The sequence below is a fragment of the Ursus maritimus genome, unplaced genomic scaffold (genome assembly GCF_017311325.1).
Source record: "Ursus maritimus isolate PB19 unplaced genomic scaffold, ASM1731132v1 scaffold_15, whole genome shotgun sequence".
NCBI classification, from domain to species: Eukaryota; Metazoa; Chordata; class Mammalia; order Carnivora; family Ursidae; genus Ursus; species Ursus maritimus.
The window spans coordinates 22,241,982-22,370,237 of record NW_024423897.1 but is presented as its reverse complement, the minus strand read 5'-3'; the positions used below and the strand labels follow the sequence as shown (position 1 = coordinate 22,370,237).

The following is a 128,256-nucleotide window of genomic DNA, read 5'->3' as shown; positions in this document are numbered from 1 at the left end:
GGGGGGGGGGGGACCACCTACTGGAGGTGGGGAAGAGGAGATATATTCTAACCAGCTACTATGAATTATAATCTCTTAAGAATCTTATGGATCTAACTCCAAGTAAATATGTATCTTTCCACTGCCACAATTCTTAGGCTCACTTCTGGCTCCCAAGTTCTCTCCTAAGAATTAAAATTCCTAACAGTTTCCACAGTCCCCAAATCACGGAGGACATAGCTCTGGCCAGCCCATTTTACAAAGGTTAGTCAGGGGTAACTACTGTATACAGAGTATCTGCACAGTCAATCAAGATCTCTGAGATCGATCACAACACAGCCCTATTCTAATTAAATGTTAATTACTGATTATTTTACCCTCATTTATAAGGATGCGGTTACCTTACACTAAAGAGACTACAAGATGCAGTGGCCGAAAGGCATTTGATTAGGACAGCTACTATCTAATCCTGGTTCTCCTCCTACCTTTCTAAGGTTCCTGGAGTCAGCATATCTGAATTTAAATCCAAGCTCCACTCCTTACTTGCCATATTGAAAAGACATAACTGTCTCTGCCTCTGGTTAACAGACCTAACTGCGAGGTAAATAAATGCTCAAGAAATATTAGCTGTTATATTACGACTCCTACATCTCAGGACTGTCCCTGAGTTCCAAAGACAGAATAAGCATGACAGTCCTCTGCAAATCGTCCTATGCTTTGGGTTAGTAAAGGAGCATCAATACTTCGGCTTGGCTAAGAGAAGCATTTCACGGACAGCGTGCAAATACCACAACACTGACAGAACCCGAATAACTCCCGTTTCACACGCGATCACTCACCATTCGGATATATGGGTTTTCTCCAAGACACGTCTGGCACAGAATGGGGAAGTCCTGGTGAAAATGGGAAATCTGGTTGAGAGCCAGTGTCCGAAGACCCTGCCATCTCAGCCACACTCGTGGGGACGGGGGGAGGGGAGGCGAGGAGCGAGGGTGGGGGACAGGGTAGGGCAGGAACCCGAGGTCCAGCACGGGCCCGGTCGCGGGAGGGGGCGCTGTCTGCACTTCCGGCAAGTGGAGGGAGAAAAGACCAGCTCGAAGTGAGTGGAGAAGGCAGGGGTGGGAAGCGGGCTGGTCCGGGACCCTGGCTAAGCCCCCCTCCCTCCAAGCCCGGAGGAGGAGGGCCGCCCTCCAGTCTCCCGCTCTGGCCGAGCTAGGCCGCAGCGCTGGCTCCTGCCCGGAATTCCCTCGGCCGCTCCACAGCCACGGCCCTGCCTGTCCGAAGGAGGCCCGGCTCCGCCGCCTCTCTCTGTCCTCCTCCGGCAGGCGCACTCACCGCATCCTCCCAGTTCTGCCTGTTGTAGGTGTTGGAACCCAGAGAGGTCGCCATCTTGAGAGCGTCTGGAGGCAGCGGTGGCTTCCGAGTTGGGAAAGAAGACCGCCACTATCCCGTCAGGCCCCGAGGCTGGCTCCCGGCCCGTTGACGTCTTATTTATGCGTCTTGGGCGCCCTTGGGGGCGGCCCTTGTGCGTCATGACGTCACCTGGAATTTCTTCGCTTAACAATTGGGAGTGCTAGTGGGTTGTAACCTGGTGCTCTCCGAGAGTTAGTCCCTGCTTGGGAAGAAGAGCCACAAGTACAGTTGATGTATTTTAAAAAGAAGCGAAAAAATAAAGAAACAAGTAAGGAATGAGGGACTGGGATTAAAACGGCGTAAACTCCCATGGAGCGCTTATTATGCCTAACGCTGGGCGAACGTCTTGTACCAGTATCTTAATTCTCCCAATTTCTCTGTAAAGTTGCCAGCTTTAGCAAGCAGAAACACAGAACGTCTAGTTAAAGTTGAAGTTCAGATAAACAACCATATTTTAGTATAAAAATGTCCAAACATATTTATACTAAAAAATGACTCGTTTATCTGAAAGTCAAATGTAGCTGGATGTCCTGTATTTTATCTGGCAGCCACTACCCTCTAGGCAAGTATGATTGTCTTTTTTTTTTTTTTTTAAATAGAAAAGGAAACAAATTTAGAGAAATTAAGTAACTTGCTTCTTCTGGTTGTGTAACTAATAAATGGTGAAGCCACAAATCCATGTTGTTAACATGTATCAGTAATTTGTTCCTTTCTATTGCTGAGAATTCTAATGTATGGATGTACCAGGGGGATTTCAAAAATCCATATGCCAGGTGATAGACATTTGAGTTGTTCCAGATTTCAGTGAATATAAATAAAGCCATTATAAACATTCACATACATGTTGTATGGACATACGTTTTCATTTGTAAATACAAAGGAGTGGGATTACTTGATCAAATGGTAAGTATATATTTTCCTGTATGAGAAAGTTCTTGGATTTATCTGAGCTTCTTGAATCTATGGTTTGTTATCTTGAAAAAAAGATTTTATTTATTTTATTTTTTCCTAGTGGGGGGAGGGGTGGAGGGAGAGAGAATCTTAAGCAAGCTTCGTGCCCAGCACAGAGCCGGAAGCAGGGCTTGATCTCACAACCCTGAGATCAAGACCTGAGCTGAAGTCAAGAGTCAGAAGCTTAACCAACTGAGCCACTCAGGCACCCCCCTTTTTTTATTTTTAAGTAAACTTTATGCCCAGACTGGGGCTCGAACCTGGGACCCCAGGATCAAGAGTCGCATACTCTACTGACTGAGCCAGCGCGGGGCCCCTATGTTTTTTTAATCTTTTGTTATGTTTTGCAAATCCTTTTTTTTTAAGTTTTTAAAATTGTTTAAGTAATCGTTACACCCTACATGGGGCTCAAAATCACAACCCTGAGATCTAGAGTCACATGCTCTTCCGACTGAGCCAGCCAGGCACCCCTGTTTTGCAAACTCTCAGACATCATTTCTTTAAATATTCTTCTGCCTAGTTTCTTCTCCATCTGGGACTCCAGTTATACATGTTGGATATTGTTCCATAGATCTTGAATACTGTGTGGTTTCACTCTTTTTGCCCTTTTTTTTTAAGTTTTTAAAATTGTTTAAGTAATCGTTACACCCTACATGGGGCTCAAAATCACAACCCTGAGATCTAGAGTCACATGCTCTTTCTGATGGGAAGTCAACCAACATTTTTACTTTTGTTCTCCTATATCATTGTCCCTTTCCCCCCAGTCTGGCTGCTTTTAGGATGTCTCTAAGTACAATTCTCTTTTTATTTATCTGGCTCAGTGTTTACTTAGATTCTTGGATATATGGGTTTGTTTCTTTCATGAACTTTGGAAATTCTTTGCCATTACCTCTTCAAATATTTCTTTTCTCCCCAGCCTCTCCTCAATTCCTAGATTCCAGCTATCTATATGCTAGATTACTTGATATTGTCCTACAGGTCTCTGGTCTCCTTTGTTCCATTTTTCTCTCTCACAATTTTATTTATTCTTCGGTTTGGATAATTTCTATTGACCTATCTCTAAGTTTCCTGATTATTTCCTCAGCTATGATGAGTCTACTGATGAGACCATAGAGGATATATATATTATGCATGTTTTCGACTAGATTTTTCAATATATTAATTAGAGTTTAAGTCCCCGGCTGATAGTTCCAACATCTGGGTCATATCTGTATATGGTCTTATTGTTTTGTCTATGAAAAATTAGTTGTTTTTTCTTCTTTGTGTAACTCAAATTTTTTATTGAATGCCAGTCATTGCTTATGTAACAGTAGACTGAGGTAGACAGTATTAATACTTGGAAATGGGCAGATCAGGTCTGTCAGGCTATTTGTGTGGGATTTGGTTCAATCCAGTCAGGAACTGAGCTGGGTTTGGGTTTTGTTGTTGCTATGGTTGCTTTCAGTGCATTACAGATTTCACATCCTCTAGCATTATTTTGTGCTTTAGGATGGGGCTGAAGAACTTTTCTCAAGCATTCATATTTCATCCTTAGCTTTCAGCTGTTCTGCACACCTGAACCATAGTGGTAAGTCTCTATGGCCTTGCCTATCCCCCAGCAGCTGTTATTTGTTATTAGCTCCTTGCTAGGCTGGTAGTTGGGGATGGGTTGGGGCTTCTTTGTTTGGGTTCAGCCTCAGTCTTTAGTAGGTCCTTTGTGGCCAGGCCTTGGAAATGGATTTTTCTCAACATTCTTGCCCCTCCTGTCTGTGGCAGCCAAACCATGACTTGTGTTTGTAGCTGGCCTTGTGGGGGAGAGTTTCCTGTCCTTCTCGCAGTGGTAGAATTCTAATGGTGTTGGTTGGTATGGAATCCTGGGGCTTAGGACTGAATCTTGTCCCCCAACTCCAAGAGTAGAGGTTTTTTCTTACCAGATCCCAGCAGCAATGGGTCTTTACCTGTGCCCTGGGGAGACACGATTTTCTGTTCCTCCCTGAGTGGCTTAGGCCTTTTTTGCTCCTTATGAGGGAAGAGCCTGGGCAGGAGGATGCAAGCTCTCCTGCCTTTCCCACAGTAGCAGCAGATCTCTCCTGCATGCCTCCAAACGAAGGAAGCTCTGTAGAGCCCCAGCATCCTCCCCTCCCGGCAGGTCTTTCTCATCAATACCTGGTGGGGATTTTGGAAAGAGCTTGTGAGTGCATGCAAGCTCCATTAGTGTCTTAGGCTCCCAGGGATCTTACACTGCCATGTTAGCCCAAGTTTGACCTTTTTAACAGTTCTTTAAGGTTTTCGTTCATTTCCTCTTACTGCTCACATCATGATCAACACTTCTTCCTCTCATGCTGTGCTACAGGTGAGCCAGTCTACAAGTCTGATCTCTCCTTGGAAGGGTCTGTCCCTCTGTGAAATTCAGGCTATTTGGCTGCTCTCCCACATCAGCTCTCTGATAGATCCAATAAAATCTATGATTTTATCATCTATCCACCTTTTCTCAGTGGGGAGTGACACTCTTTCCAGATACCTGTATCATAGGCAGAAGTGCACTTCTGAGTGACCTCATTTTAAATACAGTTTAAGAGGAACACTTTTATCACTTCTGTAAATGAAAATTAGTATCACATGTTTAGATGTAGCCTTAAAAACAAGTACAGTGAAAATGAAACAGTATTTTTTTAGTAAGCAGCTACTGTTGGCTGCCAAAGGCTCTGAACTAGATGCCTAGGTTTTAAAAAAAGAGGATGTGTTAGATGTTACAAACATGAGCATTGATACTTTTTCCCTAACAGAAAGGGCTAAAAAGGATGAGGAAACTATTTTCACTGGCTGATTCCATATTATTTACTTTCATTTAATACTTAAAGCATTATCTTGTGTAGATGCCTCACACTGTGAAATATATTTCACTATATATGTCCCTGATCGCCAGAAAATGAGGATAAACAAAGTTAAGTATTGCCACTGAGCAAGCTACTCAGCTCTGAGTTTTGTTTCTTTGTCCAGGCTGCTCTTTCAATGGAATAAAGGGGAGACAGATGATATAGGGGCCTGAATTTGAATCTGAAAGAGTCTGCAATCCAGTAACTGGGCTACACAAATACAAAACCCCATAAAGGAAGAGGTAAATGCCCCGGAGAGATACAGTGCTGTGGATCAAAGTCATGTCTAGATGGAAGTAAGGGAGAGATGGGAAGGGAGAGCAGGGAAGTAATTCTGGAGAAGGTACAGAAATAAGGAAGAATATTCTAGGTAGAGAAAACACCAGAACAAGAAAGCTCAAAGCAAATGAGGTATTTGGCTTATGATAAAAAAGAGGCTTATGTGGATTAAAAAAAAAAAAAAAGGCACCTGGGTGGCTCAGTGGGTTAAGCATCTGCCTAAGGCTCAGGTCATGATCCCAGAGTCCCAGGATCAAGCCCCACATCGGGCTCGAGAGTCTGCTTCTCCCTCTGCCCCTCACCTGGCTTGTGCTCGCTCTCTCAAATAAATAAAATCTTAAAAAAAATAATAAAGCTAAAAGATCAATAGCTACATACCTAAGGGAAAGGGTGACATTAATTTATTTAACAAATATTGGGTGCTTACTATTTGTCACGTATTCTAGCCTCTGCAGATACAGCAACTTAAAAAAAAAAAAAAGACAAAATCCCTGCACTGTAGAGCTTATGTTCTAGTGTGATGTGTCAGAAAATAAAGTATATATTATGCTGGTGTTTAGTGCTATGGAAAAAAAAAAAAGGAACGCAGCCAAGGAGGATAGGGAATATGCTTAGGGGAGGGCAGTTTTTAAACCACAAAATAGGGTGGTCAGGGAAAGCCTCCTAAGAAGGAAGTATTTGAGCAAAGGCCTGACTGTGATGAGGTTGTGAGTTACACAGGTATCTGGGAGGAGTATTCTAAGCAGATGGAAGAGCTGGTGCAAAGGCCCTGAGACAACGCCTGCCAGGGTAACTCAAGAATAGCAGAGACTTGTGTGGCTCGGGTGGGTGGAGCATGAAGTAATGGATGAATTCTGGGAGGCAGCAGTGGGGGGTGGGTTTCATATCATGTAGGACCTCATTAGCCATTGTAAGGAGTTTGTATTTGTCTTGCTCTCGAGCAAGCTAAAAAGCCTGAGTTCGAAGTGGAAAAATGCCTTATTCATTCTGGCTGCTGTGTTGAACATTGACTAAAGGGTGGGGTTAGGGCCAGGGTAATGGTGGAGAGGGTGTGAAGTGGTCACAGTTTGAAGATGGAGCTGATAGGATTTGCTGACTTATTGCACATGGCATGTAAAGAGTCAAGGTTGATGCCAAGGTTTTTGTTGTGAGCAACTGAAAGGATACAGTTGCCATTTAGCTAAGGGTGAATGCAGGAGAGGCAGATGTGGTGAGAGAAAGTCTATTGTGGTTTTGAGCTTTCAGACTAGTCTAGAGTTGGTATGTAAATTTATTTGAGAGAGACAAGAGAGTGCACTCAGGGGAAGGGGCAGAGGGAGAGAGAGAGAGAGAGACTTAAACAGGTTCTGCACTGGACGTGATCTCATGTGGGGCTTGATCTCATGCCCCTGAGATCGTGACCTGAGCCGAAATCAAGAGTCCATCCCGTAACTGACTGAGCTACCAAGTGCCCCGGTATGTAAATTGAATAGATGGTCTGAAAACGGTGAGATCACTAAGAGTGAGCAGAGAGAAAAGTGTAAGAAATGAGACTCTGCACACTCCTTATGGAAGAAAAGTTGCCACTGATGTAGAAGCAAAACCAGGAGCTTTGTGTTCTGGAAACCAAGAAAGGTTTTCAAGAAGGCAGAGATCAGCTGCCAGATGCTACTGAAAGATTAAGCAGACAAGGACTGAGAATCAGCCACGTATTTAACAGTGTGGATTGCTGAACTTGAGAGCAATTTCAGTGTGATGTGCTGAGTGGCCGCCTAAGCGGAACGGGTTCAGGTGAGAAGAGGAGAGCTACTCAAGGGTTTTGAAGGAGTTTTGCTGTAAAGGCAGTAGAGAAATGGGGTGGCAGCTGAAGAGGGGCGTAAGGTCATTTTCTAAGCTGAGACAAATCCTAGCAAGCTGATGGAAAGACGGAGAGCAGAGGGAGAACTGCTGAAATGATATCCTTGAACAGGTGAGAGGATGCGAACAGCTGTGCTAGGTGGTGGGGCCAGCGCCAGACAGGAGCGTCAACAGTTCATCTATAGTACCAGGGGGGAAGGAAGAGTTCCAGGAGAACAGGGGAAGGGGGAGAAGAGGCTACCTGTCAGGGGTGCGCCATTTCAGATATCTGAAAAGAGATCTTTGGGAGCAATGACCCGGGGTAAAAGCTGATAGAGACCTAACAACATAACATTTATATAATGGTTCTGTGAATATGTTTATATGGAGCCCAAGCCATCATCTACCTCTATGTTATAGTGAACTAACTTGACAGGAGGTTTCTGCTTAGTTCCATTTAAAGAAATGGAAGAGGGAGCATGCCCCACCGACTCTCTACTAACTCTCTTCACTCCAAGCCAGTCTTCTGACTCTGAGCCACGCTATTCCATTCAGCCCTCATGAAAGCAAATGAAAGACACACTCAAGCTTTGTCTGCTTTATTTCACTACGTTAAGCTATAAGGCAAAACAGGAACCTGTAATTCATAAAGATCAAGGAGTGCCTCTCATTCCCAAAAGGGACCAAAAAGGATGTTTCTTCACAAATATGCATGACATTTATTTAGCTCATGACACCTATAAGCCCTCTGAACAAAAGAAACCTCAGTGGGCTAATTAAATCACACATGGAAATTAACTGAGCTTTATGTTTCCGAAACTGTAGTTTCTAGTGCTAACGACGTCCCACTCGCCTGCAGTGGTGCACACGGCCTATGCACTAACAATCCTGCGCCGGATCTAATGTAAAAAAGCAACGAATAAAATTCTGAATTCACCAGCTGCAGGTGTTGACTCGTTTCTACTGATACACAGAATACTGGCTTGCACTGAAAACCATTTTGAGGAAACATTAAAACAATGTCTCTGTTATTCTTCAAGTTAATTTGGCTTCTGAAGAAAAAAAGATTCTATGATCAAAAGTATTTTTGTGTTTCTGTGTCACATGGGGCTGATGAGACCCATTACTTCAAAACTATTACTCTGGGGAACAAATACTAGCTACATGCCATAAACGCACAATATACAAGAGTGTGTAGTCTGCAAATGTGTAAACACAGGAAGCCATTTTCTCCTTCGGCATCCGGGTCCTCCACTGGCAATGTGGAGCAATGGCTTCGAGTAGGCTCTAGTAGGTAGTGAAATAAAAACCAACACTCTGTGGGATCACAAAAAATTAAACTATTTCTCTAGTCTGCAAATTTGTCATTACACAAGTCCCTGTCCCACCCTCCTAAGAGGCTAAAAACCTTACTTATTATTGTCATCATATTAGAGATATGTGTATTTTTTTCTTATACTGCAGCATATATATTACTCTGTGGAATATTGTTTCATAAAGTCAGCTTGACCTTTCCAGTACAATTTAGTGTCTTTCAAAGGCTTCCTAAATATTTTTATCTTCCAGAGGGAGTAATAAGTTACTATGTCCTGTCTGTATTCTAGATTACTATGTATCTTTTTTTTTTTTTTTAAACTAAAGGCTTGAACTTAAAAACAAAACCAGGATAAACAGGAAATTTCTCTTTTCCCCAAAAATGTTGGCCACTTGCTAACAATACATTTACAGAAAATGTGGTGCAGATGGTGGTCTACTTGGTCAAGTCTCATTTTAGAAAACGTCACAGAAATTAAGGTTAGCAAGCCAATTCCAGGATAACAAAAGAAAACAGCATGTGTGCTGTCAGCAAGTATTCTGGGCCACTAGCTGAACTATTTTATGGTTTACAGTCAAAACGCCCTTATTTGACACACCATATGATAAAAGTCTTCAACTCAGGAAGGGGAAAGGTTCTTTATCTCAATATCCAGTCTGCGATTCAAGAGATTGTAACTGCTATTTTTTTCCCCTTCAAATCAATGGAAAGAACATTAGTTGGGATCATGCTAAAAATCTGACCTTTAAAATGTTTTCTGCATTCCAGAAGTGAACTTGTCTACCAAGTTTTCTTTGGCCTCTTTCCAGGTGCCAAGTATTTAGAACAACTTATTGAGTTAAAAAGGCAGAGCAGAGGGGAGGGGGAGGGAGTAAGATATAGAAGGGCTACCTCCGGATGACAACGTTAACCTTACCAGGACATTGTGGCAACATTTAAAATGAATGGAATTCGCCACCCCCTTGACATGACATGTGATTGCTTGCTTCTCCAATTCTTAAAAGTTCCATATTCTAATGAAAAAAAATTTTAAGAGCACCCGATAAATATGCATCCTGTATTTACTTAGAAGAGGGCAAATGAGAGCGCCTTAAGAATCTCACGGGTTTTCCCAAACACCACACAACTAAAGACAATGTGACAATTCTTATTTTTCTGTCCAGTGGAAACCTCAGCAAGATGGGAGCCATGATGGCAAGTGAAGGGATATGTTTAGACTGCCAGATTATAGCTACATGGAATGCAGATAGCAGCTGAGACCAATGCTGGATCGTTAACAGCAGGTCTGCCTTGCGGTTATCATCTTATCTGTGAGATTGTGATCCTTTTTGAGATCAGACTGGGAGACAGTATGGTCAGTTTCTCAGGTGGTAAATCTAATGCCCCTCCAAAGAACAGCCATCCCCTTTCTTGGGAGGGAACTATGCTGTTGTTATTCGACGTGCAGGGTTCAGTGAGGAAGACAGATTTACTGGTATTAACAGAAGTGACAGCGAGAGGAACAGCAGTTAGCCTGTGTTCCTACTGCCCTGCCAGTGCCCCCACCCTCCCGGGAACAGGATTCAGTAGTGCATGGGTACATCATTACGAACAAAGCTTAATGAAGCAGCGGCTTCCACATTTTAACGTGGGCTCATGGTGTCCTTTGCCCCACCAGTGGCACCTTTAAGGAAGAAGCGGGCCCAAGCTGAGTTCCACATGCTGGGTAAGCCAGATGACTTCTGTGCCCTGGTCACTTTCTTCGATGGGACGGATGGGGGCTGCCAGGTTTTTAAAATCATGCTTCATCTTAAAGCACACGGTCACTTCGCCCTCCTCACGTTGTGGGGTCACTTTGATGAAAATACCCACTTTGTTGGCCTTTCTGAAGGCTATAATGCTATGGAAAAAATAAGTACAGTATTAGGCAGGTCACAAGTCAGCCAAGCCACTAAAACTTACATTTTCTCTGATGACAAGTTATGACCACCATCTCGTTTATTAGCAATAAGGAGTTCCTTCAGCAAAATGTCAATCTTTTTAATATTACAAAAGTAAAATACAGTCCTAAAAAATTCAAATGGGAAAAAGTAAGTCTTCCCTTATTTTCCCCTTCAACACACAGGGAAAAACTACAAACACTTGGTTCTTAACCTACCAGATATTTTTCTATGAGTTTACACTGCTTTTTTAACCGACACAAAAGGGACACACTATTTATTCTGTTAACTTGGTTTTTTTCCACGCAGTTTATCACAAACACCTTTCCATGCTGGTATGTATAGATCTTCTCCATTCTACTTAATGGCTACACAGTACTCTATTATAGATTTACTGTAATTGGTATATACTGAAGTTATTGCCAATTTTCCTGTCATAAACAACGGTGCTGTGACTATCCCTTTACATTTATCTTTGTGTGCATGTGATAATGTTTCTCTAGGATACAGACTGATAGTAACTCAGGGCTTTAAAGGAATTTCTGGAACACCATAAAATTAGTGTTTTTGTAAATAAGCTCTGTAAATTAGAAATTTTTAGAATAGAAAATTAATCTCTTTAAAGAGTTGAGATTTCCATTTTGATTTTCTCTGACATGCACCTGAAGTTTGTGCTTTAATAACTTAGCTTCAAACAAAAAGTCAAAGGGCAATGAAACAGAATTTGATCTACTATTCAAATAATACTCTAAGAAAAGTTACTGGATTTAAACATTTACATAGTATTATATAGTATTAATTTCCAAATATCTGAAAGTCCTAAAAGTGCAATGTGAAGTATAATTAATTCAATTTTTTATTAATTCTATCAGGTAATCTAATTAGAATTTGATATCTCAGATCTTTCCAGCAGGTGACCTTGGTTTAACAAATTTCTATACTGAATTAATGTCATTTAAGGATCCACATAAAGCAAGGATTACAGAGAATGCATTCTGTATTGTATTAACCCAATGCATTTTGTACTGTAGTAAATAACTAAACCCTTGATTTGTAGGATTCATTAAAAAAAAAAAAAAAAACTCAGTTAAAAATAGTAAAAAGGGGGGCGCCTGGGTGGCACAGCAGTTAAGCGTCTGCCTTCGGCTCAGGGTGTGATCCCGGCGTTATGGGATCGAGCCCCACATCAGGCTCCTCTGCTATGAGCCTGCTTCTTCCTCTCCCACTCCCCCTGCTTGTGTTCCCTCTCTCCCTGGCTGTCTCTATCTCTGTCGAATAAATAAATAAAAATCTTTAAAAAAAAATAGTAAAAAGGAAGAAGTCAGTGTCTTTCTAGCCTAATTTCCCAGGCAACCACCGATCTCTGGGAAGCTTTAAAAAAAAAGCAGATTTCTCCCCCTAGACCTGCCAAAGAGACTCTCTGGGGTGGGGCCTGGGACTCTATAGAGCAAAACAAAACGCAACACCTGCCCTGGTGCTTTCTGAAGTTGAGTCTGGCAATCACTGCACTAACTCATCTTTGCCCTTTATTTTTTCCACCATCCCACGTTATTTCTTCTTCCTAATGTCTTGCTGAGGGAGCTTTGGATCATTCTGTTGAGAAAACCTTACGTGCTCCTTGTGCCAGTAAACGAAGCTATTCTTTTCAGCTCCAAGCCCACCCTCTATATCTTGCTTTGTGACACAGGATTCTGCTGTCCATGTCTCTGCTTTGTAGGCTGGCTCCCTGTCAGGCTCATGTCAAATGAAGGAGCTCTAAAGGAGACTAGGAACCTGGAGGGGGAAGGGGCTTGCTCCTGCCCAAGAACTGCCTGTGTGTGTGGTTCCTGCGAGCCTCTCTCCAGCAGTGCTTCTTCACCCAGGAAGGGGCAGTACCCACTGCAGTTTTAGACTGGATCCTGACTGATGTATCCTCACCCAGGGAAAAGTTTGGTTTTTCACTTCTCAGTTATTAGGTAAGAGAAAGTCAAATCTATTACTCAAAGGGGAGGCGGGGAGACGTAAGTGGACAATAAAACTACAGGGAGAGAATACTGTATCCTGTTCACAACTATGAAAAATCATGCACTTGAAAATTTTTATTAACAGGGGAAAATATTTACTATTTAAATGGAAACAAAGATTAGAAACTGCTTACAAAATGACTCAATGATGGAAGAAATATATGGAAGGACAAACACCAAAATGTTAATGGTGCTTATCTCTGGCAGTGGGATTTTATTTTCTTCTCCATAGTTTAAAAAATATTCTGCAAGTTTCTGCAGTAATTATTTTTACAAACAGGAAGAAAAAATCATCTTAAAAAAATCAAGATAAGAAAATTGGGATCTGTAAGTGGGCCTCCTATATTAGCCAACTGTGGTATGTTGGGGGGGGGTGGTCACTAAGAGATCACTCACTCAGGATCGTCCTGAAAGTCCTGGGGTTCTGCCAACTCGTCATACTCCGCTGCAGCATCCTTGCCAGCTAAAATGAGCTCCTTGGGAGGCACCACCACCTGGAAAGTAAAACAGAGAGGGTCGCCTCGGAATGGGTCAATGTGCTACAGGACACTCACTCAACAGAATACAATGCAGTAGTACACCGACCCAAACATACAGAAATAGCTTCAAGTTTCAAGAAACAGTATTATTTCACTTATACAGAGTTTAGAAACATGCTGTTTAGGAACACAGACATTTCTAGGAAAAGCCTCAACTTTGTTATGTCAGAGGTCAGCAGATAACAATGTCAACCACGTTTGTAATTATGGATACAAATGAGGCTGCGGAGGTATAAAGAGAAAGAAAGGGAGCAAGTCTACAGGCTGGGTGTGTACATCAGGAACAGATTTCTGTCTCATGGGAACAGGCTATTAGTGTTACTAAAAAGAGCAAGGACAGATTAGTGTCCACTCTCTTTGAAAGTGACGCTAATAAAGTGAAATCATTAAAAAGCAGAAGGAAAAAAAGAAAAAGGGGGTAAAGAAATTCTCTGCTAATAAGTATTCTTTGAGTAACAACTAATTAAAGATATAGGCATCATTTTTATCAATTTTTGTTCTGAGTATCCTGCTGAATTACGAGTCAGTAATAGATTGCCCACTGAGTAAAGTTCTTGATCTAAGATTTCAAATACTAGATGAATCGCCAAGTAGCAAAATTAAGAAAAGGCCATATTTTCTTCATTCAACTAATATTTACTGCAAGTCAAAATCACCTGTTTTAATAGTTAGTGCTATGTGTACTGTATCTAAGTGGAGGGCATCTAGAGGAGGCAAGCCAGCGTTTAAAAGGACATCTTATTTCCTAGGAGTCTTGAAGCCTAAGTATGTCTTAGAGAGGTGTGGGTATGTACATCAGGGAATGGCACTCTAGGTAGAAAGAATGGCATCTGGAATTCTCCAGCACAGAAGTTCATAACCATTGCATCTGCTTGGATTATACGCATTAATATGTATGATTTGGAGAATGCTAGATTTGGGGATCTGAGGAAGGTCATCCTGGAAGAACAGACAGACAGGGGACCATTGAGAACCTTTTCTGCTATGCTGAGGAATTTGGATTTCCTCCCTAAGTCAGAGGGATGCCAAATGACCAGTAAGCCATAACCAAAGTTAGATTCAGAAAAGATCACTCTGGTGGCAAGACAGATGATAGGGCTGGAATGGAAGCAGGGGTGGATTCCAAACAGGTCAGCAAGGACGTCACTGACACAGTCCAGGTAAGAAAAGATGAGACCTTCAAACAGGGCAGTGGCAGTGTGATTGTTCATAAAGTAAAACAAAATAAAACAAAACTCAGGAGGTGAAATCAAAAGAACGTGATGACTGCCTGGATGTGGAAATGGAAGACAGCATGGAGTCCCTTAAGCCAGGTCAAAAGGCCCCTCCAGGAAAAGTCAGGGTCCCTCAGGATGAGGCAAAATGCTCCTACCTTAGCAGTGCTGTTGATATTATCCGGGTCCCCCTCGTCGCACTCCAGCAGCGTCACGTGGGTGAGGTTCTCCACTGGATTCGTAAGCGTCAGGAGGACCTGGCTCTCCTGGGGAACAGGACAAGCCTCTCTCAGACATGTTCACTACTGCCACCTAGGTCCACTTTCTTAGTGCACCGAGCATTTCACAAAACCATCACCTCCTGCCCTGCCCCCCATTACTCCTGAGCAGTAACACGCACCAACACCTCTACATCACCACATTCCCTAAGTGCTCGTGGACTCCTGTTCTATTTCTGATGTATTAGGCTACACATGCTCTGGAGTTACTTAATTTACATGAGGAAATGGGGCAGATACCAAAGAAAGGGCCAGGTACTAGATTCAGAAATTCTGAGGACAGTACATTATCTAAGTGATTAAAGTTTACAACTCTTGCTCCATCCAGTCCTCCATTTAAGGACTGCTGAGCAATAACTTAGTCTGCCTAGTCTGAAAGTCCTCATAAATAAAGTATGAGAGCCACAGGGTTGCCAGTCATAGAAAAAATCATTCATTAGGACCCTAAAAGACTTGTAAGATTTCTTCATAATTTGCCCTTGTTTGGTACTTTCTTGAGATTAGTGAAATCTTTCAGATAAGCATGGACTCCATACATGTCTTCATAAGCAGCGTGAAAGGAAAGAACTAAAGTAGCTGTTCCAGAATATTCTACAACTCATGGTGGGGGTGAGGGAGCACAGATAAGGAACTCAAAGAAGAGAGGGGCTGTGATAAAGAAGAAATCGGTTGGTTCCTGGTATCTGATACACGCACAGACATGGGATGTGGAGAGTCTCCTGGCTGGAGAAGAGCTAAAGATGTCTGTGGGGTAAAACATCTTCTTTCTTTCCCCACCCATGATTCCGTCTTTACATAATGTGCAGGCTGCTCCTTCTACATGTATGTCAAAGATGCTGTTGCCAAGAATCCCAGCTTAAGGAATAAAAAATCCCAATCCCTTTCTGATGTCAAACTTTCCTTTCTATCCCTTGCTCCCGAATCTCATGTTAAATACACACAGCCACCCACATACACATACACACACATCTCTGATCAATCCTCTGTCTTCCTGTTAAGCAAAGTACTAACCTTCATGTAGCGAAGGTTGGGAATTGACATGATTCTCACTTCTGGGATATAATTGCTATGTGTGAATAAAAAATATATTAATGTTCACTGAAGTCTTTTAAAATTATTGTTACTTTGTTTTTAAGCGATTTCAGCAAAAATTTCTTCAATTAAAACATGTCACAGAAAAAGAATTTTTATGAATCATACCATCACAGTAAGAACTTAAGACATGAAACCAACTAGTAATGAGTTCTTTCTGAAATCGTATGTACACTTCTTTTTAGAGCCTATATATCTGTGTGCATTATGATATCTTCCTTATACATTTGCTAGATACATTTTTTGAGATTTTATTAATCCATTTTTGTAAATCTAAAAGGCAACTGCTTACAGGACCCATGACTGACTTAGTAACACACTGCAGAGGTAGAAACACACTACCACATACTTTTATAAAGCACTACGTGCCAGGCAATGTTTTGAAAACTTTAAATTTAACTTATGCAATATTCACCGTGACTGCATGAGACAGGTGTTATCATCATCACCCCTATTACAGAGATGAAGAAACTCGGCTTGGGAGAAGTAACTTGCTGGTGAGTGGCCAGGATTCAAATTCAGGCAGTGTACCTCCAGGGTTCTTCCCCTTAACCACTATGTTTTGCTGCCTCTTTAAGTAAGACAAGAGAATACTACACTCACATGTGCTTAGTTTGAACTCAGAATCATCCAGGGTCAAATCCCAGCTTAGTGTTTACATACCTATTCTTTCCTCCAAAGTGAATAGACCAGCATTTCTCAACATTTTTGACTGGTGGAAGGACTTATTTTTAATTGCTGCACAATATTCTACAACCCGAGTGTACCTCAATCAACTATTTGTTAATGGTTAATCAGCTTGACACTGAAACGGTTTCTAGCTTTTTGCCATTAAAATGTTACAATACACATCCTTACATATGTATCTTTAGATACGGTGGTTTTGTTTCAACAGAATAGATTCCTAAGACAGTACTCCTGGTTTGGTCTATATAATTTTGTCTTGATATTCCAGACCACTCTCCAAAAAGATTCTAGCAATCCACAAGCCTAGCAGCAATGTATGCAAATAGGTTTCCCTGCATTCTCATGAGCACTAAATGCTCTTTATTATTTTAAACTCTTCCTATCAAGTCTCAGCATCTTTCCATGTATTCACTGACCATTTGAAATTCCTCTTCTCTAAGCTGCCAGTTCAAATCCTTTGTCCCACTCCCATTTTTATCCTTCCAATCGGTGGGAATTCTGTCTTCCAGGGACATTAAATTTTTATCTGTCATGGAGTAGCAAATATTCTTTCCTGCTCTATTGTCCGTCTCAGGATTCTGTTGTCAATTTTTTTTTTTTTTTTTTTTTTTTACATCTCATGTTTGTTTGTTTGTTTTTTTTTTGCTAAGGGCCAGCTATCTATTTTCTTTAGTGGTTTCTGCGTTTCCTGCCTTACTTAGTTCCCTTTAAGCATTTCTTGCCCTGAAGTCAAGACAACATTTTAATTTTTCAAAATATTTTTGTTTGGTAAGTGGTTTTCATACACAAAATTCCCTTCTATTAACAAGTCCCAGGGCATTAACACTAATAATCACTTTTATCCCACTCATTGACTGTTATCAGAACATAAGATGAACATTGTTGTAGGGATACTCTTTGATTTGCTATACTTGGTTATTTTTTACTTTAATAATTTGGATCATTACCAAAATTAGGTATTTTATAATTTGTAATCAATGACCAGTGACTCTCTGTCCAAAAATCAACTAACAATCACCGCCCAGACCACACCATCACTGTGTCCCTGACGTAAACACCCTTGATTCTCGGTCTATAATTTGTCTTAAACTTCATGGTATGCAACTCGAAACCTAAACAGAAGAAACAGCAAGATTATTCTGATGCAGGATTTCTTTTCTTTTTTTTCTAAGCCCAGAGTAAATACATTTCGTGTTGAAAAAAGTCAAAGAACAGTAACTAAAACACCAATCCCAAAATACTCACACAGCAACCAGTTGGATTTTGAATTTGATAGATGTTGGATTAAATTCTGGCTTGCTCAAATTATGTTCACATTTCTAAAAAGAAAAAATTGTAACATGTATCAGAGGAAAACACGAACATACCCTGCTGGATCCACACAGTGCTAAATTCAAAAGGACAGCATTTACTCCAGTTTTGTTTTATTCTGCTGCAAGACCACTTTTTTTTTTTTTAAGATTATTTATTTGACAGAGATAGAGACAGCCAGCAAGAGAGGGAACACAAGCAGGGGGAGTGGAAGAGGAAGAAGCAGGCTCCTAGCGGAGGAGCCAGATGTGGGGCTCGATCCCATAACGCCGGGCTCACGCCCTGAGCCGAAGGCAGATGCTTAACGACTGCGCCACCCAGGCGCCCCAAGACCACACATGTTGTGAAATAGTATGTATGCTACTGATGGCCAAAATTTGCAAAAGATGATGTTTTGGACTTCTCTGGACATAAGCAAGCACACTATCAAATAGTATTGTACTTCTGCGGTGCTTAGTAACCACTGAAATAGTAACTAACACATACTGAGTACATACCAGGGGTGTCAAACGATGTGCTCCTTAGTTAAAGTGGATTTAAACATCACATCGACTTTATAAGGCAAGTGTAGGTACCAAAACTATTATTGTCCCCATTTTACACATGATGAAAATGGGGCACAAAAAGGGCAAGTAACCTGTACAACTCCACAGAGCCAATAAGAATTAAAGCTGGTCAGGGTGCCTGGGTGGCTCAGTCAGTTAAGTGTCCAACTCTTGGTTTTGGCACAGAGGTCATGATCTTGGGATTGTGAGACCGAGCTCTGAGTCAGGCTCCACACTCAGCTGGGCCTCTGTTTGAGAGTCTCTCCCTCTGCCTCCAACTCATGCTCTCGTGCCCTCTCTAAAATAAATAATTATTAAAAAAAAAAAAAAGAATTGAAGCTGGGATTTAAATCCAAGTAGTGTGGGGGCGCCTGGGTGGTGCAGTCATTAAGCGTCTGCCTTCGGCTCAGGGCGTGATCCCAGCATTCTGGGATCGAGCCCCACATCAGGCTCCTCTGCTAGGAGCCTGCTTCTTCCTCTCCCACTCCCCCTGCTTGTGTTCCCTCTCTTGCTGGCTGTCTCTGTCAAATAAATAAATAAAAATCTTAAAAAAAAAAAAAATAAATCCAAGCAGTGTGATTTCAGATCCCATGCTTTAAAAACAGTAACAATTTTTACTTTCTTGAACGGGTACTACATACACCTGGTTAAAAAAATTTCTTAACAGTACAACACAGGTACAGTGTAAAGGTACCCATTCCTTGTCCCCTTCTCCTCCTCCCCAGAGCCCAATCAGTATCTCATGTGTTTTCTCACAAACAGCTTGCACACATCCAAGTACATACACACATCGTCTTTTTTACAGTAACATAAAAGGGAGCATTTTATATACTCTTCTGCCCTTTGATTTTTTACTTACGATCTTGGAAGTCCATACCAGCACACACAGAGCCACCTCTGTGCCCTACCATCATCATTTCTGTAACTTATTCAACCATACCCAAATTGATGGATGTCTAGGATGTTTCCAAGATTTTGCTACGGTAAATAACACAGCAATGAGTATTCTTGTACATCAGTCATTTCCCACATGTGTTAACTTTTGCTAATCTGGTAACTATCAAATGGTATCTCACTGTGGTTTTAACAGACATTTCTCTGATTACTGTAGAGTATCTTTCATATTTACTGGCTATTGGGATCTCCTCTGACATGACTTGTAGGTTACTATTTACTGGGTATTCATATACTGGAATATCTTTACCTTACTGATCTGCTAAAGTTCGTTACGTGTTCTGGACACTAATCCTTTAATTATATATCTTACAAATTACTTTTCCCAGGCTATGGCCTATCTTTTCATTACTATGGGATTTCTTTGGAGTGCAGGTATAAGTTTTAATGTGTCAACAGTAAATTATTGTCCTTATAGTTTGTGCTGATTTGTCTTATTTATGGAATACTCCCCTACCCAGAAGTCAAAGATTTTCTTCTGTTTCCTTCTATAAGTTTTGCTCCTCATATTTGCTCATTGAAGTTTCTAATGTTCCAGGGCACCTGGGTGGTTCAGTTGGCTAAGTATGTACCTTCGGCTCAGGTCATGATCTCAGGGTTCTGGGACTGAACCTCGCACTCGCTGCTCAGTGGGGGGTCTGCTTCTCCCTCTCCCACTCCCTCTCCCCCTCCCTCCGCTTATGCACTCTTCTCTCTAATAAATAAAAATTATCTTAAAAAAAAAATAAAGTTTCTAATGTTCCTGAAATTGACTTTTGTGTATGGTGTGAAACACAGACCCAATTTTATTTTTATGTAATTATGTGACCTAGCAAAATTTAACAGGCTATTCTTTACCCAAAGATCTGCAATGCTGTATTTAGTAAACACCAAGTTCCCTCACACCCATGAGTCTGTTTCTGCTTTCTCTATTCTGTTCCAAGTCTATTAATCTACATATATGCATACTGAAAAAATGTTTTATGTTTATACACACACATTTTAATTTTCCTTCCCCCCTTCCCTTACACAAAAAGCTGTGTACTTGCCACACACCATGCTTTTTGCATTTAAAAATATACCCCGTATTAGTACATTCTATTTTAGTGACAGCACTCACTGCATGGATGTACCACAATATGCATATTTTGGTTTGTATTTGTGGAGGTTTATCCACCCTGAAGATAGATGGATCTATAGGCACCTGCTTATTTACTTTTGGTTTATATGGTGTATTACACAGTCAACATGAATTTTGTATAGAGTTTTATTAATTTACATATTAAAATTTATTATAATTAATCTCCTTAAAGGAACTGACTTTCGGTTTTATTGCTCTTTTCTATTTTACAGTGGTTCTTAATTCATTAGTATCCTCTTCCTTCAAGTTACTTTGTACTTCCTTTGCTGTTCTTTTTCTAACTTCTTGAAATGGCTGCTGAAATCACTGATCTTTTATTTCTTTTCTAATATATAGATTTACTTCTAAGCATGGCCTTAGTTGCGTCCTACAAATTTTGCTCTACAGGAATGACTAATTCCTAACTTAACTGCATTATGATCAAATAATATACCTAATAATGTCATCTTTTGAACAATGCTGAGACTGACTTTATGACCAGTATACAGTTAATTTTTATACATGCTCTGTGTGTACTTGGAAAGATGTATATTCTGCAGATATTGGGTACACGTTTGTTCTCTCAGTTACCAAGAGAAGCACGTTAAATTTCCCCAAATCATTTGTCTATTAATGTAATTTTCTCAAATGTTTATGTATTTTGAGTCTACATTATTTACAGCATACAATTTTAGAACTGTTACATTTTCTTTGTGAATTATTTCCTTTATGAATTATCCCTCCATTTAAAAATTTAGTATTTACACAATCCATCTTTCCCATCTATCTTCACTTCCAACCTTTCTGAATTCTGTTTATGTTTCTTGTGATTAGCATGTAATGAGTAGCTGCATTTTGTTGGGTTTTCTTATTTAGTCTTTTAACAGAAGCACTTAGTTCACTGGCGCAGTGAGATATCTGGCTATAAATCTATCTCATTACATGCTTTCTCTTTGAACCACTGGTTTTGTCCTTTTTCCTCTTTTCTTTTTGTACATAGCCGTTATCAAGTCGAGAAAGTTCTGTATTCCTGTTTTTGAGTCCTATTTTTTTTTTTTTATCATGAATAGGTATTGGATTTTGTCAAATGCCTTTTCTGCACCTATCAATAGGATCATGTGATTTTTTTTTTTTTTTAATTCTGTTGATGTGATGGATTACACTAATTTTCAAATGTTGAACCAGCCTTGCCTCCCAGGTATAAATCCCACTTGGTCATGGTGTATAATTCTTTTAATACTTTTTTGGATTTGATTTGTTAGTATTTTGTTGAGAATTTCTGCATCTATGTTCATGAGAGATACTGCTTTGTAGTTTTCTTGTAATGTTTGCCTGCTTGGTACCAGGGTAATGCTGGCCTCATAAAATGAATTAGGAAGTATTCCTTTGCTTCTATCTTCTAAAAGACATTATAAGAATTGGTATAATTATGTGGTAGAATTCACCCATGAACACAAGTGAGCATGGGACTTTCTGTTTTGGAAGATTATTAATTATTGATTCAATTTCTTATTTAATACATATAGGTCTACTCAGATCATACTTTTCTTCTTGTGTGAATTTTGGCAGATTGGGTCTTTCAAAAAATAGTCCACTTTATCTAGGTTATCAAATTTGTGGGCATACAGTTGTTCACAGTGTATCTTTATTATCCTTTAATTTTTATAGATCTCTTTTTCATTTCTGACTAGTAAAACATGCCCTCTTTTTTCCTAGGAGGCCTGAAGAGAAGCTTATCAATTTTATTGGTCTTTTCAACAAAACTTTTGGTTTTGTTGATTTTCTCAATTTGAGTTCCTATTTTCAATTTCATTGATCTCTGCTTGAAATTTCTTTTTTTTAAGATTTATTTATTTTAGAGCGAGTGAGCAAGCAGAAATGTGTTGTTTAATCTCCACATACTTGGAGACTTTCTGGTTTTCTAGAACACTTTCTAGGTTTCTCTTACTTTCTAGTTTAATCCTACAGCGGTCTGAGAGTAGAAATTGTATGATTTCTGTTCTTTTAAATTTAAGGGTCTTTTTTGTTTGTTTTTTATGGTCCAGAAATGTAGACTGCCTTGGTGAATGTTCCAGGTAAGCTTGAGAAAAATGTGTATTCTGCTGTTGGTAGATCAAGCAGTCTACAAATGCCAATTTTATCTAGAGATCAATGGTGTTGAGTTTAGCTATGTCCTTATTGATTTTCTACCTGCTGGATCTGTCCATTTCTAAGAAGGGGGTGATGAAGTCTCCAACTATGAGAGTGGATTCATCTATTTCTCCTCGCAGCTCTATCAGTTTTTGCCTCACGTAGGTTGGCATTATTGTTAGGCATACACACGTTAAGAATTGCTACGCCTTCCTGGAAAATTAACCCCTTCATCATTATCTGATGCCCTTCTTTATCCCTGTTAACTTTACTATGAAATCTGCTCTATCTGAAACTAACATAGCTACTCTTGCTCTCCAGTGCGTACTGTCAGCATGGTATATCTGTTTCCATCTGTTTACTTTTAACCTATATGTGTCTTTATACTTAAAGTGAGTTTTTCCTTCCTTTTTATTTATTTTTAAATTTTTGTTGAGTATAGTTGACACATAACGTTACATTAGTTTCAGGTGTACAACATAGTGATTCAACATTCCTATATGCTATGCTATGCTCACAAGTGTAGCTGCCATCTGTCACCGTACAACGCTATTACAATATCATTTAACTATATTCCTATGCTAAGCCTTTTATTCCTATCATTTATTCATTCCATAACTAGAAGCCTGTATCTTTATTTTAGAAAGCTTTTTCATTAGAGAAATTTTCTAACATATGCAAAATACAAAGTAGTATTAGAAATTCGTAGGTACATGTGACCTAGCTTTAATAATTAGCAGCTTGTTAGCAACAATGGCCAATCTTGTTTCATCTATACTCTCACCCATTCACCATGCCTATTTTGAAACAAACATCAGACATCATGTCATTTCATCCATAACTATTTTGGTATATATCTATAAAAGATAAAGATATTTTTAAAAATATTATTATTATCCCTAAAAACATGAAAAGTTCTTTTAATAGCATCAAAAATCCAGCTAGTGTTTAAATTTCTCCAATGGTTTCATAAATGTTTCTTCCTTTCCTCCCTCCCTCCCTGGGCCCTTTCTTCTTAGGTTTTGTTGGAATTGGGATTTAAATGAAGTCTACACACCGTGTTTGGTTGATATGCCTCTCAGGTCTCTTCTAACCTAGCGCTGTGTTGTTAACAGTAGCCACTAGTCACATGTGGTTATTTAATTAGCAAAAATGAAAAATTTAGAACCTCAGTGCAGTGTCACATTTCAAGTGCTGAACAGTAACATGTGGCTAATGGCTACCATGTTGGGCTGTGCATACACAGAACACTCCCCTCACCAGAGAAAGTTCTGAATAGCACTGATCTAAAAGGATTTTTTTTTGTTTTGTTTTGTTTTACAATTTATTTATTGAAGAAACTCAGTTGTTTGTTTTATAAATTCATAAAGGCTGCATTTTGCTCATGTTTCTTCTCTCTTGCTTTCTTTCAAATTATTTTTTTACTACTCCTCTTTGTTTCCTCTCTACCAGCCTAGAAGTTATATATTCTTTCACTATTCTTTTAGGGGTTAGTGCTATCAACTTATTAACCTTCAAGTACTTCAGTTTCCACATGAATAGAACAGGGGTAACAACAGTACCTACATCTCATAGTTGTGAGGATTTTTATCTTGAAAGCATTAAAATGGTGCCTGGACACCAAGTAGATTCTCTAAAAGCATTTTTCATATTTATTACATTCCAGAAGTTTCGATATTGGCCAGATACCAATGTTTAATTTATTTCTGCTTTTCTCTTGTACAAATGGTAACTCTACAGAAAGGAATGATTACCCGACAGCGCAGGGACCGTTTGATCAGAAGATGTTTGTGACGTGGATAGAGCTGTGAAGCACAGACTGGCTGGAAGTCGGGCTGCAAGAGGCGCTGCTGAAGGGTGGTCACTAGGATGAAAGGCAGAAACCAGGCTTAGTTTATAATGACTCGCTCAAAATCAGACTTATATGAGATAATCGCATGAAACCACACTTCCTTTGTGAATAGTTCTTCAAAAAACTACAACAGAGAAATCTGACATTTTAAAGTTCTTCAAATGATTATACGTATTTCATTTGTTACTTCATTTATTTCGCTACCGACAACATGATGCCATTAAAAATCTCAAAACTCAGGGCATATTAGTAATAAAAGCAGAATTAGATGTAAAATAGAAACGAAGCAAAATAATGTAAAATATTACCCTCTGTTAAATTTACTGGTCTTGTATAGTAATCTTCAGGCAGAGGCTCCACTTCGTCCACAGCCTGAGCTGGCTCAATCTTTATCTCTTTCTGGTCCTCCCCCTCTTTAAGGCTAAAAGAGAAAAAGCATGCATTTCTCAAAGGTCCACCTGGTCATCTTCAAAGTCCATGATATCGGTAACTGAAGTATTCTGCTATTGTAGCACATTCTTTCTCTGTTCAGATCTTTTCTAAGCATGACAATCTTCTTCCCCAGTAGCAACTGTTTTATGTCACATTCTTTCAATATTCATTTTGATACCTGCTTTTCTCCTCAAAGCCACTTAATGTCCAAACTTACGACAGTCCGGCAAGGGTACTGATGGTTGCACCAGCTCGTGGTCGCTGAAGCCTGGTTCCAAGACCATATTTGTCCTAAACGGAGTTCAGAAATTCCAATTACAAATCCCATGTTTATACATTTTATTTATCAAAAAAAAGCTTTTTGGGTAGGACAGCATGAGAAGCTCAGGGAAATAAGCAAAAAAAAAAAAAAAGCTAATTTGAAAGCTCCTTTTAAAGAAAGTAATTTGTAACCCCATATCATCTTATTTTTAAAATAATAATAAAAGCACCAAACATGGAGACTGAAACTACATTAGTAGAGTAAAACTGAACTAAATGTGATTTTTTTTAAAAACTATTAATCTAAAAATATCTAAGCGATGACTTAGACCAGAACTATGTGGAGTGTCTAAGACACATGATGAATGTCTTCTTGGAACACCAGTGATCATCTGCTAACTTCTTCAGGGTTAGCAAGAATCATAAAAGAGAACTTACCACTACATGAATAGTGTGTTGCTGTAGGCCCCCAAATAGCAGCAGGTTGCAACAGAGACAAAAAAATGCAGCATAAGACAGAAGCAAACTCATACAGCAGGCAGGTTATAAGGGAAGCTGGAAGAACAATGCCTTTAATTCGAATTCCTCTCCTACATACGCTAGTGCATATGCTGATCATACCACTGGGCTGTTCTGCAAATTTCATTTAGACTTCACTGAAGTCTCTAGCAAGTGTAGGTGCTTTGCATGTTTTAATGTTTTATTAACTTCTAAACTAAATATTTTTATATGGACCTCACCAATCCTTAGGGTTTCAGTGGCTTAACTAATTCTCATGCAGAAGCAGTATGACAAGTTACATTTCCTCAACGGTCAATCTAACCCACAGGACTGTTGTGAGGATTAAATATGTGAAAAGTCCTTATTAGAACAGTGCCTGACACATCACTGTCCTTCAATGACTGTTATTTATTCGATGTCAACCTGCTCGGCCCTAAGCAAGCATACAGAAAAGAAACTGTTCTATGAGAGCAAATAAAACTTGGGGAACAATAACAAAAGCTCCCAAATCCTAATCTTTTGCTTCTGGATTGGTAGCACACAAACTACTAGAGAATGACTTCCGTAAAGAATTCCTGTCAATGACACTGGCGTATATTACTATTTATCAGCCACGCAAAATGCACTGTGTAAGAGTCCATGTTCTTCACACTGGAGAACTATAGGAAGGTGCCAGAAATAATCATCTGAGCTGGGAACCCAATACTATAGGATGTCAAAGGTGGCCTATCTGGGTTATATGAATAAAATCTAACACTTGCCCATCTTCTTCTGACTTGCTGTTTAAGAGTTCTGTGGTACCTACAAAATGAAACACTAGCCCTAGGGAATAATCAGAAGAGAGAGGGCAGTGATGCAAAAAGGAACATGAATGCCCTTAAAACTCAAAGAACTCAAATAGAGTGAATGATATGGCAAAAGCCTAACTGCTGGACTTAAATACCTATGATTTGAGAAACCTTTCTCTGCTACCCATCATTCAGGAATCTAAGGTCAGTGGCCACTTTCTGAAATGGTCAGTTCTCAAGGCACACGGGTCTTGATCAATGAGCTACACACTCCTTTTTGTACCAAGTTCTCACCGAAAAAGCCAAAGGCATATAGTTTCTACGCCGTGCCAGTTTCTTGCGATCTCGCTCAACCTTCTCTTTCTGAGCAAGCTGCTGGTAATATTCAATCAGTTTGTTCATCTGTAAGAAATCAAAGACGCAATAATTGTTTTCATGAAAAAGCTAACAGGAAATATGCAAAATTAATTAACGACAAAACTGGACACATAATGAACAGAGTAAAGACAAATTACTACGGTGGGCAAATCTGCCCTTTTCTTCAAAGAGAATTTCTCTTCATTACTTTTCTCTGAATTATCTGCAGAATTAAAATGGAACCTTTAAGTTTAACAATAGGAAGAAATGGGCAATGAAAAGGCATGGAAATTTCATGCCCTCTTTTCACTCCCCTTTTACTTCATTACTTATTTCCCCTAACAACTGCTCCCATTTTTTCTGCATGCCTCACGCCTATCTATTTCTAGGAATGTGACATCTCATACTCTGTCTTTTCTCCCTCTCATAAATTTTCATTTTTAAAATATGTTTTAATCCTAAAAGCAATATATGTTAATTGTGAAAACTTCAAACAATATTAAACAGAAAGAATAAAAAGCAACACTTCTCTTTTATCTCTTGTGCCCAAGTCCACTCTTTTCCTCACTAAAGGTATCTGCAATTATCAGCTTAGATATCTTTCTTACACACAGACATGGGTATGAAATTATCTTTTGCACATATTAAAACAAAAACCCTGTGTATAGATATATAGCTTTTATATGTCTGAAAATAACTATTTTTCATATAGGGGAAAAATATATTATTTTGTAACTTTTATTTCACTAAAAACAAACACACTGTTCTCTTTTTCTGATTCACAGACAGCCTGACTACAGAATTAAAGTTACAGCTAGGTTTCTCTATTAACCTAAGCCAGATTAGAAAATACAGCCATTGTGATTTAATGTCTTAGAGAAGCACTTTCTGTAACAGACACCAAAATACACATCACAGATTCCTAAGCATGTCATATCCACTGATAAAATGGAAGATCTTCAGTCTTTTTCTCTTAGTTCATCCTCTGATGACGCTTTACTTACCCGTTGTGTGTGAGGATTTTCAGGTTCCTGCCAACCACCACTAGCTGCAAAACAAAGAAACATTAAACAAATTTTCATAATTTTTTTATTTTCATAAAACACATCATCTGCAGGCCACAAAATGAAATTTAAAAACATAAAATCACAGAACTTCTAAGAAATAGTCCTATGAGTTACGTAGACTAGAACACTCAGAAAGAAATTTTCATTAAAAATAATGATGTTGACAAAGATAACCACCCCCATCACAACTACCACACACATGGCTTCTGTGCCAGTCATTTGAAATGTATTACATTTCATTTTATACAATAACCCTCTGACATGGGGATTCTTATTATTAGTCTCATTTTACAAGTGAGGAACTTGAGGCTCAGGGAGGTTAAATAACTTGCCCGAAGTCACAGAGATAGTAAGTGGTGAAGCTGGAATTCAAGCTCAAGCAGTCCGACTCTTAAGACCCTGCTCTGATCTATAACACTGCAATTTCTATGTTCTATGACCTTGATTCAGAGAAGAATTTCTTACAGCACAAATCACAATGGAAAAGATTATTCCAGAAAGCTAAAAGTAAAACCATAATGAATACAGCTCACTCCCGAATAACATGGGTTTGAACTGTGTGGGTCTGCTTATATGTGGACTTTTTTTCAATAAATACAATACAGCACTGTAACCATATTTTTAAATTTCTTTTCTAGCTTACTATATTATGAAACTACATATATACAATACATATAATATACAAAATACATGTTCATCAACTGTTTATGTTATCAGTAAGGCTTCCAGTCAACAGTACATTGACTACTGATTAGTACTTAAGGTTTTGGGAGTCAAAAGTTACATGCAGATTCTCGACTGCACAAAAGGGGTTCAACACATCTAACCTCTGCATTGTTCAAGGGTCAACTGTATATCTCAATAAAGCTAACCAAAAAAAGGGGAAAGAGTAAACTATAATGAGATACCATTTTACAACCATCAGTTTGGAAAAATTTGAAAGAAGTCCCACAGTACTACAGCCGCCAAGGATCTGGAGCAAGGGGTAGTCTACTCTTAATTACTAGTGGGAGCAAAAACTGGGTAAGCCATTTTGGAGAGCTGAAGATGCAGACAACTTAAAACAAGCAATTTTACTTTCAATTATGCAGAGAAACCTTTACTCTTAGACTTAGGAAATACAAACAAGAATATTTCTAAAAGCACTGTTGTCAAAAGCAAAAAAATGAAGGGGTAAATAAATGTCCATTAAGAAGAGACAGTAAGTAAACTGTGCTAAGTCATGGATAAATCAACTATGTATCACGAACATAATGTCGATGAGGAAAGTTGTAGCAGGATACATATATGGTACGTCTCCATTTGTTTCATATTGAAAAAACATTTGTTAGTGGCCAAAGACATGTGGAGAAGTATAAAGACATGCATGGACACAGACAAACACTGAATTCAGGACTGGGATGATTACTTCTCTAAGAGGCTGAGAAAAGGGGATCTAGTGGGGATATGCTACACAAGGGACTTAAACTGTTCTGGTTATGTTTAATTTCTGACGCTGGGTGATAAATACATGAATGTGTATTATCTGTGTAAGTAAAAATAACCTTTTTTCAAAACGAAAAGGATGCTTGCTGAAGGTGACACCACACCTTCTTGCAAGAAATGGCAACAATATCCTTTAGTATGATATTCATATTTTAAAAGTTGCCTTACTTAAGACAATCATGAAAAATAATTATGTGAAAGAAATGTTTTAGTTGTACTATTTTGAAAAATCTAGATGTTTTACCTAATTGCTTTAGAACTGGTAATGTATTCTGAAGAGCAATTTGGGAGACATAATGATCTCATTTCTCTGCACATTACAGACACAATGGCTTACTTATAAATAAACAAATAGTTCTAAAGTGGTTTCAGAGCTTCTCAGACACCAATGACATCATGAAAGAAAAAATTATCTGTACTCTTTAAGAGCTCCTAGTATTCAATTATTATTGTCAAGATACCCTAGAGGAGATAGATTTCTAGAAGTAAATACAGGTCTTAAGCTCTGAAATATAAAATTCTCCAACCTTAATGGCTCATAATCTTAAAAAGCATAAAACACTCTCTTAAGAGTAACAGTGAGAAATCTATTTGGACTTCGGGGCTTTGTTTCTTTACCTTGACAACAAGAGACAAAAATACAAACACAGAAAAATACACTTCAAAAAAAAAATACACTTCAATTCACTGAGGCATACATACTCTGCCACTTTGAGGTTGTTTTTCATATTCAACTTACAACAATCATACGCAAACTCAAACAATTTACTTGCTACACTGATATTAAAACACAAATATTTACTGACAATCTAAAGATGCTATAGAATCTTTCTAATAAATATCACTTTTCAGGGAATATCTGTCCACCAATGAGCAACAAACAAGAGCTCAAGCATTGTAAACCAAAGAGCAAACGCAACAGAATCAAGGATTAAATTTTTAAGAACAGAGTTTAATCTAAAGAAATCTGACCCATATTTACTTCCAAATTGTATAAAAATCTATAAGAAGTTTTTACTTAAAGACTATCTTCATTTTAGTTATGTCAACTGACATAATGGGTTCATTACGGGCTTCATCATAGACTAGCAAGTAAGCTGAAATTTTAAAGATTTTATTTACTTATTTGAGAGAGAGAGCTAGCACGAGCAGGGGGGAAGTGCAGAGGGAGAGGGAAAAGAAGACTCCCCACTGAGCAGGAAGCCTGATGTGGGGCTTGATCCCAGAACCCTGGGATCAGGACCTCAGCCACAGGCAGATGCCCAACCAACTGAGCTACTCAGGCAGTCCCCAAATTGGGAATTCTTACCAAGTCTAAAAAGTTTCAGAAAATTGAATGAAATTTCAGAAAGAAATAAGACAATGGGGAGTTAGCAATGCCACTGTTTTTATAAAAAATAAATAGCAATGGAATATTTTGAACAGACCATACAGATTTTCTACTCTCTGATGTTAACCATGGAGTACAGGAAATGTAAAAATAAAGAAGTTTCCTTTAATAAAGGTAAGTGCAATCTCCACTCTGAAATACTCAAATGATGGAAAGGTAATTAGTGCTTTAGGTGGTCTTTAGGTCAAAACACACAGTTTTTCTATTTTACTGGTAAACGTTTTGTGAAAATACATGTATCTTTGAGCATGTGTTTAATGCTCCAGGATACTTGGATATGGAAATGCTGGGCAGAAGAATAAAAGCAATTTATTTTCAATAAACGATGAAGGGGTTTTTAAGAGTACACTATCATGATGAACCCTGAGTAATGCACAGAATTGTTGAATCACTATATTGCACACTTGAAACTAATGTTAACACTGTATGTTAACTCTACTGGAATTAAAATAAATAAATAAAATGCCATTTATTTTGTTAAAATAAAACCAAATATAAATAGGGACACTTTGGGGCACCTGGGTGGCTCAATCAAGTTAAACGTCCAACTCTTGATCTCAGCTTGAGTCCTGATCTTAGGGTCTTGAGTTCAAGCCCCATATCTGGGGGGGAAAAATGGCGGGGGGAGCACTTGGGTGGTACAGTCAGCTAAGTGTCTGACTCTTGGTTTCAGCTCAGGTCGTGATCTCAGTCGTGAGATCGAGCCCCAAGTTGGACTCCACACTCAGCAAGGAGTTGGCTTGAGATTCTCTTTCCCTTTGCCCCTCCCACTCATGTTCTCTCTCTGTCTCTCTCAAATAAATAAAATCTTTAAAAAAAAAAATAGGGGTGCCTGGCTGGCTCAGTGGGAGGAGCTTGTGACTCGATCTCGGGCTGTGAGTTCAAGCCCCATGTTGGCTGCAGAGCTCCCTTAAATAAATATACTTTAAAAATAAATAAATAAATATAAATAAAACAATAAATTTTATCAAATTGCTCTCCAAGGTAGCAGTATATGAAAGAACTCTTTTGCCATATTCTTGCCAACACTTGGTATTACCAGATCTAAAAAATTTGCCAAATCAATGAAGTTTTCATTTGCATTAATAGTACAAGGCAATTTATGGACACTCGAAGTGTTGAAATAAAAAGAAAGGGCTAAAAAAATATCAGGGGAGGGAAACAAAAGCTTGAGTTATAACTTTACTAAAGGTTAAGGTCTTTCCATGGAATCTGCAAGGTTTGGAGGAGTTTGGAGTCAAGACAAAGATCATTTTAACTCGACCGTGGGCCCTTCCGTGTACACATTTTGGTTATTCATCATTTTAATTTCCACTTCTGAGAGCTGCTCTTCTTATCCTTTGCCTTTGGGGCTTCTTTCTTGATTTATCAGGGTTCTTCATTTTTGATTATTTATCTGTAGTCTGTTATATATGATCCAAATATTTTTCTTAGTTTGTCAGTTTTATCTTTTAAATCTGTTCATGGTGTCTTTCATCATCAGGAGTGTTTATGTTTTATGAAAAGCATTAATATTTTGATTCTAAAAAAGTGTCGGGTTTAACAACGCTATTTTACCAACTCTAAGAAAACTAAATAGTTTACCCAGTCTTAGATGAAACATTATAGTCCATAAATGTGAGAATTTGGAAACACGGAAGATTTAGCTCTGAATTTAGCTCCTCCCTTCCAACAGGTAACAGAAATAATCATCTGTGGGCAATTATAACACGGCCAATTTCACAAAATCTCACACTGAAGTCCACCTGACTCACCCACAGATTTGTCTGCCATGCCTACATCTCTAGATGTCCAGCGACAAAATCCACAGGCTAGGTAATAGGCCTTCTTCATGGTAGTCTTGGCAGGGTCATCTGGAAGCTGTGTGGAGATGCTTGTTGCCCGAGTGGAGAGAGTGTGCATACAGCCAGGACAATCAAAGCAGTTGGCACACCTATAACACAACACAACTGTTCATTCGACAAATATTTATCAAGCTCCTGCTATATGCCGCACATTGTTCTAGGTGTCAGGAATTCGAGAGGGAACTATAAGGGAAGGCTGTCTCTCAACTAAAAAGACATAAAAAAGTATTAAAATCTTGTTTTAAAATTTAAAAGATATTATATGTCCACTTATTTTTTTAAAAAATGCAATCATTATCAAAGTTCCTGAAGAATTAGAGCCTGACCCAATCCTACTCCAGAGGAAATCACTGTTAAACAGTCTGGATTTAACTATTTCAGTCTCTTTTTAGGTTTGTACAGACCACAAAGATTTCGGAGGAAGAGAGAGGTCACCGCTTATGCCTTTAGAGCAGTGGCACAATGAAAACTCAAGAGGCGACAATACAATAGGCTGTGATACTGGGTTTGGAAAACAACTGCTTGTTTGCCGTGCCAGAGAGCTGACACAGAAACCAAACAATGCCATCAAACTGCATCGGTCTAGGAGCAGTGCCTTGCCAGGGCTTTCTGTTCTCTCCTTAGGCACTACTCTTCCTAGTGCTCAGCCAACATTTCCCCTTCAGGGGTCCCTGTGCCTTGTTGCTTGTAACTTTTTCACCATCTTAGGTTATCAAGATTCCACTTCTAGTCCTGGACTTACTCTGAAGCTCTGTTCTACAACTCTAATTATCTGCGATATTTTGCCATCTGGAAAACATCCTCATATAAGGATAATACGGTATCTACCTACTGTTCACTGTTCACTGATATTTTGAGGATTAAATGATAAAATTAATGTGTGGAGAGCATACAAAACAAAACCGTGTCTGGCTTATCAGGAGCTATTTCTTGGGTTCAGCAAAGAAAAGTCATAGTGGTTCACATCCATAGAGGTATAAGGGTATGACTGGTGGCAAAGGACTTTCACACTAAGCTAAAAACCAAATGGCACCCAGTGGCAATGAGCACACCTACTACCCAGATCGTGGTTTTTAATACCATTTTCCAATAAAAGGAACCAGGGCTCCTTGGAGAAATGGCTAATTCAAGGACTGAGGCAGAGTCCTGGGGTGAGCCTGGAATATCCTGTAGGACCAAAAACTTAAAAAATGCTCAAATGAATGAACAACCCACCCCCACCTCCCAGTTCATGCAATGACAGGGGTACATCAAAGGGATACAGGAGTCTACTGAAAGGGCTCCCAATTGTCAAAGCTGGAACAATCTGAGCAAAAAAAATAAAGTGGTACTGGATTATATCCTAAGGTATAAAATCAATATTTGTGCTTTAAATAAATGATTAAATAAACAAAAAGGGGAGGAGATAAATATCTGCCATTCAAAAGAATTCCAAATAATTTAAGCAGAGAACTCTCACAGAGGGGGAACATAACTCCCAGCTATTTAAGTGTCGGCTCTAAGAGTGTTTTCCTTGCAGAGAGTACAGTATAAAAAGGGAGAAAAAAAGAGTACTCTACATCGGAGAAACCTGACAAACACTACCTCAAGCCAGATCATCGAGGCTAACATCAACAGTGATAAGTTCTATTGACAGTATGTACCCTTGGTGGGATGTAATGAAAGACGCACTTTACCTCTGTGGTTTTCCTCCCCATAACGCATTTCCCCAGCTGACAAGAAAAGCATCAGATAAATTCCATTGGAGGGACATTCTACAAAATATCTTACCAGTACTCCTCAACACTTTTCAGGTCCTCAAAACCAAGGAAAGTTTAAGAAAATGTCACAGCAAGAGAAGCCTGAAGAGACATGACTATTAAATATAACATGGGTCTCCTAAATAGAATCCAAGAACAGAAAAAGGAGTTAGGGAAAAACTGAGGAAATCTGAATAAAATGAAGTACTTATTTAATAATAAAGTATCAATGTTGTTCATTAATTGAGGTAAATATACTACGCTCACGCAAGATGTTAACAATAGGGGAGACTGTATGAAGTACACAGAACTCTCTGTACCGTCTTCACAGTAATTCTTAAGTCTAAAACTGTTCTAAAATAGAAGATTTAAAAAAATCAAAGGACATTTCATCTTTGGCAAAGGTGATGCTAAAAAATGAAAACCAGCTAGTTAAAAATGAGTTAATTTCATTTGTTTTCTTACCAGCTATTAAAAAAATAGTTGAGGAAAACAGAAAAAAACAGATCCCAGTCTTACCTGTTCTTTTTTAGTTTGGCTTCAGCTGATGGCATATTTTCTAAGCAACTAGGACAATAATGGGAGTCCACCTAGAAAGAAACAAGAAATCAAAAATCAGAGGAAAAGGCACTCAGTCTAGCTTGTATATACATCTATGCCAAATAGTGAATTCTAAAATATATTGCAGCAAAAAGTGAGAAACCACTGATATACCAAAGGACCTAGACTGTTTTCAGCTTAGGTTTTATTCTTCAACCATGTTTTTTCTTATCTTCTGTATTTCCTAAAACCCTTCCGTTTTTTCCTTTCTGATCTTTCCTGTTCCCTTTCATCAGGATTTTATGTAATTGATGTGTTAAAAGTTGTCTGTGGAAAAGTAGAACTCTATGATAATCTAATGACAGACTAATAAATAAAATAACCCAATTTGTGAAGCTGTGATCAAATATCCTTCCACTCTTTTACACTGTTTAGCTTTAATGGACTGTAATAACTTGACCACACTTAAATTGTTAAGGGAGACTTAAAAAGTTTTCTCATTACTAAAGTATTACATGTTCACAAAAGCATAAATTAACATTTACAAAATCAGCTTTAGCCAACTGATTAGAGATTTTTTTTTTTAAAGATTTTATTTATTTATTCGACAGAGATAGAGACAGCCAGCGAGAGAGGGAACACAAGCAGGGGGAGTGCGAGAGGAAGAAGCAGGCTCATAGCGGAAGAGCCTGATGTGGGGCTCAGTCCCAGAACGCCGGGATCACGCCCTGAGCCGAAGGCAGATGCTTAACCGCTGTGCCACCCAAGTGCCCCTGATTAGAGATTTTTAAATGGCAAATTAAACTACTAAGCTAGCAAGATAGTCTTATTGTATTTAACTCAAAAACACAGAAGAAAATTAAATTCACTGTATTTTTTAAGTTCTGAATAATTATTTTCTTTAACGTAGGCATATCCTATTTGACAATTCTAGAACTCTAATCACCTACAGATATAAAGACAGATGTATATGAATATAAATACTATGATAGAGAGGCGCCTGGGTGGTGCAGTCGTTAAGCGTCTGCCTTTGGCTCAGGGCATGATCCTAGCATTCTGGGTTTGAGCCCCACATCAGGCTTCTCCACTAGGAGCCTGCTTCTTCTTCTCCCACTCCCCCTGCTTGTGTTCCCTCTCTCGCTGGCTGTCTCTCTCTGTCAAATAAATAAATAAAATCTTAAAAAAAATACTATGATAGAAACTGGCTTCTTTTTTCATCATCTGCTATACACAGGACCACCTTTGAAAAAGTCACTGCTCAAATTATCTCCAGGAACATAAAACACAGTATCGCTAACTAACATTTGCACTTACTCATCATAAAAGGCAAAATATAATTTGTTCCTTCTTGTGGCTCTTTTCAAATTATGCCTGTCCCTTCATGTGCAGCTCCAATCCCATGTTCACCATTAGAACTTTCTGGACTCCTCCAGCCCTCACTAGCCTCATCCTTCCCCAAACCCTAAATGGCCTCCACTTCACAGGTGGAGGTACACACGAGTCCGTAAAAGATGCAGTCTAAGACAGAATGTCCTAGCTCAAGATATCATCAGGAATCATGGAGCCTGAGCTCTCTAATGACCAAGTGGGAATCTAATCCAATAAATTCTGGAGGTATAGGTGGAGCTGGAACAGGAAAGCATCTAAAAGAGAAAGGACCTGCTAAAGAGATAGACACAAGAGAAAATGCGAATGGAGAAAAAATACAAGAAATATCATGTATATAATATGGCATTGATTTTTCTCTTGTATTACTTAATTGCTTTCTGGGACTACTCTTACTATTATGAAAAATACACCCAATAAAATTATTATTAATGTGTAAAATGGCTTATAGTATAAGACACGTTTTCATATGCATTTTTAACAGCCCAGGGATCTTCAATGAAGTTCCCTGAATCATGTTTCAAATCCTGATTTGAAAGGCTGCTGAGTTTCAAATCCTGGTCCTCCTTGCCACTCCCAAATTTTTGGCTGTGTGACCTAGGGCAAACACTGTGTCTGTTGCTTTAACTATAGTTCTTTTTTTAAAAAGGTATCCATTCTATTGGCCTGTAGGATCATTAAAGGAATTTACATAAACCACAGAGCATATAGAAAGCACTGAATAAGCGTAACTGTTACCAGCAGCTTTCCCTTAACTAGACTGTGAGTCGCTCAACAACAGGATTTATGTTTTACTCGTCTTTTAATCCCCAAAGCTTACTGAACGACCAAGATGTGTCAAGTGCTGTAGAAGCTTGGGGATTTTGTTATTTGGTACATTTCTTTCTTTCTTCTTCTTCTTCTTCTTTTTTTTTTTTTAATGGGGTGGGGTGTTTTACGTTATGAGCAATCCCACTTCCAACGCCCACTTGTGCCTGAGAAGGACAGCACCATAGCCTCTGGAGAAGCGCCACAAGCTTCTTAGGACAGGCCTTATTCTAAGCGCTTTTCATCCAACTCGCCCGAACCCAATCTCTTCCCAGCTACACGCCTTGGCCTGAGCCAGAAAGCACAGCAAGGCCCAGTTTCTGGCCAAAAACTTCCAGGATGGGAGGGGCATGAATGAGAATGCCTGTGGGCTCCACCCTACAATCAGTCACGGAAAGACGGCATATCGCCCCTCAAGTGGCCTGAATAATCACCCCCACATTTTCCTCCCCAGCCCACCCAACTGCCACCCCACCCCCCCAGGAGACGGCCAGGGTCCCTAAAGTCAGGTTTGTCCTATCCGAGGGCGCTATAGAACCAAAGGTCCGCTCAGCCCCACCCAAGGCCGCTCCTTCTTTCCAAATGACAAATTATAAGCAAATTAAATCGCCAGCAAATCTGAGTGACGGAAGACATGGCCAATCAGCAAGCTAAGAAAATGACTACCCGCCAGTCGCGGTGACTAGGACGAACCCTTCCCCCCTCCTCCCCCAACACACACACACACTCTTCACGGGACGACTGCATTACCTCGTGAGACACACATTCCAGCGACCGCAGCTCGCTACAATAGCGGCAGAAATAAAGCTGTGACAGTGGCGCCCGAACCTTCTTTTCTCCCTGGACTAGGTAGAGAACCCGCTCCGATTGCAGCAAGGACGCCATCTTGGAGGGGGAGGAGTCAACGACTCTCTCGCCGCGTCACGTGACCCAAGAGCCTGCGTTTGCCTCGCCGCTTTTCCTACGTCTTTCGTCGGAGGCTGCGTAAGATTTCCAACCCCGTGGGGCCTGGCGCCGGGCCCAAGTCGCAGTGCGCGTGCGCAGCTGGAGATCCCCTGTTTCTCCCCCAGCGTTTGAGTGAGCGTGTGCTGGCTGGACGAAGTCCGACCTTTATGTCATTAAGCACGCAATCACAGATCAAATCCAGGCAGGCCAGTGCTCTCCTTTTCCTTGTTTCTTCCAGAAAGAAAGATTGCTCTTTTGTTTTATTTACAACTGCCTCTCCTGCCCTCACCTTCCAGGTCGACTTCCAGAAGGTAGATGGAGGGTCTCATGGACAGAGTGCCTTGGGAACTGGAAAGTGAATAGTCACACCAGTACTTTCTTTTGACTGTCTTGCCACTGACCTGTAGGAAATCTTCACAGACATTATCTCGTTTGCACTTTGACTGTTGAGTTCCTCCACGCAGAAGCCATGTCTCATTCATTTCCAGGTTTCCAGTGCTTAGAATTAGGACTAAGTCTGTACTATGGGCATTCAGTAACTTCTGGTTAATGGAGGAATTAAATCATTGAGTGAACAGTGTTGCTAGGTGTCATTTACATTTTTTCTAGTGCATAACCTAAGGGTTAGATATATAAAATTACCACCTATAACCGGCCTAGCAGAGACTGGAGCCCAGGTTACCTGCCACCAGCTCTGTTCTCCTCTCATTGTACTAAGGTATTATTTACCTGTCTGACATTGGAGTTGGTGATTGAAAATGGAACTGAATATTAATACTAGCTAGCATCTATTGAATACTTACTGAATGCAAGGCGCTGTGACAAAACTTTGCATACATTGTCTCATTTAATTTTCATAAAAACTCCAAAAGGCAGGTACTATCATTTTTATTTTGCACTGAGGGAAACAGGCTCAGAGAATGACAATGACTTGTCTAAGATTTCATAAATAGCAGCAGAACCCTGTTCTGTCTGACTCCAGAGCTTGCATGCATTACTCCTATGCGTACTGCCTCTAGCATATTTCCCCCCCAGCTTTATTGAGGTATAATTGACAACTTAAAATTATATATACTTAAGGTGTACACCTCGATGATTTGATATACGTTGTGAAATAATGAACTCAAACATGCTAATTAACATATCCATCACCTCACAGTTACCATTTTCTTTTTTTCTCTTTCTTTCTTCCTTTTCTTTTTTCTGATGACACTTAAGATCTACCCTCTTCGCAAATTTCAAGGATATAATGTATAATATTGTTAACTATGGTCACATTGTTACACGTTCAATCTCCAGAAGTTATTCGTCTTGCATAACTGAAATTTTGTACCCCTTGACCAACATTTCTTCATTTCCTTCTCCCACCAGACCTTGGAAACAACCATTCTCTCTGCTTCTATGAGTTTGATTATTTTAGACTCCATATATAAGTGAAATAATGCAGTATTATCTTTCTGGGTCTGGCTTATTTCACTTAGGATACTGTTCTCCAGGTTCATCCTGTTGCTACAAATGGCAGGAGATATATATTTATATATTTATGTTTATATTATATTTATATTTCAGTTATTGTGTATATATTTGTATATTACATTTTCTTTATTAATCTGTTGACATTTACATTGTTTCCATATCTTGGCTATTGTGAATAATGCTGAAATGATCGTGGGAGTGCAGCAATCTCTTTAGGATTCTGATTTCATTTCTTTTGGCTATAGACCCAGAAGTGGGACTACTGGATCATAAGATAGTTCTATTTTTAATTTTTTGAGGAACCTCCAAATTGCTTTCCATAATGACTGTACCAGTTTACATTCTCACAACAGTGTACAACAGTTCTCTTTTCTCCACATCCTCAGTAACACTTGTTATCTTTTATCTGATAATGGCCATTCTACCAAGTGTGAGGCGGTAGCTCATTGTGGTTTTGATCTGCATTTCCCTGATGATGAGTGATGTTGAGCATCTTTTCATATACCTAGTAGTCATTTGTATGTTTTCTCTAGAGATATATCTATTCCGGTCCTTTGCCCATTTTAAAATTGGGGTATTTATTTATTTATTTTGCTATATATTTTGGATATTAACTCCTTATCAAATATATGATTTGCAAATATTTTCTTCCATTCTGTAGGTTGCCTTTTCATTCTGTTGATTGTGTTTTTTGCTATGCAAAAGGTTTTTATTTTTTTTAAAGATTTTATTTTATTTCTTTGACAGAGAGTGAGAGAGCACAAGCAGGGGGACTGGCAGAGGGAGAGGGAGAAGCAGGCTCCACAAGCCGGATGCAGGGCTCCATCCCAGGATCCTGGGTTCACAACCTGAGCCGAAAGCAGACACTCAATCCACTGAGCCACCCAGGTGCCCCTGCTATGCAAAAGGTTTTTAGTTTGATGGAATCCCACTTGTCTATGTTTGCTCTTGTTGCCCAGAGCCTGCAGGTAGAGAGAGGCTACAGACTTGAGCTGACTTCACATGAAACATACCTTTTGGAGCACTGCTTTTGAACAATTCAATTCAATGGACAATTATCTGGTCCCTATGTGGCAGGTACTGGGGAGGGAACCAGAGATTAATGAGATAGTTCCTGCCCTCAGAGGGCTCAGAGTCTAGGCCCTAGAGCAGTGTTTCTCAAGTGTGGCCCTGGATCACCTACACCGAGAATTACCATTATAAATGTAGATTCCAGGCCCTTATCAAGACCCAAATCAGGGGACGACTGGGTGGCTCAGTTGGTTAAGCCTCTGCCTTCAGCTCAGGTCATGATCCCAGGGTCCTAGGATGGAGTCCCGCATCAGGCTCCTTGCTGGGCGGGGAGCCTGCTTCTCTCCCTGCCTGCTGCTCCCTCTGCCTGCCACTCTCCCTGCTTGCGTTCTCTCTCTCTCTTTCTCTCTCTGACAAATAAATAAATAAAATCTTTAAAAAGAAAAAAAGACCCAAGTTAGAATTTTTGGGGGTGGGGTCCAGAAATCTAAATCTCTGTTAAGCTTCCAGGTAAATCTCATGGCCACAAAATTGGAGAACCACTGTTTTTTTGTAATCACTTGTTTAATTTCCTGTCTTTGGCCCCAGGACTGAGCATGGCAGGCCTGGTCTCTGCTGCTTTCTGAGCATTGGTAGCACTGCCTTGCAGGTATCAAATGTTCCCTGCCCCCTGTGCTGTAGAATATGAAAAGTCTCCAATGGCAGAAAACTAAAGCATCCTGCCTATCTCTTGCCTGGCCTCTCTCCCCACCTCCGGGGGCTGGATTCTATTCTCCATGATTCTGGTTCCACAGAGCCCTACCTGTCAGTCTCTGAAAATTAGACCTCACTTTGGAGATCTATGTTCCAGGGCCAACTCCATTCCCTGGGCCCAGGTCCTCCCCAAACCTTTGTCTCCTTTGAACTATATGATTGCTACATGAATACCTTCTTGGGATCCCTCTGGAAATTCACCTGGCAAACCTGGAGGTGTGAAAGAGTGAACATTCTATGGGACAATCATTGACCAAGGTAGGGTGGGAACCTGTGAATAAATGCCCCCCTCTTCTTTGCCCTAGACATTCTCAGTGTATCTTTAGAGGGTACCAGCAGGATCAAGCCCTAGTTGCATACAGTGGTGACCAGCTTGATAATGTGCCCTTGTACTAACCTTTCTTTCAACTGGTTGACTTTTCCCAGCTCCCTGCCTGCAAGCTCTGTTGTCCAAGGGGAGTTGAGGTTAAGATAGGGACCCACAAGTGAAGCTGCCGGATAACTGGTAACCACATTTAATATTTATTGGCTTTGAGCCCTTGTGAAAAGACCAGACCAGTTTATACTCTCACCATAAGTATCTGAGACTCCCATTTCCCCACCGTTTTGCCAACATAGAATATTATCAAATATGGGTGAATAATTTTACACTTTCTAGCTATGTGATTTTTTTTTAAGATTTTATTTATTTATTTGACAGAGAGGGAGAGGACAAGCAGGGTGAGTGGCAGGCAGAGGGAGAAGCAGGCCTGAGCAGGGACCCCCCCCCCCCAAACTGGGGCTGTGAGTCGCTCAACAACAGGATTTATGTTTTACTCGTCTTTTAATCCCCAAAGCTTACTGAACGACCAAGATGTGTCAAGTGCTGTAGAAGCTTGGGGATTTTGTTATTTGGTACATTTCTTTCTTTCTTCTTCTTCTTCTTCTTTTTTTTTTTTTAATGGGGTGGGGTGTTTTACGTTATGAGCAATCCCACTTCCAACGCCCACTTGTGCCTGAGAAGGACAGCACCATAGCCTCTGGAGAAGCGCCACAAGCTTCTTAGGACAGGCCTTATTCTAAGCGCTTTTCATCCAACTCGCCCGAACCCAATCTCTTCCCAGCTACACGCCTTGGCCTGAGCCAGAAAGCACAGCAAGGCCCAGTTTCTGGCCAAAAACTTCCAGGATGGGAGGGGCATGAATGAGAATGCCTGTGGGCTCCACCCTACAATCAGTCACGGAAAGACGGCATATCGCCCCTCAAGTGGCCTGAATAATCACCCCCACATTTTCCTCCCCAGCCCACCCAACTGCCACCCCACCCCCCCAGGAGACGGCCAGGGTCCCTAAAGTCAGGTTTGTCCTATCCGAGGGCGCTATAGAACCAAAGGTCCGCTCAGCCCCACCCAAGGCCGCTCCTTCTTTCCAAATGACAAATTATAAGCAAATTAAATCGCCAGCAAATCTGAGTGACGGAAGACATGGCCAATCAGCAAGCTAAGAAAATGACTACCCGCCAGTCGCGGTGACTAGGACGAACCCTTCCCCCCTCCTCCCCCAACACACACACACACTCTTCACGGGACGACTGCATTACCTCGTGAGACACACATTCCAGCGACCGCAGCTCGCTACAATAGCGGCAGAAATAAAGCTGTGACAGTGGCGCCCGAACCTTCTTTTCTCCCTGGACTAGGTAGAGAACCCGCTCCGATTGCAGCAAGGACGCCATCTTGGAGGGGGAGGAGTCAACGACTCTCTCGCCGCGTCACGTGACCCAAGAGCCTGCGTTTGCCTCGCCGCTTTTCCTACGTCTTTCGTCGGAGGCTGCGTAAGATTTCCAACCCCGTGGGGCCTGGCGCCGGGCCCAAGTCGCAGTGCGCGTGCGCAGCTGGAGATCCCCTGTTTCTCCCCCAGCGTTTGAGTGAGCGTGTGCTGGCTGGACGAAGTCCGACCTTTATGTCATTAAGCACGCAATCACAGATCAAATCCAGGCAGGCCAGTGCTCTCCTTTTCCTTGTTTCTTCCAGAAAGAAAGATTGCTCTTTTGTTTTATTTACAACTGCCTCTCCTGCCCTCACCTTCCAGGTCGACTTCCAGAAGGTAGATGGAGGGTCTCATGGACAGAGTGCCTTGGGAACTGGAAAGTGAATAGTCACACCAGTACTTTCTTTTGACTGTCTTGCCACTGACCTGTAGGAAATCTTCACAGACATTATCTCGTTTGCACTTTGACTGTTGAGTTCCTCCACGCAGAAGCCATGTCTCATTCATTTCCAGGTTTCCAGTGCTTAGAATTAGGACTAAGTCTGTACTATGGGCATTCAGTAACTTCTGGTTAATGGAGGAATTAAATCATTGAGTGAACAGTGTTGCTAGGTGTCATTTACATTTTTTCTAGTGCATAACCTAAGGGTTAGATATATAAAATTACCACCTATAACCGGCCTAGCAGAGACTGGAGCCCAGGTTACCTGCCACCAGCTCTGTTCTCCTCTCATTGTACTAAGGTATTATTTACCTGTCTGACATTGGAGTTGGTGATTGAAAATGGAACTGAATATTAATACTAGCTAGCATCTATTGAATACTTACTGAATGCAAGGCGCTGTGACAAAACTTTGCATACATTGTCTCATTTAATTTTCATAAAAACTCCAAAAGGCAGGTACTATCATTTTTATTTTGCACTGAGGGAAACAGGCTCAGAGAATGACAATGACTTGTCTAAGATTTCATAAATAGCAGCAGAACCCTGTTCTGTCTGACTCCAGAGCTTGCATGCATTACTCCTATGCGTACTGCCTCTAGCATATTTCCCCCCCAGCTTTATTGAGGTATAATTGACAACTTAAAATTATATATACTTAAGGTGTACACCTCGATGATTTGATATACGTTGTGAAATAATGAACTCAAACATGCTAATTAACATATCCATCACCTCACAGTTACCATTTTCTTTTTTTCTCTTTCTTTCTTCCTTTTCTTTTTTCTGATGACACTTAAGATCTACCCTCTTCGCAAATTTCAAGGATATAATGTATAATATTGTTAACTATGGTCACATTGTTACACGTTCAATCTCCAGAAGTTATTCGTCTTGCATAACTGAAATTTTGTACCCCTTGACCAACATTTCTTCATTTCCTTCTCCCACCAGACCTTGGAAACAACCATTCTCTCTGCTTCTATGAGTTTGATTATTTTAGACTCCATATATAAGTGAAATAATGCAGTATTATCTTTCTGGGTCTGGCTTATTTCACTTAGGATACTGTTCTCCAGGTTCATCCTGTTGCTACAAATGGCAGGAGATATATATTTATATATTTATGTTTATATTATATTTATATTTCAGTTATTGTGTATATATTTGTATATTACATTTTCTTTATTAATCTGTTGACATTTACATTGTTTCCATATCTTGGCTATTGTGAATAATGCTGAAATGATCGTGGGAGTGCAGCAATCTCTTTAGGATTCTGATTTCATTTCTTTTGGCTATAGACCCAGAAGTGGGACTACTGGATCATAAGATAGTTCTATTTTTAATTTTTTGAGGAACCTCCAAATTGCTTTCCATAATGACTGTACCAGTTTACATTCTCACAACAGTGTACAACAGTTCTCTTTTCTCCACATCCTCAGTAACACTTGTTATCTTTTATCTGATAATGGCCATTCTACCAAGTGTGAGGCGGTAGCTCATTGTGGTTTTGATCTGCATTTCCCTGATGATGAGTGATGTTGAGCATCTTTTCATATACCTAGTAGTCATTTGTATGTTTTCTCTAGAGATATATCTATTCCGGTCCTTTGCCCATTTTAAAATTGGGGTATTTATTTATTTATTTTGCTATATATTTTGGATATTAACTCCTTATCAAATATATGATTTGCAAATATTTTCTTCCATTCTGTAGGTTGCCTTTTCATTCTGTTGATTGTGTTTTTTGCTATGCAAAAGGTTTTTATTTTTTTTAAAGATTTTATTTTATTTCTTTGACAGAGAGTGAGAGAGCACAAGCAGGGGGACTGGCAGAGGGAGAGGGAGAAGCAGGCTCCACAAGCCGGATGCAGGGCTCCATCCCAGGATCCTGGGTTCACAACCTGAGCCGAAAGCAGACACTCAATCCACTGAGCCACCCAGGTGCCCCTGCTATGCAAAAGGTTTTTAGTTTGATGGAATCCCACTTGTCTATGTTTGCTCTTGTTGCCCAGAGCCTGCAGGTAGAGAGAGGCTACAGACTTGAGCTGACTTCACATGAAACATACCTTTTGGAGCACTGCTTTTGAACAATTCAATTCAATGGACAATTATCTGGTCCCTATGTGGCAGGTACTGGGGAGGGAACCAGAGATTAATGAGATAGTTCCTGCCCTCAGAGGGCTCAGAGTCTAGGCCCTAGAGCAGTGTTTCTCAAGTGTGGCCCTGGATCACCTACACCGAGAATTACCATTATAAATGTAGATTCCAGGCCCTTATCAAGACCCAAATCAGGGGACGACTGGGTGGCTCAGTTGGTTAAGCCTCTGCCTTCAGCTCAGGTCATGATCCCAGGGTCCTAGGATGGAGTCCCGCATCAGGCTCCTTGCTGGGCGGGGAGCCTGCTTCTCTCCCTGCCTGCTGCTCCCTCTGCCTGCCACTCTCCCTGCTTGCGTTCTCTCTCTCTCTTTCTCTCTCTGACAAATAAATAAATAAAATCTTTAAAAAGAAAAAAAGACCCAAGTTAGAATTTTTGGGGGTGGGGTCCAGAAATCTAAATCTCTGTTAAGCTTCCAGGTAAATCTCATGGCCACAAAATTGGAGAACCACTGTTTTTTTGTAATCACTTGTTTAATTTCCTGTCTTTGGCCCCAGGACTGAGCATGGCAGGCCTGGTCTCTGCTGCTTTCTGAGCATTGGTAGCACTGCCTTGCAGGTATCAAATGTTCCCTGCCCCCTGTGCTGTAGAATATGAAAAGTCTCCAATGGCAGAAAACTAAAGCATCCTGCCTATCTCTTGCCTGGCCTCTCTCCCCACCTCCGGGGGCTGGATTCTATTCTCCATGATTCTGGTTCCACAGAGCCCTACCTGTCAGTCTCTGAAAATTAGACCTCACTTTGGAGATCTATGTTCCAGGGCCAACTCCATTCCCTGGGCCCAGGTCCTCCCCAAACCTTTGTCTCCTTTGAACTATATGATTGCTACATGAATACCTTCTTGGGATCCCTCTGGAAATTCACCTGGCAAACCTGGAGGTGTGAAAGAGTGAACATTCTATGGGACAATCATTGACCAAGGTAGGGTGGGAACCTGTGAATAAATGCCCCCCTCTTCTTTGCCCTAGACATTCTCAGTGTATCTTTAGAGGGTACCAGCAGGATCAAGCCCTAGTTGCATACAGTGGTGACCAGCTTGATAATGTGCCCTTGTACTAACCTTTCTTTCAACTGGTTGACTTTTCCCAGCTCCCTGCCTGCAAGCTCTGTTGTCCAAGGGGAGTTGAGGTTAAGATAGGGACCCACAAGTGAAGCTGCCGGATAACTGGTAACCACATTTAATATTTATTGGCTTTGAGCCCTTGTGAAAAGACCAGACCAGTTTATACTCTCACCATAAGTATCTGAGACTCCCATTTCCCCACCGTTTTGCCAACATAGAATATTATCAAATATGGGTGAATAATTTTACACTTTCTAGCTATGTGATTTTTTTTTAAGATTTTATTTATTTATTTGACAGAGAGGGAGAGGACAAGCAGGGTGAGTGGCAGGCAGAGGGAGAAGCAGGCCTGAGCAGGGACCCCCCCCCCCCAAATATGGGGCTTGATCCCAGGACCCTGAGATCATGACCTGAGCTGAAGGCAGATGCTCAACCGACTAAGCCACCCCGGAGTCCCTAGCTATGTGATTTAGAAAAAACCAGTTCACTTCCGAGTCTTGTTTCATAACCCATAGAATGGGAAGAATGATTCCTGTTTTGGTGAAAATAGAAAATCACCATGGCTGAGAAAACACTCTGTAAGCTATGTAGTACCAGGCGAATGTAAGAAACGGTCCCTAATTATTCCAAATATGAAAAACCTGAAAGGGTTTTCCTTCCTCTAAAGAATCCTTCAGAGTAAATTCACAATAACAACTAAAAAACCTGGAGTTAGTCACAATTTGGTCGAATGGGATCTTGCAGAGAGGGCCTGAAAGTGAGCCCCCACATCAAAGATTCAGGGTCCCCTGCAGGGTAAGAATCCTGGAGGGCTAGTCTGACCAGTGCTGGCCCTCTGCCGGGGCCACCCTTCTCGTTTGGGTTTCCTGCTAGAAAACTGCATTAACCACAGGTTTCCCTGTGTTGAGTCTGCACACTCATCTAGAAGCCATAGAAAGTGAACAAAGGGGAAAGGAAAAAAGCCCCCCCCCCCCGTTTCTTCCAACCTGTGTTGCCCCTGCCCCCGCCGAGGGGTGCTGCCCGGGAAATGTGATGGTGGTGCTGGCTCCGGCTTATTTCCCCAGTGGAAACATGGCAGAGGGCTGCAGCTATGCCTTCGTTCTGGGAGCGTGGCCACAGACTCGACTTGGAATTGTTTTTCCAGAGCTTCTTACCTTGCCTCGTATCCCTGCCTCTCCTACTGTAGCTAAACCCTTACTCTCACCTAGATGCCCCGGCCCAAAACCTGGGGACTTCCTGGGTGGCTCTTGCCTTTCGATCCTCCCTCCAGCATAGCTCAGCCACCTGCCTCTCTTCATTCTCACAGCCGCTGCCTTCGTTCGGATTCACCAGTTTTCTCTTGGGTGTGTCGCAGCCTCCTGACTGTTCCTTGGTTTGCTCTCCACCCTGAGCCAGAGCGATGTTTCTGAAAGCTGTATTTTGATCTCGATCCTTTTTTGTTATTCAGCTCTCTCCAGTGGCTCTCCCGACACCTACAGGAGACGCCCGCAAACTCTTGGGATAGCATATAAGGTCCCCCAGGCCCTGGGGCCTGCCCACCTCTTCAGCCTCATTTTCCAAGCCCCTCCTACTTACACTCAAGGCCTATCTGACCCTTGCTGAGCCACCAACAAGAATGTGCAGTGTCCTTGTATGCCGTCATGCTTCTGCACGTGCAGTCCCCGCCACCAGGTATAACCTTCATTTGCTTGCTGGCTCAAGGTTCATTTCCTCAGTGAAACCTTGTCTGAACTTACAAAGAGAGACTTGGACATGCTCGCCTTTGTCCCACAGCTGTGTCCTGTTAGAGCAACTGACATACTGCCTTGTCTTTGTTTTCTTAGCAAATCTGTCTTCCCTTCTAGACCATGGCCTGGCAAAGGGCCTGGCCCAGAAGAGAGACTCAATAAATTCTGTTTGATGACATGCATCTGGGACTATTTATGACATGCACAAATTGCTAAATCTGCTCACATTGCCTGATAGAAACGTATTGTTCACCGGTCACCTGACACACGTGTACAGCAAGGCTATGCGGCAGGTGCTATCACTATGAACTCAGTCTTGCGGGTGAGGAAACAGGCTCAGAGAAGTTAAGACTCTTGCCCAAGGTCACGCCAATAGGAAGTGGATGAACCCAGGTCACCTAACTTCCTACTCTACCATCTTACAGATGACGCTATAGCCTATGCTTTGGCAAACTTGTTCTGTAAAGGGCCGGATCGCAAATATTTTGGGCTTTGCGGGCCAAGAAGTAAAATCGAGGATATTATGTAACTATATAACAAGAGAGAAAACTTCTGTTCCATCTCTCTGGATTGCCCATTGCAGGATGGTCAGCATGTGCTGCCCCAAATTGGAGACCTTCTCCCAGCAAAGAATGAGAAAGGCCAGTGTCAAGGGGGGTGGGTGAAGGGGTACAGGAGAGAGAGATACTGCCATCATGCTCAATTTCACTTTCTTCCCCAGTGACCTGTATCTAGGCACCCTTCTTTCCTCCCAGGAGAGCCTGGCCATCTCAACTGGGGCAGACTGAGATTCCTCTGCTCAGTGACTGGCAGTCACCAGTAGCAGAATCCCCTGTGCAGGTGGATATCAGCATGGGCCCCGGGCAGCAGCAAGGCACAGGCACTGGCCTGGGAGGCAGGTCCTGGGAGCAGTGAGGGAAAGNNNATGCCTGGCTTGGTTGCCAAAGCTTACAGTGCCAGCCTGCCTCAGTGGTACCTGCAGGCGTCACAGAGATAGGCAATAGCCATGGGTTGGAGTTTGCTGTCTCTTGCCTATGATAGCATTTTGGTGTGATAGACTGGATGACTTAGAATTGTCACATACCGGAAAGATCCTACTTTAATCCCTGCATCTTCTGGATGGTGAAAACAAATACAGAGGAAGAAATATGCCACAGGTTGTCTGATTCCTGGTACAGTATCCCATTTTCTTTTTTCTGTCTTTTTTTTTTTAAGATTTTATTTATTTGAGATAGAGCAAGAGTGAGCAAGAGAGTGAGAGAGAGCAGCAGGGGTGGGAAGGGAAGGGGAAGAGGGAGAACGAGAAGCAGGCTTCCCACTCAGCAGAGAGCCTGAGGCAGGGCTCGATCCCAGGACCATGGGATCATGACCTGAGCCAAAGGCAGACACTTAACCAGCTGAGCCACCCAGGTGCCCCAGTATTACGTTTTCTCATTTCATAAATGAACTTCCCTGCTTCGTGCCACATCTGTTAATTCATATCCACAGCTGAGTAAGAAACCAGTTGCTTCTCTAACAACACTTAAAAAACAAGAAGGGGTGCCTGGGTGGCTCTGTTGGTTAAGTGTCTGCCTTCAGTTCAGGATCCGGGGATTGAGCCCTCCTCAGGCTCCCCAGGGAGTCTGTTTTCCCCTCTCCCTCTGCCCCTCCCCCCTGCTTGTGCATGCTTGTGCTTTCTCTCTCTCTCTCAAATAAATAAAATCTTCAAAAAAAAAAAAAGAAGGAAGAAAGCAAATGTAAGAGTAAGTGGGATGCTAACTGATAGTCTGTTCAATTTTGCCTTGGAAGTTTGCTGGGATGGCATCCTTCCCATTTAAGGCATGTGAGTTTCACATCTCTAGAGCGCTCTCCCCTTGGCTTCCACAGGCCTTTCCCAAGCACACCTCAAGCCAAAGCAAAGCCTGTGCCCCGCACTCTCCCTTCTCTGGGCTTAGCAGACCAAAGGAAAGCTGATGTCAGTTCTGTGGCCCCACGGAACACTTCCTCTGTGCTCTCCAGAGGATGCGGAGACATGAGCTGGGTGTCCTCTTTCAGCTAGAGGATGCACAGGGCGACCTCGGGCTGACCACTGCAGCTGTTACCCAACTGCTGCTAGTGCTTGAGGCAGACCTCTGGCCTCTGAAGTGCTGGCTCGTAAGGGACAGACAGCTCACGGCCATGCACTCCACTCATTTCCTCCTCCCGCTTGCTTGCCAGCTCGCCCCTCGGAACTCACAATTAGCTCTAGAGACTGTAGCTCTCATGAAATAAGGGTAAACGCCTGGAACGGTAAAGCCAGAAGTGACCTTAAATTAAATTATTTAGTCCACTCTGCTTACTGTAAAGATGAGCTAAAGCCAGCCCAGAAAAGGGAAGGGACTTGGGAAGACCCCAGAGGAAGTTAGAGGTGAAACTAGGGTTCAAACACAGGTCTTCATTCCAAGTTTATTGCCTTCATTATACTTGGCTGGACCTCCATCTCTACACAGTTCACCGCCTACCTCCAAACTTGGCTTCTAGAAGACCACCAGTGTATTGATTGTTGATTTGACTAAAATAATGTCAAAGATTGAATTTCTGCCCAACTCAGTGCCAGACACACAGCAGGCACTCCATAAGCATTTGTTGAATAGATGAATACTACCTTCAGCTGTCTGCAGCTTGCAAGCAGATGGAAGTCAGTGAATTAAAAAATATATATTTTCCTGGGGCGCCTGGGTGGCTCAGTCGTTAAGCATCTGCCTTTGGCTCAGGGCGTGATCCCGGCATTCTGGGATCGAGCCCCACATCAGGCTCCTCCGCTATGAGCCTGCTTCTTCCTCTCCCACTCCCCCTGCTTGTGTTCCCTCTCTCGCTGGCTGTCTCTATCTCTGTCAAATAAATAAATAAAATCTTTAAAAATATATATATATATTTTTTTTTTCCTTTTTATCTTTAAGCAATTCCTTCTTTTAAAAGGTAAAGAAAGAAGGGGGGGCACCTCGGTGGCTCAGTTGGTTAAGTGTCTACCTTCAACTCAGGTCATGATCCCAGGGTCTGGGATTGAGCCCCAGGTCAGGCTCTCTGCTCAGTGGAGAGCCTGCTTCTCCTTCTCCTTCTGCCTGCTGCTCCCCCTGCTTATGCTTTCTCTCTCTGTGTCAAATAAATAAATAAAATCTTAAAAAAGAAAGAAAGGAAGGAAAGAAAGAAAGAATGAAAGAAAGAGAAAAAACAAATGGGGGAAGGGAGGCAGAATGCAATTTTAAATAGAGTGGTAAGGGTAGGCCTGGTGAGAAGTTACATTTGAACAAATATTTGGAGGAGGTAGGAAGCAGGCTGGTGGCTATCTGCGGGAAGAGCCTTCCAAGCAGAGGACAGCCGCTCTAGGGCCTGAGGAACAGCAAGGAAGCAGAGGGGCTGTTAAAGAGTGAGCAAGGGGATGAAGTTGAGGAAATGAAATCTCAGAGGTAAGGGGAGGGTGCAGATCATGTACGATCTTGAAGGACATTTTAAGGACATTGTATTTTTGCCTTTTGTCTTTTTGCTCTGAAGGCAGCAGGGAGTCATTGCAGGATTTCAAGCAGAGCAGTGACATGATCTAACTTACATTTTACAAGGGTCACTCTGGATGCTATTTTGAGGATGGGCTATAGAAAGACGAAGATAGAACAAGGGGTCAGTTTGGAGATGACTGCAGTAATCCAGGCGGGATGTGACCATGCCGTGGACCAGAAATTCTGACTCTATTTTGAAGGTAGAGCCTACAGGGTTTCCCGATGCCCAGCCCGGGCATGTCATGCACACAGACTGCCATATGAAGGGTGGCTTCGAGTCATGCCTCACAGACGCCCATGTCAGGTCAGGGAAAAATCCATTTCATGGTTTGGCTGAATTCAGCCACTGGGAGTTTCTTTCTTTATCAGGACGATCTGTTTCTTCTTTCTGAGGTCAAAATAAAAACATCATGGAAAGGATCAGATGCTTTTATGTTTAAAAAAGGGGGATGAAACCAACTTGTCCGGTCTCTAGTTTACTTTGTTCCAAATCACAAAGCATGATGATTACCACACAGGAAAGCCTATTTCACAAGAGGCCCAGAGAAAGAGCCCGGCCGTTGCTAAACACATTCATCAGACGCTCAGAGCTCCAGCGGGGGTTGAGAAGGCGACGCTGGTGTGGGAGAGCCCAGCCCCTTTGGAATGGTGTCAAGGGCTCCGCCAAACAAGCCTTATACTTTGCTGTGAAGGTAAAACAAGTGAATGAACGCTCAAGTGGGTAGAGCAAAGAGCATATTACGTTGCTAGTACGTATTTGTTACTAGGCCACCAAAATTAGTCTAATTCCTTCATTGACACATGGGGAAACAGGTTCAGACAGAGGAAGTGGTTGGTCTGCAGTGAAACGGGGTCTCTAGCTTATCGAATGAGCACTGAGCGATTTCTTTTATTGCTTCGGTGATTGGGATTTCCAGTCTTGCCCACACTCCCATCTGTGCCTCGTGTTCGCCTCGTACAATTCATTGCTGGGGAGCCCTTTTAGATGCAGAGCTGTCGGTGTTTCATCTGAGACTCTTTCTGCCCTCACAGGGAAGCTTTTCTGTTTCTGTTTGTTTTTAGAGTCCACCTGTAGGACGTTCCAGGACATACCTGTAAGTGAAGAGATCGTAAGGTAATTGTCTTCCTCTATCTGACTTATTTCACTTCACAAACACCCATGAAGTCCATCCATGTTGTCACGAATGACAAGGTTTCATTTGTCTCATGGATGAATAGTATCCATACCACAATTTCTTTATCTGTTCATCCATTGATGGACACTTAGGTTTCCATATCTTGGCTATCGTATACAAACCTGCAATGAACATGGCAGTGCACGCCTATTTTTGAGTTAGTGTTTCTGTTTAAAAGTGGGAATGGAGGGGCGCCTGGGTGGCTCAGTCGTTAAGCGTCTGCCTTCGGCTCAGGGCGTGATCCCGGCGTTATGGGATCGAGCTCCACATTAGGCTCCTCCGCTATGAGCCTGCTTCTTCCTCTCCCACCCCCCCTGCTTGTGTTCCCTCTCTCGCTGGCTGTCTCTATCTCTGTCGAATAAATAAATAAAAAAAAATCTTTAAAAAAAAAAGTGGGAATGGAGCAGAGCGTAATCACAAGGAATACTGCAGCACCCCAGGGCTAGTAAAGCAGGGTGCTGTTTGTGGCCTGAGGTCTGAAGGGGTAAGGAGAGGGAGTACTTACTGCAACCTGGAGTCAGAGAGAGCGATGTGAAGAGGGCCCCCTGACAGGAGCTGGGACCTTTGGGTCCGGGACAGAGCCAGGCATTGGCATGCCCAGGGCGGAAGGTAGAATGCAAAATGCCTCAGCTCCTACAGCCACTCCCCCCTTAGCTGGACCCAACAGGAAGTCAGACATCAAGGAAACCTTCCTTAGTTCGGCTTCCCTCCAAAGCAGACTATGAGATGAAGGTTTAAGTGAAATCATCTGTAGAGGGGTTCAGGGAACACTAGTAGAGGAGTGAGGAACTGATACAGGAAGAGGAGGCAGCCAGTAAGACTGCGTTGTTAAGGGGCACCTGGGTGGCTTAGTCAGCCTTCGGCTCAGGTCATGATCCCAGGGTCCTGGGATCGAGCCCTGCTTCATGCTCCCTGCTCAGCAAGGAGCCTGCTTCTCCCTCTGCCTGCTGCTCCCCCTGCTTGTGCTCTCTCTTTCTCTGTCAAATAAATAAAAATAAAATCTTAAACAAACAAAAAGAAGACTGGGTTGTTAAACCAGCAGTCCGGGGTGGGGATGACTGGAGCTTAGTCCCACAGAGAAACTCTGGGGAACAATGTGAACACGCACCTCAAAACACCTCCATCAGAGGTTGAAGGAGTCAGGTGTTTATGCCTCTATCAGCATCTTTGGCCGAGGGCTGCTCCTGGGGATGCGTGTGAATTCCTAGGTACTTTGGGATTGCCAGGCTGGCAGGCTGGGCTTGGTGGGAAGAGCCCTCAGCCACATGGGAGCAGGTGCTGGCAGCTGAGAGCCTGGGGAGAACTGAGCTGGGGGAGCTCAGGGCATTGACAGTGTCCCACTGATGTGGGCTACATGGATGTGGGCCACAGCCCATACAGATGCACGGTCCATGCATGTCGCAGGATGGAGGCGTGTGTGGAGGGTGATTCCAGAGGGACAAATAAAACTTAGATGCATATTTAAAGTAAATAAGTAGGGGCGCCTGGCTGGCTCAGTCGGAAGACCATTGACACTTAATCTCGGGGTCATGAGTTCGAGCCCCACGTTGGGTGTAGAGATGACAAGCGAATAAATAAATAAAAGCTTAGAAAGGATTCAGGGTTAAAGACAAAAAAATAAACTAACTGAGTAATATTTACCAATACTCTCTAAAATTTAATAGCACTGTTTAGGTTTCAAAAGAATTTTTCCTCTTGATGCTCCCAATTCCTGTCCTCCAGCCTCTATCATAGTCATGCATCTACCGGTCTGACTGCGCTCGTCCATCGTGCATCGTGCCTCAGCTGGGGCAGGAATTATTCCTTCCATGGAGCAGAGAACAGAGGCACGACAGGGCAGCTCTCGGGGAGTAGGAGGCAGTTAGCTGGGAGACATTAGGAACGGTCCTGCCACTTCCTGGCTGAGTAATCTTAGGCAAGTCAGCATGCCCCCTTTGGGGCTCTGTTTCCCCATGTGTAAAATGGAGGTTAATAATGTTTGCACCACAGAATTTCTGCAAGGACTCAGTGCATGTAAAATCCTTGCTACATGGCAAATGCTAAAGAAGTGTTCTTTAATCTTTTGGGGGAAAAAAATAAAGACAAAGGCTTTTATTTTATATATTTTTTTCTTCTTTTTTGAAAAAGATTATTTATTTATTTATTTGAGAGAGAGGGAGGGAGAGGGAGAAGCAAGCTCCCCTCCTGAGCCAGAGCGTACTCGGGGCTCCATCCCAGGACTCCAGGATTACGACCTGAGCCAAAGGCAGACACTTAACCCACTGAGCCACCCAGGTGCCCCGATTTTTTTTTTCCTTAAGACCACATTTACTTCAAAAATTATACTGGTTGGGGGTGCCTGGGTGGCTCAGTCAGGTAAGCAGCCAACTCTTGGTTTCGGCTCAGGTCCTGATCTCAGGGTGGGAGAGGGAGCCCTACGTGGGGCTCAGCGCAGAGTCGGCTTGGGATTCTCACTCCCTCTCCCTCCACCCCTCCCACTCGTGCTCTCTCTCTAAAATAAATAAATAAATCTTTAAAAGATTTTAAAAATTATACTGTCTGGACTATGATATCTGCCAGTAATAGGCATTCTCTTCCCTCTCAGCTACATGATGATGATAATTGAACACTTTGGAATTAAGCCAGGAGAGTGAGCGCAGATAATTACAACCCCGCTCATGAGACCATGTGACCATCGCTCCACCTGAAAACTGTTATGTGAAAGCCTTCCGTCTCCATTTCTTCCTTCCTGTCCGCTCAGCAACTTGTTTTCGTCTCAAATGCCACAGGTTTGGAAAATCCCATCATTTTACCTTCTTGCCTCATCACTAGTTCAATGAGGTCTTTCGACTACGATTAAAAAAAGGTTGTAATAAAAATAAAAATCCCTGCATCTAGTTTTTAGGTTAAAGGCACATTTCTTTTGAAAGTTAGCAAGCCAGTGGGGGCTTCCCCAAAGAGTTAAGAGGGCATTTTGCCCAAGGATCTGTACAGTGGAAATGCTCTTGGGAATTGTTCCAAGGAGAGAGGGGAAGGGAGAGAACAGTCATCTCAGGAGTCCTGCTGCCCAGTGCCTGACTTTGGGGGAAGAACTGAGCTGTTGAGGAACCTGTAAGCAGGGAGGTGATGTCTGAGCTGCACATTTCCATAAGCAGAACAAGGTGGATTATTCTGCAAGGATATGCTTGTAACTCAAAACTGTAGCGATCTTAAGATTCTAAGTCTTAGCTTTGAAAGGATTTTGGAAGTGCAAGTGACTTCAAAGAATATCTAATTCAACTCCCTTCTTTTCACTTTTGGGGCCAAAAGACCTCGAGAAGGATGGGGACACACTGAAGGTCACATGGCAAACTAGCGCTAGAGCCAGCACAAGGAGCCACGGTTTAGAACTGTTTGGTGCCCGTTTAGTGCCCTTTCCATCGTGCCCATGATGCACTCACTTCCCCCTGTCTCACCAGCCCCCCACCATTCCAGTGGCGTCCTCTGCAATATCTTCCTGCTTGCATGCCTCCACTGTTAAGGAGCTCAACACACACACACACACACACACACACACACACACCCATCCGACTGGTTCTGTTTCTTTGGAGAGCCATGACTAATACAGTAAGTTTTCAAGCATCCAACTGCCTTTAGGCACAACCTCAGAACCAGAAAGAGAAGTCTTTGTTGACCTCTCCTCTTCCTCTCCGCATCCTGTCCTGTATTCACCCCCCAGAGAGCATTATTCTGCACCAGGTGCTGGTGATACAATGGCAACTATCGCAACCAATACTGCAACCTGGGAACTGAGGGCCTTGATTAAATCAGACCCCACCCCAAATCGTTAGTGCAGTGACATAGCGTTTTGGCTCTGTAGTCAGACAGTCCTGGGCTCATATTCTGGCTTTGACAATGACCGGCTGGTGACCTTGGGAAGCTGCTCAGCCTTCCTGAGCCTCAGTTTAGTTTCCCCAAATGTGAAAGAGGGGTTTGCTTAAATGATCTTTAATTGTGGACATGCAGCGTCTTAATTTATTGAAAATGCAGGAAGAGAAGAATTGTCAATAGTATCAATCAACTAACAAGATGGCAAAGAATGCTGCAGCAAGACTGAGGAATGAGATGCAGAATTAGTTAATGCTCTGGAGGGCAATAAAACATCTACTTCAGGACCCGGAAAAAACCATGCCTGACTCTGTGCTCCATACATACCATGTAGACAAATGGGTAATGCCTACCAGTCACATGCTCCCTTGCATTCATGATTTCACTTGATCCTACTTCATCCTAACTAAAACCCCTTGAGCAAGGCATTGCTATCCACATTTTGTAGAAGGGGAAACTGAGGCTTGTAGACATTAAATACTGGGCCCAAGCTCACACAGTTAGTCACTGCCAGAATCAGGATTCAAACTCACTTTTTAAAATCTCTAAACTACATGAGCACACACCTCCTTTTGCTTGGGGATTTGGGGCATTTGGGAAGGACGGCACGAGTTTAAGGAGTCTGGGATCTGTTTCCAGCACAGTGTTCTCTCCAAATAGTTTCTCAAGGAATAATTTTGAAAATGTTTAAAATATATTTTCTATACATACCTATAGTGAGCGTGCCTCCAAGGTTTACTTAGGTGTTTAGTGAAGGAACTGGCAGGATGAGAAAGAATGCTGGAATAAGACTGAGGAGTTCGATCAAAATTGGTTAATGTCCTTGAGGGTAACAAAAACACAACTTTTGGGGCCGTCTTTGCTAACAGATAGAATCATTTGCATCTCTATGGGACAAACCAAACAAATAGATCTGTACCTTATCAAACTTCCTACAAGTTAGCATCTAACTTTCCTGAGTTGTAAGATGTCCAGACCATGAATTAACAGTAAACAGTAAACGACACAAGGGTACGCGTCCCTAGAGAGGCGGGCGATCTTTAGGCAGGCTTGTGAAGCCATGCTCTTGTTTGATGTTAACAAGACACCTAGTCATCCTTTTGGTTTGTTTCCAAGTTCTGGATCATTTTTCTTATCACCCCACCTTTATGATCGCAAACTTCAAAAATTATCTATGATCATAAAAATGGCTGATTTCATTATATTCATGGGTTATTTGACCTGTCTTGTTTGCACAGAAGACTCATTGCTGTGTGGTCAGCAAATGTGGAACATGTGGTGCTGAAGAAATACCACAGCCGAGAGAATTAACTTCTGTTTGGAGACCTCACAAAGAACTAGGATTGAGTTTTCAACACCCACTATCCTTCCTAAGATACATTCTCACCTTGACTGAGATATAAATCCCACAGCATACAATTCATTCAAGTATACGATCCATTGGCTTTTAGTATGTTCACGGGGTTGTGCAACGATCATCGCAATCAATTTCAGAAGATTTTCATCACCCCAGAGAGAAATCCCACACTCTTTAGGTACGACCCTCCATCCCTCCTCACCACCCCAGCCCTAGTATATCACTAAGCTGCTTTCCACCTCTACTGACTTGTCTGTTTCTGATATTTCATATAAAGGGAATATATAGTACATGGTCCTTTGTGCCTTGCTTCCTCTACGTAGCATACTGTTTTTTCTTTTCTTTTCTTTTCTTTTCTTTTCTTTTCTTTTCTTTTCTTTTCTTTCCTTTCCTTTCCTTTCCTTTCCTTTCCTTTCCTTTTCTTCTTCTTCTTCTTCTTCTTCTTCTTCTTCTTCTTCTTCTTCTTCTTCTTCTTCTTTAGAGAGGGAGAGAAAGAGAGAGAGAAGAGAGAGGGGGCAGGGGCAGAGGGAGCGAGAATGAGAGAGAATCTCAAGCAGGCTCCACTCCCGGCACGGAGCCTGATGTGGGGCTCGATCTCATGACCCTGAGATCATGACCTGAGCCAAGTCAAGAGTCAGATCCTTAACTGACTGAGCCACCCAGGTGCCCCTAGCACACTGTTTTCAAGGATCATGAACTGTGCATCAGTACTTCAGTTTTTTTAATTGCTGAGTAATATTCCACTGCTTGGTCATAAAGTTTTAGTCCTGTTTTCTTCTAAGAGTTTTACAATTTTAACTCTTTCATTTATATCTTTGATCCATTTTGAGTTTATTTTTGTATAAGGTGTAATGTATTCTTTATTCTGTGGCACCTGGATACCCAATCGTCCCAGCATCATTTGTTGAAGAGACTGTTCTTTCCCCACTTAATTGTTTTGGCAGCTTCTCGAAAATCCATTGGCCATAAATGTGAGGGTTTACTTCTGGATTCTCAATTATTTTCCCATTGATCTATGTACCTACATTATTCCAGCACGACACTGTTGAATATTGTAGCTCTGTAAGTTTTGAAATTGGGAAGTAGAATCCTTCAACTTTGTTCTTTTTAAGATTGTTTGGACTACTTATGACCCTTTGCATTTTCATATGAATTTCATTTATAAGCTTGTCCATTTCTTTCTTTTTTTTAAAAAGATTTTATTTATTTATTTGACAGAGATAGAGACAGCCAGCGAGAGAGGGAACACAAGCAGGGGGAGTGGGAGAGGAAGAAGCAGGCTTGCAGCAGTGGAGCCTGATGTGGGGCTCGATCCCAGGACGCCGGGATCACGCACTGAGCCGAAGGCAGACGCTTAACGACTGAGCCACCCAGGCGCCCCTAAGCTTGTACATTTCTGCAAAAAAAAAAAGGCAATTGGGATTTTGATCGAAATTATATTGAATCTGTGTCTATTGAGATGGGGTCATGTCATTTTTTCTCTTTATTCTCTTGATATGGTATATTAATAGTTGATTTTTGTATGTTAAACCAAGTTTGAGTTTCTGGGGTTAATCCCACATGCTCATGGTATACAATCTTTTTTATTTATTTCTGAATTAAGTCTGTTGGTAGTTTGTTGAAGATTTTTGTGACTGTAAGAGACACTGGTCTGTAGTTTTCTTGTGCTGTCTTTGTCTTGTTTTGGTATCGAGGTAATACTGGCCTCATAGAATGAGTTGGGAAGTATTCATTTCTCTTATGTGCATTGGAAGAGTTTGTGAAGAAGTGGTACTAATTCTTCTTTAATATTTGGTAGAATTCACCAGTAAAACCATCTGTTCCTGGGCTTTCCCTTTTAGAGTTGTTTTGTTTTGTTTTGTTGTTGTTGTTATTGTTTTGTTTTTCGATATATATATATTTGGGTTACCAATTCAATCTCTACTTGTTATGGGCCGACTCAGGTTTTCTATTCTCCTCAATTTAGTTTGGGTTTATGTTTTTCTTTTTTCTTTTTTTTTTTTAAGATTTTATTTATTCATTTGAGAGAGAGAGAGAGAGCACAAGAAGGGGGAGCAGCAGCCCGAGGGGGAGAAGCAGGGTCCCCACTGAGCAGGGAGCCCAAACTGGGACTCGATCCCGGGACCCCGAGATCATGACCCGAGCCAAAGACAGACGCTTAACTGAGCCCCACAGTTTATGTTTTCCTAGGAATTTGTCCATTCCTTCTAAGTTATCTAATTTGTCGACAAAGAGTTGCTCGTGGTATTTCCTTGTAATTATTTTTGTTTCTGGAAGGTCAGTAGTAATGACCCCTCTTCTATTCCTGACCCTAGTCATTTGATTTTTTGTTTTTCTTCTTTAGTTTAAGCTAAACGTTTGTCAATCTTGTTGATCTTTTCAAAGAAGCAACTTTTGGTTATTGATTTTCTTAATTATTGTTCTATCCTCTATGTCATTAATATCCATTCTAATTCTTACCATTTCCTTCCTTTTCTTGCTTTTGGTTTAGTTTGCCCTTCTTTTTCCAGTGTCCTTTTTTTTTTTTAAAGATTATTTATTTATTTATTTATTTGACAGACAGCCGGCGAGAGAGGGAACACAAGCAGGGGGAGTGGGAGAGGAAGAAGCAGGCTCATAGCGGAGGAGCCTGATGTGGGGCTCGATCCCGGGACTCCAGGATCACGCCCTGAGCCGAAGGCAGACGCTTAACCGCTGTGCCACCCAGGCGCCCCTTTTTCCAGTGTCTTAACTGGTAGTTTAGGTTGTTCATGGGAGATCTTTCTTCTTGTTTAATGTAGGTGTTTATACCTACACATTTTCCTCTATCGGCTACTTTAGTTACATTTCTTAGGCTTTTGAATGTTACATCTTCATTTTCATGCATCTTAAAGGGTTTTCTAATTTCTTCTGTGATTTCTTCTTTGATACACTGGTCATTTAGTACTATGCTGTTTAATTTCCACATATTTGTTAATATCCCAAATTTCTTATTGTTACTCATTTCCAATCACACACTGTCCTGATTAGAGAACATGCTTCATAAGATTGCAGTCCATTTAAATTTATTGAGACTTATGTTATGGCCTGAAATCTGGTCTAATATTCTGTGTGCATGTAAGAAGAATGGGTATTCACCTGTCGTTGGGTTGATCTGCCTTTTGGATCATGTGAATAATGCTGTTCAATTCTTCTATTTCCTTGTTAATCTTCTGTCCAGTTGTCTATCCAATATTGATAGTGAGGTATGAGAGTCCCTGAAAATTATTATCACATTGTCTCTTTCTCCCCTTAATTCTTTTTTTTTTTTAATATTTTATTATTTATTTAACACAGATAGAGACAGCCAGCGAGAGAGGGAACACAGCAGGGGAGTGGGAGAGGAAGAAGCAGGCTCCCAGCAGAGGAGCCTGATGTGGGGCTCGATCCCGTAACGCTGGGATCACGCCCTGAGCCGAAGGCAGACGCCCAACCGCTGTGCCACCCAGGCGCCCCTCTCCCCTTAATTCTATCGACCTTTACGGTGTGTGTGTGTGTTGCTAGGTGCATATATGTTTATAATTTCCTCACAGATTGACGCACTTATCATTATAAAATGTGCCTCCTCGTTTCTAGTAACATTTTGTTTAAAAACCTGTTTGTTTCCTGTAAGCAATACAGCCACTCCAGCCTTCTTACGGTTGCTGTTTGCTTTGAGTCATATATCTTTTCTGTCCTTTTACTTTCAATCTGATCGGGTCTTTGAACCGGAAGTGTGCCTCTTGTACATAGCATATAGTTGGATACTGTTTTTAGTTTATTTAGCCTGAAAATCTCTGCCTTTTGATTGGACTGCGTCCGTCACTCATTCACACTTAATATTATCGTCAGTGGATTGAATTTACATCTGCCATTTCATTCACTGTTTTTATAGCTCATACGCATTTTTTGTTTTTATTCCTTCTTTGCTGCTTTCTTTTGTATCAAGTGGGCGTTTTCTAGTGTTAATATTTTAATTATTCAATGATTGACGTCTTTGCTCATCTATTCCAACATCAGAAAACCAAAGCTAAAAAATTAATTTCTATCAGGCTCTGCTTGCAGTCCCTAAAAGTAGGAGACTTCATCTTTTCTCAAGGTCCCCAACATTTGCTAAGGTTGGTGACTGGCCAGCAAATGAACTTTCTCACTATCTTAGCAGCATAATGTCGGGACCCTGTGAGACATGGAAGAGGCTCAGCAGCCCAGTTTCCTGGGAGGTCACTGTACACACAGGAAGTATAACTCTTCTTCCTTACTGGTTACATGATCATAGCCAATTCAATAAAATTGTTTCTCAAATATAAAACCCCTTAGATGGCTTTGTTTCATAATAGATTTGTCCAATTACATCCTGGTAGAGAGGAGGGCAGTTTCTTTCAATCTTTACAAATAAATTCCATGGCTAGGGACTCAGTCAAGTTCTCACTCTTGAATGCTGAGGGATCAGTGGGAACAAGATATCATTTAAAAATATTTCCTTTTAGTTTGCATAAGCATAGCCAGACAAATTGAGCCTTACAGATAGATCGAGAAGAAAGCAGAAAAGAAAAAAAAAAAAGGGAAAAAGGACTTCCTTATAAGCACGTCAAATCCAAAGCATTAAAAACAATCCAATAATATTCTAAAACAAATAACCACTATTCTATTCTTCTCATGAACTTATTTGGCTCATGTGATTGATTCTTGACTCACAAACTTTGGCTCAACAGTGTATTCCATAAAGTTGTTTGTTTCTGGACTAAAAAGAGTCTGAGCAATCCTGATTCAGTCCTATGGTTCAAACTATAGATAGCTACGTGTGGTCACAGTTTCAACTTATGCTGAGAAGCCTGGCCCTGTAAATCTATTCCAGTAACGAGTACCTGGTACAATCTTTCTCACCAAGTTGCTGGGACTGTCCTTTGTTGAAGATGCCTTAGCCGTAGCAGGGGACTTCAGGTAAACATGTAAAGAAAGCAAAAACCACTTGTTGTCCATTAGACTGAAGCCTCTGTTAACTTACTAGACGAGACAACCATATCAGAATAGAGGAGAGTAAAATCCTATTGGGTTATGGTTTTTGTCCATGTTTCCTCAACAGTGTACTGTGGACAAGGGTACACAGACAAATCCACTTTTATTTTTTTACTTTTTATTTTTTTAGAGAGGGAAGGGTCAGAGAGGAGAGGGAGAATCCTAAGCAGGCTCCATGCCCAGCGCAGAGCCTGACAAGGGGCTCAATCTCACAACCCTGAGATCACGACCTGAGCCAAAATCAAGAGTTGGACGTTCAACCCACTGAGCCACCCGGGCACCCCCAGACAAATCTACTTTTAAAAATAAACATGGGGAAGTTAGAATGTACTTTTTTGATTGGACAGCTTATCCCATTTTGTGGGCTTAGTGTATAAGGTATATCCTAGAACAGTAGTGAGCCAATTAAGACATAGGGAGCATTTCAAACATACCTAACTAATTCTACCTGCTGTCCCTCCTGATTGTGAATGACACATCATGGGTTACAAGGTGAGAGATCCAGCCTTTGGTATTTTACCTATCTAGGAAGCACCAAAGATGCTTTGATATGTAAAAACACATTACATTTTTATAAACTATCGAACTGATCTTGGGAAGGTAATGTTAAAAAGAATTTTCAAAGGAGAATCATCCCTAGCTTAAGACAGAAGCATAGATGCCTGGGAATGATGAATGGTTGTAGCTTGGCTGCCTGTTAATCAGAGTGACAATACACTAGTTAAATAAACATAACCATAGGTATAATTATAAGGAACTTTAGCTATTTAAGAAATGAGGAACTTCTGTTGTTTTGTTTTTAAGTGATTGAGGGCATGACAAAGCACAAAACACAGAAAAGTTATGCTGCTCAGATATATAATATCTGCTATTTCTGTACAGATTGTACAGAAATTAAAAATAACTTTCACTATCTCTTATTTTTTTAAGATTTTTTTTTTATTTACTTATTTGAAAGAGAGAGAGAGATTGAGCGCGAGCAGGGGGAGGGGTCGAGGGAGAAGACGACTCCGTGGTGAGCAGGGAGCCAGACAGACGTGTATGGGGCTTGATCCCAGGACGTCGGTATTATGACCTGAGCTGAAGGCAGGTGCTTAACCAACTGGGCCACCCAGGCGCCCCTCACTATCTCTTGTTAAGAAGAAACTGAGGCTATGAGTGCAGTCTGACTGCGACTTGTCACCCCATTGATCACCAGGGTTGATCTGGCTGATCTGGCTGGCTACGTGGGTGTCCCCTTCCTCCCACACCACTCCTGTGCGGCCCTCCTGAAGCTGAGCGGAGTGGAAGAGGATGACTTTCTCCCATAGAGAAGGACCATTCTTGGGTCAAGGATATATGAGAAGCTTCAGTACCCTGCTAGAACCTCCAAACAAGCTCTTAAGGTCCATTTCTGGGGCACATAGGGTAGTCAAACTTCCAAAAATCCAGACACATCCGAACAAGTGCTACATGTAGCAGTCTGCCTTTCTAAGGGGGAAAAAACAGAAGTACAAACTGAATATTCCACACTAGTTTGCCATTTTAATATAGAGATAAACAAAACCAAATTCTACTCTCACGTTAATGCCAGAAAGACCTTTTTAAAAAGTCTTATGAGTAAGCCCATTACAACAGTGGCGATTTTGTCAAAATTTTAACATATTTCACTGCTTCCTTCAAGACTCATTATTTGCAGGTATTATAAAGCAACGGAACAAAGTTTTCTTGTCATCAAACTTCTACAACTTACCCATTCAAAATTTGTCTCTTGCTAATCTTTCACATTCTGGTACAGTTTTTTACTTCAAGATGAAATTGCTCTTTTTCCCTTGATAACAAAACTGCACTCATAATCTTATGCTATATTTGTATTTCTTTACTACTTCCATTCTTAAGATAGTCTCAACGGGCCATATAAGTTACAATGTTTTTTAGGTTTGTATATTTATCTGAAGAGAATTGGTATTGTTACAGACAAAATTTTTCTTCTTGAAAAATGATATGTTCATACATTTGTTCATATCTTATTTTGTGTATTTTAAAAATATTTTTTTAGTCTTCATCATACTGAATAAAATAGGATCCTGCCCATTTCTCTTTTTTCCTGCTTTATGGAGATATAATTGACATTTAACATTGTATGAGTCTAAGGTGTACGACATGTTAATATGATACATTTATAAATAGCAAAACGATTACTGCCGCGGTATTAGCTACCACTTCCTTCCCATCGCATAGTCACCTCTTCTTTTTTTGTGGGGAGAACATTGAGATCTACTCTCTTAGCACATAAATTACATCCTTTAAGCAATGTAACTACCTTCTATTTCCTCAAGTAGATAATAGTAGGCAAGTACCTGAGTAAGGTTTGAAAGATACAACCATTTAGCAGACCAGCAAAGCAAGCATTGTAAACGCTCTTACAGCCACACACATCCCACTTGCATTTCTTAAAGTGGCAAAATTGAATGTATACATTAATATACCCCAAAGGCTTATCCACTCTCAACCATATAAAAGTAGGAGGCAAAGGAGTGTGTGTGTGTGTGTGTGTGTGTGTGTGCGTGTGTGTGCGTGTGCGCATGCATACCACGCTTGGTGAGGAATGTTTTTGTGTTCTATCTTCCTTACAAATTATCCAGGCAATAATTTAAGATCAGTCTAAATTCTTAGAGTGTAATGAAAGACCTTGGAAATTACATTTAAGTTGATATATTATAGAGTAATATAATCATTGATAATACAAACAATTCAGGAAATTCAGATTAACTACAATCTCCATGATCAAACATAAAATGTGCTCCATCACCATTACGTCATCTCATTTTATATTCTTCACGGTTTCACAAATTGATATCACTTCGCTTTTTTTTTTAATTTATTTATCTGATAGAGAGAGACAGTGAGAGAGGGAACACAAGCAAGGAGAGTGGGAGAGGGAGAAGCAGGCTTCCGGCCAAGCAGGGAGCCCGATGTGGGGCTCCATCCCAGGACCCCGGGATCATGACTTGAGCCGAAGGCAGACGCTTAAGGGCTGAGCCACCCAGGCGCCCCATCACTTTGCTTTTTTATTTGTTTGCTTATTTATGGTGAACAGTTCCCCCACTATATGTCAAACAATAAAGAAAGAGAATTAGTCTTCCTTGGTACCTAGAACATGTATGAGACTTTCAATGAATAGTTTTGAATAAAGAAATACATGAATGAAATCTTTACACACAATAATTGTATCAGATGGAAGGAATAGGTCTCATTTTACTATTTTACAAGGGAGGAACTGAGGCATTTATGGTCATTTAGCTACTTAGAGAGACTCGGAATTTTGGTTTCCTGACTTCCAATCCAACACACCACATTATTCCCCAAAACTAAATAAATGTACTTGTGCAAGTGCAAAATATACAAAAAAGAGAATTCTTGCATAGGTGTGATTCAATGAGAGGGTTTCTGAGATGAATTGTATCCTGGTGGGGGCCCCCTTTAGGCAGGATTTTGGTAGAATGCTGTTAGGCTGCAACTCCTTTTATTCAAATTCCCTCCGTATTACTTTTTTTTTTCTTTTTAATTCCTGATGGTTTTCCCTTCGGAATACCTGTAATTGAGGACCAGGGAAGTGAAATGTAAGTTGTTCCCTGGGTTTTGCTGCTACAAAGCCTGGCACTGAAATCGGCTATTTTTTCCCCTCCTCCCCCAACCCAGCATCCATTATTCTTCTCTTCCAAAGCCCTCTCAGCAAAATCAACCCAAGTGAGACAGAGTTAATGTAGTATGTTTCCCACAGGTTGTTATTCAATTTTCTCTTCGACTGGCTTTTTGGGTGCCAGGGCAAATCATTATTAAAGAGATACTGATAGGCTGTGAACTGGGAAAGGCAGAGTGAGTCTTGGTAGTGCCGGCTCCAGCCCTGGGGTTCTGCATTCTCCCAGATGGAAGCCAGCATTCACACCCCGCGCAGGGAGTTACCAGGTGTCCATCCAGACACCTACTCCTACTCCTTCCACTAACCAGGGAACATTTTCTATTAAATTTACTTTGTTCTCCTTTAGCTCCCCCTGCCCCATGGAGAGTTTTGTATTAAACTATTCAGAATTGTGTGGTCCTTGTTTGTTTGTAAGATTCCACACGTCTCTTTTTTGGTTAGAACATGTTGTTGGGTGACATTTCCCAGAATTTTTGTCAAATCATTTCTCATGTCAATCCCCTTCATCCTCATTGTTTCCCCTCTAAAAAACTGGCATCTGGTAGTGATGATTTCGATGTCATTTCTGCTGACCTCATCCCCGACTCACAGAAGACAGTAGGGGTAAGTTCAGCCCCCACACCATATCCGATTTAGGCCTGGGAAGGCAATATAGTTCTTACTAAATCTATTGGCAAAGGAAGAAACTGACACACAGTTGGGCTCCAAGACTCCTCAAGGTCACACTGATGGTCAAGGCCTGAGCTCCTGTGTTTTAGAGCAAGACTGAAGAGCGCTCGACTGCGAATTAAACAGTGTGGATACCAAGAAGGGACGCGAGTCCCTGTCCCCGGTGCATCGCAGAGGCGGCAGGAGATCGCACAGCTGCACTGTCCTGCGTGGAAGCTGGGCCGGGCACAGGCAGGGCGCGGAGTCCTCTCAGAAGCAGCTCTCCCGGGCCCAGGAGTACCTTGGATCGGGCCATTCCACTGTTGTCACAAAAATGAACAGGATGCTCAGAGGCGTGCCACAGCAGACAACCAACCAGCTTCCCACTGGCGTCTAAGTCCGTCCTCACGGCAAGGCTGGGACACAGGTGTTATTAGCCTCACTTGGCGAAGCCGCTTGTCAAGGATCCTGCACTCAGTACACTGCAAAGCAGGAGCTGAGAGTCTCGGCCCCGCCGCCCAAGCCCATCGGCCAGACTTCGGCCGGAGAGGAGTTTGGAGGATCGCTTGCGGTCGACCCGACCCTCCCGGTCCACGGTAAGGAGCACGGCGCCCCGACGGCCGAAGCGATCGCCCGGGCCCGCACGCGAGCGCGTGGCGGGGGCTGGAGGGGAAGCCAGGGCCCCCGGGCTTCTCCTGGGGCTGGGGCGGCCGCGGGGTCGGTGGGGGCGGGGCGCGGCGGCGGCGGCGGCCGGGGGCCCGGGCTTTCCGGGGGCGGTCCCTGGCGGCCGCGCATTCCAGCGCCGCCGAGCGCAGCCCCGGGGCCGAGCCGCGCGTCCCGGCCGCTCCAGCGCGCTCCCGCCGCCGCCGCGGGCTCCGAGGGCCCGGCACGTGCGGCGTCCAGACCCCGGGGCTGGGCTCCCCCCGCCGTGGCGCCCGCGCTCCCCGCCAACCCCGCGAGCCCGCAGAAGCGCTCGCGCCGTCCCTTGCCCCGAGCCTCCCGCAGACTCGGCGCTATCCGGCTGCGGCGGGGATCACGGGCTTTCCGGAGAAGCAGCTCTGCGGATCCCGGGGTGAGTGGGGCCATCGGGTGTCGCGCGTGGGGCTCCGTTCTCCTGTGGTCCCTACCGCAGCGTCCTCCCAACTGTCCTCCTCTCCTTCCCCGTCTTCTGCCTCCTTCCTCCGCCGTCATCCCTCCTGCGTTCGCTTTTTCTGCTTCTCTCAGTCCCGAAGTTGCAGCCACCTTCTCGGCCGATCTGGGGCCTCCTGGGAGCCGCAGCTCCGGTGGGTGAGCCCAGCCCCGCGGCCGGCGGCTTCTCTCAAAGCCCCGCGTGGGAAGAGGCGCCAGGAGTTTGGAGTGGGGTGGGTTCCCTTGGGCCGACACCAGCAGTTTCCCCATCCTGTCTCCCGGCCCTGTTTCTCCATCTGTGAAAGGGAGAAGATATCCTTTGCGTACAGAAATCGAATGAGAGAGCGGGTGTGCAGAGTTACCAGGGAGAGAAGCCTTCCTTCCAAGCTTCCTCCTCCTCCTCCCCCTGCCTCCTTACTTAGGACTTGGCTGTTCCAGTCGTGGGTTCTCTTGCACCCCTGCTCTCTCCACCCCTCCACAAATTCCTTGAGGGGAGAGACTGTCTCTCCAAGCCTCATCTCCGAGGCCTCCTCAGCACTTGGCCCAGGGCCCTGGCAAGTAGGTGTTCAGTACTGTTCAGGGCCTGGAAGAAGGAGAGGTCAACCGTTCACATCTGCACAACTGTGGGGGTTGCTATTTTGAGCGGTCAGGCTGGCCTCCTCTTCCTGCAGGTCCACCCTTTCTTCCTGGCCGGCCCTGGTCCTGTGGGGGGTGGGGGGTGGGGGGTGAAGGCTCAGGAGTCTCTCATTTCTCTGTAGATTCCTCAAAGCTCTTGGCAATAGTAGTGAAAGCTGCTCAGACGTTGAAGTCTCAAGGAGCCCTTGAACAGCTGCTAAGACCCGCAGCACCACTGCAGTGGGGAGCTAGGAAGGCTGGCAAATGCCTGAATGGGTTTGAGGCTGGAGATGGGGTGGGAAGGACAGTTCTCCGGAAGTCAGGAGACACTCGGAGGTACCTCGATGAGGCATTCTCCCCCTCTTGACCTCGCTCTCCACATCTGTAAAATGAAGTGGTGATGGAACAGGTGGGCGCCTACCGTGGAGCGTGATGCGCCCTTTGGGTTACGTAGGCAGCCGTCAGTCCTGTGAGCGCGTGCAAGACAGCCCCGCTGAGCCTCAGGACATCATGTGCTCTGCAGCAATGACCGAAAAAGCTGAGGAGAAGCACTTCTCCACTGCAGCGGGACCTCCTGTTTCCAGCTGTCCTGGGGTCATGAGTCATGCCATGGAGGTTACAAGTCATGCTCATCAAGTGTTCCAAACAGTGACCTCTCAGGGCGTCAGAACTGTGGGCTGCACCGCATGGAAGGTCTGGGGATTCCTTGTCTCTGGCGTAGCCTAAAAATCACCGAGCTGGGGTGAGGAGTTGGAGACATAAACCAAATGAGACACTTTGGGGGCCTCATGTGGTTGGGTCACATACGGGGCCCAGGGGGTAAGTGGCAGTCTCAGTTTCAGGTGCTTTCCTAGCTGTATTCTGATCTTTCTTTAAAAAAAAAAAATGCGCTTCTGTTTCCTCTCTGTGGCTAAACTACAAATAAATATGGAAATGTCTCCAAGGAAAGAGAATCTTTATCTTGATTGTTCTTACACTGCCACTGTTGGCAGTGGAATCAAAGATAGACACGTGTACTCACACTCACAGTTTATAGGAGTAAATGCTGGTATTACCACACCCTGCAGACACCTGCCCTAATGGGCCAGACAAGCCAAATGATGTAATAATGATCATACTTGAGGGGCGCCTGGGTGGCTCAGCTGGCCCGGTGTCCGACACTTGATCTCAGTTCAGGTCTTGATCTCAGGGTCGTGAGTTCAAGCCCCATGTTGAGCCTACTTAAAAAAAAAAAAATCGTACTTGACGTTTATGAGTGCTGACTATGACCCAGGTATTATTCTAAGCATTTTACATGTGTTAATTCATTTAGTCTTTACCACAATCCTATGAGGTAGGGACCACCAATCTGTCCATTTTACAGTTGAGGAGACTGAGGTCCCAAGAAAATAGGGAACTCACCTGTGATCACAGGACGCTGCAGTTTGCCCCCAGGCAGTTTGGTTTCAGGGCCTATGTCCTGAACCTCACCAGAATTATGGGGATCTGGGTTCAGGTCTTGCTTCTTCACTTACTTGCAGGGTGACCTAGGGGATGGTAAGTAAGAATTTGACAGCCACTGGACTAGTAAATCACTAGGGACCCTAGTATCCTTCCAACTCACTAGGGAAACAGAATGGTGTACATCCCGGAGAAAAGCTCAGAGGTAGCCAGGAAGGGGAACAGGCCAGAACTCTCCCTGGCTGGCACGGCGGACACCAGCAAGCCGGGTTCCACAGCTGCACTGTGTGCTCTGTGTTGCTTACTGGTGCGTACCTCTAGTCTCCTTATTTTATTGATTGGAGTCCGACTGGCCGATTGGACATGCGAATTGCTGGTGACCGACTACCTAGGATCAGAGAGAATGAAACGGAGGAGAGAGAAGGAAAGACAGAGAAAACTAAACTCCCCAAATCAGTTTCAAGGACCGGTGACCTATCGGTGGCCTACCTGTCACCAGTCCTAATCCCCTGCCCCAGGCAGGCATTGATAATCGGGACTTTGCACCTCGCAATCTGTGCAAGGCTAGGGAGTCCTTCACTCAGTGCTCTGGACAGCGTCTACCAGTTGATCAGGAAGAAGCTTTTTTTCTTGCGCTCCCAGATTTTCCACTTCGTTCGTCTGTTGGGGGATGATGGTCCAGGAGGTAACAACTGGCAAAACGGGAGGCTTTTTTTTTTTTTTTTTTTTTGAGTGTCCGGGGTGGGATTTTAGGAAACACCTTGGGGCTTTGAACATTCATCTTCTCCACCCCTTGCTCCTTTCTATTTTTTTCTTTAGTGGCATTCAACCCAAGACCATCCCGGACCTGGGGCAGGGCTCTAGGGGAGGTAGGATGTCAGGGGAGCAGAGTGAGACTTGGAGAGCCAGCCGGACCCTTGGAGATCACCTTGACCACCCTTTCCCATTGCCTGACAGAAGGAGGCCTGGTTTGAAGGAGGGACTTACTCAGGATCACACAGTGCGGTCATTTTCTAATGCTGTAACAAATTGTACCACCAATTTAGTGGCTTCAAAAAATCAATTTTTTTGTATTACAGTTCTACAGGTCATAAGTCAGGTGTGGGTCTTTCTAGAAGAAAATCAAGGCATCAGTAGGCTGAGTTTCTGTCTGGAGTCTTTAGGGGAGGATGGGTTCCCTGCTAATTTGAGTTGTTGGCAGCATGCAGTTCCTGTGGCTGTAGGACCAAGGTCCCCGGTTCCTCGCTGGCTGTCACCTGGGGGCCATTCCCTGCTTCTACAGGGCCGCTGCACTCCTTGGCTCATAGCCAGCTTCCTCTGTCTTCAACGTAAGCAACGGTGAGTCAGGTCCTTCTCCTGCCATATTTCTCTGACCCTCCTGCCTTCCTCTTCGCATTTAGGGACTCGTGTCATTAGCCTGGGCCCCCTTGGTGGTCCAAGATAATCTGATCTCAGAGTCTTTAAATCACATCTGCAGAGTTCCTTCGCCTCTGTTTTCATGACTCTGCCCTCTGAGTCATGCTTCCTTTTCCATAATCACGGTTCCAGAGACCAGGACATGGACATCTTTGAGGGGCCACTGTTCTGCCTGCTGTGTGCATTTTAGGAGATTGACTTGTTCCCGATCACATAGCTGGGTAGGGGATTCACACCCCTCCGGTGCCCTCGCAGCTCTATCACTAACTGCGCCCCCCTACCAGCCCACCACCATGGAGAGTCTCCTTTGTTGGCCCAGCACACAGCAGGCGCTTAGTCACTGGCAAATAACCGTGATGGATGGTAGAGGCTTAAGCAGGATGCTGTGGATTTGGCCTGGGCTTCGCTGCTGGCTCTCTGTTGGTCTCTAAGACTCTGTGATTGGCTGGGTCTGGTGGGTACGTGCAGTCTTGAATAGCTCTGGCTCTTTTCTGATCTCTTTGAAATATCCTGGTGTTTTTCCATTTTTCCAGCCTCAGAAGAGCAGATAGAAACTCAGGCAGGGAACACGTCTTTGGACTGTTAAGAATTTTGATGGAGATGGAAGGCAATTGGGGTAAAATGAGAACAGAGCGCTCCTCAGGGACCTCGAGTGATTGGAGAAAAGTCTTCTGATTTGATTCATTTCACATTTTTGATAGTTGTGTGTCCTGCCCATCCCTTCCTCTGGCCCCTGTCTTTGGAATAGAAGTCCCTAGTGAGATGGCTTGGCTTGGTAAATGCATGAGGCTATTACAGAAGGGGAAAAGAACTGTCTCCGAGGGTGAATGTGAGGTGGGGATGCCCCCATCCCCCAAAGTAGGCCTGGGAAATCCCCTCCCTTTTTATCAGCTCTCTGTTCTGAGAACAGAGAAGGAACAGTTCCTACTGTGGATAGCAACTCCCCCACCCCTGCACTCACCTCAATGCTCAGCTCTGGAGTACAGGGAGTCCTAGGGAACGTTATTCTGAAAGGTCAGTCCTCCTCTCTCCTCTGCTTGGTATGTACAGCCTAGCCTGGGAAAGGAGGAGGCCCTCATAATCCTTCCTGAATGTACAGAGAGCCCAGAGAATGATCAAGTCAGAGAATGCATTTTGTTTTAGAGATGGGATTCTGACTTTTAAGATCGTGGGGGTGAGGGTCCTTTCTGGACAGCTAAGTTCCAACTAAGCTCAAATCTATAAAGTTCTCCCGTCTGTCCATATTCATTCCCTCGCCCGTCTTGTGTTTATTGGGCACTTACTGTTTGCCAGGGCCCGTGAGCAGTGCCGGGGGTACGGCAGGGAATAGGAGGCAAGCCTTCTGCTCTCCCTTTGCTTGCATTTGAGTGGGAAAGATGGCCAATAAAAACACACATACAAGGAAACAAACAAGCTAATTTCAGATTGTGAAAAGTGTCTGAAGACGTCTTTAAAGCAAGGTCTGAGATGAAGAATGGCGGCTGGATGAGCGAAGTGATTTAACAAGGTGAATCTGGAAAGGCTTTTCCAAAGAGGTGACATTCAAGTTGAGATCCTGGACCCTGAGACACTGGTTGTTGAAAAGGACGATCTGTGGGGAAGAGCATTCTAAGAAGAGGGAACAGCAAGCACCAAAGTCTTGGAGTGGGATCAGGTCATTAGGTACCCCAAGCGAGTAAGTGGCCAGTGGGGCCTTTTCTCGGGACTCGACTTGCTTTCTCTGGCCTAGATGCTCCATTCTTCTCAGATGATTGCACCAGCTCCTGCTGAGGGTAGAGCCTTAGGAAGGGGTCCTATAAGCGGAGTGATGCTGGTAAGCCCCCGAGTCTGCTCCCTGGGTGGGAACGGTCAGTCTCCTTCTTCCCATTTGGCAGGTTGCCCGAAGACATGGCCCCAGCGTCAGTGACTCAGAGCTGGGGCTCGCTGCCTCCTCTCTGGGGTGCCCACGGTATCTGCTCAGAGCTCTGGCAGTGCCGGCCTGAGGCCACACCTGCAGGAAGCCACCTGCCTCCGTCTGCTTTTTCTCCCACTTTGGGATAATTAAGCTTGCCAGCCAACAGGAAGTCATTTCTTTTATTGCCTTCTTCCTCAGGGAGCTCCTTGGTGGTCAAACCGGTTGGATAACCACGGGCAATCCCTCAGAAGTTAGCTGCTCGCTGCAGCTCAGACGTGCAGGGTGTGCTTTGCCTGGGGGACCTCAAAGCCGGGACAGGCTCTCCAAGGCTGTCTGCGTAGGAAACTAACCCTGTGGTTTCCTCGATCGGCCTTGGAGCAGTCATGGTACCAGACTAATGGTGGGGCCTCTGAACGCTCTGGATTTAGGAGCTATGCTCGGCTGACCACGGATGAAGCCCTCACCGTGTACCCGGCATGGTCCGAAGTCAGCGCTTCGCGTGCATTCGCTCATTCAAGTCCCACGCGTCCCAGTGAAGGAGCCACTACCGTTGGCTACCCTGTTCCCATTTTACAAATGAAACAGAAGCTTAGAAAGGTTGAGCCTCTCCCCAAAGCCACAAGGATGACATATGCTCCTGCACAGCCTGTGTCTTACCACCTCGGGGCTTTGTTGATGTATCCGTCCTATTCATCCTGCCTTTCTCTTTATTTTTTTTCCTTCAAAGCCTGTATCAAAGTCCCCCTTCTTTTTGAAGGATTCTGTTTTACTTAAACAAAAACGAAGGAAGAGGAATATTTTTTGAGCATCTATTATGTTTCAGGACTATATACATATTGTCTCGCTTTATTCTCACAAAAGTAGGGTGCGATGCAGCGCTCTTAGTGTCCCTTTCCTAAAGATGAGAAGACTGAGGTTTAGAGATTTTAAGTAACTTGCCCCAAGTCTCACCTCTGATGAGGATGGAAAGCAGGATTCAGATCAAGATTGTCTTACCTGCAGTCTTTCTCTTTCTCTTTCCACTTCCTTCCTTTTCTCCGAGAGCATGTGGTTTGCACCTTCAATGTGGGAGTGCTTGGCCTTGTACCGCAACTAGCAATTGTACGTGATGTCTTCTTCCGGCAGAAGAGGGCGAGCTTCTTAGGGGCACCCAGCTCCACGTCTCCCCCTCTCCTCGATGCCCAGTGTGAGGCACCGCGCCGTCCGGGTTTACTGAATTGCTACCCCCGTCTCATGCCCGGACTGGAGGAATCCGTCAGGTTCATCAGCCACGTCGTCGGTTGATTAAAAAAAAATTCATTAATTTGGACTAAGCCTCTGTCATCTTTGTGGATAAAGTGAAGACGTGTGCCAAGTCAGGGATGCTAACAGATTCTCACTGAGGGTGGGGGAGGGCTATTTGCTGAGGCGGGGGAGTCCCTACAGCCGGGAATTATTGGTCATGGCACGAACATTTATGGAGTGCCTGTCGTGGGTCAGAATACGGCCAAGTAGTCTGTGTGACCCTCTCATGGAATTCTACTCACCCTACAAGGCAGATACTATTATTTGCCCATTTTTGGTTTTGTGTTTTCAGCCGAGTCAATGGAAGCCTGAGGAAGTTTAATAACTTACCTGAGATAGGTCAGCTGGAAAACGGAGCCTTATTGAAGCCCAAGCCAACTGGCCTCTGAGCCCGGGCTCCTAACACCGTCGTGTGGGTGTGGAGGAGAGAATTCCCTGCTGTTGCCAAGCATTCCCTCCGTTCCGATGCACTCGCATTGCCCTACCAGCGTCCAGGAGTTCGGGGAGCTGTTGACTTAAGAAATGTGTAGTCAGTACCCCTACCACTGAGTAGAGGGGGGCGTTCTGCGAGGAGGATGAGCTGTGCTGGGTGAAGTCCGGGCCGCGGCAGAGCTGGAACCCAGCACGTTGTCTGGTCCTTCATCCCAGATGCGGGGCGCTTTTCCCCACCTTGGTGGGATCTCCCATGACTGGCAAGATGCCAGCGTCTCTTCCTCTTCCCTGATGGTCTCGCGGTGAGGAATACTAAGTTACAGGCTTAGTCATTACCTCATCACTAGATTCGTTTGCGTTTGGACCTTGAATCAAAGGGATGGAATTGCATTCACCAGTGGTTCTGCCAGCACTTATTTTTGGTTAAGGGGTGTGTGGGGGGGAGCTGGAAAACCATCTTATATGTCCCACGTACTGTGACGTGGCCTCGGGCTCTGGGCCTCAAGGCCTCCATGGCTTTTACACAGTAAAGAGGTAGAATCAAGAAGCCTGGCTGGCTGTCATTCTTCTATCAGTTTGTTCCCTACCGCTGCTTCCTCCAGCCGGACTCCTTACTTTCTCGCAGCTCCCATCTCAAACAGGAGAGCGATGGCGTTTGAAAAGAGCATGCAGATCAGGAGGCCTGAGCGCTCCCCTTGGTTCTGCTCGTCACTTGCCGTGTGACCTTGGGCAAGTCATTTCCTTCACCCGTAAAATGGAAGGCAGGCTGTGTAGTTTCAGCTAGATAGTGTGTAAATTCTGCGTAGATTTCTAGAATGCCATCACTTTGGAGAGAGTTCTTCTCCACAGAACGAACCCAGTACAAAATAGTATTGCTGTATTAGTTTTCTGTTGCGGCCGTAACAACTTAGCACAGATTTGGTGGCTTAAAAACACACTCACTGATCTCATAGTTTTCCTGGGTTCAAACACAGCCTTGCTGGGTCCTTACAAAACTTCCGTCAAGGTATCAGCCAAGTTGCATTTGCATGTGGAAGATCAATTGGGAAAGACTCTGCCGGCAAGCTCACTCAGGTTGTTGGCAGATTTGTTTCTTGGAACTCAAGGCCAGCAGAACAGTCTCTTCGACCTCAGGGAAACGTCAGCCCTCTTTTAAAGGACTTTCCCCTGATGAGGTCAGGCCCACCCAGGACGATCTTTTTGTTTACTATAAACTCGGGGCATCTGGAACCTTAACTACATCTGCAGAATCCCTTCACGCTTGTTATGTGACCTAACCTAATCCCAAGGGTAGCACCAGGGAACAGAGATTATGGGGGTCATTTTAGAGTTCTGCTTACCACAATGGCTTTATAGAAATAGCCTCTTTACAGTTCTGACGGGAACATACTAGAGCCAACTCTCTGTTTTGTGAGTTAGGTCAATGACTTAACATATGAAATCGGTTCTAAAAACTACTTGTTCTTGCACTAAAACTATTCTGCTTTGACCTTGTTTTTTAAATGCTGTATATTGTGTTTCCTTTTATTCCCATGTAATTATCCTCAAAGCTATTTTCTTCTAATACCATTAAATGAATTTCTATTACTACATAATTGGGAATTTTATATATATGTAAAATATAGTATAGTATATATTCCCATTATATAATATATTTTATATTAAATTTAATATTATATATTAAACATATTAATACACAAAAATTATTCCCAGAGGAAAAAATTTAAATGTTAACTTTTTATATTTAATTAGTTTTGGTGCTTCCTATTTGAAATCATGTATTATAGAAAACTATTAATTTAAGAAATCTTCTCTGTCCTTAGCTGATTTTAAAAAACTTTTTGTTCTATTGGTATTCAAGAGAGTTGTGTTGAACTCCCACACTGTACCTGTGGCTTCATTTATTTCTCCTTATAATTCTGAAATTAGGTACAGAAAAATTACAAATCATTTAATCTTTTGGTATCTCTAGTTACACTTTTTGCCTAAGGGTCTACTTTCTCTGACAGTAAGATAGCCCTACTAGCTTACACGATTGGATGGTATTTGTGTCCTTTCACTTTAAACCTTCCTGAATCTCCATGTGTCTTTTGTAAAAAATGTATATTTATATACATTTTAAATTTATGTGTGTATATATATATGCCAATCACTTTTGTTTGTTTAAGTTTAAATCTAGTATCTTTCTATGTGCTTTCTTTTTTTTTAAATATTTTTTATTATATTATGTTAGTCACCATACAGTACATCCCCGGTTTCCGATGTAAAGTTCGATGATTCATTAGTTGCGTATAACACCCAGTGCACCATGCAATACGTGCCCTCCTTACTACCCATGTGCTTTCTATTTGCCCCACCTGTTCTATTTTTCCCTCCTTCCCTTTTCTCTGAAAGTTATGTACTCTTACTACTTTTAAATGGCCTTCCTACAAATTACAATATACACCCTTGACTTAAAAAAGTCTAATATTATTTGGTTCTTCTGACCTTCCCAGACAATGCAAGAAAACCAGAATACTTTAATTCTATTTCTTCTACTATTTATTTGCTATTGTTATTGTACATTTTGTACAAAAAATGTACATATTGTACATTTTTAAATCTGTTTTTGTCTGAAAATGTCTTATTTCATCTTTTTTTTTAAGATTTTATTTTATTATTTATTCGACGGAGATAGAGACATCCAGCAAGAGAGGGAGCACAAGCAGGGGAGTGGGAGAGGAAGAAGCAGGCTCACAGCAGAGGAGCCTGATGTGGGGCTCGATCCCATAACGCCGGGATCACGCCCTGAGCCGAAGGCAGACGCCTAACTGCTGTGCCACCCAGGCGCGCCAAATGTCTTATTTCATCTTAATTCTTGGCAGGTATTTTTTGTGGTGCTTTAAAGATATTCTACTGTTTTCCAGATTCCATTTTTTCTGTTGAGAAGTTAGATATCAGTCTAATTGGTTTTCATTTGAAGATAATGTCTTCTTTTCTCTTTATCTATGGCTTTTAGCAGATTTATTATAATGTGCTCTTCTTTCCCTCTGCTTCATTCTAAGTGTTTTTTTTTTTTCTTTTTGATCTATCCTCTAGTTTGCTAATTCTTCTTTCTTCTATGTCTCATCAGCTGTTAAGCCTATTTGTTGAATTTTTATTTCTATCATTGTATTTTTTGGTTCTAGAATTTCTGTTCAGTTCTTAAAAAAAAAATCTCTCGTGTTCTTTCTTATAGTTTCCAGTTCTCTGTCAAAATTCTCAATCTCCTTGAACAGAGTAAGCAAGGTTATTTAAAGGGTGTGTCTGAGGGACAGCTCCAATATCTGGAGCCCCTGTAGATCTTTTTCTGTCGTCTGTTGTTTCTGATGGTTCTGTTCTTGTCATCTTGCCTTTCAGTCCTATTTATTTTTGGTTTTGCGTTAGACATTATATTTCAGTAAAACAAAAATTGAAGCCTGTGGTGATGTGAGCTCCTCTGGAGGGGTGTAGGTTTGCCTCTGCCAGGCCCCTGGAGGTACTAGCAATGTGAAACAACCTTAATTCAATTTCAGGGGCTGTGATGACTGAAACCTGGGTTGCAGTCTCTGGGGTTGGAATACTCTAGATCACTCTTAGCACAGAGTGCTCTTTGAAGTCCAGCCTCAGAATGCAGGGGTTTTATTTTCCCCGTCTTGGCAGTCTGGAGATCCCGGAGTCTGTCAGAACCCTTGCTTAGTCTCCATCCTCCACTCGGCGAAATGCTCCTTCAAATGCCAGGCTCACCTCCCTAGATTTCTATCTGCTCCCAGATCTTAGCCCGGTAATTCCTCATTATTTTGGTACTTCTTAGTGCCTTCAGGCAGTTTTTTGGTCCAGTTTTTTTAGTTGTTCTCAGTAGGAGGTTTGGTCAAAATGATCTAGTTTGCCATCACCAGAAGTTGAAGTCCTGATTTTTGTAGACAGCATACCTTTTCTGAATTCTCTAAATCCCGAATGCCTTTGGCCAAAAGCAATGAGTCTGACCTAGACTTAGGAAAGAGCTGTGGATCTGGCATATTCCATGCTCTTACTCCTGAGTCTGTGTGGAGGCTTTGGAGATGAATATAGGGTCAGGAGATCCGAGTTTTAACGTCAGTTAGCTTTACGATCACTAGCCAGTTAACCTCTCTTGGCTTTCATTTCCACATCTGTAAAATAATATATCCAGCACAGGGTTATTGGGAAGGTTAAGTAAGTTAATGTGTGGGGTGAGGCCTCACACAGTACTTAGTACTTGGTACTTGTTAAGTGCTGGCTTGTGTGATCCTGTATTTGAGGAAATAAGAGGAGGAGTTACTTAACTCCTCTGTGCTTCTTGGAGCTGAGTTATATCTTCTGAGCAAATAACAGTAATTCCTAAGTAAGTATCTTGTATATAATAAGTACTTGATGAATGAATGAATGAATGAATGAATGGACAAACATCCCGGACAGAGTTACTTGTCCTGATGGTGCTCAACCAAAACTAACATTACTTTGTCAGAGGGTGAGAACCGCTACCCTAGTCTCATGAGTCTCGTGATTGAGAGGAGGATAGATAGCACAGATCCGTCCCCTTGAGTTCAGTTATTCAGTATAGACTTGCAGGAAATTTTAATTTATGAAATTTATATATTTTTTTGTTGGCACTAGGAAATTTGCCATATGATAGAATTGGCTTGAACGATGATTCTTTTTTTTTTTTTTTTCCCGTAGAAGATTTTCAGTTGCTTATGAAAACTGGCCTCTCACTGGGCTGCTGGGGTAGGGCCCAGATGGCATCAGTGGCTGGTGATACCAGTGGCTTCTTTGCTTGTCAGCTCAGAGTGATGTTAACACAGCTTCTTAGACAAACTTATATTGAACATATGTCAACGTTTATTTATTCATTTAATGAGGTCATTAGGAGATAAAGTATGCCAGTTTAAATTGACAGGAGTTTAGGCCTGACTGCTGTTTCACCTCCCATGGTCATAAAAACATCACATTTTTATCTCTGATAAGGTTAAACTTGTGATATGAACGGTTGGGGCCACAGTCTGATATGACCCATTAATCAGAAATAACAAGTAGTGTATCTGCAAAGCAAATGATAAGCAGCTGATCAATGGTTATTAATTAGATGTGCAAAGCAGCAGGGTTTTATGCACTCACAGGGAGCCATGCACCCGGATGCCAGATAGAGGTCAAACAGAAGTCAGCTAGCAGAAGCCGAGAGTCCTGCGTTTTCTCAAGGAGAACTTTCCAGCGTGCCATTAAAGATGCTGAACACGCGGTTTATGTAGTTCTTATTTTGGGGACAAGACTTTTCTTTCATGGTGGGGAGAGGTGTCCCATGGGAAGGAACAGCCCTTCGGAGGACGCGTTTGAAGACAGAAGGCTGAGACAAGGAGCGAGAGCTCCCTGTGCGCTCGGATGCCTGGCCACGTTCACGGCCAGCCTTAGAGCCCTGGAACAGTAGTCTCGCTGAGAGGGCCCTTGGAGAACATCACAACCTGTGGTTTCCAGACTGTTTTCAGAAGCCCAGGGAGTCAAGGGGAAGCTGAACAGCTGTGCTGTACCAAGCCAACAGGCTGTGTTAAGCAGGGACACCAAAATAACACCTGGGAAAATTAGTTTTATGTGTTATGCTTTAATATTGCTTTTAGTTTGGGTTGTATGTGGGAAGGGAGTGAGCACCCTAAACTCTAGTGCTTGGGGCCTCTAAGGATATTTATCTAGCCTTGCTGGCTGGCGCCCCAACACCCCTCCTTTGCCTCCTGCCTGGCATTCTAGAGCAGCTCTGCTTTTATCTGTTCTTGTGATCAGGATTTCAAATAATGCCACGTGCGAAAGAGTACAATCTAGAGTGCAGGTGACACAGAAAGTTTCATTTATTCATCTACTTGTTCTGTTTTGTGTTGCTTAGGCAGTGACTTGATTGGATTTCTGTCTTTCAGTGTTTATTCTGGAAGAAGGTGGGGTTGAAGGCAGGGAAAGACCTCCGGACCTCCGTTTTGCCATCTGTGAAATAAGGCTGGCTGTAGCTTCTGTGATTCGTGATTGTGAAGGAGCCCTGAAGCCCGAGTTCCTGTAAATGACAGGTTTTCCATATGAAAGTCAGCCAGGGAAATTATTCCTGGCATTCGGAGGCACGGAAACTGTTTGATGTTAATGGGTTTACCAGAAAGGGCTTTCGTGGGGTTCTTTTGGCCCGGGGCAAGCTAGCTGTTGATGTAATCAGGAGACCACAAAGAATGATTTCTGCCGCCTCTGTCCTTCCTTAGCAGTACACGTCTCCTGTGACTCATGCTTCTGTGTCTTGGACTTGGGAGTAAGTGATCCCATTTCTAAAGCTGAGGCAGGGCCAGCCTCTGCCTCTCCCTCTTCGGCAGGCCCCAGCCTGATAATCCCGGTCTCCTGGGGAGCCTTGCCAGAGGCTTCTCCTTCATCCTGGACCTTGCCCAGGTCTGACCAGACTGGCTCCAGAGCACCTGGGAATCGGTTGCCAAATCACAGTGCTGGAGAGAGTCCTAGCAGCCTTAGAGATCGCAAGTCCAGGGGTTCCCAGAGCTGGCTGCATGTTAGGAAAAACAGGCCCTTCCTGTCCCCTCTTGAGTCTAATTCAGGAAGTCCACAATGGGACCCAGAAATTAGTGTTGTTTTTTTTTTTTTTTAATACTGTCCTAAGATGGTTCTCACTTGGCACAGTATAGGGCATTTGGTGGCCACTGATCTAGGCTCATACTTGAATTTTCTTGGACTATTTTCCCCTCAATCCAGTTGACTTAAGAAAATTCAGTGTAAGACGTGCTCATGTTTAGAAAATTCAAACAGCATGAAAACATGAAGAATGAAAAGCAAAAGCTTCTCCCACTCCTAGTCCGGCCCCCAGGTAATCACTATTTAACACTTTCTTTGGATTCTGCTCATAAATGATTTTACATTTATGCATTGTCCCCTATCTACTTAATTCTACAAAATCTGAGCCAGAGGAATAATCCTATACACATTATTCTGTACTGTACTTCCTCCCCTCCCCCGCTTAAAATATTCGGAACTCACTGTAGATCATCGTTCTTTTTAGTAATAACCATTAAATACGTTAATATTTGTAACACACTTGGAACAAAACTTGGTGAGTAGGAAGCACTGTATGTTTGTTAAATGAATGAATGGGGTCAGCTGCATGGTATACCCATGTATGGATATACGATATTTTACTATTATGGAAACGTTGCATTGGTTGCTGTAACAAACGAGGCAGAAATGAACATCTTTTGTGTCTATATCTTGGGGGCTTTGCCCTGGATATGGCCGTCAGCACCTTACTTAATGGGGCAACAGTGGGCATGGAGCCAAAGGCATTAGAAAGGAAAAGTTACTGGTTAGGACAAAGCAGGGCACCGGACTGGAATTGGAAATTGTGTCTGGGACCTGGGATCACAGAAATACAGATCTCAGATCTAGAAGGAACCACAGGAGAGTGTTGGTTGTGACCTGGTGCCCTCCAGGCAGGGAATCGGTTACGTCTGTGGTTCCCAGGTTGTACGCAGCCCTGGGAGCCACAGTGAACTCATTGGAAACGTGTGTGGGGGTGCTGAGAGATCTGTAACATTTTTGACATCCGTCAGACACCGTGGAAACTACTAGCTCCACAAAGTTTACAGTTTAACAGTAACCTTACTACGTTCCCTTTGGTGATGCTCTATTTCGTGAAGCTGAGTTTTGGGTGGCTGCCGGCAGGTGGTGCGTACAAATGACGGTGGGTGGGAAGTGGGAAGTGGGCGTGGTCGAATCTGACCCCAGAGTCTGCAACGTTGTGCAGTGCTGAACCACGGCCCGTTAGTAAGTAACTGGTAAAGAATGAAATGAAAATATTTTCTTCTTTCAATTTGTGTGTACGTGGGTTTTTTTTGTTTGTTTGTTTTTTGTTTTTGTTTTTGTTTTCCAGACAGTTACTAATCTGTTAGGACATAAATGCTTACTGATTGTTTGAAGCTAATTACATAATAACTGGAACTGCTAGGTGTTTGTTTGGGCCCGCAGAGCTGTGAAAAAATTACTAAGACACTAAGGGTGCTGTGAGTTGAAAAAGTCTGGGAACAACTGATTTATATCTTATCCATCAGGACTCTTTTAGCTGTGAAGTGAGAGAAGCCAGACTGACTCTGGCTTAAAGGCAGGGAATTATTCCCTTCTGTGTCTGGGGTGTCCGGGGTTGCAGCTGGCGTCAGACTGCGTGGGGTTCAGGTCCTGAAGCCTCCCTTTCTCCTTCCGTCTCTAAGATGGGCTATCTACACGTGGGTGAGGCAGCCCTCCGCCTGTCCTTTCCAGACTCACATCCTTTTGGTGTAGCAGTCGCTAGCAGAAAGAATCATCTTTCCCAATAGCTTGTGCATAAAAGCCCTGGGAGGACTTTGGCTGCCCTGGCCTGGGTTGCTTGCCCAGCCCTGACTATGATTAGTGATGGCCAAGCCTAGAGCACACGTCCACCCCTAAACCACACGGAATAGGTAGGTTCTCCACAGAAAAGAGCAGGTTTTGTTGCTAGGACAATGGGAGAAGGGGCACAGGGCCAAAAACAATTAATTTTCCATTTTAACAGATGAGGGGCCAGACTGGTAGTGTGAGAGTTTAATAGTGAAACACGGAGGCTCTGGAGTCCCGCCCGTCTGGCTTCACTTCCTTGGGCCAATTAACTACATCTGTAAAGGCTTTACAGTCCTCATCTGTAAAACGGAAATAACTGAAGATAAAGTCCAAGAAATACAAAAGGCTGACAGTAATAGTCCCCACGTCACGGGGGTGGTGATCGAAGGGAGGGCTAAGTGAGTTAATACACAGAAAGTGCCTAGCACAGGGCCTGGCACAGAGGAAGCCCTCAGTAAGTGAGCCCATTATTCTTATTATTGGTCAGGTAACCTCAAGAGCACACAGGTGGTAAGTGACCCAAGCTGACTCCCGGAGAGGGTGCGAGATAGTGACTTCCTCTTTCCTGTCTGTCGCAGAGTGAAGCAGCATGGACGCCGTCAGCCAGGTCCCAATGGAAGCCGCGCTCCCCAAGCACATCCTGGATATCTGGGTCATTGTCCTTATCATCCTGGCCACCATTGTCATCATGACCTCCCTGTTGCTGTGCCCGGCCACTGCGGTCATTATCTATCGCATGCGGACTCATCCTGTCCTCAATGGGGCCGTCTGAGATCAGTCTTCTAAGAGGGCCAGGGGAGTGATGTGGACGGTGTCCCCTCCTCCAGCCTCGTCCTTCTTGGAAAAGCAGCAGGAGGGGCTTTGGAGTGTGGACTCTGGAGCTTGCCATGTGAGAGGAGACCGGGGTTCTTGTTTGGACTTTGCCGCCGGCCAGCTGCGTGAGATCAGGCAAGGGACCTCAGTCTGTGGGTTCCAGGTTCCTTCTCTTTTAAATGGGGATCGTGATCCCTGCCCTTCCTACCTCATAGGGTTGCAAGAACCAATGACTTGGCAGAGGTTAAAGCTGTTCGTGATTGTGAGCAGGAAGGCCACCACAGATACACAGGTGTTATTGCTAAATGCTGAGAAGTTTCGAAGAACCAAAGCGCCCACCTGATTGCTGACGATGGCCTTCACGGTGGTGAGGAAGATGCTGGGGGCAGAGCAGCCTTCGCCGGTGCTCCCCAGGTCAGACCAAGCAAAGGCACCATGTCCTCATTCCACGGCCGGCAGCACTTTGGCTCAGTCATTTTCTTTGTGGTGCCACTCCCTCAAGTTATGTAATTTGGAGGGAACAGAGCGGGGCAGGGGGAGGGAGATGGGAGGAACTTCCCAGGACCTTCTCTGTGCCAGGATGTCTACCGCTATAACAATCTAGGGGAGGCCCTGCCATTTCTTGGCCATGCCAAGGGACCTGGGGTGATGGGCTTCTTTCTGCACTGGGGTCTCCTTGCTTTGACACTCAAGCAATGTTGGAAAACACAGGGTGGCCGAGTGGCCTGGGCAGCTTTCAGGATCTCCAGCCCCGACCCACTTGTGTGCCCCACACCCGAGGAGCTCTGTCCCCCCACCCCAGCACCCGCTGTAACCAGCTCCATGGTGTAAGGTGAATGATCTTCATTCCCCCCCACCAGCACTGCAGCCAGTCTAAGCTACAGATTTGAAGAGGTGTTCCCAGGACTCTTGGAACTAACTCAAAACAATAATGGTTATTTTAGATGTTATGATCTATATTTATAGAGAGAGATTTCTGGACCACTCAAGCTCCTTGACCAAAATCAGGAACATCTTGGGATATATTAAATTATGTAAGAAGATAGCACAGATATCACGATATTGTGTGGAAGTGATGCTTTTACTTTGGTCTGAATTCGTTGATGTATACGACCAATTTCCAATAAAGTGCTAGAATGAGCACGTCTGATGTCTTTCTTTAGAGAGCACTTTTACTAAGCTCAGGAATTCGGGTAAAAGGATCCCACTGAATTTATGGGCCTTAGGGACAGTTTGAATGTAAGAACTGAAAGGGAAAGAGTTCCAGCTTCGGCAAGTGGGTAGTTGTGCAGTTTACATAGACATAGGATGCAGAGGGAAGAACGATAAATTTCGTATCAGACCTGTTGAGTTCGAGGCGCTTGTGATACTCAGGTGGACGCTTTCAGGATGCAACTGGAATCCTGAAATCCTTTCTTTGGGAAAGATTTTATGGCTGGAGGGGATTATCTGCATCCGGTAGGTTTGCCACACAAGTGGACAGGACCACCCAGGAAGAGTACTCAGACTGCAGCAATGAGGTGCCAAATGCAGAACTTGGCAGACCACATAGGAGTGGAAGGGGGATGGGCTGGGGGAGACAAAGCGAGGAGATGGAAAAGGTCATGTGCTAAGAGGTGATGTGAGGGGGATGCGATCATATTGTGCGAGTTAAGGAATGAGTTGGAGGAGAGGAAGTAGAGACAGAATGGACAAGTCTTTCCAGGAATAGGACTGTAGACTAGAGGTAAGGGAGGAGGGCTTGGGAAGAATGATCAAGGGGGATAGACATATGGGATAAGATTCTGATCGGTTTGCTCAGCATCTATCCCAACTTGGGCCTTTCTTTTCTTTTCCCCTAATATGCCTTCCTGGGTGACAGAGGCTCGAAAGTGAAAACTGACAATGAACAGGAACACTACATTTCCCTACCGAAACTATAGCCAGAGATTCAGACGTGATTCAGGTTTTGCTAATTAGATGTACATCTGTGAGGCTTCCGTGTGGGACCTGGTTAGGCTGGGACAGGACCTCAGGGTGCGAAGCCTCCACGGTCCCATGGTCGGTCCATAGCTATGGGCATAAGACAGAGCCAAGAATTCTGCGTTTTTAACACAGTGCCCTGTCGTTTGAGAAGCATAGTACTGAAGTATCAGGGAACTTTGTTTCACTGGGACAGCTGTCCTGAACTTAAACCTCCTAATTGCTTGCTGGAGGGAAAACTTGGAACATTTGTAGTGGATAAGCATAGGATCAGTCTTGTGCACTTCAAGCCTACGAGAAGCAGCACACTGGGAGCTGCTGGATGTGGGGCGTAGGCTGCGTGTGCACCCCCTAGCCCTTCCCAGTCTGATTCCGGGTGTGTAAAGGGGAAGGTATCCAGATTAAGTGAGAAAATCATTCTATGATTTTAGGATGGAGTGTAAATAAAAGACTTTTAGGCAGTCCACCAGATGGCGATACAGCTCTTCTTTTTCAAGCAGAGTAGTTGGCTCACAGAAGTTTCCAGCCAATCCTATCCCGTTCCTAGTAGCTCAACATTTTGTTTTTCGGTTCTGGTTTCAGTGACTCTGAAGGTGACTTAGGATCATCCACTCCAACCTCTCCTAAGATAAAGGAATCCCCTCTCGAATGAGAGGGTTGCCACGTGTGGCCTGCTCAGTATTTCCCAGGCTTGTTCGAGATCACCTACGACAGGTTCACCCAGCGGCAATTTATTTATAAATGTGGCTCCCAGGGACCTGCTTCACACTTACTGAGAATCCCGGGAAAAGGTCTTGCGTATCTGTTTTGCAAAAACAAGCTCCCTGGGTGATCAGTGAGCAGGTTAAACGTGGAGAACCACATGCTGGTGGAAAGGAATCCATTTCTTGTCGAAACCACTCCGTGATAGCTGTTGTATTGAAATTCTTCCTTCAGTGAGAGAGAAGTCAGGCCGTGGGATGCTGGCTCTGCCTCTTGGGGCCACCCTGAAAAGATCAACTTCCTTTTCCTTGGGATAACTTCTGAGCATTTTTTAAAAAGATTCATTTATTTATTTTAGAAGGAATGGGGCTGGGAGGGGCAGAGAGAGAGGGAGAGAAAGAATGTCAAGCAGACTCCTGCTGAGCGCAGAACCCGTTGTGGGGCTCAATCTCACAACTCTGAGACAGTGACCTGAGCTGAAATCAAGAGTCCATCGCGTAACCAACTGAGCCACCGGGGTGCCCACTTCTGAGCATTCTGAGTGAAGATTGCTGTCGTGACTTACCTCAGCCCGCCATTTTGCCTGGGTGGGGAATTCACACTTTGCATTACCTGGTGGCTCTCACCCTCCGTCCCTCCTCTGCTAGGAGAGTCAGGGCCTGAAGAATCCTGGCTTCAGTATGCACTGGTTTTCTGACTGTGGGCAAGTTAACAAACTCTTTGAGTTTTAATTTCCTCATCTGTGAAGTAGGCATAGAAGTAACTCTAGCTACCTCACAGTTTTGTTCTGAGGATTAAATGTGGTCAGAGCTGCAAGGTGAGGGGGTAAAATACGGCAACTGCTCAGTACATGGGATCTGTTACTGATGAGTCCCATTTTCTTCATCTGTACAATGGTGATGACAGTTACTTCTGAGTGTGGAGAGGATTCAATGAGATAAATGAGATCAAAAAGTAAACAATTTGGCCAGTGCCTGACTCATGGGAGTCTCTCAATAATGGTAACTATAAGATGGCCAATAATGCAAAAATACCAAAGGCCTAATGGGGCTGGATCCTTAGATGGCCAGTTAAAGTAGTGAGATTGGCCGAAAACTTCCCTGCTGACATCCTGTAGGACTGCCACTAAATTCATGGAGGGCCTCAAACAAGTGTAAAAGTCGTATCTCTTCTATATTAATCTCCCTTTAGAATTTTTTTTTTAATTTTTATTTATTTATTTGAGAGACAGAGAGAGCACAGAGGGAGAGGGAGAAGCAGACTCCCCGCTGAGCAGAGAACCTGATGCAGGGCTTGATCCCAGGACCCCGAGATCATGACCTGAGCCGAAGGCAGACGCTTGGTTGAGCCACCCAGGTGCCCCTAGAAATTATTTCATAACGTAGTCACCATTATTTAAGAAAACACAAAGTTTTCCACTTTATATTTTAATCCTTCACAGAAGTTGCTTTCTACACTTTTAAGTAAAAAAAATTTAAAAACCTTTCAGTAAGATAAAACTTTAATCAGGCCTTACATGATTCTTGCTAAAGAGAGAATGAAAAGAGGATTGTGATGTGAAATGATGATAATAATAAAATTTCAAAATCCTTAATTCCCAAAGTCAAAGCAACTTCTAAATTGTCCAGATCACACAAAGAATTTAATTGAGGTGTACGAGAGGCTCTTCAATTCCATAGAGATTTACATGCTAGAAAAAAGTTTTTGGGGATGCCTGAGTGGCTCAGTCAGTTAAGCATCTGCCTTTGGCTCAGGTCATGATCCCGGGGTCCTGGGATGGAGCCCCATGTCGGGCTCCCTGCTCAGTGGAGAGCCTGCTTCTCCTTCTCCCTCTGTCCCCCCCACCGCTCATGAGCTCTCTCTCTCTCTCTCGCTCGCTCACTATCTCAAATAAATAAAGTCTTTTTTTGAAAAAAGTTTGTGTTGGCAGGTTCTAGTAACATTGTTAAAATCCAAAAAGTTTTCATGTGCATTTAAATTTGGACAGCTAATTACACAGTGAATTGTTTATATGGACAAACTTCCGGTCAAGCAGACTGAATTCCATGTGGCGCCACCACCATGTTCTGTTGAAAACAGCTGTCTCATCGTCTCACTGCCCTCATTTGTAAAAGAGGAGATCATGTTTTTCTCTGTGGTGCCACTGAGATTAAGCAAGACACTGTATCTAAAATATTTACACAGACCCAGGCTTGCAGTAAGTACTCAGTGCTTCCATGTCACCTAAACGTGGAGGAGGACCGTTAGCTCTGTCTTTTATATACAGATACGGGTGGGGCAAGTCTGCTGGATTGATTTCACCCAAACAACCGAGGAAACATTCCCAGGGCACCTGCAGGAGAGGGACAAGAGTGAAAGACACCAGCAGGGTGTTCGCGAATTCAGTTCTGACACTCTCCACCCAGACAGAGAGCGTCAGACCCCACAGGTAAAGGGTTCAGTCCCACAGAACTGCTCTCCACTTCACAAGCCAGTTGCAAGCCCAGGTTGTTAACCTGTGCTTCTGACCTATGGCTACAAATTGGAGGCTCCAACAACCGCTCTCCTACTCAGGGGACCAATGTCAAGTCCAGGTTGTTAGCTGTACTTCTGACTGGCCATAAATTAGAGGTTCTCACAACCTCCTCCTTGGGTTCCATTAATTTGCTAGAGCAGCTCATGGAACTCAGAAAAACCCGTTTACTCTCTAAGTTACTGATTTATTACAAGGGATACTGAAGGATACGAATGAATCAATAGCCAGACGGAGACATACATAGGCTGAGGGCCTGAAGAAAGGAGCTTCTATCCTTGTGGAGGTTGGGGCCTGGCACTGTGGCACATGGAAATTCTCTGAACCCCCCTCCTTTTAGGTTTTTATGAAGGCTTCATTACGTAGGCATAGTTGATTAAATCATTGGCCATTGGTGATCGATTCAACCTCCAGCCTTTCTCCCCTCCCTGGAAATTGGGGGTGGGGACTGAAGGTTCCACTCCTGTATTTATGGTTGGTTTCCCTGTCCAGCCACGGGGCAACCAGCTCTATGCTTACATGCCTCCCACAAGTCACCTCACTAACGTAAATCGAGTTGTGGTAGAAAGGAGCTTGCGATGAATAACAAGACCCCCATTTCACCTTTATGGCTCTGAAGCAATTTCAGGAACTGAAGCCAAGAGACGAAATATGACAAAAGATGCTCCTATTGCTCTTATCACTCAGGAAATTCCCAGGAGCTGTAAGCTGGGAACTGTGGACAATAAACAAATATATATGAGACATGTATTTTGGTTGTCTGAATGGCCAAATATATATATTTCTTATAAGTCACAATATCACAACAGCTAAACAGTCTAAGGAGAAATTAGGAAATAACATAAACTAATTCAAATAACTATTATCCTCATATTCTATTTATATATTTTTCTTAAAATTATTTTACTTTAATGATCAAGTTTTCCCTCTCACATTTGTGTCTCAGTGACATTAACAAAAAACCCCCAAATTATAATATGACTGTACAATAAAAGTTTAGCAGTGGTTGGAACTCAGGTGTTAATGAAATGAAACACAGACAAACGCAGAGAGAAAAAAACACATAGTTTTCACCAAAAAATGGTTTTCATATCAACAACAAATTTCATAACCACGATATGAAGACTATATTCATTATGAACTTCTGAGTTGCTATCAGTGACATTAGAATTTCCCTTACTGGAGTTCTATATCCTTCTATTTGCCTTTACTCAAGATTTGTACTTCAGGAAATATTTAAAATTTTGTTGTTATTTTGTTAGGAAAAAAATATGAATGTTCCTGTCCCACTGTACATAGCAAATGTTTGTGTTGTGTGTGATAAATAATTGATATTTACTCTAAAAATGAAGATATTTTGTGTTCTAGAAATTGAACAGCAATTGGCCAAAGAATGATTTGTGGACTGTCTGGACATCAGGCTGGTAGATCACTCTTATTTTTCTTTTTTCCTATTTAGTACTAAATTATTTTAAATTTATGGGAAGCTAAGGTAAATGAACCATAACTTCTCATTTTGTCACGAGGAACCTGACACTTACAAGTGACTATTATTCTCAATGTACTGATTTGAATGGTGACCCCGAAAAGATAAGCCCACTTCCTAATTCCTGGAACCTGTGAATGTGCATTTATTTGAGGAAAAGGTCTTCATTGATGTCATTAAGTTAGGGACTTTGAGATGAGAAAAGATCATCTTGGATTATCTGGGGGGCGGGGTGCATAACACTGAGTTCCAAGGACCCTGGGATCATGACCTGAGGCAAAGGCAGACCTTAACTGACTGAGCCACCCAGGCGCCCCCTGAATTGAATTTTTAAAATGGAATAGTAATTAACTAGATGGAGACAAGAGGGAGGGGCATTCTAGGCAAAAGCAGCAGCAAGTCTGAAGGCACTGATGTATCCTATATCATGGAGTGCTTGAACAAAAAGTTCTTACTACCTTCAGGCTGAGTTGGAAAAAAGCACATGAAACCGTGTGAGCAGTAAGGACAGAAAGTTGGGTAGCATCCATAGTACCGAGTACTCCATTTTCTAAGTCACAGAGCTCTGGTTTTAGTCTTTAAATCAGAGACCATTTATTTATTTATTTTTTTAAAGATTTTATTTATTTATTTGACAGAGATAGAGACAGCCAGCGAGAGAGGGAACAGAAGCAGGAGGAGTGGGAGAGGAAGAAGCAGGCTCATAGCAGAGGAGCCGGATGTGGGGCTCGATCCCATAACGCCAGGATCACGCCCTGAGCCGAAGGCAGACGCTTAACCGCTGTGCCACCCAGGCGCCCCAGAGACCATTTATTAAGTGACATCTGAGCTCGGTGAAATTTAGGCAGCTGCTCGTCTGTCCAGCATTGTCAGGCCACCCAGGTTGTCAAGAGGTGCTTAAATCTGGGAGGTAAATAAACTATAATTTTTAAATATTGGTAAAAAATTAAGGTAATATATCAATTATTAAGAGATCCAAACCAAACTTTATTTCTGTGAGGCGGTAGGGGCCATTGAAAAGCTTACATTTTTAGAGAATTACCTGGGGTGCAGCATGGAAGGTACAGTTATTGGGTGGCCAGCGTGGCTGGAGGTCAGTCAGTGAGGCAAGTATGCTGTCATCCTGGAAGGAGATCGGGGCCAGTGGGAATGGGGAGGTGGAGACAGTGTATGACTGGAAATAACTTGTTGGTTTATTGCCCTGGGCTGGAGAAAGAAGAGGACATGGAGAATAAATCCTAAGATTCTGGATTATTTAGTTAGTTGGGTAAAGGTATGATACACTGAGATGAGGAATAAAAGCAGAGTTTGGTGGAAAATGAGTTCAGTTGTAGAAATTCTGAATCTCTGGTGGCTTTCACGAATCTGATCAGAGATGTCCAGGGTGTACTGAAGATTTATATGTGGATCTTATTAAAGAGATCTAGACTAAGAATAATATAATATGTTATATTTTGTATATTTTAAAAATTTCTACAGGAACTACATATACTTAAGTGTTTGTTACATGAAAAGAAAAGAGAGCCTAGGCCAGAGCTATGTAAAACCTGACTTTTTTGGAACATGTAGAGTTCCAGAAGCATTACATGAAAAAAAAAATGACTAAAAATGATAGACGAAAATCAAGTGAGAGCTGATACACAAAATCCAATGATGGATTGATCTTTAAGGAGGTATAAATGTCAAATATCTAATACAGATTAAGTAATATATAAAGACAATACCCATTGGTTTTGACACTACTAAGATACTTGGTGAATGTAGAATATTTTTAAATATTCCAATTAAGAATGTAAAAGGGTTTTAGGAGATGTGGAATTCTCTAAATCCATAGAACAATGTGAAAATTGCATCTTAAGGAAAAAGGAAATTATCCTAAAGGATATATGGTCTACAAAAACAATAAATTGGTAAATACATAGAAATATCTAACCGAAAGCTCTGTGTATAACAGTGGTAGTAACATCTAAGTACAAAAGACTAAATCTACAGAATGGAAAGGGAAGGGGAAAATGCTGAGTAATGGTTTTAAATTAAATATCTTAAGAATGCATGCCAAGATTTCAAGGGTAACCAATCAAAATTATAGTGTATAAATTACAAATCAGAAAGAGAGAGAAGTAGAGTAAGAGAATAAACTAATACAATAAAGAAATGTACTCACAGCAATAAATGTAAAATGGTTAAATGGTAAAACCTCACATATTTAAAAGATACCAAAAGGCCAGTGTATTAAAATTAATTAGTAAGACATGAATGGTCAGATTGGATTTTTAAAACCTTGAACTTTACGCTATTTACCATAATGGCACCCAAAACATACAGACATAGCCTGAAAGTAGAAGGACGGAAAAATATGTGTCACCAAAAAACTAGCCTAAACCAAAAAACTGGTATGACTATATTATATTGTGAAAAAGAGTTTAAGATGAAACACATCATCAGGCAGAGGAGGGTAAGTATATAATGACAAAAAATTCAATTCCTTTAGAAGATACAGCACGTCTAAACATATATGTACCTAATAAGATAGCTCTACAGTTGATGATGAGCAAAATAATAGAATCACAGAGAGAAGTGGAAATGGGATATTTAAGCATGTCTTCCAATTACTGACAAGCCAAAAAGACTGGAACTACACAAACTTATCTTGGTCTAATTAGACGTATAGACATACCTTGTACCTAGCATAAAGAAAGGCTATATGGCACATCCACAAAAATTGCTTCTGTACTAAGTCATAAACTTGTCTTCACAAATGTCAAGAGCAGGCACAATTACAGATCATGCTTGTTGGCCACAACACAATTAGAAGTTAGTAACAAAAAAGATGGATAAAATCTCTAATGTGTTTGCAAATTAAATGCACGTTTATAAATAACCCATGGATCACAGAAAACGTCATATCAATTAAAATACTAATAAATTAATGATAGTGAATAAACCATGTACCAAAAATTTTTGGTTTTGTATATTTTGATTTATTCTTATAGGTTCTTATATTAGGAATGGAGACTGCAGGATAACAGTGAGTCCAGATAAAGAAGGTAAGAAACATGCAACAAAATTATGCCAGATAAAATGGGGGAAGGCACTAACTATGAGTAGAATGGTTAAATTAGAAAACAAAGGTAAAATGGAAAGAACCAAGAGAGTCAAAAGATGGTTCTTGGAAAAGAGAATTAAAATAAGCACGTAACTACCGATCTAGTATAGATTAAAACATAATAAGGGAATATCACGAAATGATTTATATTGATCATTTGACAGATGAAATCAATGTTTCCAGGAAAATACAACCCACTAAAATATATCAAAAATAAATAATCTAAATAATCCCATAAAAATTAATGCAATTGCAAAAATAGTTACTATTTTCCCTTACAGGAATCACCAAGTAAAGAGAGTTTCAAAGGCAATTCTCCAACAGCTCCAGCGCTCCTGAAAATCTCTGAACATTGAAAGAGAGGGAACTACATTCCAATTCTGTGCAGCTAATTTAACTTGATAACAAAGTCAGATGAAGACAAGAAAGACACATTAGAACATTTTTTTTACCCGTGAATGTGCATAAAAGAATTTAAAACAAAATATTGGCACAATGAATCCAGCAGTCATTAGATTATTTTTTTCATTGGAAAATTTATAAAAGTTTCTCATCACATTAACCAATTAAAGAAGAATAAAATGCACGAACATCTCAATAAATATAGAAAAAGTGTTTGGTAAATTCAGCATCCATTCTAATTAAACAAGAAACCAAAAAAATACCTTGTAATCATTGGAAATGGAAGACAACCTCCTTAACCTTCTAATGATACCTACAGAAAACTTACGAATCAACATTATTCAAAATAAGGGAATGACGAAAGCTTTTATTATGAGAGAAATATAAGGGAAAGTATTTGTACTATTATTTTTCTATTTGACATTTATATTAGAAGTCAAAATCTGTTCTACTGGAGAAGTAAAGGCAAAGATCAGGACAATCAGAAATGCAACTGCCATTATATAGGGATAATATAATGGTCTGCATATGAAACACAAGATAATTTTCATAAAAATTGTTAGAAATATGAACTAATCAGATACTTTTTAAAAAAGATTTTCTTTATTTATTTTAGAGAGAGCACTCACGCAGAAGCAGGGGAGGGGGAGAGAGGGAGGGAGAGGGACAAGCAGACTCCACGCTGAGTGGGGAGCCCTTTGCCAGCTCGATCTCGCCACCCTGAGATCATGACCTGAGCCGAAACCAAGAGTTGAACACTCAACCGACTGAGTCATCCGGGCGCCCCTTATCCAGCTACTTTTTTAAAATCTTTTTTGTTAACCATTCAGAAAAAGCATATAGCAAATGCACAGTGTAATTAACCAAAGTAAGAATACTCATGTAGATACAAATCAAAACGCAGATCAATGTCAGCATCCCAGGATCCCCCTCTCAGCTTCACTCTTTTCTGAAGACCATCAGATTTAACAAGAGTGTGGGTGATTATATAGATGAAGAAACATCCCTGACGCAATATATGAGATTCTGAACTGTTTCTAATATTGAAGCACCGAGAAAGGTGGAGCAGTTCATCCTGAAAGAATCATTAGGTCAAGAATTCATCATTGATCATGGGGTGATAGAGGGGATAGTGATTTATAAGAAAAAGGTCAGAATTGATATAAATTGCCATAGCAAGAAGAGTGAGAGAGAACACCAATACTTCCCAGCCTCTTTGGCTAAACCTGCACACCGTCCGGATGAATAAAATTACTTCATTTCAAAGGAAGCCATTTGCATGAAAAGAAAATAAGGGGTTTAAGAAATTTGGTCAATATTTTGGAATATGTAGCACCTTAGAAAACATAAGACCAATCTAAGCGGGCATTAGAGATTATGTTTGTATGCATGCCAAGAAGTTAACTCTTTACCATTTGTTATAAACATCGCAATATACATATTAACTTTTTTTTTAGGTTTTAGTTTTTTTAGGAATGTCTACACCCAACTTTCGGCTTGAATTTACAACCCTGAGATCAAGAGTTGCATGCGCCACTGACTGAGCCAGTGAGGCGCCCCGGCACTAACTTTTATATCACTAAATCATTCCTTGTGATGCAATTGAGCATTTATTAACGGCGCAATATTTAGATTTTTAGACGCTCCCATACATGTACCCAACATTTGGATGCTTTGTCTTAGGTTCCTTTTTTACCATCCACATTTACTACCTGTATTTTATTCTTGGTTCTGAAAAGGTAACTTTTTTCTCCATCAGCTTTATTGAGATACAATTGACATATAACGATGTGTAAGTTTAGGGGCACAATGTGATGATTTAATGCATGTATATAATGAGATATAATTACCACAATAAGGTTAGGTAACCCTTCCTTTTACCTCACATAATTACCATTTTGTTGTTGTGGTGGTGGTGAGAACATTTAAGATCTACTCTCGCCGCAACTTTCAAGTATACAACACGCTATTGTTAGCTATAGTCACCGTGCTGTACATTAGATCCCCAGAACTTATTCCTCTTATGACTGGAAGTGGGTACCCTTTGATCAAAGCCTCCTCATCTCTTGTACTCCCAAGTCCTTGGCAGTCACCAATCTACTCTTTGTTTCTAGGAGTTTGGCTTTTTTAGACTCCACATATAAGTGACAGCATATTTTTCTTTCTCTGACTTATTTCACTTAGCATAATCCTCTCAAAGTCCATCTTTATTGTTGAAAATGGCAGGATTGTCTTTTTTTTTAATGACTGAATAATAGTCCATTGTATCTGTGTGTGTGCACATGTGTATATAATCACATTTCTTTTTTCCATAGAAGAGCAATTTTATTAATAAAGAAATGATAAATCACAATATTCTAAAGCAACAGACCACAAATACTGAAATGCATGAATTACTATACAAAATAACACTTCCATGTTTCTTTAAGTATAGACTGTATCGATAAAATTGTTGTCTAATTCCTTTCCTTCATTATATTTAACATGATCCTCTGACTAATCACATTTTCTTTATCCATTCATATATTGATGAACACTTAGGTCGTTTCCATGTCTCAGTTGTTGTGAATAATGTTGCCTGAATACGAGGTTGCAGATATCTCTGCAAGAGAGTGATTTCATTTTCTTCAGATAAATACCCAGAAGTGGGATGGCTGGTAGTTCTATTTTTTATTTTTTCTTAATTTCAAAAAATATTTTTAAAAGTTGTTCAGTAACCTTCATCCTGTCTTCCACAGCGGCTGCACTCATTCGCATTCCCACCAACAGTGTGTGAGGGTTCCCTTTGTCTCCCCGCCAGCACTTGTTAGTTCTCGTCCTTTTGACGACAGCCATTCCGCCAGGTGTGAGGTGGTAGCTCAGTGTGGTTCTGATTTGCATTTCCCTGATGATGAGTGATGGAGAGCAACCTTTCATGGGTCTGTTGGCCATTTGCATATTTTCTTTGGAAAAATGTCTACTCAGTTCCTCTGCCCATTTTTAAATCAGATTATCTGTGCTTTTTTTAACCTTTGAGTTCTAGGAGTTCCTTATATATTTTGGAAATTAAGCCTTATCAGATATATGGCTTAAAATATTGCCCCATTCCAAAGGTTGCCTTTTCACTTTGTTGATTGTGGTAACTTTTTTCCTTATGTATTGCATACATTTTCACATTTTTTCTATTCCAATCTTTTCCCCCTCATCTGAATCAATATTCAGATCCTTCCTCAACACTACTTTCCAATTTCTGTTCAGACTCTTGTCTCTGAATGTTCTCAGAGCTGTGGTCCTGGATTCAGAAAAACTGCTCCAGAGGGGGAGTCCTTCTGCTGCTTTGACTGTGTCCCATGTCCACTGGGGAGTTTTGCAATGAGACAAGTAAGATTCTAGAGAAATCTGATCCTTTGGCCACCAATATAATAGAATTACAGTGGGTGAAGAGTCGTCTTTAGTTTATTGGTTCAACTCTTCCTGGCATATAGAACAGCTCAGGGGAGAGAGTGACAACCTGGGATATTGAACTTGAGAAATGTAAGATACATGATATGAGAAGATAGAATTAAGTTTTACTCTTTGGCATCGTCTATACCAGAACAATCTTAAAATGTGGGGAAGTTCTTGGGGCGCCTGGGTGGCTTGGTCAGTTGAGCATCCGACTCTATGTTGGCTCAGGTCATGATCTCAGGGTCGTGAGAGCGAGCCCCGCAGGGCTCCGCACTGGGCACCTAGCCTGCTTAAGATTCTCTGTCTCCCTCTCCTTCTGCCCCTCCCCCCAGTCGTGGGCGCCTGCTCTCTCTCTCAAATAAATAAATAAATCTTTTTTAAAAAGGTGGGGAAGTTGTCCTGTTTCCCAACTCCCAATGAGTAGACAGCAGTAATATGCTACCAAATCAGTTCATTAATCTTTTGTTGAGGACTAACTTTATAAAGGATTAGGCATCTCTCTCATGACAATTACCCTACAAATCATTAGAGATTGAAGGACCTTAAATGGAATGGAAGATCTAAGTATGGATTTAGATAGGGAACTGGGGAGAGAATGTAGGACAACAACTCCCTGAAAATGGAAGGCAGTCTCAGATAATTATGATGTAGAAAAAGTACATAACACCAAAAATTGTAGCCTGGGGACACCAAAGACCATCTTCTTTGGGCTCAACTTTTTGGCGAGACAAATTCTCCTGGTGGCTTTGGGCTCGACCTAAAGTGTATCTAGTTGGGGGTGGGACGAGAGGAGAAGAAGTAAACTTGGGGGATTATGACATTCAATGTCAGTTCATCAGTTGCTACAAATGTACCCCACTGGCGGGGAGTGTTGAAAATGGGGGAGGCTATGCACGTGTGCGAGCAGGGAGAAATTTCTCTATTTTCCTCTAACTTTTGCTTTGAACATAGAACTACTCTAAAAAATATAAAGTCTCACAAAAGACAAACAAAAAACCAAACTACCANTCTTTCCCTCATTTATGTGTTCAGAAGTCTGGAGTCACTGAGGCCTTAGGCACCCCGGCACAGTGGCTCACCTATGCAATGCTTAGTGAGTGTGATACCCTGTGGGAGCCAGTTTACTGACGTTCTGATTAGATTCCCACAATGACTTATGAGCTGAGTATTATTGTACAGAAAATAGAAGTTTAGTTCTAGCTTACACAAACTGAATACCTCTTATGTGCCAGGCATGTTGCTTTTCACCCTGTCTTATTCAATCCTCATCACCACTTATGAGATCATCGAGTCTACTATTTTCCTCATTCACTGTTGAAAAATTTGAAACTCGGAGCATGTAAGTAACGCGCCCAAGTACATGCAACTAGGAAGCAGTGGTATCAGGATCGCAAAGCCCCAGGCTCTAAGCACTAGCTACACGGTTGCTTGGAAAATGTGGGAATGGCAGCAATATACAAAGAGAAAACTACAACAATGCAGAAAATGGTACAAGAACAGAAAATGGGAAAGAGGGTAAGATTAAATATGGGAAAACAGCGCTAGCTATCTTCGCCTATTTTTTGTTCTAGAGGAGAGAGGAGACATGCTCCATGTGGCATCAGAGAGCAGAGTAAGCTGGGGTGAATGGGAGTAAATTTTTGTTTAAAGAACTTTTTTTTTTTTAAGGTTTTGTTTTTAAGTAATCTCTACACCCAACGTGGGGGTCAAACTTACAAGCCTGAGATCAAGAGTCACATATGCTCTACTGACCAAGTCAACCAGGCACCCCCCTAAATACTTTTTTTTTTTTTTATCTGACAGAGATAGAGACAGCCAGCGAGAGAGGAAACACAAGCAGGGTGAGTGGGAGAGGAAGAAGTAGGCTCCCAGCAGAGGAGCCTGATGTGGGGCTCGATCCCACAACGCCAGGATCACACCCTGAGCCGAAGGCAGACGCTTAACCGCTGTGCCACCCAGGCGCCCCCCTCCCCAAATACTTTTAAGTGCAAGAGTTCCCTAACATCTCTAAGGGCAGCTTTGGTAGGAGGTGTTTTCACATGTGTGGGGTAACACTAGTGGGTAACACTCCAGTCAGGTGTGGAAAGGATATGAGGAGTCGGAACTAGGTACGTTTTTTGAATTCCCTTGAAACTCTCAGTTTTGATTCCAGGACTCTGATAATAGAAACCTGGATGCATTTGTCAAGAACGTTGTGAACTTCTATAGAGCAAACCTGGAGCAAAGGGGAAAATGTTCCATTGGAAAAAAAGAGCCACATTGCCACCTGGTGATCATAACAATTACTCTCTTTTACTCCCTGGTTTTTGAGTGTTTGAAATAAAACCCACTAATATCCATCAGTAATTAAGATATAAAAGTTTCCTTAATCTGTTGACAACATTTTTTCTCCAATGCATTTATTTATAAGTAACAATTTTTTTGTATCTACAGCCCCATAAAATTATCTGGTAATTTCTTTGCAATAATTTCCTAAGAAAGGAGATGTTGTACCAAAGAGTATTAGTTCATTTTGAAGTTTTTGACATGCATTTCCCAGCTGTCCTTCCCAGAAACTTTGCGCCAACATGCCATTTCACCAGCATTTTATAAGGACACGTTATTCTCTGCACCCTCACCAATTCTGCAGAAAATCTTTAAGCTATTTCGTCGCCTATTTGAGTTTATTTGTATGGGGGTAGATACCCTCTTCTCTAAAGTTTGTAGTTTTTGAATACTAGTTATGTCGAATATTCAAATACGCATTTTGTAAATTTGGTTTTTCTTTTCTGTTTGTCTTTTAGCCTGCCCATCTTTACTTGTTGATTTGTATGCACTCTTTATAAAATACAAAAGTAATACTTGATTTTAAAAACATGGAACACCATCATAGGCCAGGCATAGTGCTAGTAAAGCATATACGTGAAAATAGTTCAGATTCTGTAGGGGAGTTTTCCTCTCCTCTCCCTCTTCTTGACATGCAGTCACCAAAAATACTAACTGCCTATGTGTTCGGCACTGTACTGAGTGCTGGTGATACATCCGTGCCCCATCACCTGACCGTTCCCTTTTATACACTATAGGAAAGAACTGTGGTGCCTTTATCAAACTGTGAAACTTTACAGTGGTTCCAGGAATCTAAGAGACAAGATTTGTACTGGAAGATCAGGACTTCGATTCAGACTCTCAAACAAAATGTGCCAGTTATGTGCCAGTTATTGCCCACAGTGAGAGATTTACCTAAGTGTGTGAAAAACCGCCCATCTCAACATGGGCTGCCATCCTCGTGCACGTTGGCGGGTCAAGCACGGTAGCTCCCACGTGCGGTACAACTGTGAGGCAAGTACTGCGCTTGTTACTTCCGATGCGTTATGTTTAACCTCTACTGCAAGTCTGAGTTGTGATTTTTGTTCCCATGTAAGTCATGTAAGGTTGGAGTAGTTCCCGGTAAACTAGGATGGTTTTTGCTGGTAGTGGAGGGGTCCGACCTGGACACAGTAAGGAGGTTTGTTGAGGGTAACAGAAAGAAAATGAAGCCAGATAGAAATTCTGGCTCCAAAAAAGAGTCCACGTGTGACTCTCTCTCCATTGCAAGAGGGGGGAAAAGGTACAGAATGAGAGCTTCAGAAAATTTCACTTCAAAAGCCATCAAAGGTGATTTATAGCCTTCATAAAAGATAATCTCTTTGACAAATTTTTTGATTTTTTTCTGCCTAAATTCAGAGTATTTTTTAAATTGAACTTATGATTAAATAGGGCACAATAAGCTAATGTTTGCCTCTTTCCATGCTCAAAATACCACTGATATGAAATAAGAAATAAAAAAATAGGAATAAATCTTTAGAAGGATGAGAAGACAGAAAAAGTATCCCGTAGAGATTACAAAGTTCACATAAAGGTATTATGAACTACTTTATGACAATATATATGACGACTTAGATGAAATGTACTAATACCTAAAAAAAAATTTGCCAAAACTGATCCATGAAAACACAGAAAATCTGAGCAGATCTATTTACGAAAGTAATTGAGGGACTCCTGGGTGGCTCAGTTGATTAAACAACTGCCTTTGGCTCAGAGCCTGATCCTAGGGCCCTGGGATCCAGCCCCATGTCGGCTCCCTGCTCGGTGGGGAGTCTGCTTCTCCCTCTCCTTCTCCTCTCCTCCCTGCTCCTGCTCTCTCTCTCTCTCAATAAATAAATAAAATATTTTAAAAAATAAAGTAATTGAATAAAAAATTAAAAACCATCCCATAAAAGAAAGCTACAGGTCCAGATGACTTTCATGAGAAATTCTTCTAAACATTTAAGAAAGAAATAAAAATTCCTACAAATTCTTCCAGAGAATATAAAAAAGGTGGTATACTCCCCACCTCATTTTATAAGGGCTGCATAACTTTGATGCCCAAACCTGGTGAGGACATTATAAGAAATGAAAATTATAATAAACCATGTTAACAAATGGAATCCATTTCTATCCATCTATCATCTATCTATCCAGCCATCCGTCTTTATATCTATCCATCCATCGATCCCTCTATCCATCTTATCTCATCTCGCCTTATCTAATGGTGTATCACAACTGTATTAACTTTATTTTCAGAATGTAATGTTGATTAACTTTTGAAAACAAATTATTGAAAACCACCACACTGTAAGACACAAAGGAGAAAAAGCATATGATAATCTCAAAATGTACAGAAAGTGCATTTGAGAAGGACTCTGAGTGCACGTATTTATTTGGAAGATGAGCCCAGGAGACACAAGTGAGAAAAGTGGGCCAGTGAGACGAGGGTGGAAGGAAAGCTAAGAGGAGTGCGCTAGTGAGTGGGTTGCCGTGCGGAATTGGACACACTCACTAGGGACTCTGAATGATTGGGAAAAAAACGCCTCAGAATCATACTAGCAGAGGACAGGGTGCTGTTCCCTGCACTTCCGGGATGCTCCTCCCAGCAGCGGATCGAGCTCCCAGGGTGCTTGAGAAAGCTTTCAGGCAGAAGAAAGAGATCAGCCTCTTGATGTGGGAAGCGTCCAGGGAAAAAATCTATTGTGGTTACTGCTGAACTCAGGAGGGCCAAGGAAATATGGGGCAGGGCATCAAAAACCCACGCTACAGAATCCAAGAAGATAATGTAAGAGACAGGAAGATATCATGCACAAAAATTGGTTAAAAATTTTAAGAGTTAACTATTTTTTCCTTGTCAAAACCACACACAAATGTCGATCTAAATTATTAGAAAACATTGATTTGAAAGGTCGTAGGGAGTAGCAGATGCAGCTCCTACTTTTTTGGCCAGACATGGAAATATATCAGCTTTAGAAATCATGTTATTAATAAAAGAGTGGTTAAGATGGATACAAAGCATATTGTATAAACAGTACTACTGTTTTTTACCTGTGATTTTAAAAAACTAATTCTCACAACGGCCCAATCAAATTGTTATGATTGCGGTTACCTTCTCATTTTACAGTTAAGAAAATGAAACTTATAAAGGTTCAGAAACGTGCCTAGGTCACGCCTAGTAAGTAGCAGAACTAGGAGATGCTCTCACACAGCCTGACTCCAGAACCGGCGCTTTTATCCACAGTGCTATACTACGGTTTGATGTTAAAAAATTAAAACTACACAACAGCTAAGTGAAATAGAAAACATATTAACATAATAGAGCTAAACAAAATATACCATTGATTCCACTGAGTGTAAACAGATATTCTAATTAGAAGTCAAGAGTGTTAGGGGCGCCTGGGTGGCTCAGTGGGTTAAGAGTCTGACTTTTGATTCTGGCTCAGGTCATAATCTTATGGGTCTGATCTCGGGGTCGTGAGATCAAGTCCCACGTCGGGCTCCATGCTGGGTGTGGAGCCTGCTTAAGATTTTCACTCTCTCCCTCTCCCTCTGCCCCACCCTCCCGTTCAGGCTCTCTCTCTCTCTCTCACTCTCTCTCGAGGAAAAAAAAAGAAGTCAAGAGTGTCAGATTGGATAAAATACTCAACTACATGTTCTTTATATGAGACACGACTTCAATACCAAGCCAACTAAAGGCGGAAATTAAATGGTTGGGGGAGGGAAAGCACCATATAATATCTATCAATGGGAAGCTTGGATCACTATGCTAAAAAAATTAGTCAAAGTAGACATTATAGAATAAAGAATTACTAGACATAGAAACTTTAGAATTATAAGAAGTTCAGTTTACCAGGAATATGTAACATTACTTCAGTCTAAATATCAGCAACCAATACACAGCGGCATGCTTCTCTGTTGTGCGACAATGCGCTCATTTCCGTTTCTAAATGAATAGTGTAAAGAGGATAAAATATACCCCCTGGTCGGAAGGAGATTCTTTATGTCTTGAAGTAAAGGCAAGGCATTCTATTATGTGAACTCTGTGCCCCAGCTTAAGTTCTATGGCTCTGTGACTCCGCGTTTCCGCGGCGGTCGAGTCTCTGTGTCAATCCACAAGTCAGCTGCTGAGGCAGTAAATGTCATTCTCACAATCCTGTCCGGAACCTGCTGTGGCAGGGGTGGACTTGTGTGGGCCCTCGTGTGGGAGAATGCACCTGCGGGGTGCCAGGCTGAACAACTAGGCAGAAGAGGACTTAACAGCATCTTTGTTTTGTCCAGAGCACTGGCATATCCTAATCTAAGCTGCAAAATTAAAATAGGCTTTGAGAAGTTGCAGAAGATCTGTACATGTCCCTGTGGCTTGACTCAGGAAACCTCGCGTGAGAGGTGCAATCAGTTATGAATGAGATGACGTGAAACGTTGAGGACAGGGCACAATGATTGTCCTTTTGTTAACCAAATGTGATTTTTTTTTTTAAGTGCTTGACAAAGATACTGCTGATAAGTCAATGGAAACCTGACACAGCTCTCTACAACCCATCTGGCTGGGGAGAGTGCAGTCAGGGTCGCTCAGATTGAAGTCAGCTTTACAGATGGAGGGTTCAGTGCGGCCCTCGGGTGCGGTGTGCAGAGCCGTGGCCAAAGGACGCCATTCACCCTTGAGATCTGGCTTCCCCTGTGTTGGCACCCCTCTGTGTTCCTTTCTGCCCCCTTTTGCCTCTCCGTCTCTACTTCACCCCTCTCTGCTGCTAAGTTTCAGTCAACTTCAAGGGCGACCGCCAGGGAGGCGTGTGGAGTGAGGGCAGAGTGAGGCTTCTGGGTCCTGCATTACGCAGTCTGCCCTGCTTCTCCCACATCCTGGAATGGAAGGCCCTGAGAACTCTGCATCAGGGTAGCAGGCTCTGGCCCCAGCTCTGCCCTTCACTGGCTGTTTGACCGCATCACCAAGGAGCTTCATTTTCCCCACATATGGAACCGTAAAAGACCCAGAACAGTCAAAGCAATCTTGAGAAAGAAGAACAAAGCTGGAGGCATCATCCTCCTGATTTCAAACCACATTACAAAGCTATAGTAATCAAAACAGTAGTATTGGCATAAAAACAGACACAAAGATCAACGGAACAGAATAGAGAGCCCGAATAAGCGTAGGCATATATGGTCAATTAACTTATGACAATGGAACCAAAATATACAACAGGGAAAGGACAGTCTTTTCAATAAATGCTGTTGGGAAAACCAGACAGCTGTATGCAAAAGAATGAAACTAGAGCACTGTCTTACCCCATACCCAGAAATAATCTCAAATGGATTAAATACTTGAATGTCAGACCCTAAACCATAAAACTCCTAGAAGAGAGCATAGGCTGTAAGCTCCTTGACATTGGTCTTAGTGATGATTTATTTAGATTTGACACCAAAAGCAAAGGCAACAAAATCAAAAATAAATAAGCAGGACTACATCAGCTAGAAAGTTTCTACGCAGCAAAGGAGACCACCAACAAAATGAAAAGGCAACCTACTAACTGGGAGAAAATATTTGCATGTCATATATCTGATAAAGAGTTAATATCCTAGTCACACTTTGTCCTTCTTTTCTCAGGAAACTTTTATCCATGGTTTCTAGTGTGACTTAACAGAAAATTCTGTGTATGCACTAGTTTATCTAATTTACATCATAGGAAGCAGCAGAGTGCAGGGAAAACATAGATTCTGGAATGATTCTGGATTCCCTACTTGGAATCCTGACACTGCTACTAATTGTGTGAGTTTGGTAAGTACTAATCCCCTCTGGGCCTCTGTTCCTGTGGTGGACAGGCTCTAAAATGGCCCCCCATGATTACCACTGCCTGCTCTTCACAGATTATATAATCCCATCCTTTTGTGTAACTTGCTACTAACCAATAGAAGCAATGATGAGGGGATATCACTTCCATGACTTTCATCTTGCTGGAAAACTCTCTCTCTCTCTGGCTTTGATGAAGAGAGTTCACATGTTGGAGAGGCTCATGTGGCCAGTAGCTGAGGGTGGCAGCCGGCCAATAGCCAGCAAGGGACAGAGGCCCACAGTCACAGAGCCCTTAGGGAACTAAATCCAGCAACCACATATATGAGCCTGGAAGCAGATCCTTTCCCAGTCAGATCTTCCGACGGGTCCTTGGAACTGGGTGACACCTTGACTGTAGCCCTGAAGAGACCATGAGCCATGCCCAGATTTCTGATCCCCTAAACTGGGAGGTAATGTGTCTAAAGCTGGGAAGTTTTGGTAATTTGCTACACAGCAATAGATGGCTAACACATTTCCCTCTTATGTAAAAAGGAGGCAGCAGTAGTCACCTGCCTCATAAACTTGTTATAAACATTAAAGGGCATTTTAGAGGATTTTAAAGGATATAGAACAGTGACTAGAACATAGCAAGCATTATGTGCTTGTTAAATAAATAATTTATATTGACACCAAAAAGAGGAAATAAAAATGTGATTTTTTTTTTTTCTCCATCCAATTCCATGGATTCCCTGAATTCTAGCCACAGACTCCCAAGGGCTCTATGGACCCCAAGGTAAAATTCTTATATCTAGAACAAATGGAGGACATTAGGTGAATGCTTCCTCTCTTGTTCTCTTAAAATTGTTTCTGCCCACCCCATTCTTTCCTCCTCTATCAGAGAAGAAAAGTCCTCTTTAGACCTTACTTTCTCTCTGTTCTGGTTCCCAGGCCATCCCACTTCCCTGGGGACTTTGTGCATTTGAGCATTCCCTCATTTCTGTTATATAGCTGGATTCCAAGATATCGAGCCATCAAAACCTTGGCACACAGCAGATACCCAACAGTTTGTGTGAGCATAATGGAGACATAAGCACTAAAGGTGAGCCAAGGGGCAGTGGCAGGGGCATCACTGCCAGAAACAACCAGCATTACTGAATGATACTGAGGTGGCCTCACTCAGGAAGGAAAGGAAAACAAGGTGGTCTCAAACCCTGGAGGTAAACAAGAAGATAACCTATTTTCACTGGTGGATGCCTGCACCTACTTTTGTATTGGCCCATGCTGACTCCGAGGTGACAGTGGTAAATGGAAAGGGCACAGAGTGAATATGGAAAACATTCCCTGTGCATCCGTAATTTCAGAGACAGCCAGCACACCAGCAAATAAAACAGTTTAAACTTTGAAGGAGAGAGGGGAAATATGAAAATGACTGTGGGTAATTATCTAAATGTAAGCCATTTGGATAAAAGTGGTTGGCGTCTGGATGATGCTGTATGACGTCAGCCTGGGGTCACTGTGACTTTGCCATTGTCCAAATGGAGGCCATTTTTTTCAGCCTTTGTCTAATCATAACTTTCTTGCTGGGGTCACTGTGACTTTGCCATTGTCCAAATGGAGGCCATTTTTTTCAGCCTTTGTCTAATCATAACTTTCTTGCTGTACTTGGTATGGCTGATCACTTCCCTCCATCTAGAAACTCCTCCTAGGCTCCATGACGATGTGCATTCCCAGTTTCCCTCACACTTCCTTGACTGTTCCTTCTGTCTCCTTCCTAGGTTCCATTTCTTCTCCCGCCTCCGGTGAACTCATCCTGTCTGTGGTTTCACCTGTCTCTGTGCTGAGGACTTCCCAATTTCTACCACTAACCCAGCTTCTCCTTAGAGCTCTGGCATCATCTGCACAGTTGACCACCTCCATGCAATGCCCCTTAGCATGACCAATTTAACATGTCCTCTCCCGAACTTGACCATTGTCCCACAAACCTACTCTTCCACATTGTCTGTCCTGGTTGGTAGTAAGACCACCTACCAAGAGCCCAAGCTCTAGGATCCATCTTCTCATTACCCCATCTCATCCACTACCATGTCTTGTTGATTTAATTCCTTCATGATTCCTGAATCTAGCATCTTAAATCAGGTCACCATCTCTAGCCCAGACTGTTGGAAAAGCCTCCTAACTGGTCAGATTCCTCAGATGTTCATCTTAAAGTCATCTTCCAAGAAGCTTTTGGAGCCCTTTCCCTAAAACCTAAATGTCATTTGTCACAGCCTTGCTTGAAAATTTTTCCGTGGTACCCTCTTGCTTTTAAAAGCCCTCTGTGGCTTGACACCTGCTAACTCCATCCTCAGCACATCCTCCAGCCTATGAATGATGGTAATTTCCAGGAACAGCACACAACTTTAGCTTTTCCCTCTGATTATACTTTAATTATGTTCATGATTTTGTTTTAGATCCTGATGGATTCTTAGCTAAACATTTATAATACACATGTTTAACATACCACAGTTATTATTATATTATATTCATGGCAGTTTAAAAACCATACAAAAATATGCTTCCATTTACCCCATCCTTGCCTTGGTGCCTACCTTGTCACCCGTTTTACTCCTACATATGTCATAAAACCCACAAATATAATCTTATTTTCGCTTGAAGCAGTCAATCATCTTCTGAAGATACTTAAATATTAAGGGATAAAAGTCTTACATTTGTCTCTATATTTATCATTTTTCAGATTTCCATCTGCTATAGCTTCCTTGTGATTACAGCACTTCCTTGAACATTTGCAGTGCAGCTCCTGTTGGTAATGAATTCCTTCACCTTTTGTAGGTGAAAATAATAAGTGAATAAGGTGAAAAAGTATTTTACTTTTGCTTCTAAAATTTATTTCTGATGGGTAAATTGTAGATCGACAGTTAAAAAAAAATTTTTTTTAAATATTTTATTTATTTATTCGACAGAGATAGAGACAGCCAGCGAGAGAGGGAACACAGCAGGGGGAGTGGGAGAGGAAGAAGCAGGCTCATAGCAGAAGAGCCTGATGTGGGGCTCGATCCCATAACGCCGGGATCACGCCCTGAGCCGAAGGCAGACGCTTAACCGCTGTGCCACCCAGGCGCCCCGACAGTTAAAAATTTTTAATGCTTGAAAAAAGTTACTCTCTTCTATTGTATTTTTTCTCTCTGACAAGTCTGCTGTAATTCTTATTCTTATTACAGAATAAGACTAATGTATCTTTTTTTCTTTCTGCTTTTTATATTTTCCTTTTTTCATTGGATTTAAGCAATTTGACTATGGTGTGACTTTGTATAGTTTTCATGATTCTTATACCTTGGGTTCACTGAACTTCTTAGATCTTTTGAGTTTGTACTATTCATCAAATTTGGGAAATTTTCAGCCAGAATTTTTTCACAAAAAATTTTAGCACTATCTCGATACAATGCACAGTAGTTAATCTACAAGAAAATCAAAGGTCGATGGGTAATGCTCATGAGTACAAGGCAATTAATTGGCACACAGTGATGTAACAATGGGTGATTTATTATTATGAACTATAAATTGTGATTCCTAATGTCAGGGCTCAGGGATAAAACAGTGGCAGTGACTAAAGAAGGCAGATAATCTATGCTGTATTCATTTGATATTAAAATGAATGTTCTTTCAGACCTACTTTTGAGGTCTGCTAAATTGGTTTTAGAGTTTTCCTCCAACCTTCTGCACCCATTACAGAAGACTGGGAGTTTTTGTATCATGAAAAGGGGTTCCCTGGGACACATAACTTTCATTACTAAACTGGTCTAGTTCCAGACAAACCGGATGATTTATTACCCTAGGGTCAACATGTAGAAACTCATTGTACTAAAATGTCTGTAATTTTCCTTTAGTTAAAGAAAAAAGCACATTACATAGATTGATGAAGAATAAGAAGACAAAGTTCCTGATCTCCAAACCAAGGTCAACTGTGATGAAAACAGTTTTAGTAAAGACCATGGAACTTCAGAAAACATAGAGAAGGAAGGGACGGAAAAAAATCTGGCACACAAGTATGAATAATTACTCTATGTCTGCCACTATAATTAGCAAAGAAAACGGAACATACTCTGTGAATTCCAGGAAGTGATCCTAGTAAGTTCCATGGAGAAATTTATTTTGACCATGTCTTAAAAGTTGTGAGATTGTGAATACAGGTCAAAAGGGTGACACTGTTCATGAGGAACAGATGGTTAGGTCATAAATTGTATGTGACGTGTATCCAACTGAGTATGAAGTTGGCTTTTTCATATTGACCCCAGGCTGTGATACCAGAGATGGCTGTAGATGAGAGCCAGGTGAGAAGAGGAAAGACAAAGAGGGCAGGAGGGAGGCATGGTTGTTTAATTGTTTAAAAACCACCTTTTAAATGTACTGGGATATCAAAAAATTCATTTGATTTGCTTTATTGCAATATTTGCTTTATTGCAGTGGTCTGGAACCGAACCTGCAATATTTCTGAGGTATGCTTGTATTGTACTTTTGGCTTGTAACTCCACTTTTTATTTTCTATAGTATTTAAAAGAAAATGCATAAAAAGTAATAAATCTATATTAATAGGTTCACAATATATAAAATTTAATTTATAGCATAAATTATTATTAGTAAAATTTGCTATTAAGTACAGCGCTAGCTTCGGCAGCACATATACTAAAATTGGAAAAATACAGAGAAGATTGATGAAACAATAGTTCCATATATGTTTATCTTTCTATCAATATGTAAGAGCACCTTAATAGTAGGGAAATATAGCTTTCACTTGATGTAAGTTGCAATTTTTATTGTTTTATGGTTATTTTTAAACATTGCTAATTATATATTTTCGGTAATTGTACAATTATTTTGATAATTGTATTTAATTGTGGGTACATTTTTCATTAGACTTTTAAATGCCTTTCTCACACAAAGATTTTTATAACTCTTAATCTTCTTAAATACATTTTAATTTAATCTTAACATTTAAATCTTTGATCTATTTGAAGTTATTCTACAGTGAAGTATGTAATATAAGTGAGAATTTATTTTTCCCCCAAGGGCTATCTAGTAGTCTCAAGTTTCAAGTCTAATTATTGAATATTTCATCTTTTTTAGGCTAATACTAATTGCCAACTTTATACTATGTGAAATTTATGTATATGATTGAGCTTACTGTTTTGTTCTATTGAGAAGATAATATACGAAATCCAAGTTTGGAAATTTGAATCTCAAGAGCCATCGGAACATCTGCGTATCTCTGAATCCTTCCTCAAATTCACCTCCATTGTTCATGCTCTTCTGCCTCAGTGAAGTCTGATGTGCTGCAAATATTGAAACATGCTTGAACTTCATCAGGTGCAAACTGATCAAGGTACCATTTCTATTTCTAATTTACTCTAAGTATGTTCATTCCATCTGTCCTCCCTGCTGCCTTTGGCCTTGCTCCCTGCTTTGCATTGCATGCCCCATGGATCCTCCCCTTGGACAGAGATGGGAAGCTGGAAAATATATAAAAAGAAGTTCTAGACTCTGAAGAATTATAAGCCCAGAGGATGGCTAAGAGAGGTGAGGGTCAGAAACATTCTCACTGGAGCCCAGTGCATGCTCAGAAATGTGTCATTGTCTTCCTCCAGGTGACTTAAGAGAAGCCACATTTCACAATGCACAGTACGGTGCCTGGGAACACAAGATGATCCGGCATATGCTAATTCACTCTCAGTACTTCCTGCCACTCTCTGTGCTGTGATTCATGCAGGTCCCTGCAAAAAGAAGAGAATTAACAACAGCTCTGTAACTCTCTCCTCCATGTAAACAGTCTGATGGAGTTTACAAGTAGGAAGATATGGACCACAACTTCTTAATCCAGTCATCTGTTGAAGGGCATCTCGGCTCCTTCCACGATTTAGCTATTGTATAAATTATAGTACATTTACAGTTGATGAGTTTCACAACACTTCTTCTAAAAAGATTTAGCTCCTCATATAGCTCAGTTTCCTGTCTGAATTTAACTTTGAAGGTCATGCAATGGCAATTTAATGTTTCCTATAACATTTTCTGTAACTTGCGGAGGGTCATGCAAGAAACCAAAAATGCTTTCATGAAATAACGCAAAACACCTGTTTCTGCATTGTGTATGTTCCATTGAAAGGAAAAATTTATTTTCAAATTGTCTTTTGATAATTGGTTTATGCAAAGCTTCATGTAAAAGAACAATGGAGTTTTTTCTGTTGGACTGGGTGATTTTTACACGTAATTTGTATTTCTAAGCCTGTGGATATTTGCACTGACCCAGCAATTTTAAAATTTTCAGAGACTCTGAACTCTTTGAAGAATTCTAATAACTCCTTGATATGCTTTATTGCAATGTCCATGGGTATGCTGTTATTTTGTCATAATTTGCTGCCAAAGGTTATTGCTTGGGCATCTACAGCACCTGTTCTGGTGCTCAGGCCAAAGAGTTAATAATTACAGTCACTATAGGGGTGGGATCTGGGAGTGGGCAGCAAGCCAGCCAGGTCCCTGTGCTTGCTGCTCCATGCGGAGCCCCTCTTCTCTCCTGGGGCTGTACCCCCTGTTGTCACCACTATTGCTTTCACCACTAAGGCTCCCACCTTAGCGATCCCTGTGCACATACAGACACAGCTATGAAGCCAACTGCTTGGGGCCTGTGCCACTTGCCTTGTTTACTGGTTTCAATCAGCAACAATTATCAATGCCCATAGTCTGTGGGTTAGTTGGGCTTACCTGGGTAGTTCTTCTCTAAGTGGTGTGAACTGTGGTGAGAGTCATCTGAGGGTTCAGCTGGCTTGGAATGTTCAAGATGGTTCACTGGAGGTTCAGTTGATTGGGAATGTCCACGATGGTGGCAGTTGGGCCTTTGCTGAAGGCTGAAATTGCATGTGGGGCTATCATCTGGAGCACTTTGGTTCTCCTGCATGTGGCTGCTCCAGCTGGCTCACTTAGGCTTCCTTAAAAGTATTGTAGTTTCAGGATAATCACACTCTTCTCTAGGGTGGCTGGATCCTCGGAGTACAAAAAGCTCTCAGCCCTTTTTTAAGGCTTAGGATAGGAGTTAGCACAAACTTACTTCTGCAGCATTTTACTATTTAAACAAGTCACAAGGCCAGCCTCAATTCAAGAGGAGGGGACTAAACGAGAGAAATACCAGAAGGAATTGTTCATTAATAGCCATCGAGGTAAGACATTACCACAGTCTCCCACCTTTCTCTTTCCAAATGGGAATGTTCATTGTGCTTATCCTGTCTCTGTTCTTTTACTGGCTCTTGGGTGTGGGGGCAGGTAACTTGTGGTTTTTAGTTCACAAGTCTCTGAATTAAGAGAGGTTACATCTGAACCCTACATAGAAACTAACAGGAGATTCTGGACTTTGAACCTTAGGGTGAAATGATAGAAAATTTCACCTCCTTTTGGGAGGGGGTGAGGATATTTTGCATGCTAAGTTAAAGGGGGTAAATACTTGTGACCAGAAAAGTGGACTACAGCAGATTGAATTATTTTTCAAAAATATCTTCTACCCTTTCCTATCAAACCCCTCAAATATGGGCATACTAGTTAACTATTGCTGCATGACAAATTACCATAAACTCGTAGCTTAAAAAATACTTGTGTATTATGTTATAGATTTTGCAAATCAGGAGCCCAAGCACAATGTAACTGGGACTTTTGCTTCAGTGTATCTCACAGGCTCTAAAGAAGTTGTCAGCCAGGGCTGCGGTCTCATTTGAATGCTCACCTGGAAAAGGATATGCTTCCAAGCTCGTGCAGGTAATTGGCAGAATTCATTTTTCCCATGGATTTTTTTTTTCCCTTGTTGGTTGTCAGCTTAAGCCACCTTGTCACGTGGCGTTCTCTCCTTATGACTGCTCTCAACATGAACAGAACGTTCATCAAAATCTGCAAGGAAGAACATCCACTAGTGAGACATTTTCATCTTTTGTTACATAATAACAGAAGTGACACCCCGTCACCTTTGCCATAGTCTGTGGGTAAGAGGTAAGTCACAGGTCTTGTCCACATACGAAGGAGTTACACAGGGGGTGAAAATCAAGATGTTAGGTATAATTAAAGTCTACCTTAGAGTCTGTCTGCCACACCAGGCCATTCATGGAGGAAATTTTTGCACCATATATTTCAGACCTCAACATATAACCTAATTTAAGACAATGGAATGTGAGTAAAAGTGATATGAGCTTTAAGAGAATCATCGTGTGGTCTGCCACCTTCACTGCCTCTGTCCCCCACGACTAGCAATATTCCAGATAGTCATCAGCCTGCATCCCATTTGCCTCCCAAGTTGTCCTTCCATGTGGATTTCCTGCTTTCCAGCTCTTGTAACTCTTTTCCCCAAAGCCCTATATTTCTTATTTTTCCTCTCTTTTACACATACCAGACTCCCTTCTAATTTCTGAATCCCTTTCTCATTACTAGTCAACCCTTTCAAATATCTTCCCACTTTAGTCTCCGCATCTGAAGGTCCTGTCTTCTTGCACCATCATGTCGAGTGTATACCCCGGGGGGCTAAGCTGAGCTCTCTGGTCCACAGACTGGGCAAATGGCAGACAACAAGTCACAATGTCTGCCAGTCTGCTTCTCTCCTATCATAAAGTTGGGTCTACTCACAGATCTGTCTTATCCATTCCAACTCCTATTCTATCCCTTGGCTATATCCAATCCTGGCTTATCTATTCAAGAATAGAAACCACTGGGGCACCTGGGTGGCTCAGTTGGTTGAGCATCTAACTCTTGATTTCGGCTCAGGTCATGATCTCAGGTTGTGAGATCGAGCCCCACATTCAGCTCTGCCCTGGGCACGGAGCCTGCTTAAGATTGTCTCTACCTCTCCCTCCGCCCCAGCTCTAAAAAAAAGAGAGAGAGAGAGAGAGAGAGAGGAAACCATTTTTGTAAATACAATTTCAATGGTTGTTTGCTGGAGGAGGCAGATTAGTGTGGTGGGACAGCCAATGATAAGCAGGGAACAGAGGAAACAGAGGGCCTAGGAGATGAGAAAAATGTAGATGAGAGACCAATGACTGATTTTAGGTATGGAGTGTCCTGTGCTTCACAAAAATCCCAGGAAAAAGAGCTATGAGGAGTAGGAGGAATACAGCTGCACACCATCTCTCTCTGTCTCTGTGTCTACAGTGCATATAGACATATAAAATAATATACATATAAATATATAGAAACATGAGAACATAAATTAGGAGGGGAGTAAATAGAGTTAAATTGTTCTAAGTATCTGGATTTGACTAGTAAGTGGTATCCATATTGACATATATTAGAGCTGAATAAATATAAATTATGTGTTCGTTTGTCTAGGGTAACCAGAAAAGGATTAGTAGAGGAATGCATAACTAACAAGCTAAAAGGAAGGAAAAATAGAATGTTAAAAAATATTCAGCCTATTCAAATGTATATAGAAATACAAATGTATAAGAAATGTATACAAAACAAAAACAGGAGAAATGGACAACATATTGTAAGATGTTACATGTACACCCAAATATATCAAAATCTAATTTATTGTTAGTAGACTACATATTTTGCAAAAAAGGCAAAGATTAATAAAGTGAGTTTTTAAACTATATGCTTCTATTAGACATACATTTTAAGATACAGAAATATTTAGGGCATAGGAATGAAGAAATGGGTATCATTCAAACACTAATAAAGAGAAAGCTGTCATATCACTCTATTTACACTGGACAAAATAGACTTCATTGACAGGGAGAGGAGGTTACTAGCAATAAAGAGGGAAAATTCACCAGAATATACAACAATTATTTCAATTTAAATATAAGCAACCAAGATATATTAGCATGTTTATCATCTATGTGAAATGGTGGAATGTACGTACTCTACATTCTTAAACTAAAGATATATAAAAGGCAAAATATTCTCCGTTATCAGAAAAGGATGTCTTTTTAACCTCAAGGTAAGAAATTACACTGTGAGCTCCCTTGTGTGCTTAGTTCCAAGATTCTCTGGTTCAATGATTCCGAGTTTCCATGGTTTTATCTCATGGAGAAGATAAAATCATGGAGATGATGTGACTGGAGAATCTTGTACCAGGTATTTTGGTCATACTGGTATAGGGCATGGCAGAGAAAAGGATGTGACTTAAAAGTAGCAAGCAGCACACCTAAAAGGTATGAGAGTGACCAAATTTAGGAAAAACAGAAATAAAAACCAGCACAAATGTTTGGTCCAAGCATTAGCACATTCTACTTTAAAGTTGAGTTAAAACAGCCCTTGGGAAGTTATTAGAGATGGCAAGTTTACCTGCTGCTGGACTTTTTTTTTTTTTTTTGAGTATGGTTGACACCCAAGGTTACATAAGTCTCAGTTATACAGCACAGCTATTCAAGAGCTCTATACATTATGCCATGCTCACCACAGGTGTAGCTCCCAGCTGTCCCCGTACGTCACTAGTACAGGACCACTGACACCTATTGCCTATGCTGTGCCTTTTACTCCCATGACGGTAGTGATCTTATCTTGAATGAAGATGTCATTAATGAAGAATGTCAATAAAGATGGATGAGACAATCTGAAATTATGAAGACAGGGGAAAAACCATTGTCTTTTTTGGTAATGATACGTAATTCAAAGAACTTGCGATGCAAACTAATAAAAAGGGGACTATAAATGTGAAGACATAAGTCAGAATTGTACACGGGTAAAAATAGAAATATCTGCATAAAGATATTAGAGCAAGATATTATAATCCCACCAGCTATTATTTCCAAATAATTCTGTTGCTTTTAACTGTAATTGTTAATATGAATAATCATTAATCACATTCTTTTATCATTTTCTAAGAGGTAAACGTCTTAGGGGGAACACTGAACTGTCCTTTAGAAATATGAAATAGTAGAGCCTTTCTATTATCCTTTCTCACTGGAATAATTTCCATTACTGGTGATACATTTAAAATTTTTGCTTTTGCTCTATTTATAATATGATTTCTGTTGTTTCTTGTTTCTTTCACTGACATATAATTAACACACAGTGAAGTGCAAAAATCTTGTGTACTCATTTGAGGCGCTAATATCTCACGTTGGAGTAATATATTTTTTCAAAATAGAACTATGATCAGAATATAAAATTGGTCTTCTCCAGTGTAATAGTCCTTCTCTAAACAACCATAAACTAAATAAATGTTCCTCACTAATAGTTTTCTTCATTCCCTTCCTGGAGGATTATTTCTTCTGGGCACTGGTCTTCTGTGTGAAGTTCCCAGGGGACAGAGACATGGAAAGCTGCAGGTACCCTTAGCCCCTGTTCTCTGCCTGGCCTGTGGCCCAGCTCCATATTCTCTGCTGAGGGGCCCTGTCTGCCTCCTGCAGGGGTCCATACACTGCACTCAAACAGGCCTGAACTGTGACATGCAAATTCATCAACAATTGGAACTTTCAGTTCCCATCTCAAGGGAGATGTGAATCAGGAATCAGAAAATTCAGAAGGCTCTTCTCCCACAGGCCCCTAGGAGTATTTCTAGCACTAGATGATAAGTCCATCCTCCTCCTGTAAGAGGAGCCTGAATCTAGAAAACTTCTTGGAGTTCTCTGCATGATGGTGCCTCTCCTCCTTCTTCATGTCTACAATTGGCATCTGGGTTTACTTCCAGCACAAAAGGAATCTAGTCAAAGTACCCCCCACCCGGCCAAGTCCCACTTTCATGCAAAACTCACAGGTGTCTGCACTTGGCCCTATCTCTTTTACTTTTTTTTTTTTTAAGATTTTATTTATTTATTCGACAGAGATAGAGACAGCCAACGAGAGAGGGAACACAAGCAGGGGGAGTGGGAGAGGAAGAAGCAGGCTCATAGCGGAGGAGCCTGATGTGGGGCTCGATCCCATAACGCCCATAACGCCGGGATCACGCCCTGAGCCGAAGGCAGACGCTTAACCGCTGTGCCACCCAGGTGCCCCTCCCACTATTCTTAATCAATTATTGGAATGGAGAGATAACAGGAATGGGAATTGTCAGGAGAGATTAGAACATCATTTGTTCAGGAGAAGAGATTGGGTGGGCAAGGAGTATAGTGGAGACTAAGGTTTCTATACAAAGTTACAGACTACCTACCTAGATGTGATAAAGAGTTCCAGGGTAAACTTTCAAACTCTGCAATTCATGAGCCATGGATTGACTCATTGGTTCATGGAGTTCGGGGCACCTGGGGAAAACAGGCCTTCATTACTTGTTCAGCTGCTGCCTTCCCATTATAAGTGTGCCCACGCCAAGCCTCTCCCTGGTGTTAAGGCTGACATGGAGATAATGCTGAGCCTCTGAAAGCCTCTGATACAGATTCTACTCATGGAGCAGAATTCGACAGAACTGAGCATCCAAGTTATGGAAAATGTGAGTTTCTGTGTCCCTTTACAGTAGAGGACTACTGTCTGAAATATCCATTGAGGACCATAGGCAGTAAACCATTCTTTAAGTTTACACAGAAGAATCAGTAGAAAATATGTCTACTTTAAAAATGAGTAGCATGGAAGTGATCCGGAGATCAATTAATCAACTTAGAATGTCACTTTCCTCATTAATGAATGTCTGTCGGTTGCTTAGAATGAGGACTGTAAGAAATGACTCCCACTTGTCATTTCGTCCCCTGTCTTTCAGCATCACCTCAGTAGTAGGAAGAGAAACAAAGTAGAAGCTTTCAAAGCTAAGATTTTGCTATTTAACCCAGGCCTCCCCCAGGAATAATCTTTTTTTCTTCTCTGAGGCCTCAGGTCCACAATTGCTAGGATATCATTTCCTAAAGTTAGTCCTCAAAAAATACAGTCCTCTGAGAAAAGCCTATTGGATGTAAATCAGAATCTAGGACACTTCTAATCCCTTCTGTGTCCCTCCATGGGAATTCAACACTGATGAAGCTGGGCTATGGGTTGTGCGCATGGGGTGGCCTTCTGAGTTGTAGCAGAAGTAACATACGTTGTTTTGAAGGCAACATTTTGGGAGCGGACTTTGTACGAGTTGTTAACTTCCCTAATATTCACTCATCCTTTGAGAGAGCATCTGACTTGGCAACCTCACAGAGATGTTGTGATAATCAGCTGGGACAATGTGCATGGTAGCACTTTGTAAATGACACTGCACAGCATCTAGGCTGGCCTTATTATTTTGTCATCGACCTTTTGACATTAAGTCCTAATTTCTGGGGCTCTCAGTGTTGATTTTTGAAGTAGTCTTTTCCCAGTTGAACATTTTACAAAGCCTCCTGTGATCTCTTGCTTCTTCCTTCAACCGATAAGCTATTTTCCTAACTTGAGAGCTTACCTGACAGGCACAAAAATGACACAAGACCAACTTTCTCTTTGGAAATGATGACTTGTCTCTTCCATTTTTCCATATGTCCCTCTTCCTGGCTTGTCTCTTGAAATTCCAGGACCCCATAGTAGCCCGGAGATGGCATGAAAAGAGAATGGAATGTGAAAGGAAGCCTTGGGTTGAGAGATAAAAGGGGTATCATGAAGTCAGGAATTTTGAGAAAGGTGACCTTTGCCAGGTCTGCTAGGCCAGCCCATCACCATTCTGCTCCTGGATATCTTTTTAATCTCTTGTCTCTTACAGGCACCTGTGCAAGCTCTCCTTTAAGGGAAACTTTCTAGAGAAGTTAGAACGAGATATATGCTCCAAGGAATATAATAGAGCAACCAAAGAAGCAGACATGCTGTGGTAAGAGGAGCTGGGGGAAAATATTGTTTGACTCTCTATCACCTTTGGATTTCACTGAGTAGTCACTCACTCTGGCCTTCCATTTCCCACTGGATTGGACCACACTTTCTCTTCTGTTGTTTCCTCCATCAATACTGGGGTCCCTTCATCAGAGCTCCATTTAACACTGAAAGCAACATTGTTCCTACCATCTTCTTCCACATCACTTCTTCCTTTTCCCCTTCTTCCTCTAGAGAACACTCAGATACTGGGCCCTATTTCCCAGCTAGACCCTTTTTGTCTTTAGAACTTAACTCCTGACTTTGACTCCAGACTTATGAATACACCTTTCCCTCTTCTGCCACCCATATTTCAAAGGCTGATTCCATAGCTGAAGCTACAAAAAGCCCCTTGGAGGAAACCCTCATGCAGATCGAGGAGAAGAAAGATTCAGTCCCTGGCCTGAATAGCTCCTTTCCTGCATGCTTACCTGTGGGTAAAAAAGGCCAGATGGCCACGAGGTTATTTCCCTAAAATTTCGCTCATAGGCTCATGGGCTTAGGCTGAGGAAGAGAGGAAATAGGACAAGAATCTTTTATTTAAGAGAAAAGACCCAGAGAATGCTAGGAGACCTTTGGTTGGAGAAGATCAAATAGGGAATGTAGGATTGGAGACCATCCACCCCAGGGAGGCCCTCCTCTACTCAGGGCAGCCTGTTAGAGACGCCTAGGAACAAGTCATCCTACTACCCACCACAGGATCCACCAAAGAGTACTCAGAAAACAGGAATAAGTGTGTGTTCCAGTGGCTTCATCCACTGGACAGAAGAGACAAAAAGAGCCATGGCACAAAACCAAAACACTGTCAGCTTCTGTGCAGAGTCCAGATCTACTAGAAATCAGAGCTGCTTCTCTGGTAAAGAGGATATTGAAACTGACATGGGCTTGATCCCTGGACCCCGAGATCATGACCTGAGCTGAAATCAACAGTCAGCTGTATAACCCATTAAGCCACCCCAGTGCCCCTCAAGTAGATTCTTAAGTTGCAGCGTACTCTACACAGTCACAGTCAGAATCAGAAGACCCATGAAGAATGTGAGGCTCCAGAATGAGCAACTGTGTTTGATGCTCCTCAGGGACCCTGTACCAAGGACACCAAGTCCAACAGGCCCCCCACTCCTGTCTCTGGGTATGTGTGTTTCTAATGGTCAATCATAAAAGTAACTCCTCCATTCTCTGCTACCAGCGGAATTTCTCTCAAAGAAATGTTTCCATACAATTAGAGAAAATTAATTGGTTCTCTCATTACTACAATTCTCTGAAGAGGTGAGGCACAATTTCTCACAATCAGAGTACTCTCAAATATATTTGTTTCTTCTAAAAGGAGAATGGTATCTTTTGTCTCTGCTGCATTTGGGCGAAGTTTAGAGTCTCCCAAGAACTGAGGCTTAGAGAAAAGAAGAGGTCTTTTTATCTCTTTTTGAGAGCTGGCTTTGACTTCTTGAAGGTGATGAAGGATAAGGAGGGCCAATGACAGTGGCATTACACCCTGCTACCATCTTGAATTGCCCCTTCTATCTCCCTGAAAATATTCTATTAAAATTTTTTATTATAATATTGCCCTTACAGGGGCGCCTGGGTAGCGCAGTCGTTAAGCGTCTGCCTTCGGCTCAGGGAGTGATCCTGGCATTGCGGGATCGAGTCCCACATCAGGCTCCTCCGCTGGGAGCCTGCTTCTTCCTCTCCCACTCCCCTGCTGTGTTCCCTCTCTCGCTGGCTGTCTCTCCGTCACATAAATAAAAAAAATCTTTAAATAATAATAATAATAATATTGCCCTTACAAAAACAAAACATTCAGAGTTTTTAAAAAATGAGAAAAGCCATCAATACCATGCTCTAGGACCTGGACTTACCAGCACTTCCTGTTCCATAATTATTTGGAACTTTATAACACTATGGGTTAGAATGGTTGATCTTACACAGGCATTATAGGGCCAAAATTTCCCACTGAGCCTCCATGATTATAGCAAGAGACAACAAACCTCACATATCACAAAAAAGGAGCTGGATTTTAGTAATCTTGGGGTTCTGAGTTTTGAAGAGTAAGAATTCTCTGTGACCTGGAATACTTTGGTAGAGAATCACTTCTACCTCCCCAAGACCCCCTTACATTCCTGATGGGGGCTAGGACAATGAGCACTGCTCCCCACTTAGCATGCCCTTAAAGAAAATATACAGCAGACCACCAACTTCCCTTTCCTCTCCCCATACAACAAGCTCTAAAGCAACAGAAACACAGAACCCCCAGCTGTGTTTTAATGAGTGGGAAACAGGAAGAAGCCAGAGCAGGGTTAAAGTCTTCGCAAACCTGAGAGTTGAAGGAGCATATATTTTTATCAGGCCTGGGAAAGGAATCTCCATATATCTTTAAGTAGCCCTCAGTTCACCCTCCAGCCAGTGGAAGAGAGCTGGATTCAAAGTGAGAGATAAAAATTGATGCATGTTCTGGGTCACCTCCCATCATGTTCCATCCAGCAGAAGACAGCCCCACTCTGAAAGTGTTTAAGAATGACTTTTCCAGAAAACAGTGGCTTTTTGAGTGTTAGAGAAACTGCCCCCCCCCCAGTCCAGTGTATACAGAGCTGGATGAGCTTGAAGGTGACAGATATTTGGTGGTCATACTGAGGTGGATCATAGGATGAAGGTGACAAGGCCAAGGAACAAAGTAAGTGCTGCTTATGGATCTGCTGAGTCTGGGGCATTCACTGGTCTCAAAACAAGCTTTGAACTCAACAATGAACTCTCCCTGCTGAGGGGACATCTAGGGAAAGGAAGCCCTGCTTTGTCGTGCTTGACTTGATATCATTCCAGGGCAAAGGGGTCACACAGCCTTCAGCCACACAGCACCTACAGGAAATCAAGGGCAAGAGTGGCGAAGAGGTTGGTGAATGAGTGGAAAAGGAGAAAAACCAGTGGAAAGAGGGAAAAATGACCTAGCTGGTGGGAAGGAATGGGAATGTTTTCATCATCACTAATAATCATGACACAGCCCACCTCACCAAACACCACACACACACACACACCCTGATCTATTTGTGAGTGCCTCGGATACCACTGAGTGCGCCTCAGAGCATGTCATCAACGTGTCACAGGAAGGTCGGGAATTTAGATATTTCACAAAGAAACAAGAATTTTCTCTCTCCCGGTTAGGTATAGAACTTCAAATTGCTAAGTGCTTCATTTCATTAGGTTCTAAATATATATTTAAATTTAACCCTTAATGTGATCATCACATTAAAATTATAAATATAAACAATTACACGATAGACTTTGACCTGGTAAGAAAAGTGTCTAGCAGCATGCACAATGACCGTGTTGTCACATCGACGGTAATACCTTCACGATGCCTGCTTCCAAACAGTGGAACCGAAAGGGAGCAGTGAAATGAGCTCCAAGAGTGCCTGGGGCCAGGCCTGACCGTGGTCAAATGATGTGGCTGCAGCTGGCCACGCCGGGAGAACAGCAGCCCTCCTTGGGGGCTCGAAGAGACAGCCTTTGCACACAGACGAGGCTGTAGCACGGTATTTTTCAAGTTCTTGCTCTGTATTCATTCCGACTCCGTGGTAGTGTCTGCCAGGCAGTCAGAGAAAAATGCCATCCGCTGCAGGGGCCTGCCCCGCCTTCCCTGCAGGGTGGAGGTACATTTCCCCGTGTATTTCTCATGGACTTTTACACCGGAAGACGACAAGCCATTCTCTGGGTCAATAACGTGCTTGGTGCTCCCATAAAGCTGCGGGCCGAGGCAGAGGCTCATGAGCTTGAGGTTCTCCCTAGGCCGAACTGCGGGGCTGCACAAAGGCCCATGGTCCCCATACTGGTGGCGGCGGTCTTACTGGACTGGCCTTGCCCCTCTGCTGTTGCTGTTGGGCTTGCTCTGGCTCCCCTTCCCCCCAGGGAGCCCCTCACTGCCTCCTGGGTGATGCCAGGAATAGGTGAGCCTGCCCACCTTTATCAAGCGGTGTCATCTCCACTATTGCAGCTGGAGCCCCAGCCCTGACTTCTCCAGGGGTCGCATTCCTGAACTGTACCCAGAGAAGCCGCATTCACTCTCAGCCTGCTCAGCCTGGGAGGTAGGTTCTCCTCTGTGTCAAGCCCGTCATCGGATTCCCTTTCCTCAAAGCCCTGGCTGAAGGTAGGAGCACTCTTCCTAGATGTCAGGTGGTGGTCACAGATGGCTTCCAGCCCCAAACCACACGTCCTCCTTGTCTTCCTCTTCTTGCACCCTGAACAGACACTTCTGCCCACTGGCCGTGGGTTTCAAGCTTGTGGGTCTGTCTGTGCAGAGTGCTGGTCCAGTCCAGCCAACTCAGGGAGGTCTGAAATTCTGAAGATAGGGCACAGCCATAGCCTTTTTTGTTGTTATTTGGCTTGTTTTGTAATCATATATGATCCAAGAAACCTCTGCTACAAACCAGTGGAAAGGAGACTCTAAATTTACATGCTTAAGTGGAAATGCTAGAAAGGAGGAATTATGGAAATATCCCACAAATACAGATAATTAAAGCAGGTTTTCCAAATAATATTATTGATTTAGAACTATAGTTAATAACATGAAGATCCTTTTCCAAGAAACAAGAACCTCAGAACGTTATCAACTACTATTTAAAAATATAAAATAGGTTTCACCTCTATAGTCTGTTCTCTTACTGAAGTACTTTTCATTTCTAAAGCCAGATTTTCAAAAAAATTTACAATATGATTTTTTGTTGTCTTGTTTGTTTCATTGTGGTATAAGCAACACAATGAAGTGCAAAAAATTTTAGGGTGTTGTTAGATGAGTTTTAAGAAATGCATGCCCACATTAGAATACAGAACATTTTCATCAAACGAAAATTTTCCTTCACGTCCCTTCCCAGTTAATCCACTCACTGGGGTAACCACTGCTGTCACTTTTTTTTTGTAATTCCGGTATGGTTGACATACAGTGTTATACTAGTTTCAGGCGTACAATTCTGATTTCTTAAACCATAGATTAATTTAGCCTATTTCAGGACCTCATATAAATGGGGTCATATATATCTTACTAACTTTAAACTAGCACCACGCTGTCTTCATAACTGTAACTCGCTGTAACTTTGTAACTTTACAGAAATTACTGAATATGCGTAGTAGGCTCTCCAAATTTATATTTCCTTTTCAATAATTTTTTTGGCTATTTTAGGTTTTTCATATTTCCATATGAATTTTAGAATCAGCCTGTCAAATTCTACAAAAACTAACAAAAATTGCCTGCTAAGATTTTGATAGAGATTATGTCAAATGTATAGACCAATTTAGGGAAAATTGATATCTTGAGTCTTCTGCGCAACCAACCAGATACATTTTCCCATCTATTTGGTTCTTTCTCTTTCTCTCAGCAGTGTTGTACCATGTTCGGTATATAGATTTTACATATATTTTATTAGATATATCTACATTTCATATTTTAATGCTGTTATTTGTACTGTTTTTCAATTTCAGCTTCTGATTGTTGTTAGTATGTAGATGCATATTTGATTTTTGTATTTTGATCTCTCAAGGGAATTGTCCATTTCATCTAAGTTATCAAGTTTCCTGGCATTAAGATGTTCATAATATTTTCTTCTTATTATTTGGATGTCTGCAAAATCTGTAGTTATGTCATTTCTCTCACTTCTGATTCTGATTATTTGTCTTCTCTCCTTTATCTTGTTGAGACTGTGACTCACATCGATCTTCTCAGAAAGCCAGCTTTTACTCTCCTTTACAGATGATCCTTTAACAACATGGATTTGAACTGTGTGAGTCTCCTTATATACATATTTTTTCAATAAATGCAGCACAGCACTATAATTATATTTTCTGTTCCTTCGATTTTCTTAATAATATTTTCTTTTCCCTAACTTACTTTATTGGAAGAATATAGTATATAAACACATGTAACATACAAAATATGTGTTAAAATTATGTGTTAATTGACTGTTATCGGTAAGGCTTTCAGTCAACAGCAGGCTATTAGTAGTTGAGTTTTTGGGGAGTCAAAAGTTATATGCAGATTTTCAATTGCACAGGGGATTGGTACCCCTAACCCCCACAATGTTCAAGGGTCAACTGTATTTTTTCTTTTTTTTTCATTTGATATTTTCCTCTGAATGATTATTTCCTTTCTTCCGTTTACCATGGGTTTCATTTTTTTTTCCTTTTTCTAGTTTCTTAAGGGGGAAAGTGACTCATTGATTTATGGCCTTTCATCTTTTCCAATAAAGGTGTTTAGTGCCTTATATTTCCCCCTAAGTACTGCTGTAGAGGTATCCCACAAATTTAGATATGTTATATTTTCATTTTCATTCAGTTCATAATACTTTATTTCCCTTTTGATTTTTTTCTTCAAACAGTGGATTATTTAGAAGGATGCATTTAGTTTCCAATATTGGGGGATTGTCCAGATACTTTTGTTACTGATTTCTAACTTAATACTGTTCTGCTCAGAAAACACACTTTACCTTTTAAATTTATTGAGACTTGTTTTCCGACCCCTGAATATGACCTTCCTTGGTAAATGTTTTGCATGCACTTAAAAAGTATTTTGTCTAATATTAATATAGTTCCTTCAGTTTAATTTTTAATTTGTATTAGCCTGGTATATCTTTTTTCATTCTTCTAACCTATTTGTGTCTTTATATTTAAAGTGTGTTTCTTATAGGCAGTATAAAGTTGGGCTGTGCCTTTTTATCCACTATGACAACCTATTCTTTAATTGGTGTTTAGATATTTTATATTTAATGTGATCATTTAGACTGTTAGATTAAGCCTATCATCTCAATTTTGTTTTCTAATTGTCCTATCTATTCTTTGTTATCTTTTCACTTTTTCTGCTTTCTGTTGGGTTAATTGTATATTTGTTGTGATTCCTTTTTATCTTTTTTTGGATTATTAGCTATAACTGGTTTTTTAAATTTTATTTTAGTGGTTTATTTAGCATTTCTACTATACACTTTTAGTTTGCCCTAATCTACCTGCAAGTAATATACCACTACATGTATAGTATGAGAGCCTTACAATATATTCATTATCATGAAAAAAGATATACCATATGGTCTCTCCAATGACTGGCTTGGCCTACCTTTCTTTCACAGGTATAATTATGGATGGTGCGGCCTTCCTCAGACAGCCATATCCAGGAGCTCACCAAGGATTTCCTTAGATAAGGAATCCCAAAGCAATATGAGACATTAGATCAGGCTTCCTCTTGGTCACCTCAATGAAATCCAGAGCCAGCGTCTGCTGGTAATTTTTTGGCACCACCTGCAACAAAAAGAGTATCGTTAATCAGGCCATACCTCCCAAGGGACTATATTTCTAGATGGTCCGGTCTTAGGAGGCCAAGCTTAGGCAGTTCACTGAATATGTAGTATCAATGGCCTCCCCAATGTTCTTTATACACTGATTCTCTTAGCTTATATGAAAATCTAGCCCAATTTCCATGTCAATGTGTTTCCAACCAGCTCTCATTGCCAGGACGTTGGATAGGTCCTTTTGAACACCCAAACTTAAGGATTAAGGTAAAATTTTGAATTGTTTAAAATAGTGATTTAGAAAGTTTTTTTAGTGCAGATTTTTTGTCAAAAATGAAGGTTGACAAAATAGTAGGCAACTATATGCTGTCTTTGTTCAGGCATCACAAATCATGAACTAGCTCAAAGAACAGTTTAGAAGGGAGAGCAAAGCAGGAGGGGCAGCACGACACAGTGGTTTTAAGTGTGGACTCTGAAATCGGAATACCTGGGCTTGAGTTGTGATTTCTGATGAATGAAAACTAAGTAGCTCTTTTGTTTGTTGGATATTTTTATTTTCTTTTAGGTATAAAGGAACGGAGTTAAAAAGTTTTTTTGTTTTGATGATAGAAAAATGTCTGCTTCAAAACAGCTCTCCTGCTTTAAAATATTGATATCAGCCTTTGTACGAAGGTGCTGTTTTATTTAGTCTGGTGAAAAGATTCCAAAAAGTTCTGGTGACATGCCATGCATCGATGTGGTGAAGAGATAAGTCACGATGGGTCTGCA

The 128,256-nt window shown here is 42.0% G+C and overlaps 3 protein-coding genes and 2 long non-coding RNA genes across 16 annotated transcripts in view; 1 reads left to right on the top strand and 4 right to left on the bottom strand.

The window, feature by feature from the left end:
- Positions 1-1,544, bottom strand: part of RBM22 (RNA binding motif protein 22) — an 8,263-nt gene extending 6,719 nt beyond the window's left edge. The window contains exons 1-2 of the mRNA XM_008692505.2: positions 1,315-1,544; positions 819-872 (exon numbers count right to left, since the gene is read on the bottom strand). Of these exons, the coding sequence (XP_008690727.1) occupies positions 819-872; positions 1,315-1,368 (108 nt within the window). The 5' untranslated portion in view covers positions 1,369-1,544. The remainder of the gene's footprint in view (positions 1-818; positions 873-1,314) is intronic.
- A 6,331-nt stretch (positions 1,545-7,875) lies between these two features.
- Positions 7,876-37,761, bottom strand: DCTN4 (dynactin subunit 4). The gene is made up of 13 exons (XM_008692504.2): positions 37,578-37,761; positions 34,614-34,684; positions 32,266-32,444; positions 27,574-27,617; positions 26,507-26,614; positions 24,880-24,953; positions 24,539-24,651; positions 24,133-24,242; positions 17,585-17,658; positions 15,572-15,626; positions 14,441-14,548; positions 12,926-13,023; positions 7,876-10,486 (listed from the first exon to the last, which is right to left on the bottom strand). The coding sequence occupies exons 1-13, from the start codon at positions 37,710-37,712 to the stop codon at positions 10,273-10,275; spliced, it is 1,383 nt and encodes a 460-aa protein (XP_008690726.1). The 5' UTR covers positions 37,713-37,761; the 3' UTR covers positions 7,876-10,272.
- A 14,334-nt stretch (positions 37,762-52,095) lies between these two features.
- On the top strand, positions 52,096-85,941 carry SMIM3 (small integral membrane protein 3). Of its 12 annotated transcripts, none has more exons than XM_008692499.2 (5): positions 52,138-52,356; positions 52,727-52,778; positions 55,424-55,607; positions 57,924-58,220; positions 84,564-85,941. In XM_008692499.2, the coding sequence occupies exon 5, from the start codon at positions 84,575-84,577 to the stop codon at positions 84,755-84,757; it is 183 nt and encodes a 60-aa protein (XP_008690721.1). In that variant the 5' UTR covers positions 52,138-52,356; positions 52,727-52,778; positions 55,424-55,607; positions 57,924-58,220; positions 84,564-84,574; the 3' UTR covers positions 84,758-85,941. The 12 variants fall into 12 exon arrangements, 6 of the variants coding, with proteins under 6 accessions (XP_008690724.1, XP_008690723.1, XP_008690722.1 ...); XR_005834848.1 differs by lacking the exon at positions 84,564-85,941 and adding an exon at positions 59,261-59,320 and having other exon boundaries at positions 52,145-52,356; positions 52,727-52,758; XR_569083.2 differs by lacking the exon at positions 84,564-85,941 and adding an exon at positions 59,261-59,320 and having other exon boundaries at positions 52,154-52,356.
- Positions 52,534-54,996, bottom strand: LOC103664589. Its single transcript, XR_569082.2, has 2 exons — positions 53,345-54,996; positions 52,534-52,756 (listed from the first exon to the last, which is right to left on the bottom strand). It is a non-coding gene; the product is annotated as an uncharacterized LOC103664589 (long non-coding RNA).
- A 25,462-nt stretch (positions 85,942-111,403) lies between the features above and the next one.
- On the bottom strand, positions 111,404-114,397 carry LOC103664588. The gene is made up of 3 exons (XR_569081.2): positions 114,243-114,397; positions 113,234-113,637; positions 111,404-112,248 (listed from the first exon to the last, which is right to left on the bottom strand). It is a non-coding gene; the product is annotated as an uncharacterized LOC103664588 (long non-coding RNA).
- Positions 114,398-128,256: the final 13,859 nt, after the last annotated feature.

What these genes read in the sequence shown, in the direction of transcription:
- DCTN4 (XM_008692504.2), bottom strand. Translation starts at nt 37,712, where the DNA reads ATGGCGTCCTTGCTGCAATCGGAGCGGGTTCTCTACCTAGTCCAGGGA. An exon ending in CATGGCAGACAAATCTGTGG is followed by an intron (nt 27,618 to 32,265) that starts GTGAGTCAGGTG and finishes TTTGTTTTGCAG; the next exon opens with CTAGTGGTGGTTGGCAGGAA. An exon ending in AGTACCCTTGCCGGACTGTC is followed by an intron (nt 24,652 to 24,879) that starts GTAAGTTTGGAC and finishes TTTCTCTTTTAG; the next exon opens with CCTTAAAGAGGGGGAGGACC.
- SMIM3 (XM_008692502.2), top strand. Translation starts at nt 84,575, where the DNA reads ATGGACGCCGTCAGCCAGGTCCCAATGGAAGCCGCGCTCCCCAAGCAC.